Source organism: Phodopus roborovskii, unplaced genomic scaffold (assembly GCF_943737965.1).
Source record: "Phodopus roborovskii unplaced genomic scaffold, PHOROB, whole genome shotgun sequence".
NCBI lineage: Eukaryota > Metazoa > Chordata > Mammalia > Rodentia > Cricetidae > Phodopus > Phodopus roborovskii.
In genome coordinates this window covers 13,795,206-13,939,384 of record NW_026126599.1, presented here as the reverse complement: position 1 = coordinate 13,939,384, position 144,179 = coordinate 13,795,206, and the positions used below count along the sequence as shown (strand labels likewise).

General features: G+C 41.8%; 3 protein-coding genes and 1 long non-coding RNA gene across 4 annotated transcripts in view; 2 read left to right on the top strand and 2 right to left on the bottom strand.

Moving 5' to 3' along the window:
• The window catches only part of LOC127237086 (POTE ankyrin domain family member A-like), a 22,494-nt gene extending 21,315 nt beyond the window's left edge, over positions 1-1,179 (bottom strand). The window contains exon 1 of the mRNA XM_051205121.1: positions 926-1,179. Within this exon, the coding sequence (XP_051061078.1) occupies positions 926-1,179 (254 nt within the window). The remainder of the gene's footprint in view (positions 1-925) is intronic.
• A 35,544-nt stretch (positions 1,180-36,723) lies between these two features.
• Positions 36,724-44,136, top strand: LOC127237269 (uncharacterized). Its single transcript, XR_007835834.1, has 4 exons — positions 36,724-36,806; positions 39,560-39,637; positions 41,176-41,242; positions 43,963-44,136. It is a non-coding gene; the product is annotated as an uncharacterized LOC127237269 (long non-coding RNA).
• A 6,964-nt stretch (positions 44,137-51,100) lies between these two features.
• LOC127237085 (vomeronasal type-2 receptor 116) lies at positions 51,101-87,158 on the top strand. Its single transcript, XM_051205120.1, has 6 exons — positions 51,101-51,303; positions 56,380-56,671; positions 57,321-58,127; positions 71,839-72,066; positions 80,217-80,340; positions 86,242-87,158. Exons 1-6 carry the CDS (start codon positions 51,101-51,103, stop codon positions 87,156-87,158), a joined length of 2,571 nt encoding a protein of 856 aa, XP_051061077.1.
• A 6,973-nt stretch (positions 87,159-94,131) lies between these two features.
• Cers4 (ceramide synthase 4) lies at positions 94,132-132,641 on the bottom strand. Its single transcript, XM_051205198.1, has 11 exons — positions 132,415-132,641; positions 104,041-104,214; positions 101,620-101,737; positions 99,671-99,789; positions 99,317-99,374; positions 98,555-98,605; positions 97,570-97,662; positions 97,209-97,337; positions 96,588-96,694; positions 94,672-94,828; positions 94,132-94,578 (listed from the first exon to the last, which is right to left on the bottom strand). Exons 2-11 carry the CDS (start codon positions 104,211-104,213, stop codon positions 94,402-94,404), a joined length of 1,182 nt encoding a protein of 393 aa, XP_051061155.1. The 5' UTR covers position 104,214; positions 132,415-132,641; the 3' UTR covers positions 94,132-94,401.
• Between the last annotated feature and the right edge of the window lie 11,538 nt (positions 132,642-144,179).

The window sequence follows — 144,179 nt, the reverse complement described above, 5'->3', positions numbered from 1 at the left end:
TCAAGGCAGGTGCTCTGTCACAAGCTTCTTCCTTCCTCAGAACAGCCTGTCTAGAGAACAGAAGACCACCAGATAGATTGAACTCAGCTTCGTTTGAAACCTATTCTAATCGCTGTTAATAGTTACTACCCAGGCTTCCTGTGAGCTCCATAATCATAGCCGGGCTATGGCTAACCCTGAGGTCTAACCCTAACCTGAACCCTGGGTCTAACGCTAATGCTTACCTTAAACCAAATCCTATCCCTAACACTGGTATCGAACCCTGAGTCTAACCCTCCTGGGTCTAAACCTAACCTAACCCCAATGCTAACCCTAACATTGAGGTCTATTCCTGGGTCTAACCTTAACTCTAACCCTAAAAACACATATATTAGGGGCTGGGAAGATGGCTTGGCATTTAGTAGCTCTAGTTATTCTTGTAAGAGACCAGGGTTTGATTTCCTGTACCCACGTGGCAGATCACATCTATCCATAGCTCCAGTCCTGGAAGATCCAACATCCTCTTCTGATGCTTGTGGTACATTCAAAATACATGCAGGCAAAACACTCACATACATGAATCTCAACAATTGTAAGTATATACACAAAAAAATATGTCTATAGTTTTATTAGCTAAATCACTTTAAAGCGCCCAATAATGTGACCTGAGAGACAATTGAAAAGTTGTAAACTAACTGAAATTCTTTGTTTTGCTGTTCTTAAAGAAGGCCAATGAGCTGCCACTCCAAGGTTGCTGCTCCCTGATGCCTAGGAGCTGAAAACAGGCACAAAATTTTCCACAGCTCCATGAAAGAAGAGCCTTAAGCATGACCTCTGCACTCCCTTAGACTGCAACCCTGAAAAGTGTGTTTCTCCCTGGTTGGCACTGACTGTCCACAACAGTTCCTGCCCCACCTGCCCCTCACCCCTCCTCAGGCCCCATTACCTGTCCCTCCTGTCATATTCATTCACATGGCATCCATGGACGTTGATGAATCTCTCCACTGAAGCCACATCACCCGCGCTGGCCGCCCTTTGCAGTTGCCCCACAGGGTCGTACCCGATTAAGTAGAGGGGAAATGCCTGCCTTTTATTAGACAGGCATCCATGCCTCAGGCACGCTGGCAGCAGGCGGGTGTACCAGCGAGCCCGCTTAGGAGCTTCATAAGTATAGGCATCGTAATCGAAATCCTCCTGCATGTTGATCCTCAGGACCCTCCCTGCCTTCCCTGCTCTCCCTGCCTTCTACTTTAGCCACCTGAAGCCTCCCAAACCACACACTAAATATTTGAAACTCGGTTTAGTCTCCCCACTGAGCCACAAGGGCGTCTCTTTAGGACAGGTCCTTGGTTCAGTGTGAGCTGAACTCTGTTTCTTCCTCAGCAACACAGTTGCCGTGGCCTTGTGACATGGTGTGAGCGAACAATGAGGCTCAACCGCTGTCTAACGTGCCTGGGATCTGTGCATGTCCATGTCTGACTCCAGTGTCGAGAGCCCACCATGCTTAGCACACGTTCAAAGCAATGTTAATTGGAATTTTAGAGTACACCTACCTTCATGAACTCAAAAACAGAACACAGAGGGGAGTTTGGAGATGGTTCTGGCCCTTACAGTCAGGAAGCCCTAGGAAAAGCTTCTTAAGCCTGGCTTGATGGTGTTAGGAAAACATTCGTCCTCAGTGAGTGAACCCAGACCCAAAGAGACAAATATTGTGTGTTTTCTCTTAGGAGGTTGCTAGTTCAAACATTCTGATATGAAACCATCAATTGGAATAACTAGTGAGATCTTCACTTTGTCTGCTTCTGTGGCACTGACCACGCCCATGGGGGTGGAGCCATGAGCGGAAGTAACTGGGAGAACTAGGTCTGAGGAGGAGCCCTGGAAGGCTCTCTTGCTGGCAAGAAAGGGAGGGGAGAGCATCCGTGGAACTTGCTGGTGTTCGCCTGTCATGGTTGTAAGTTATTTCTCCCTGAATAAACATCTATTCTGCCTATTATTTTTTTTTTATCCTTAGGTTTTATCCACAGAGGTTTGGTACCTAATAAGGGGGACCAGGATGGAGGACAGTATCTCTCAAGGTAGCAGAAATAGTCTATAATGTTATGAAGATTTAAAGGAAATCTATGTTTATATATATGTATCTATATGTATGAATGTATATATATGTATGTATGTGTGTGTGTATGAAGTAAATGTGTTTTTTTTAAATAATGATGTGTATTGAAATGTAATACACTTATGTAACAAGTTCACTCTTTTAAAGTATGCAATCTAGTAGGGGGCTTTTAGTATGTTCTTAACATTATGGAACCATCACCCTACTTTATTTTAAAAATACTTTTGTTATTTGAGTAGAAATCTTTGATTCCTTAGTAGTTTCTCTTCATTCCTCCAGACTTCATGCCTTATCAGTTACCAATCTAACACTCTGCTTCACTTTTCTCATTCCAGGTGTTCAATAGAAACGAATCCATCCAATAGAGAAGTATCCAACTCTTCAGTCCCTTGGCTAGTTTCAACTGAGCTTAATGATTGTAATGTTTACTCATGTTCTAGGATGTATCAGTTCTCCACTCCTTTCCTTGGTTAGGCCTTACACCATTATATTAACACACCTTCCTTTTTCTAGCCATTCATCAAGCAGTAGCTATTTGGTGTTACTCCCATTGTGTGGTATAAGACCTGGGAATACTGGGATTGTAGTGGCTGCAACACTTTATATCTACAGTTCCAGCAGTAATATACCAGGTTTCTGTTCCTCGGTTCCTTCACAGGCTCACATGCTTCCCAATACTTGTACCTACTACACAAGTGTTCTACCCCTTACTTATATATTCATCATGCAGCATGAACTTTTCAATGTTTAGACCAGAACTTGTTGTCCAGTCTCCACCTCATATGTATGTATGTATGTACACATCACACACACACACACACACACACACACACACACACACACACACATATATATATATATATATATATCCTCTACCAAGCGCTAGGATTACAGAGCTGTGCACCAGGATTGACTTTGCACTTGTATTTAGACCATCTTAATCACATCAAGCATCATCTCTTTGAGCTTTGATTTGCATTGCTTGAGAGCTGATGGTGTTGGACATCTTCCAATGTGCTAATGGGACAATTGGAAATTTGGAGAAATGTCTGTAGAGATTTGTTGCCTACTGTGACACAGGTCTGTCGTTTTAGTGTTGAGTTATGGGAAATCTTTATTCATTCTGAGGAAAGATTCTGAAGAGCCTATGTATTCTGAAGAGCACACAGGAATAAATCAAAGAGCAGGGGAAATATCCTGGTTTGTTCTGGATTCAAGTGGAATAATGAAAGCATGGACTTGATCATCAGACCCTTGTGTATTATACAATTACTGAATTACTTAACAATATTTAGTTACCTTCAAATGTCATGTTTCCTTTCAGTGTTAGAGAGGGAACATGGAGCCTTCCATGTGTGATGGAAGCTCACACCACACCCAAGCTGTAGGCACAACCCTATGTGTTTCTTTACAGTTAGCATTTCACAAGTGTTTGCTTGATTTAGGGGGAGGGAGAAGAATATAAGAAACACTTCTCTGTTTTATGTTTTTACTGGAAAGAATGTTAATGAGAAGAAAACTTGGTAATGGGGCAATTGAAATGACTCAGTACCTAAAACCACTTTCAACACAAGCCCGATGGCCTGTATTCCATCCATGCAATCCATGAAGGGAGAAGTAAACCAGCTCATAGATGTTGACCTCTGATCTCTACAAATCTACCTTGTCATGTCTCTCTCTCTTTCTCTCTCTCTCTCTCTCTCTCTCTCTCACACACACACATGCACGCACGCACGCACTCACAGACACACACATATTCACAGGCACACACACACTCAGAGAGAGAGAGAGAGAAATAAAGAGGGGGGAAGCCACGAAGAAACACTGCTTATTGATCTGTTTCCCAAAGCTTTCTGTGTGAATGAGGAGCATCTGCACTGACTGCCTCATCCCGCAGTAAGCTGGGTCTTCCCACATCAACCATTAAATAAAGCAATGTCCCCACAGACTTATCTACAAGACAATGTGATAAAGAAGTCCCCTCCCTCTTTCCAAAGAATTTCTAGGTTTGTGTCAAGTTGTCAAACATCACAGCAATATCCAGGGTTGAGGTTCTGCTGTGGAAGACGAAGTTCAGAAAGGACATGAAAGTCAATGTTTGGGGGGATTGCTATGAAACTTGGTCTTCTGCACATGACAAAGAGACTGTACTCATGAATTCAATACAGCTGTGTTTTCCTTAAGTAGACCTACACAATATTGGGGCTTCAACATTCTGTCATGTAATATGAAGGGATCATAATCTCATTTATTTTGAAGGGATCATAAGGCCTTACCCCTCTATGAGGAGTTATGGGAAATTATTGGTGAGGAAGCAACATAAAACTTTTACAAAGGAGAAAAATTCAGATTAGCCACAGCTCACTGCTTTATCTCTCTACAAAAGTACTACAGACTACTTGGTAATATGCATAATGTTTAACAAGATAGTACTTGGCAGAATGACTGGTTTTCAATGAAATATCCTCTAAAAAGCTACAGATACCATTAAAAGTGTAAAATTAATGACTTTTACTGAGTGCATTTTAACAGAAAACTCCTAAAATGAGTGTATAAACAGTTCAATAAATTTTCCTCTCATCTTTCAGAAAATTTTTTCTCTAGAATTTGTATGATTTTCCTTCTTCCTTACAGTGAACAGTGAAGACGTAGTAGGCCAGAAAGATGGAAGCAGGACCTGTAAGCAGCTAGAGGTGAGGAAGAACATGTGTGGTGGGAAGCTGAAGATAAAGGAGTGTACAGGGCAGTTGGTGAGAGGTGAGGATGAAAAACTGGACAACAGTCTCATTGACAAGGATGGGTCAGGGCAGACCATGGAAACTGACTCTTCCTGAGGGAAGAGCACAGCAGTGACATGGTTTAAGTGGTACTTTATTTTGTGTGTGTGTGCACAGTATGACAAAGGTACTATCTGGATAATGCAACTCTTTTACCTTTGTTGAAATCATGGGCTTCTAGTTGCATTTTTTCACATCTGGGTCATTTGTTCTCCTGTTGGCCAGTTACTACTTTTTTATCGGCTAGCTCTGTCTTAAGTATTAACCCATTTCTGTTGATCTATGTATTTCTCTTACTGGGGAGCCGGCAGCATATTGCTTTCTTTAGACTCTCCATCTTGACTCCTCCTTCCTACTTCCTATTTCCTCCTTGTTTCCTATTGGCCAACAGTGCTTTATTATTAACCAGTATGAGAAACATATACAGAGAATATATTATATTATAGTATGTTATATATTAGGCCTGTTACCCTGTTACCTGCTTTATTTGTAAAAGGGAAAATGTGTTAGTTTGCAGATACTGTGGTTACAGAGATGGTCAAGTTTCAAGTCTATGGCATTGTACCTCATGGTGAATGCATGAGAAGTTACACTTCTCTTCACACCTAGAGGGTTTGTGAGCCAAATAACACATTTGCCTTGTTAAGAGGCTGTTATTTTATATTCTTTTAACTGCAGAAATTACTGCAATTAAGTGTTTGAATTGAGACATGCATAATGACCTTTGCTTACTATGAATGAAAAGAAAAACAGGGTAGTGCACAGGGTGCTGGTCTTATGTGCTACTATCTCACCTCTGCTGTAAAGTAATTGGCCTGACCTCTACCGTCTTTCATTTTTCCATCCTATGACTCTGACCTCAATCTGTTCCTTTTTCCAGAATCTGGAGATGCAGAGTCAGCCATTTGCTAGAGTATTACTCTTTTATAGTGGAGGTGATTCTGTAGAAGTCCTTATGAAGAAAACACTTGCTGAATTTTTTCCATTCTGGAAAAAAGCAAGATAATTTTAAGTGTATTTTCTAGATGTGTATAACTTTGATCTTTTTATTTCTAAATGGGTCATTCATTATTAATTCAGGTCCTATTGATTTCTTAGTACTATTTCACATATTCTGTATCATTTTTTCTTTTCTTTTCCTAAAAAGTTGGTTTAAAAATATTTCTTCCACATAGTGTTGTGTCTGGGAGACGCTGTTTCCATCCCCTCTGGCTTTACAATCTTTCTTCCTCCTTTTCTGTGGAGACAATTGAGACTTGAATTGGGAGCCTTTGAAGAAGTCCTCCCATACACAACTGGGCTCACATTTACTCTGTACATTTTGCAGTTTTGGGTCTTGGTGTTACTTTCTGTCTCCTTCAAGAAGATGCTTCTCTAATGAGGGCTTATGGAAGAACAGATCTATGTGTATGACAGTCATTTTATTGATTTGCTACCTTGGCAGAATAATAGTATTGGGTCTTCCCCTAGACTCATGACTTATCGCTTCTCAGGATATTGTCTGTGTTAGCAGTGTCAGGCATGGGGTCCATTTCATGAAGTCTCCTTAAATAAAATCATATTGGTTTGCTACTTCCATAACATTTGTGCTACCCCTATCCCAGAATATCTTACAGGTAAGTTTATATTTTAAGTTGCAGTATTTATAGCTTGCTGATACTGATATTTACCTTTCTGTTCTGGTGGGCATGCAGATACCGTGCATAACATGAATACTAGTGAGTATGGCTGAAGCTTCTAGTTAGCCACCAAGCTAACCAGAAGCTACTTGATTTTTCCCACTTTTTGGCTGTTTTCTGTTTTATTTTCATTGTATTTGTATTGGTGTTTTGCAATGGGTTTTGAGTCCCCTGGAACTTAAGTTACAGACAGCTGTGAGCTACCATGTGGTGTCTGGGATTTGAACCTGGGTCCTCTGGAAGAGCAGTCAGAGTTTACGATTCTTAACCACTGAGCATTTCTAGCCCATGATTTTTGTTTACTTAATACTTAATATTTTAGTTGCTTTTATATTGTAGATGCTTTCCCTCTCTTTGGTAAGATATTGGTAAGCCTTTTAAACCATGCTGGTAGCTTCCTTCTCAATCAAGTAATGCTGTACTTTGCTGTAATAAACTTTAATGTCATGAAATCTATTTTGTTAATTTTTGTTTTCAATGTCTGTACTAATTCAGAAATTCTTCTCCTGTATCCATGAAGTTAAGCTTATTCCCTACTTTCTCTTCTGTCAGATACATGGTATTAAGGCTTAGGTTCTGGCCTTTGATGCCTGTGGAGTTATATTTTGTGCTTGGTCATGGTAAATGATTGGACTTCATTTTTCTCATTATTAGCCATCTGGGTTGATTTGTATCATTTGTAGAACTGATGCCAATTCTCTGAGGCATGCTGTTTACTTCTTTGATAAATGACACATGCTTATATTTGTATAAATTCATGTATAGGTGCTTAACTATACTTCATTAGTCAATTAATCTTTTTATATGAAATTATGGAATTCAATACTTTTAAAAATCTTCTAGCTCTGTAGTAAAATAGAAATCTCTTATGGTATTAAGGCAAGTACTGTTACTGTTGCTTATGACTAATTTTTGCTTTGAGTAATTTCAGTCTTTTGAGTTTAAATATGCAATTAAAAATTGACCTTTCAATTCCCTTGAAGATTTGTGTTGGAATTGTTGGAGTCTATGGGTTAAGTTTTTAGAATGGTCATCGCCACCATATTAATCCTGCCAATAAAAGAGTGTGGGGCTTTCCTGCCCATTGTATCTTCTTCCATTTCATTTCATGAAGTTCAAAGTTTTCATGGAACAAATCACTCAATTCTTTGGGTTTATTTAATCTAAAGTATGTGTGAGGCTCTGTAATTGGTATTTTTTGCTTTCTCAATTTCTTAGTGTGTTCTGTATTTGTATTTAGGAAGGTGACTGTGCTTTGTGCATTGGTTTTTAATTTTTAATAAATGAAACAGGGAGTTGGTTCTTAAAGAGTATCCAAATTAGCTAAAAGAGAGAATAATCAAATTAGCAACTAGAAAGGAAAGGGGTGGTGTTTTCAGTTGGGAAGTTGAGGTGTCCCCTCTTTTCTTGGGCTGCCAATTTCAGCTCAGAGCTACTTGCTACCAGCTGGAAATTACCTCAGTCATGCTGTATACTACCTGTGTTCTCTGCTCACAGTTCACTGACATGAGTGACAAGTCTGGGAGCCTTGACACCACGTGTACCTGGAGGATGTGAGCGTTTCAGCTCCCAGCTGTTCTGCCTGGCTCTCTGGGTCCTAACCCCTGTGGTACATCCCAAGTACCACTCTTACTCCCTGAAGCCTCAGAACCTGGCATCAGCCTCTCCATACCCTGAACCATCCCCACCACATTAGTGACCATCAGAAACACAGTCCCACTTGTACCTGGAGGAGCAATCACTGGAGACACTGGCCTCAGCTGCACTGGAAGAAGAGCAATCACCTAACCCATAGGCCATCCCTGCATCGAGTGGAAGAAGAGGAACCTCTGAAGGATGGGTTCCACCTGCACCAATTGCAGGAAGAAATGAGTAGACTTCAGCGTAAGTATATATTCACAGTAAAAAGAACAATATAGCACCAGCAGAAACAATGAGATCTACCACAGCAGGACCAGATCATCCCAACAGAGATGAAGCAAAAGAAAACATCTGTAAAAATAAATTTGTATATTATGGAGATCAGCCGTTTGTCAGATGTAGGATTGATGAAAATCTTTTCCCAGACTGTAGGCTGCCATTTGGTCTTGTCCACTGTGTCCTTTGCCTTACAGAAGCTTCTAAGTTTGAAGAGGTCCCATTTATTAATTGTTGATCTCAGTGTCTGTACTCCTGGAGTTATGTTCAGGAAGCAGTCCCCTATACCAATTTGTTCAAGGGTACCTCCTACTTTCTCTTCTAAGAGGTTCAGTGTGGCTGGATTGATGTTGAGGTCTTTGATCCATTTGGACTTGAGTTTTGTGCATGGTGACAGACATGGGTCTATCTGCAGTCTTCTACACACCATTATCCAATTGTGCCAGCATCATTTGCTAAAGATGCTGTCCTCGCCCCATTGTATTCTTTTAGCTGTTTTGTTGAAAATCAGGTGTTTGTAGGTGTGTGGGTTAATATCAGGATTTTCAATTCAATTCCATTGATCTGTCTATTTTTGTGCCAATACCAGGCTGTTTTCAGAACTATAGCTCTGTTGTAGAGCTTAAAGTCAGGGATGGTGATGTCTCCTGAACTTCTTTTATTGTACAGGGTTGTTTTGGCTATCCTAGGTCTTTTGTTTTTCCATATAAAGTTGATTATTATCCTTTCAAGGTCAGTGAAGAATTGTGCTGCGATTCTGTAGGGGAACATATTGAATCTTTAGATTGCTTTTGGCAAGATTGCCATTTTTACTATGTTTATCCTACCTATCCAAGAACTTGAGAGATCTTTCCATGTTCTGGTATCTTCTTTAATTTCTTTCTTTAGAGCCACAAAGTTCTTATTATAGAGGTCTTTCATTGGTTGGTAAGCATTACCCAAGAAACTTTGTGTTGTTTGTGGCTATTGTAAAGGGTGATGTTTCTCTGATTTCTTTCTCAGCTACTTTGTGGTCTGAATGAAGTAGGGTTACTGATTTTTTTGAGTTTATCTTGTATCTTGCTAGTTTGCTGATGCTGTTTATCAGCTGTAGGAGTTCCCTGGTAGAGTTTATTGGGTCGCTTATGTAATCTGTCATATCATCTGCAAATAGAGACAGTTTGACTTCTTCCTTTCCAATTTGGATCCCCTTGATCTCCTTTTGTTGTCTTATTGCTTTAGCTAGAACTTCAAGTAGGATATTGAAGAGATATGGAGAGAGAGGGCAGCCTTGTCTTGTGCCTGATTTTAGAGGAGTCACCTTAAGCTTCTCTCCATTCAGTTTGATGTTGGCTGTTGGTTTGTTGTATATTGCTCTTATTATGTTTAGGTATGTTCCTGTTATCCCTGATCTCTCCAAGACCTTTATCATGAAAGGGTGTTGAATTTTGTCAAAGGCTTTTTCAGCATCTAGGGAGATGATCATATGGTTTTTCTTTTTCAGTTTGTTTATATGGTGGATCACGGTGATAGATTTTCGTATGTTAAACCATCCCTGCAATCCAGGGATGAAGCCTACTTGGTCATAGTGGATGATTTCTCTGATGTATTCTTTAATTCAGTTTGCCAGTATTTTATTGAGTATTTTTGCATCGATGTTCATCAGGAATATTGGTTTGTAGTTTTCTTTCTTAGTTGTGTCTTTGTGAGGCTTGGGTACCAAGGTTATTGTGGCCTCATAAAAAGAGTTTGGCAGTGAACCTTCTGTTTCTATTGTGTGGAACAATTTGAGGAGTATTGGTATGAGTTCTTCCTTGAATATCTGGTAGAATTCTGCACTGAAGCCATCTGCCCTGTGCTTTTTTTGGTTGGAAGGCTTTTGATGACTGCTTCTATTTCTTTGTGGGTTATAGTTCTATTTAAGTTGTTTGTCTGTTCTTGATTTAATTTTGGTAAGTGATAGTTATCCAGAAATTTGTCCATTTCCTTTGAATTTTCAATTTTTGTGGAATACAGGTTTTCAAAGTATGACCTGAAAATTGTCTGGATTTCCTCTGGGTCCATTGTTATGTTCCCTTTTCATTTCTGATTTTGTTAATTTGCATGTTTTCTCTCTGTTTTTTTCGTTAGTTTGGATAAAGGTTTGTCTATCATGTTGATTTTCTCAAAAAACCAACTCTTTGCTGCATTGATTTTTTTTTGTATTGTTTTCCTGGTTTATATTTTGTTGAGTTCAGTCCTCAAATTGATTATTTCCTAGCATCTACTCCTCCGGGATGAGTTTGCTTCTTTTTGTTCTAAGGCTTTCAGTTGTGCTGTTAATTCTCTTATGTGACTATCCTCTGTTTTCTTCATATGGGCACTTAGTGCAATGAACTTCCCTCATAGCACTGCTTTCAAGGTGTCCCATAAGTTCGGGTATGTTGTGTCCTCATTCTTGTTGAATTTTAGAAAGTCCTTAATTTCTTTCTTTATTTCTTCTTTGACCCAGGTGTGGTGCGATTGCACATTGTTCAGTTTCCATGAGTTTGCAGGTTTTCTGTGATTTGTGTTGTTGTTGAATTCCAATTTTAAAGCATGGTGGTCTGATAAGGTACAGGGGACTATTCCAATTCTCTTGTATCTGTTGAAGTTTGTTATGCCACCTAGTATGTGGTCGATTTTAGATGGAGCAGAGAAGAAGGTATATTCTTTTGTGTGTAGATGGAATGTTCTATAGATGTCTGTTAACCCCAGTTGAGACATAACTTCTGTTAGTTCTTTAGTTTCTTTGTTGAGTTTCTGATTGGTGGTCCTGTCTAGCAGTGAGAGTGGTGTGTTGAAGTCTCCCACTATGAGTGTGTGAGGTGTAATGTGAGCTTTGAGTTTTAGTAGCGTTTCTTTTACTAATGTGGGTACCTTTGTATTTGGGGCATAGATGTTCAGAACTCAGATTTGTGTTGATGGATTTCTCCTGCAATGAATACGAAATGACCATCTTCATCTCTTTTGATTAATTTTGGTTTGAAGTCTAACCTGTTAGATATTAGGATAGCCACACCTGCTTGCTTCTTGGTTCCATTTGTTTGGAAGATCTTTTCCCAACCTTTTACCCTGAGGTAATGTCTATCTTTAAAGCTTAGATGTGTTTCTTGTATGGAGCAGAAGGATGGATTCTGTCTTTGTATCCATTCTGTTAGCCTGTGTCTTTTTATAGGTGAGTTAAGACCATTAATGTTGAGGGTGAGTAAGGACCATTGATTGTTGATGCTTGTTTGTTTTAGGTTTGTTGTTGGCAGTGGTATTGTGAATATATTTGTCCTGCTTTACCTTGGTTTCTGGTTAGATTATCTGTTGCCTACATCTTTGTGAGTGTAGTTAACTTCCTTGGGTTGGAGTTTTCCTTCCAATACTTTCTATAGGGCTGGATTTGTAGATACATATTGGGAAAATCTGTTTTTGTCATTAAATATCTTGTTTTCTTCAACTATAGTGATTGAGAGTTTTGCTGGGTATAGTAGCCTGGGCTAGCATCCGTGGTCTCTTAGTACTTGTAGAACATCTATCCAGGACCTTCTGGCCTTGAGGGTTTCCATGGAGAAGTCAGGTATAATTTTGATAGGTCTGCCTTTATATGTTACTTGGCCTTTTTACTTCACTGCTCTTAATATTCTTTCTTTATTCTGTATGCTAGATGTTTTGATTATTATATGTTGAAGGGTCTGTTTTCTTTGGTCGAGCCTATTTGGCATTCGGTATGCTTTTTGTACTTTCATGGACATGTCCTTCTTCAGATTGGGAAAGCTTTCCTCAATTATTTTGTTGAGTATATTTTTGGTACCTTTGAGCTGGGCTTCCTCACCTTCCTCTATGCCTATTATTCTTAGGTTTGGCCTTTTCATGGTGTCCCACATTTCCTGGATGTCTTGTGTTAAGTATTTGTTGGATTTATGATTTTCTTTGGTCGATGAATCTATTTCCTCTAGTTTATCTTCTGCTCCTGAGATTCTCTCTTCCATCTCTTGAATTCTGTTGGTTATGTTTGCATCTGTAGTTCCTGATCTTTTGCCCAGTTTTTCTATTTCCAGCATTCCTTCAGTTTGTTTTGCCTTTATTTTCTCTATTTCAGTTTTCAAGTCTTGAACTGTTTCCTTCACCTGCTTAATTGTTTTTTCTTGGCTTTCTGTACTTTCTTTACTTTCCTTAAGAAATTTGTTCATTTTTTGTTTGTTTTTTTCTTCCATTTCTTTAAAGGATTTTCTCACCTCTTCTTTGAGGGCCTCTATCATTTTTATGATGGTAATTTTTAAGTCGTTCTCTTCTGCTTCATCTGCTTTGTTGTTGTGTTCCGGTCTAGTTGGTGTAGATTCCCTAGATTCTAGTGGTGTCATGCTTGTCCTTCTGTTGTTAGTTGTTTTCTTGTATTGCCATCTTCCCATAGCTTCTTCTAGTAGATGTTGGTGGGGTCTCTTCCTCTTTCTATGGTAATTCCCCGGTGGGCTTAAGTGGGTCAGAGGTTCAATGTCTGTAGCTCTGGGTGGTCCAAGCTCTCTAGGAGGTCTCTCCACAGGCAAGGGCCTGGGGATGGGGGTCAAGGATCATGCTCCAGCAGAAGACTGGAGATGGGGGTCAAGAGATCCCGAAGGCTGGGACTCTGGATGTTCCCTGTGTCTATAGGCAGAACTAGCCTGGGCCTGGTACTCTCCAGCTGAGGCCTCTTTAGCAGAGGCCCTGCAGTGGGGTCAAGGATCCTGCAGGCAGGAACTCAGAATGGTCGTGCAGAGATAGGCAGATGTCTGGGAGGGTCCCAGGACTCCAGTAGAGGACCGGTGGTGGTGGTCAGAGACCAGGCAGGTGGAAATTACGGGTGGTCCCGTGTGGATAGGCAGGTCTCCTGTGCTCATAGCTGCTCCCAGAAGTTCCCCGAAGTTGTCTGGACTGTTGGCTCCACCCTCTGTCCCAGTGCTCAACCAGAGTGGTAGGACAGTGGGCAGGGTAGGGCACAGGATAGGGGGAGGACAGGCTCTCTGTGGAGGTAGGTAGGTGTGTATCAGAGCTCCAAGAGCGCTCTCGATGGGGACAAGACACAGGAGCAGGAGGATCACAGACCAACCCAGTGAGTTCCCGGGAGAGGGTGTAGGGGAGAGGCCACCCAAATTGGGCCCAGACTCACCTCTAGCCAAGGCCTGGCACTAGAGGATAAAGGCTGGGCTGATACACAAGATGTTTCTGCACTGATAGGCATATCTCACTGGGCAACCAATCTCCTTTTAAAGATAAAAAGGGAATTATGGTATAGAACTAAATTCTTTGTTTTGGAATGGATTTTCATTTATTGATACAATTTAAGGTCAATTTTGTGATCTGTATATTTCTCCTCTTGTTTAGTTATTGTGTTTATATAGATCATTTAAAATGCAATGTATAATTTAGTACAGATTATAGTTAAGTTAGTTAAGTTTTCTAGATATACAGAAATATATTTCAAATGGATAGGCTTTCTTCAAACCTTTCAAAACTTACAGAATATGGCATTAAAAATGGTTTTCTTGACAGTGAGACATAATTGTTTCTGGCAACACCACCTGCATCAGAAAGGAAGATGGACATGGAAGAAACTCATTATGGAGTTTAATCCCAATATGGAAAGACTAGCCATTTGGGCAAGAAACTGTTCTTGTCTGGACTGTTTGACTTTATGCTGTATAAACTGGACATGCAGGACCCACAGAAAAGTGACTGATAAAACAAGATGGATATTGCAGTAGGGTTCTTGCTTCATGAAAGAGTCTGCCAGATATTCTACAAGATACAGAGAAAAGTGACTTACAAACTACAGCACAGGTAGGACAGTTTGAAATTTCCTGTTTTGCTGAGTAGTGTGCCAGACACACCATCATCTATAGGCTGCAGATGGAACATTACAGAAGAACTTCAGGTGACTCACCAAGCAGCAAGATGTCTCTGTCATTTCTAAAGTTTATATACTATTCTTCTGTGGTATTTGATGGAGTTGAAGACAGACAGTTATGGTTATAGTTTTCCTTAGTTAGGATTAAAGATAATTTACATATAAGACTTTAGACTCACAAAGATAGGATAGATGATGGAATATTTTCATTAAATCTTGCTAAATGTTAACAATAGTTCTTATTTGACAACTGTTTTGTTATATATTTTGCTATGTTAAAGTTAAAACACTTTATTTAGACAGAAAAGAGGAGATGATGGGAGATGTCATTCTATAAATACATTTCTCTTATTGGTTAATGAATAAAGCACTGTTGGCAAATAGGAAGGCAAGATAGATGGGACTAGCAGACAAGGAGGATTCTTGGAGATGTAGGAGGAGATTCAAATTGTAGAGACTTGAGTGAAGAGTTCTGAACCCTCTCTCTGGTAAGATAAATCCACATGGAAACACTTAGATTGATAGAAATGGGTTAATATTTAAGACAGAGCTAGCCAGTAAGAAATGCTAGTAACTGGCCAACAGCTTTATATCAAATACAGCGTCTCCTTGTGTTATTTGTGGATGACACAGATTGGTTGGAAAACCACTCGTAACAAGGATACTCTAAATGATGTGACAGACTTTGATGATCCCCCCCATTGAAGGCCTTACCCACTCTTGGGAGTGGATGGGGTGGTATGTAGTGGGTGGGGGTGGGCAGGGGGCACCTTATCCGAGAGGGAGAGGGAACTAGGATTGATATGTAAAGTAATATTGTTCCAAACTTAAATAAATAATTTTTAAAAATCCACAGGGTCTGAGGTCTGAGGAAAGCTAGAAACAAAATCATACCTGAACAAACAATGACAGGAAGAGGAGAAAGAATTATTAGTTTGAGTGTTGGTGACAAGAACGGTAGCTCAAAGTCCACCTTCGGCAGGCAAAAGGCATCTGGAGATCCATTTTACTGCACTTTAGATTCTGATTCTGGTTCAGGATCTGGGTAATTTAGGTGGGTAGATCTTGCCTTCATGCCATGGGATTTGTGGGGCTTTGGAGCTCATAGGGAACTGAGACACTTTCCACAGCTGGCATGTCCCTTCTTGGCATGTGAAAAAATGTGCACAATTCTCTAATGCTTATTAGGCCCAGGGACAGAAAGGCAAGAGAACCAGAAGGCCTGTGGAGTGTGACCAAGCCTAGTATCCTGTATCCTGTTCTTGGGGGCAACACAAAGGGTGGGGGATAATTTTGATTAAATATGATAAATTTTTATACATATATGTATAAAATCTATTAAAAAGAAAAAAGAGACTAAAAAAGTTAAGAGTGTAAGGTGATAGGATGGGTTTAAAGGAGAACAACTAGAAAGGAATATAGGAAGGAAAAGAAGAGAAAGTGATGCAATTCTTTGTCAATTAAAATATAATAAAATGTCATGAACAAGAAAAAGAATAATATGAAGAATCATTGCTGGAGAAGGCATATTCTAGTCTTAACTGTATGAGTCTACAGTTCCTAGTGTATGATTGGAGTCATTTCATTCCATGTGCTAATAAGTTGAAGCTTAGTCTCTATTGAGGCAATGTGAGAGATGGTGGAACTTTTTAAGAGCTAGGTCCCACCAAGGAGGTCAACCTCTAATTGAAAGTGCTGACCTCAGAAGGGATTAAAGTTGGTTTAGTGCAAGCTTTCTAGCCAATACATGAGCATAATAGACTGAGAACCACAGTAAGCCTGTCTTCATCGTCTGGCTTTTGTCTCACCAGATGCTGTCTCATTCATGCCCCTCACATGATGCCATTTGATGGGATGCAACAGAATCAATGTTAAAGTGACCAGAGACCATGTAGATCTGACAGGTCATGTGAAGTAGGGACGACTAAGGCTTCTCTCCTGTCTCTAGGTTAAGGCAGTTATCCCTCCATGGGGGATGTGTTAGCAAGGCCCTTTTGTGCACCAGGGATACATCCTGGCTCCACTGTCTGAGGTCCCTTAGACTGCTCATCAGTTCTTCTGGCTGACACCCATATTCAGGGGGGCCTGAGTCAGTCCCATGCTGGCTTCCCAGCTGTCAGTCTGGGGGCCCATTGGCTCCTCCTTTTTCAGGTCAGCTGTCTCTATGTGTTTTTGCCGCCTGGTCTTGTCCTCTCCATCTGCATCTGGGTTCTAGTTCAACTCAATGTTTATGTATAGGTGTTTGCTCCTGTTTCCAACAGGCATTAGATGAGGGCTCCATGGATAAGTTAGTTGTTGATCTCACTATCCGGGAAGGGCATTTATGGTAGCCTTTCCATGGATGCTCAAATTGTTAGTTGGCTACAGTCTTGTAGTTCTCTAGACCTTTCTTTGGGTTCAATTTTCTCTTCAAACCAATATTGGCTCCCTCTTTTATGTTCTCTCTCTCTCTCACTCTCACTCTCTCTCTCTCTCTCTTCCTCTCTCTCTCTCTCTCTCTCATTCTCTCTCTCTCTCTCTTTCCTGTCTTCTATTCCTAACCGGGCTCAATCTTCCTGGTGGCACGTGTTTTCCTCTCCTCCCCCTTGTTTTCTCCTACTTCTCTCTCCATTCACTGCCCCCCCCACTTCCCCTGAGCTCTGGAGGACTTTTCCCTTCCCGGTTCTGTGAGGGACTTTATATGAATCTCTTAGAATCCACCTTGTATCCTAGTTCCTCTGGTGGTGTGAATTATAGGCTGGTGATCCTTTGCTCTAGATCTAAAATCCATATATGAGTGAGTACATACTATGTTCCTCTTTGGAGTGGGGGGGATGGGAGGGTAGGGCAGAGAGGGTAAAAGGGAGGGAGGGAGGAAAGGAGGGAGGGGGAGGGAACTGGGATCGACATGTAAAATGATAAATTAAATAAATAAAAAAAAATGCTTTGACTCCAAAATTTAAGTTCAAGGACAAGTTATTGGGAAAAAGGATCTCTATTTTTGTCTCCACAGAAAATGAAAAGCTGTGGATTCCTTCCAGACTAATGTGGTTTGATCAAGCCAGACTGCTTGAAACAGAGTACTAGGTGATCCTACCTACAAAACAGCTGGACAAAGCAGCCTTACAGACTACAGCCAGGATTTCTGCATCTTCTTAGAATCCCCCATGACAGCGCCCCTTATCAGCAGGAAGTAGTTTGGAAAGAACTACACCCAAATTCCCAAATATTGTCTATAAATGTTTGTTTTCATTTAAATGGACTTGGTTATATAAAATAAATAAAAAAAGAAGATAAAATTTAAAAAAAAGTGACCAGAGACCAAATTGATAAGCTATTCTTTAAAGACTCTAGATGGCTTAGGGGTTAAGAGCAGTGACTGCTCTTCCAGAGGTCCTGAGTTCAATTCCCAGCAACCACATGGTGGCTTACAACCATCTGCAATGAGTTCTGGTGCCCTCTTCTGGCCTGCAGTCTCTGTATACATAATACAAAATAAATCTTTAAAATAAAATAAAAATATTTTTAAAAAATGGAAAGCAACCAAAATACTCTAGAATATATAGTTATCTTAGAACACTAGGATTTGGGGATAGAGGTATCTTTTGATATGAAAATATAGTTGTATTTCTGTTGTGCAAGTTTGTGTAGTCATAGCATCTCTCTTCAACCCTAAAACCATTTCTGAATCTAAAAGTATATCTTGATCAAAATAGATGAGATCAAGGCAGGTGTCATTTTGTCAGTTATGTCATGAGCCTCAGAACTCTGACATCACAGTGTCAGTCACCTTGCCTACTGTGGACTGCTTAGACTTCAGTAGTTGGTCTGCCAACTGCTGTAGCTGTCTTTGGTGTTTAGTGCCAAGGAAGAAAAGGAGAATTTCAAGCCCATTGTAAGGCTCTGCCTTCCAGGCTTTGCTGAAAAGGTAGTCTTCTATTCTCCACTTTTGATCCTTAGGATGGACTGGTGGTCTCAGGAGATGTCCTCTCTTGATTCCCGCACATTGTGTGAATTAATTCTTACACTCCCATCTCTAGCTTTATGTAACACTATAGGAAATAATGTTAAGGGCTGTCCCCTAAAGAAAGGAGGTGTTGTATGTCATGGGAGGACTATTCTGAACCATATGGGAAGAAAATGTTCCTAAGTCTCTTAAAATGGCTGTTGGAGTTATGGGGAAGTTTTATGTGCTTCCCAGTCTAGTTTCCTTAATTATTTTGACCATAGAGCATTGCTGGATAGTGGTTACATTACATCCAAAATTCAACAAATTATCTCATTTTTAGAAATCTTTGGATATTTCCACAATTATTTGCTGTTCTTCAACTATTTCCCAAAATTTGAGCGATGCTTATGACAGGAATGACTTTCCAAGGATCCTAATAGACTTGAATTTTATTGTAACAAAATGGAAACTACTTGTTGCGACAACTACTGCTTTTGTTCACCCCTCATTTTCCCTTTAGTTTCAGTCCTTGACCTGTAAATGTATTATATTTTTGTGCATCTTCTTTGAAAAATGGAGAAATGAAAATAGCAAAGTATGTATGTACATTCTCCAAACGTGTGTCTGTTTCTGTGTGTATGCTGGTTTGTACACAAACATTAACTTTTAGCACCAATTAAAACTGGTCTTAATGATAAAAATCCAGACTAACATATTGGAGTAAATGCTGAAATCTCAGAGAGACAAAGGAGCATGCACAGCCACCTCTCACCTCGCCAGCTTCTCAGCAGGAAAAGAATCAAGCTCCTGGACCTGCCCTGCATTATCACTTCTTCTCCCCGCCCTAACACACCATTTCCTGTGTCCTCCTGTATACCGCCATTGCCTGGCTTCTGTGATTAGCTAGTGGCTATTTCCACCCTCTGATCTTCAGGCAAGCTTTATTTTTAGAGGACAGTGCATCACCACATTTCTCCATTCTTGTCTTAAATAAACAAAGGGGGGGGGGAGAAATAACTAATATACAGAAGACTACATGCAATGATTTCAATAACTATATAAAATATATACAGGCAATAAGTACATCAACAACATCTGCTCTTTTTTGCATTCTATAAATTTAGAGAAAATATACCATGATTTATCCTATCTGGGTTAATCCCAAAAGTTTTACCTAATCATTTTCTCTGCTAACATGCATTTCAAAACTATCTTTTAATGTCTCTCAATTTTATATATTTTATGTCTCTTAAGCAAATTTCTGTTTTTGAATTTGATAACAAAGAAAACTGTAAGTTTGAAGTACTCAACATTACCCAAGTGAGAAAAATTACAACCAAGTGACTTCCAACAATTGTGAGAAATGACAAAACAGCTGGCTATCTACCCTGAGAGTAGCTCAGGGTTTCTCTGCAATGTTGGGGCATCCATCTTTGGCCTACAGGCAGAGAATGTCTGACAGACTGTTCTGTGAAACCGGATATTTAGGGCTGAAGGAGGATATTCTGAAGGACTGGACTACTTGTCTTGCAAAGTTTGGATGTCCTTTCTTTAGTGTCCTTCCTGTCTAGTTTGGACAACGTATGTTGTCATCATTCAAGGCAAGGAAACTTTCTTGCCTAGTGGCTTACATTTGCCACAAAGAGAGTAAACTCCATTTGCAATGTCTTCTATGCCCCTCATCTTCTCCGAAGTGCATTGGTGCTTCCAGGAGCAGATATGTCTCATTGTCATGAGAAAAGGAACCTATGCTATTAAAACATCTTAAAGGCAGATTCTGTGGATCTCTGAAGTATTCAAAGACAACCTGTCTATCTAACATATATCCATTTTCCCTTGAAAACATACCTAATATAACTACAAGTTAGATTGCAAAAGGTGACTAAAGACTAACATGCATATCCTTTTTATTAATAAATAATAACTTTCAAGGACCAGAAGTTTGAATTTCATTATTAAATGAGCTGTGTATGTGCAATACCTTGAACAAGATTAGAAATGTATATACAGTATGATCTAACAAAAACAACCTTGATGGGAGATGTCATTCTGTATATGTTTCTCATACTGGTTAATAATAAAGCACTGTTGGCCAATAGGAAAGGAAAATAGGAGGGACTAGGAGACAAGGAGGAAATAGGAAGGAGTAAGGAGGAGCCAAGATGGAGAGTCTGGAGAGATCTGGACGCCAGCCGTCTCCCCGGTAAGAAAAGGCCATGTGAAAATACATAGATCAACAAAAATGGGTTAATACTTAAGACAGAGCTAGCCAATAAAAAACTAGTACCTGGCCAACAGTATAATATCAAATACAGAGTCTCTGTGCATTATTTGGGGCTGGTGCGGCGGCGGGCAGAAAAAAAACGTACTCGTTACACAACCTTAAATTTGTATTAATATACAAAAATCCATATCAAAGTAAAATATTTAAAACTAGTAGTTGTTTTCTTGGTTGAAAAGAATAGATTCGTCTATTCATCCCAGACTCAATCTTCCTGGTCCCTCATAGATGAGAGGAAGAAAAACAGATACCATAATAGAGGGAACCATTATAGGTTTAAAGAGAGAAGTGACACTAGAGAAATGTCTACAGACATACAAGGATGATCCCAACTAACAATCTAAGCAATAGTGGAGAGGCTACCTTAAATGCCTTTCCCTGATAATGAGATTGATAACTAACTTATATGCCATCTTAGACGCCAGGTCTAACACTGAGCTGAACACCTGCAGTCCAGTTGCAGAGAGGGAGGAGTGGTAGGCAAGGGGGTCAAGACCAGGCTACATAAACCCAAAGAGACAGCTGACCTGAACAGGAGGGCTCTCATGGGCCCCAGACTAATAGCTTGGAAATGAGCATTGGATTGACTCAGACTCCCTGAAAGTGGGCCTCAATTGGAGGGCTTGGGCAGTCTATGGGACCTTTGATAGTGGAATCAGGATGTATCCCTGGTACATGAAAGGACTTTGGGAGCACATTCCCTATGGAGGGATGCTCCCTTAACTTAGAGACAGGAGGGAGGGCCTAGGCCCTACTCCAAATGACTTGGCAGATTTTGATGGTTCCTCCTAGAAGTCCTAACCCTCTTTGTGGAGTGGGTGGGGAATGGGACTGGAGGGGGATGGGAGGGCATGGGAGGGATGCTCCCTCTCTAGTGTTTATTAGAAAACATCAGGTGTCTAAGGAATAATAAAATAAAAGAGAATAACAAAGGTAAAAGAAAAACATGCTCTAAGGAAATAATGCTTCAATTTAGTGATCTTAATTCTATTTAGAGGGCTACATAGCCGAGTCGTTGGCACCCTGAATTCTGCATGTGGGTATCAAATTTGTTCAAAATAATACAAGCTTTATCCTTCAAAATTCTCCAAAGGTTTTTATTCTTGGTTCATTCAGACCTTGAACTGAAATTGATTATTGCATGGGATTGCCACCTGAGGACTGTGTTTTCCTCAGAGAAGCGGTATTTCTTCTTGTTCTCTCCATGACACTCCAGACAACAATCCCAGCTTGAACACATACATTTCTTCACAAGTGAATTTCCATAGAGGGGCAGCTGTCTGACTTTAGCTGGACAGATCACTGTGACTTAGTGTCTTACATAATGAGAATGCAGCAGATGAGTTTCAGGATCATAATGTCAGTGACATCTACATGATGTCTGTCCCAAATGACATGTTCATAGTTTGGAAGAATCAGGGATTTGGAATCTTTGATGAGAATTATGCATTTCATGGCCTTTGACAGCAGTATTCTTATCATTCCACAGATATTGTAGTCTTTGGCTTAATGTTCTCAGAGACTTGTATGTTGATACTCCACTGGTCAATTCTAACGAGTTACATGTCTTGGACTTGCTGTGCTTTTAGAAACAACTACTGTACACTAATAATATGGCATTTTTCTTCTCTCAGTGTGTTTGCTGATTCTTTTCCCTCCAAGCTGTATTATTCTTAAAAGTTCAGATATTGTATTTGTGCTTAGTACAACTTCCTAACATCCATTCTGTATCTTTTAAAAACTGCTATTTAGTGGAGCACTGCCAAATGAAGTGAACCTTCATGATTTCATCTAACTCTTCAACTTTTGTGTTATGTTATTTTGTTAACTATTGACTATCTGTTTACTTAGTGTTTGGCCTGTACCAGGAAAAGCTTCTCTGTTGCAATGGAGACTCTCAAAGAGAAAGTTGCACATGGGGAGAATATTCAATATCTTGTGTTCAATGGATCAGTGGAACTCAGAAGGGGTTGTAGCAGTAGGAAGTGTCATCTCCATTTGTACAGAGACTTCTTGGTTGTGACTAATAGTCGGTAAGTATTCTCACATTTTACTGAGTACCAAAGATTGTATTATATCTGACCCTTACTGTAAAACTAATCAAAAAGGTTATTAACCTTCTGTGCTTACAAATGTTTTTTTTCCTTCTTATTCCATCAACAATGAGGACATATTCTGTCCTATGCTCCTTTAGAGAAACCAGTCAAGACCAGTCAAGCATCGGTGATTAGGAGCAAATGTCAATACTCCCACCACTTTAGAAAGTTATGGTTATAGTTAGGTAGATCTGGTTATTAAGAGGAAGACACACATTGGGCATCCTATGAGCAAGGGTTTCTGAAAATGGAACATTTTATGTGTTTCCAAGATGCTGTAGACTTATTGAAAAGACGTTTATGTAATTTAGTCCCATATTCCTAATATTACCATGCAATCCCAATAGAAAGGCTGATTGTCCTGGGAAGAAAGAAATCAAGGTGACACGCATGAGAGTTACTTTCCTGAGTGGTACACCCAAACACAAGCTTTATAAGGCAGATGATGAAGCAGAAACGCCCGGCAGTTCTGAGCTATATTTGAGCATTAGACTGCCTGGCTGCAACTTTTTCTATGTTACCACAGACTGTTAGCCAGCCATTATGACAATTCCTGATCTAGAAAGTTGGACAGGTAGAGATCATACGATGTTATATGGAAATTCAATATTTTCAAAGGTTCTTCTGAAGTGACACGTGCCCAATAAGTGCTTACGAACAGAATGCATGGCCCTTGCTTTAACACAAATTACTTACATAAGTTTTAAGAAAGTATTTTATTGAAATAAGGGAAGTTTATTTAATGAGGTTTTCCTACGAAAAAATTTGAAAGCACTGTTTCACATACATAGTACAATTTATACTTAACATTTAACATTCTGACTATACAGACCATAGATGTATGAAACATGGAAAAGATACATTCAGAACCTACCCTAGGAAGACTTCCTTAAGCTTATGTTTTGTTAAGGCGGGTTTGTTCATGTGCTGAGTTGTGTTTGCCATGATGGAGATGGGAGAGCCCTGCTTTTTCTGGATCAGGAAGACTTAAATTTTTCTGTAAAGTCAGCTGCTTCATTGTTTCAGAAGCAAACTAATACATCTTCTTCATCTCTCTTTTAGGTGTAAGATAAACTTTAAGATAAAATACATCATCCCTCTGACTGCCCTGTGGATGGGGGAGTGCATGGTCACTGACTTTGTAGGCCCCAGTCGAGCCAGGAAATCCATTCTCCTGGGATGGCCCATGGAAAATTTTGTGGCCACATTTCGGTAAGACCCATAGCTTGGTCTTGTGCTGACATGATCTGGCTGTGAAATCACAAAGGCAACTTCATATTGTTCAACATAAACGAAAAATGTTGATGGAAATTTTTTACTGGAACAAAAGGGACAAAAGTCAGTTTTATCTGGTTACAAACACACTGCCAGGTCACTTTCTAACCTGATGTTTTAGCACTTGTTTGCCTAGTTTTTATCTCCAGAGAGTTACCAACATGGAAAAATTCAAATGGATCAATATTTGATAGTACTGTATATATGTATATATATATATATATATATATATATATATATATATATATCATATTCCTAGGTTTGTCAGTCAGGATCTCAAGCTCCTTTTTGTCAGTGTTGAGAGTAGTTTAAGGTACTGTGGAAAGAAGTTGAGTGAGCAGGTAAATGTCCTCCTTGCAATCGTCTTACTCCAAACCAACCACAATCTGATGTTATCTGTGTATTAAAACTACCTAAATATGTGTTTTTAATACTATTGAGTAGGTAAGGTAGTTCCTTTTATACTCCCAAATGAACATTGTTTTGTTATATAAAAAGGTAATTACACTATAAAATCTGTGTTCTCTGAATGTCTGTCTAGCAGGTTTTCAGTCATAGTATATACAGACAATTGGGAGTACCTGTGTAATTAGACAATCAGAATTACAGTTCACCTGTCTGGCATATGTTATCACCTAGTTCACATTCTCAGGCTGACTTTAAATATGGAAGATCTCTGTGTATTGGGAAGCTCTCCAGAAAAACTGTTGCATTCAAAGGGATCCTGTGGCCATATCTGTTGCTATGGAAAAGTACACAGCAGCACTTGCACTAGTTTCCACAAGAGAAGTTCATCCTGTGTGTTCCATACCCACATTTGCTCATTGTCACTCTTTGGCTCAGCCCTCAGCCCTCATCAGAATTCACTAGGCTAACATACATGCCTCCATATTTTGTAACCTTATGAAATGCTGCTTCAGTTGTTGGCCTGAAGAAAATATTTACAGAGCTTTTTAGTGAAATGTTCATAACTGTGACATTCTCTGCATATCTCTCTCATATCAGAATTACCTATAAGCGTTTTTTTTTTATTTCTAATACTTTTTCAGTTTTGACAATTCCTATAAACAGTTTACATTGGAAATGTTCAAAGTGTCTGAAGTTTAAGAATTTTTCTTAAGTTATGGACATTACCTTTCTATGTAGGTTGCGTTATATACAGATATAACTAAATTTTGGGCATTGCAACTATAACTGTCACCCATTGCATGTCCTATTGCTATTATTTCACTTATATCACTTGGTGTGGTTAGAGTAGTATCCATGTACATGTATATATTGGGAGTTAGAGGGATGGTATAACACATCAGATGAACTAGGTCTACTCTATAACACTGGTTAAACTGAAGAAACAGCTGGTAGTACAAACAAAAATTGTGATAGCTCTGGGAGAAAAGAAACCTGGGAGTTAAGCAGAAAATTAAACAAAATTTATGTGTGACTTAACAGCTCCACCTCTGTGTAAACTTATGAAAATGGCATTGCACTACCACACAAGTGTGTGACTAGAATTAACTCACAATTCACAACTTCCAAGAAAATGAGTATTCAGCCATAGAAGGTGTAAAGGGAATGTGCAGCAGAGTGTAGGAGAGAACAGAGAACTAACTTAGGGATAATTTATGATGAGGAAGGTGTTCCTGGCATAATTACGTTAGTGGCCATTATTGTGAGTGAACACACATTGCCATTCTGAATCAATTATATGCTGTATGGAATTCAACTCACTTTAAAGAAAGTCAGGGACAAATTTATTCTCAAAACATGTTTATTAAAAGTACTAAGATCCATAATGGAGTAGCATATGGGTGATCAGGAATATAGTATGTAGCATGTAGATTGATCTTGCTGTGAGATATTTGGAGAATGAATACTCTATAAACTGTTTAACAATGTTTCTGCAATTTGCCTATAGAAGTAAAATAATGTGTCTGGCATTTCTCTAAAATATATTATTTATCAGTCATGTGTTCTATCCATATTTAAAGTACCTGAATTATGATTTAGTTTAACAGAAGCAATGTGTTTTTGTACTTAAAAACTACTCAACCAGTGAGACTGCTTTGAGACATTTACCCCTTTAACTGTGGGGAACCTGAAGCCTGGAGAAGTTGTCTTACTGCCTGAGATTAGATAGCTTGGATCATACTGTGGCTTGCCATCACTGTAAGGTCACCAATAATGGACAGGTTCTAGCAGAAACACTAGAATGAAGAGACTTCATATATCTTTGTCCATAGTGGTAACTAAGTGACACTAATATTTTCATCATGAAATATACCCTTAAAATCTAACAATTAATACTTACCTCATGTTCCTACCTTTTATATTGCAGTTCCTCAGCCAAAAAAAGAGAGTGGTATACTGTGCTTCAGAGGTAACTTGTAACTACATATTTTACTTCTTTAATTTGCTACAAAAGAATGAGATTCTCTGCTATGCAACACCCTCACCTGCTCACCTTTTTCTTTTTATATCATTGAGAATTTCAACTTTTCAGTGATGATTGAAAATTTAACCTTCGAAATTCTTCCTATGTTGTTTTCTCTTTATTGACCACACATCGTGTCCTTTTTCATAATAACATGTGATAAGTTCTTTGTCTCAGCTGTGTCCCGCCGCACTTCAGCATCCAAATGAACATACAGATGCTGTATTACTGATGAAGCTGTTGGCCGGATGATTAGGGTTTTTTATTGGCTAGCTCTGTCTTAATTATTAAACCATAACTACTAATTTATGTATTTCCACATGGTCTTGGTGCCAGACCTGCAAATCCTTTGCCTGCTACATGATAACTTCTCAGCATGTCCACAGAGAAGAGAGCAATTTCCTGATTGCCCCTATTTATATCCTGATTCTGCCCAACTATGTCACTTCCTGTCTGGTCTATCAGCCAATCAGTGTTTTATTCATTAACTGATTAATGAAACATATATACAGAAGAACATTACCCATCAACATTACATTTTGGTCATGTTTTCTCTCCTTCCATTTCCTCCCAGATTTTCCCTACATACTCAGTTTTAGGTACTTTTTCTTCCCTTCCCTCTTTCAAAACTGTTTGGTTTATTTAACCAAAAACAAAAAACAATCACTTTAGCCAAAGTAGATTCACACAGACTACTATATCAACAAAAATCAAAACAAACAAAAGGTCATTAAGGCAAAATGTCAAAATCAAACGACATTACTATTGAGTGTGTTTTGAATTGGCCAAATACTGCCTGCCTTGGTGTGCAATTGATACACCCAATAACATTTCATTGCAGGAAATACATTTTCCTTTTGCCAGCTGTTGTAACTAGTATACAGCATTGTGGTTGTGAGTTTGAGTGTGTGTCTAATTTTCCTTCTCAGTACTGACACACCATCTTGCTTGAACCTGTATAGGTGTTATGACAGCTCTCACTGTTTTTGTGTATTCTTATGTTCACCAGGTGTGTTGTGTATGGAAGAACAGTTCCTGAACAGTTCCTGAGTTAAGAGTTCTCCTTAACTCTTCCATCCTTTCTGTCTCCTCATTCCCATAAACCCATGAACCATGAAGAAGGAGGTGCTTAATGAAGACATCCCTTTGTACTAACTGCTCCAAAGTGTCTCACTTTCTGCACATTTTACAGTTGGATATCTGTTTCTTAGTTACAATATACTTCAAGAAGAAGATTCTTTGATGGGGACTGACTGATGTGTTGCAATATTCCATGGGAGTCATTTTATGTTCCTGTAACAAAATAATAATAGCCATTTTTCCTCAAGGCCTATGTGTTATCTAGTCACAGATTCTGGCTACTTTATCAGTGTCATTTGTGGGTACTATCTTCTGGAGTTAGCACTAAAATCAGTCAAAAAGTGTTTTTTTACTATCAATTCACATGCCTATTTTGCCCCAGTCTATCTTCCAGGCAAGTCAGGTTTGTAGAGTGCGAGTTCATACCTGGGTGTGTTGAGAATTATCAGAATTATTATTGTTCTCTAGTAGTGTGTAGTTGCTCACATTTCTTCCATCAGATGCAGGATATCTGCTCTTTTTTTTTTTTTTTTTTTTTTTTTTGAGTACAAGTTAGTTTCTGCAGGGTGCTATTTAATCTTTTTTTCTTATTAATTTTTTTATTTTACATGTCGATCCTAGTTACCTCTCCCTCCCTTCTTCCATTTTACCCTCTCTGCCCCCTCACATGCACCCTGAACACCCTCCCCTCCCATCTCCCCACCTCAATTCCACATGTAGGGCAATGCCATCCAGGTGGGGTCATGTAGACCTGTCAAGTCATCTGATGTAGGGACTAGGACTTCTCTCCTGTCTCTAGATTAAGGCAGTATCCCTCAATGGGGGATGTGTCCACAAGGTCCTTTTGTGCACCAGGAATACATCCTGGTTCTACTGTCTGAGGACCCTTAGACTGCTCAGTCCTTCTGGCTGAGACCCATATTCAGGGGGGCCTGAGTCAGTCCCATGCTGGATTCTCAACTATCAGTCTGGAGGCCTGTTAGCTCCTCCTTGTTCAGGTCAGCTGTTTATGTGTTTCTGCAATCTGGTCTTGTCCTCTCCCTCTGTATTTGGATTCTAGTTCAACTCAATGTTTAGGTATGGGTGTTTGCTTCTGTTTCCAACAGGTACTACATGAGGGCTCCATGATGGGGGATAAGTTAGTTGTTGATCTCACTATCTGGGAAGGGTATTTAAGGTAGCCTTTCCATAGTTGCTCTGTATCTGCTCTTATGTTGAAATTTTGAGTTTAGTTTGGGGCAGGGTGATGGATCTGATTCTCTGGTTGGCCTTGAATCATTTCTTGATGAGGCTGTCTTTTAGTTCAATGGGTGTCTGTGGTCTCATGGGAAAAAAGCAGATGTCTGTAGTTCTGTTGACTAATGCTTGAATATTAACTTCATCCATCATCATGTCTACTTTGGTGCCAATACTAAAGGTGAAATCCCCAGGCAATGGAGGTTGCATGGAGAGAGCAGCTCCTGAATGCAGCTTGCAGCAGGACGAAGTGTATTCTCCCCAGACTGCAATGAAAGAGGTGGTAGGATCCTGGGTTTACAACAAGAGTTGGAGTTTCAGGGGATGGAGGTAGAATGGGAGAGGGGCTCCTGAAGGTCAGCTACATTAGGACTCAATTGTGTCCTTTTAAAAAGCATTCAAGACCTAATAAGACATGGATTTCTATACAAGTAGCTCTTCATGGCTTTCTTGATAGTCTTACTTAGCTTTATTTATGCTTACCCATACATTCTTTTCTGCATTACCTTCAGCTTCCCAGCCATTAAACCGTTCCTGATTCATTATTCCTTATTACCTAATACACTAGTATAAGCTATATCTCTTCCTTGGAGCATGCCTCCCCATTGCACTGTATGATTTCCTACTATCTAATAATATTTCAGATTAAACACACATATTCAAAGAGTCCTTGTATTCACTGAGGAAGGAAATGTGTGGCTTTTGTCTGTCTGAGTCTGATATAACTTACTCAAACTAATTGTTTTCTCCTGAACACACTTAGGTTTGAAATTCAGATTTTCACTCTTCTCAATAGCTTTCCAGTTTCCTTTGTGAAGCACACCACCTTTTCCTCATCAATTCATCATTTGATGAACATTTGGACTTTATTCTGTGCATTAAGAGGAGAGCACAGATGAACATTAAGCAGATATCTGTAGAGTAGGTTGGAAAGTCCAGGTTTATATGAAAGAATAGTATACTTAAATCATGTGGTAGGAGGATGTATCCCTGGTAAACAAAAGGACTTTGGGAGCACATTCCCCATGGAGGGATATTCCCTTAGCCTAGAGGCAGGAGTGAGGGCCTACACCCTACTCCAAATAACTTGACAGATTTTGATGATCCCTCCTGAAAGGCATCACCCTTCCTGTGGTGTGTGTGGGTGAAATGGGATGGGAGGGGGCACATAGGGTATGGGAGAGAAAGAGAGAGAGGGAACTTGGATTGATATGTAAAATAAGAAAAATAAATAATAATAATAAAAGAACTATACTTGCAGGCAAGAGTATGTCCTCATGCTTGAGGCAGTACCTTATAAAAGAGCTGTTATTGGAAGACATGCCTTTGCCCTTCTTACCTAGTGGGAACAGAGCCAGCAGTCAGGGTAGAACTGGGTTCAAGCTCAAGTCTATTCCACACTCGCACAAACACCCTTGCATTCTGACATCTCCCTACTATTCATTTTTCCCAAAGGGTACCACATCCCTCTACTTAACCCACAGGGACCCTGCAAGAGTCTCCTGAACTCCTGAGCAGTTCCTCTTTACAAATGTGTCTTGTTTCATTATTTAAGATACTCGATTCTGTTAGAGAAAACTGGCAGCAAAAACAAGAAGAATAAGTGAAACTAAGTCCTTATGTAAATTGCACATGAGACACAAGCATAATTCATTAGCTCTGTTACATGTATAATTAAGGTAGCAATATCTGGAGAGGTGTTAGCACAGCTCAAATACATGAGCATGCGTGTGCGGAACAAGCAAAGAGATGGGAAAACAAACAGGTATCCAATATTTGTGACTCACTAAATATACATGAGGCACCAGAGTCTCCAAATAGTTATAGTCTATATACATGAGATTCCAGGTATTTATCAGTAACCCTTTGACAGCATCCATTCTGACTCCATGAGTCCTCTGCCAAATGAAATCCACAGTCACTCAGTCACCAGGGTAATGGTGAGTTACATCCATGAGTCAGATGTGATTCCTGCTGTGTCTCTCTGATTGTTCTGGCCTCAAACTCTTTCTCTAACCTCAACTCTAATCTTTGTGAGGTTTACATCACCAGAGAGGGCATAGGAGGCTCTGCACATACAGTGAACAGACTCTGTGGTCTGTCTCTCAGAAATGTGTTCACTACCAACCCCCTTTCAATCTCATCAACCTGTGTGCTTGTATACTAAACCACATTATTCACGCTTCATAACTCCATCTTTGAGCCTTTATGCTAATTGTGCAGCTGGCCTTGCAGTTATCATTGTCTTAAGATGATTTCCTGTATGGCACCTTTGGACATGCTTTCCCCCTTCCAGGATGCCCTTGACATCCTGGTACAGGTAAACAAGCAACACCTTTGGAGTTAGGCCTCCTGGATTCAAAACTGCCTTAGCATCTGCCCACTTAAAGCTCTAAATCTGACAGTGGAGAGTGATAATCCCCCTTTCATAGGGTTGCAGTTAAGAGTAAATGATGAAATTTGTAAAAACATTTCTCAGAGGCAAGTGAATGCTGAATGGCTTTTTCTTTGATGGCTTTTTACTCTAATAGAGAATTTCTTAATTTATATTTCAGCACTGGTGAGGATGCTAACCCAGGGTAGGTTTACCATGACATGGGCATTTTATAGTCCCAGAACATTAACAGGAGTGGGGGAAGTACCTCTGGTCCTCAGAGAAGCCCCGAAAGGGCTGCTCAGATTCATTCTGCTGACATGTGCTGAATCATTGGTGCATTCTGGGTATTCAGAAGCCAGGTGTTCACAACTTTTCTTCGACACCATGAACATCCTCCTCCTCTGAGCCCCAGCTCCACACAGATCTGTCAAGCCAAAATGCTACTGATTTACTTACACTTGGAAACCAAGAAGTCAACATCACGGAAGCCTGAGCTAGAAGAGACATGGCATGGGGTAAAGATCAGGAGGGACATCATGCCTTGCTCTGTCACTGTGCTCCCTTAGGCCAGCTATCAGTAACCCTCTGTAAAATGGCTTTAATAAAAGGATATTCACTATGTAGAATTCTTGTGTGGCTTAGACAGATTAAGAAATGCTTGGAATGCTGGCCATGACTTTAATCCAAGCATGTGGGATATAGAGACTGGCAGATCTCTGTGAATTCAAGGCTAGTCCAGTCTACTTAAGCCAGTTACAAGCCAGACAGGGTTACATATAGAGTTCATGACTTCAATAAAGAAAAAGAAATGCTTGGAGCACTAATAAGCATCTAGAGCCCATAGCCACCATTTTATTTATCTATGCATGCATGTAGCTCATCTCTCTTTCTCTCTGTCTCTCTCTATCTCTTTCTCTCTCTATCTCTTTCTCTTTCTGTCTCTCTGTGTGTGTGTATGTAAATCAAAGGACCTTGGGTGTCATAATTTTTCAGGTGTCATCCACCTAGTTTCTTGAGGCAGGGTTTCTTTCCCTCTAGTACCTGAGGCACACCAATTAGTCGAGTTTAGCTGTCCAGCGAGCTCTGGAGATCTGCCTGTCTCCACTTCCCTAGAACTAGAACTACAAGTGTGCACAAGCTTACTTTTTTTTTTTTTTTAAAGCATGGGTTTTGGAGGTCAAATGTTGGTCCCTGTGCTTGTGCAGTAAGCACTTCCCTGACTAACCAGCCCAGGTGTTAACATTTCTACAGTGAAAAAGAAAGGTAGATGACGAGACCAGATTATTCTTGAAGGCATAATATACACCTTCACAGTCTGAGGAGTACCGCCCAGAGACGTCTGAGTCTCCCCACATGGCGCCCGTTTGCCTGGCTTCCAGTCACCATCCCTACAAATCTGCTATCCTGATTCATGCATGTTCTGATTTCTATGTCATACCCTTCTGAACTCACAATATCATTTCTAAAACAGCTACACCATATTACACAGGCTAGATCACAGGTGTAGAAAAAAATCATGTGGTAGGTTTATTACTTTCTTTTTGAGCAACTTGCACACCAATTTCAACAGTAGGCATATAGATTTGAATTCCAACCAGGTGTGAATAAGTGTCCCACTTTCCAACATTTGCATCAGCATTTACCATCATTTGAATTTTTAACTTAGTCATATTGATTGCAGCAAAACAGGACTTAAAATACATTTATTTTTTTAAATTTTTTAGGTGGCTAATGATAATAAAATTTAAAAAGTGCTTTTATTTGTATGACAGCTTATGAGAATTCACTTTGTCCAATACCCCAATTTTTATTTGGTCATTTATTTTCATCATGTTTATCTTTATTTTAGTTTTTATAATCTAGACACTGGCCCTGTGACAACTGAGGAAGACATTTTCCATTCTGTAGGCTGCCTCTTTGCCCAAATGATCCTGACTCTTAAGGTGCAGATTCTTCTTAGTTTCATGTTTCCCAATTTGACACTGGTTTTTATGTCTGCACTATGGGTACTCTGTTCAAAAAGTACTACCCTATGTCAAAATGTTTGCATATATTTCCTAATGTTCTCCCACAAAAGGTCCAGGGTATTGAGGAGTTTTGTGTAGACTGTGAGATAAGGGCCAAGATTCATTCATCTACACATAGCCACTCAGTTCAACTTCACTATTGAAGATGGTGTATCTTCTCCAATGTGTATGGCTGGCTTCTTTGTCAAAAATCATCTCATTACAGGAATGTGTGCTCATATGAAGACATAAATTCTATTCATTTGATAAGTGACTTTTTATAACAGTGCAATATTGTATGGATTATTGTACTGCAGCATAACTTGAAATCTGTTATGGGGATGCCCCCATCATGTTTGATGTTAATATTTTTTTGTTCTGTATATCCTCAGTCATTTGTATTCCATATAAACTTACAAAGGGATTTTTAGTACCTGTGAATTTTTTTCTTGGAATTTAGAAGGCAAATGCATTGCAAACATGATGCACAGCCATTTTCACAGTGTTAATCCTGCCAATCCGTTAGCATGGGATGTCTTCCATGTGCTGGCATCATATACATTTTTCAGATTTTTAAAGGTTTCATTCACAAATCTATCAGTTCTTTGGTCACATCTATTAAAGTTTTGTTTGGTCTTATGTGATTACTAAGGATGCAACTGTGTTCTTCATCTCTTGTGTTTGTCATTTTTTAAAATTTTATTTATTTATTTTTCCTATTTGGCATATTAATCCCAGTTCCCTCTGAATCCCTCCCTCCCTCTTTCCACCCTCCCTTGCCTCCCCCACCACCCTCCCACCCACCCCCCACTCCACATGTAGGGTGATGCCTTCCTGGAAGGGTCATCTAAATCTGTCAAGTCATTTGGAGTAGGGATTAGGCCCTCCCACCTGCCTCCAATTTAATGGAGTATCCCTCCATGGGGAATGTGCTCCCAAAGTCCTTTTGTGCACCAGGGATATATCCTGGTTCTACTGTCAGAGGTCCCTTAGACTGCCCGGGCCTTCTAACTGAGACCCATGTTCAGGGGGTCTGAGTCAGTCAAATGCTGGATTCCAAGCTATCAGTCTAGGGGCCCATTAGCTCCTCCTTGTTCAGGTCAGCTGTTTCTGTATGTTTATGTAGCCTGGTCTTGTCCTCCCTCTCATCATCTGGATTCTAGTTTGGCTCAGTGTTTAGCTGTGGGTGTTTGCTAATATTTCCATCAGCTACTAGATGAGGGCTCTATAATGGCAGATGAGTTAGCCATTAATCTCATTTTCAGAGAGCGGCATTTATGGTAGCCTTTCCACTGTTGCTCAAATTGTTAGTTGGGGTCAGTCTTGTAAGTCTCTGAACATTTCTCTAGAGTCAGTTTTCTCTTCAAACATATAATGGCTCCCTCTTATGGCATCTCTCTCTCTCTCTCTTTCTCACCTATTCCTCCCCTGACTCAATCTTCCTAACCAAGTGCTTTCCTCTCCTCTCCTTCTCTTTCTCTTAGGCCCCACTCCACTCACTGCCCCCCCACCCACTCTCAATATGCTCAGGCTATCTGGTTTTTCCCCTTCTGTGAGGGACCTTGTATGATTCTCTTAGATTCCTCCTTGTATCCTAGTTTCTCTGGCAGTGTGAATTATAGGCTGGTGTCTATATGTCATATTTAGCATATGTCTAAAATCCATATATGAGTGAGTACATACCATGTTCCTCTTTTTGTGACTAGGTTACCTCATTCAGGATGGTTTCTTCAAGTTACATCCATTTGCCTGGTAATTTCAAGATTCCAGTGTTTTGGGTTTTGCTTATTTTTTTGGTTTTTTTTTTATTTTGTTTTTGTTTTTGTGTTTGTTTTCCTCAGAGTAGTATTCCATTGTGTAAATGTGCCACATCTTCTTTATCCATTCTTCAGTTGAGGGACATCTAGGTTAATTCCAGGTTCTTGCTATTACAAATAATGCTGCTACAAACATAGTTGAAGAGATGTCTTTGTTGCATGGATGTGGACCATTTGGGATTATGCCAAAGAGTAGGATTACTGTGGTAGACCTATAGTGATTTTCCTGAGGAACCGCCATACTGATCTCCAAAATGGCTGTACGAGTTTGCACTCCCACCAGCAGTGGAGGAGTGTTCCCCTTTCTCCACATTCTCTCCAGCTTAAGTTGTCATTGGTGTTCCTCATTTTAGCCAATCTATGTTTGTGTAGAGTCCCTAGATTCTGGTGGTGTCATGCTTGTCTTGTTAGGTGTTTTCTTGTATTGCCATCTTCCCATTGCTTCTTCCAGTAGGTACAATTGGGGTATGTCTCTATGCTGCTCCCCCAGTGAGCTTAGATGGGTCATAAGTTCGATGTCTGTAGCTATGGGTGGTCCAAACTCTCTGGGAGGTCTCTCTTCAGACAGGGGCTCATTGATGGGAGTCAAAGATCAGGCGGGCAGGGACTCAGGGGGACCCACCTTGATAGGTGAGTTTCTGGCAGAGGCCCTGTGCTCCATGAGATGCCTGGTCTCCTGCAGAGGCCTGGCGATGGGGGGTCCATGTTTGTCATTTTTATATAAGAAAGATATTGTTGTGTTTTGTGTCCTGTTACTTTTCAGAAAACTTATCAGCTCCAGGAATTTGTGTGTGTGTGTGTGTGTGTGTGTGTGTGTGTGTGTGTGTGTGTCTGTGTGTGTGTCTGTGTGTGTGTCTGTGTGTTGTGTTCTCTAGATTTTCCTGCATAGAATTGTATCATCTGGAAATAAACATATCTTGACTTCATCCTTTCCCGTTGTATCTGCTTCATCTCCTTCACTTGCTTTATTGCCCTTGCTAATATTTTTAGAGGTGAGAAGAATGAACTTGTCTTGCTCTCGATTTTAGCAGAGACATTGTGAGTTTTATATATTTTTTTAGGATGACTTTGACTGTGGGTTCCCTTTATATTGCCTTTATTATGTTGACATATATCTCCTCTATCCCTGTTCCCTCTAAGAAATTTATCATGAATAAATGACGTATTTTGTCAAAGGCCATTTGTGAATCAAATGTGGTGATCATCTTTCTATACTTTAGTCCATGTATGTATTGGTTTACATTTTTTAATGTACATATGTAGACCCTTTCATTTATCTCTGGGATGAAGCTAACTTGACCTTAATGCAAAATCTGTATTACTGAATTTTGATTATAAGTATTTTATTAATAATTGTGGCATGTATATACATCAGAGATTGTTGTTTGTTTCATTTTGACATCAGGATTAGAACATCTCTAAGTATCTTCTTGCTAATGTTTCCTGGATGTTTTTGGAGTTTTTCATTTTTCCAACTTGGGGGAAGTGCTACCTGCCATTTTCATACATCCATTCACCAACTTGTATGTTGGATCAAACAATATTCTGGAAGAGAATATTAATTCATTATCAATACAAGTTGCTTTACTATGCATACTCAAAGGAAATATTGCTTCTTGTCTTTGAACTTAGTATGATCATGATCCCTCTAATGGTGGGACTAAAGTCTTCAGAACAAAATCTGATTCCAAATTGTCAGTTTAGAGCACATTGAGATCTCCTAGAAAGGGCAGTGTATTCCAAAAGTTCTTACTGAGTAACTTTAAAATTAAAATTTTGATACAATATCATTTACTAACATGAAAAGAAGCAACTGGACAATTTCATTTTATGTGTGTTTTTATTGAATTTGACCAGGTCCATTGATGAACATAAGCAGAAAGACAGTGGAAAGAGTATCACGCTTGAGATTCTCACGGAGGACATCCCAAGCTGGAATACTGTATGTACACAAAAGACCAATATTTTATTGCGTGCAACTGACTGAGGGAGTGAAAGGGCAAGGGAAGGGAAACAGGAGGAAATTTAAAGATAAAGTTGAAAACTGAGAACAGGATGACATAGAAGAAGGAGACAACATTTATGTAGTACTACCAGAAAAATATTTTCATGCATACAAATTTGCCTTTGCCAATAAAAACCAGTTCCAGTTACAGGACTGATCCATATTAGCTAAAGTACACTATGCTTAACAATGTTGTGTCTGGTGACTCAAACTGACAGAAGTGTAGCAATAAAAGACCCTTGCAGATATTTCTCATTGTAATTACGAGTTTATATCACTTGTCATTGCTCCTATAGGTACCAATTATATGTTCCTTCCATCTTTTAAATAATATTTACTTTTAAATTTATGTGAGCATAGTTATATGCATATATAGAAGTTTAAAAACAACAAGAATGACATGTACTCTATGTTACTAACCTCTTGTTAATACTCGTGTGTGAGTGTGTGTGTGCATGTGTGTGTGATCTGTTAAGTGCAGAGTGGCTCTCTTATCTTACTTGCTTATTCATCTTTCAAGCATAAGAAAATTATATTTTATAATTATATTTTATAAATTTCATCTGCAAACTTAAAAGTAACATTTGATTTTGTTGGGGGATTTTTTGTGTGCCTGTACTTTGTGTGTGAAGTGTGTGAGTAGTGTTAAAAATAAACACAGGCATTCACATGATAGATGGTCACCCATCTACAGAGGTATACCTCTATTATGCAATTCAATTTCCCATTCAAATTCCATTTGCCATCCATTACACCAGCACTATTGTATTTCCAAAGAAGAGACCACTGGTGGGTCAGGTTTTGCATTTATCTGTTCTATAAGATTCAGTAATATGGAAGTCATTGTTTTTCTGAGACCATCAGTAGCTATTGAGTTGAGAGCTATGGTTACTATAAAGGGAATGGTTTGTTCTTGATTTTTGTATACAAATGCAATGAATTGAGGTTGTAAATTTTTAAAGTGTGATGTTATAACTATTATATTTATGGTGAACAAAATATGTAAAACAATCTATGCACTTACTTCAATGCAAGCTCTCTAAACTAGACAACATAGCAATGAAGGAGACAAATGGGAAAGTGAAAGGGTATCCTGTCCAATAGCGAGAAGGCTCTCACCTGAGTTTGTAACAGAAAGCTGGGAAAGCCAGGGTGAGCAGACAATCCTGAAGAAAAACACTTTCCTGCCTGCTTGATTTCAATTGTGGCAAATTCTTTTATGCTTGTCATTTGTGTGTGTGTGTGTGTCTGTGTGTGTGTGTGTAGAAAATCACCTTGTTCTCTTATGAAGTCAATTTTATTTAGATATGGTTGCACCAGCGGCCTGTCTTGCCAGGATAGTCATTATTGTGGATTACAGAGTCCACAGCTTGATTACACTGAAGATTGCTATTGTCATCCAGAAGCATGTATCCAAAACCTAAGTATTATTGGAATTAGACATTAAACATGGATTTCTAAGTCAATTAAAGCTTCATTTCACTTCTGTTGCATGACTTAACTATATAGTGTCTTCAGCCTTAGGGATTTGCCATTCATTTCTGAATAATAACCAAAGTAATAACAATAACCTAATATTTCAGTGTGTATGGACCCCTCCTGTACAATTGCAATAGAAGTTGATTCTTCGGTGTAGAAGTTTTATTTTTTAGCCTGTGGTGTGCAGCATGTTCATTGTCACAAAATTAATGTCAGTTAACTACTTTCTTAAAGGATTTCCCTTTAACATTGTTCACTGTTTATAGAGAGGGTTGATTCTGCTGTTTTTCTTCTCTAAGAGCTGTTTTCCAGAGGATACATCTGCAAGTGCAGATCCACCTGCATTCAAAGTCTGTAAGCATAGTTAGCTTGCTTGTTCACTGAGAATTGCAATGTTCAGGACATATCTTTGTCTTTCTGTGGACAGTTTTTAATCATAAAGTTTAGTAGATACTTCCTACCATAGAACTTTAATGGCTGAAATTTTCATTCTGGATTCACACATTCATCATCTCAATAGATTCCAGGGCCAACCAAACTAACTATGAAGCCAGGTGCAGAGAAATCCTCACTGCGTAGTATTGCTGTTTTAAATTCTGTGGAAGTTCATGAGTTTATGAGAAATGAATACATGGTATGTAATGAAATGAATCAGTTTCATAAGCACATTGTGTGAAAACAAGGAAATGTTTCCCCGTCTCTTCAAATGACTGTCCTCCCATTGAGAAAGCAGCTCAGCTCCAGATCAGAGGCTGTGTCTCTTTTAAAAATATATTCTCACTGTTCAACCTTTATATGTGTACTTGTGTGCATGTATTCATGTATGCTTGTGTATGTGTGTGCCACAATTGCTTCTCTCTTCCTACCATGTATATTCTGACACTCTATTTTTTGTTACATGGCTTTGGGAAAGCAAGTTTGTTTACCATGCCCCCATAATTCAGTTCACCAGTACACCTCTTATAATTTGACTTATCTGAATCCTTAAAGATATAAATATTAAACTAAAGTCCCTATTACTGTTCTTGGGTTATATACAGGAAAGGACATTCACACTCATGTTTCTAGCCTTATATGTGTATTACTTTACCATTACCTAACTGAGCTTTGGTTACATGATGGATGGAGAAAATGTTTGTATAAATAGCTATCAGTTAAGCGGTTTCATGAACATTAACAATCAGTAACATTTTTCTTTGTGTTTTCTACAGTCATTCACTGTTAATGCAGCACGACTGGACACAGTGAACGATATCATCAAAAAGTTACGACCATTGCTGGGAATACCTGTACGAGACTTGAAAACTCTTTATTCCATATCATTTTGTAATCTATTAATATTTACATAAGCATAAAAACGTCACTACCATACACATAATACTCTATGTATGAAAAATTTTAATCTTTCTCCAACTTTCAGAAGTCAGGTGACAAGTTACATTTGTGTATATATGGCCTTTCCTCTTGTATTCTCCAGTGAAATTTGATATCAGTGATCACCATGTGGAGTGAATTTGTACCACTATGCTACAATAAACAGTGTGTTTTACATGAAAATGCATGTAAATGTGTATGTGTATACACATATTATAAACATATTGCATATGAAAATGAACACTAATGAAATATTTGTATATGTGTGTGTACACCCAATGAACATGACAAAGTTGCTAATATAAATCACTAGATATATTTTGGTTCCATTTTCTTATATCTTTTCGTCATGTAGACTTTTTTGATACTGATTTAATATTAAGGACAAAGTCTAAAATTAACAATTATAGAATGACAGGTTAGACATAATTTCAACCAGAATATATCGCTAGAGCTATATCCTCTGAATACTTGTACCAAGAATCTAAGTGATGATACCTGAAATTATTAGTAAAAAGGGAAACATACTTGGAAAATAACCCTGAATATAGGTCATTTATTCATTCATTCAATTTTAGTATGTGTGTTTGTGTGTGAGTACACATCTATGCATAAAACTACATTTATTATCATAATATCATTAATGGGATCTCACTCTACAATTAAAGGTCATTATTTTCCATCATGAGTCAAAAGTAAACAAGTTCTTAATAAGCCATAACTCTACTTAATGTAGTTTTTTTTTTTTGGTATCTCATGTGGATTCTAAAATAATTCAATAGATGCTACATAATTTACATTGGCTTGTTTTAAATGGATCCCAGAGCTTTAGGCTGTAAACCTGTTGTGGATCTTGTTTTCTACTTCTGGGTTTTCTACTTCAGGGATTCTCTGAATGAAGGTCAAATGCTGACTTCATGGTCTGGTCTCCTCAAGGCTTTTCTAGACCTTGGCTCCTGTACCTTGTTTGTTGAGGTCCCAAGGCTGCTAAGTTTAGCTTTGCTCAGTCATCATAGACATGGTGGGCATGTGGCACTGCGCTAATAGGTTGCCTGGACAGGAACATGTCATGGCACAGCTCAAAATTCTCCAAAGCCTATAAGTACACAGATGAAATAGACACTTTTCTTGCTTGGGGCAATGGGCTGGAACGATTTATTATTTCCAGTGTCACAAAAAAATGTGGCAGAAAAAACACAAGTTGCATCAGCAATTCTGTTCTACCAGAAGTGAGAAGGCAGGAACTTCATTTCTCTGCATATTCTCATAGGGAGCAGGGACCATGGAACTCACCACTGCTAATTTCCAATAGCAGCCTCCTAATACATAGACTAGAATTCTCGTCTTCCTCAATATATTTCAGTTTTAGAGATAAAGAAGAGAAAAGAAAACATGCACTTCAACTGTGTACTGGGAAAAGTACAATATGACTTTTGGTTCTTCTGCTTTCCAGAATGCTGAGGAAGATTATCAACTGTGGTTCTCTTCTATGGAGGAAGAATCACCAGGCCCACTCCTGGGTAAGCATCTGAGTAACCTAAGAGACACTGAGTGGTTTAAAACAATCCTAATTCCAAACTGCTAAAGTTTTCATTGATTTTCTTTAACTTAAATACTCATGAATGTAAACATGACATGAAATGTTCTTTCATCAATTTAAACAATATTTACAATTCTTAGTGAGCCTTGCCCTCATCCAAGCATATGATGTAAATTGTTTAAATTTATATCCATTTGAGAACTTCATACATGAATAATGTATTTACCTCATTTTCATCGCTTTGTTGTGTGTGTGTGTGTGTGTGTGTGTGTGTGTGTGTGTGTGTGTGTGTTGTGACTGGGAGAAAGAGGATATTTAGTGTTGCTCATATGGGCGTGTGTTTCAAGATGAGATGGTTCATCCCTAGGGAAGTCTGATTCTCCCTCTAAGCAGCCCCTGACTGTCTTTAGCTCTCCATCTAAGTGTGGGTACTTGTGAGATTTACCCCATCTATGATGGCATTTCAACTGATGCCGTCATTTTTTAAGACTCATTTAGGCAATTATATTGTTGAGATTCATGTTTGCAACTTTCCTCACATACACTGAACACAGGATCCTGATTCTCCAACTCTCATAAGCTTTATTCCTACTCTCTCAGGAAGATACCTAAACTTAGGTATAGAAATTGCAATATAGATATACCAATTGGAGGTGTGGACCATACAAAAAAGTCTCTGACTGCCACTAAATTGTTACATGCAGTAAGATCTCTGCGTGCAACAATATCTGATCAATATAAAAATACAAGTTGTACCCAATACATACACAGGGAGAGAGCAGAAACAGGAACTATGTTCGATTTTAATTTACTTTAATATGTTTATTAACTTTATAAAATATCATCTTAACATCAAGACACAGAAAGTCATTGCACACTATGTCTGGCTCGAGGTTTCCTTATAACATGTCAATCATGGTGGCTCTGTTTTAGATAGGATATATATTGCTGTGACAAAACACCATGACCAAAATCAACTTGGAGAAGAAAGCGTCTTTCATTTTCCTCTTAACAGTCAGTCCACTGCTGAGAAAGTCAGAAAGATCTCAAACTAGGTGTTGCCTGGAGGCAGGAGCTGAGGCAGACACCATGGAAGATTATTGTTCACTTGTGTGGTCTGCATTGCTTTGCTCAGTCTTTCTTATAGCAAAAAAGCATCAAAGACTATCAGCCCAAAGGATGACCATCCACATTGGATGGACCCTCCAACATCAATCTGTGTAGGGAGCAGAAGAAACCCTGAATGAGGGAAGTCCTGAGTGTGTATCTTGACAAGGCCATGACAATGTTGGGGATTTCAAAGACTTGGACACATGACATATTTCGCAGAGCTGACTCCCTCTATGGACAGGATCAAGAGAAATGCACAGATCTCCTTGGGAGTCTGTTATGAGTAGTTATAAAAGATTGACCAGGATGTGCAAGACTAGCAACTGCAACTTCCTCCTGTGATGTGTTTGCAGCTTGAAAGTGGTCACCTACAGAGGCCTCCTGGGAGAATAACTAAGCCCCACCCCTGTGCTATACCTAATAAACATCCTGAGGTTCTGAGTCATGGAAGGTCAGAAAATTCCCAAATTTTAGTATGTCTGTGTCAGTCTTTCCTTCATTCACTCAGAGCCCCTATGAAGTGTTCCCGGCACCAAACCCTGCAGCTCACAGATTATCACTATTTAAAAATTGAATCACAGAATTGCCTTCAGGGCAGATTATTGAGACTATTTGTCAACTGAGAATCCTTCTTCCCAAATGACTGCAGCCTGTTTCCAACCAGCACAGGCTTCTTTTGAATACAAACACACATACAGTACTCATGTTCCTTTTTCCGTTATCCTGCCACATGTGTACATGTTACTGCATCTGTCCTATATTAGCTTCCTGGACTCTGATTATGGCTGCTGAAAAACATTGCTGCTGTAGTTTTTGTCCCAAATGCATTGCATCTATGCTACCAGGAAGGGAAAAGCAAGAGCTTCCAGTTATCATCAGTGAGTATTGAGAAAGGAGGAAAGAGACTTCCAGTAAAAAGCGAAAGCTATTTTGACAACAGGACATTTGAGAATTTTTTGCCAAGGAAGTGATTACACGCATGAAACAACAAAGGAAGAATTATACATGGAAATGGTGACAGACAAGACAGTGTGCGGTCTTCTGTCTTGTAAATGTAGCGTTGCAGGGGCTGTGTTTCTTGTATTCTGTTGATCACCCCTGTTTGTTGTCTGCTGGAAACAGGGGAAGGAAAGCATAAGGAAACCCAGTCCACTACACTAGAGAAGGCCAGCTTCAGAACTTAACAAAGGGAACTGAGCTGTCTCTGTAAATCTGTCAGGAATCACAGTACAGACAATACTGACCAGAGCTCTTCTGAAGGATTGTTAAATTATTGCAGTTATAGGGACCAACAAGTTCATATTCTCTTTTTCATGGTAACACTTGACATGAGGAGGACACATGACTAAATGGTTAATCTAGAGCTAGAAGGCTCTATAGATCTCCAGTGTTCATGATGTGTAGCAAGACAACCAGTTGGAATTTTATCCTCTAAACATTTAAAGTCCATGTTTGTAAACCTGTTTCGCTAGAGTTTCTTTCCTGCTGACTCCAGGAGCCATTTCACAGTGTGCTCGTGCCCTCCAAAAGGTCTGTTGATCACTCTGATCACTGTGAGCATTAATCTATATTTAGTATTTCTCTACTTAGGACATGAGAATCCATATGCCATCAGAATGAGTGATCTTCGAAATTCTACCTATGTGGCAGTGGGGCCAAGGGATTACACTGATTATCTTGACATCAACAAGGCAATCAAGGAGCTGCAGTCCCCACATAATCCAGGAGTATTTATCCTGAAGCCCAAGGACCCACCCAAGGACCAGAGAAGTGAGTCTCTTACATTCCTTCAAGGTTTTAAGTTCACAGGTTCTTAAATTCTTCTGTTTCCATTTTCCACCTGTTAGTGGATATCTCCCCTTCTACTCTTTTTACATATGTATATGTATATATTTAGGCAGCTTCTCCAACAGTTGGCTTGCAGATGGCTTTTCAACGCAGCATTTTAATGTTAGTTATACTCCTAGTATTCACCCTTCTATGCTGCCTTCTCACTTCCACATCATTTAATATCTTTTCATATCTCTTCCCCCCCCCCTTTATATCACTGTGTTTGATATCCCATGCCTGGAATTTTCTCCCCATTACCCATTACTAATTTTCTGACTTCTAAGTCTATTCCAAGGGAAACATACTTGAGCTTGAGAAACTGACTTAGTATTGGTTACCAGAGTCAGGATCACATCTAGTACCTTGAACAGTAAGTGGAGTTCATGTTAGGGGCAAATACAGAACAGACAAGTGACCAGTAGTATGGTATTTGGTGAAATTTCACACATCTCCTATACCATGCCCTTTCTGTTCATCTTTAAATTATTTGGTATATGCAGCTTATTTAAGCAAGCATTATATTCCCATGCTGGGAAATCATCAAACTAATGCAAGTAACGATCTCTAATCTTCCTCAGATTCAAAGAAAACTGTTAGAAGAAGATGCTCTTTGATAAATTGGATTTTTCGGCGAGGCCCTGACTATGTCCGTCTGGACACGCCAGCCCCAAACACTGGGCATTTTGCAAGGACCCTCATGGACATTTGTGAAGATGATGAGCTCTCTGCCCCAGTTCTGGTAAGAATCATTTGGGGTTATTTTTCCCTGTGGCCAAAGTAATTCCAGGGAATATAAATAATACTTTCAAAACCTTTCTGTAATTGCAAGAACCAGTACAGTACAGAATACTGTATAATTTCTCTTTTAGAGAAAAATAGTACCCATTTAGTTTTTATTGATTTATAGAAGACAAGCCTGAGAGGAAAATACATTCTTAGATTTTCCATTCGTTGAAGCAAAGACACTACTTACTGGATGATGACAGGGGGCACAATGGACATGACCTGTGAACTCACCTCTGCCTCACATCACCCTGTCAGCTTCTTCATTGAACTTCACATGAGTCTGAGCTCTCCTTTCCTGGCCAATAATTGCATTGAGAGTGTTTATTCTTACATATGAAATATTTGTCATGATGCAACATGAAAATTTTTCATGTGGTATTAATCTTTTAATCCCAACAAAAACATAAAAACTATGTTACATATTTTGGCATGTTTTCTTTCAAATAATTACTAAAATATCATTGGAAACATTTACAAACATATAGCATGCCTCAAACACTATACTCCATGTAGGGAAGCATAAGCTGCATGGGAACATGTTTACCATAATAGGTACAAGAGTGTACTACAGTAAGCATTAAATGTTTTATAAAATTTAGGAAAAGCCACAACTGCCAAAATCTTACCTCTGCAAATTAAGAACAACTTTGGTAAGGTTTTGTGTTGTACACAAGATGTCAGAGTAAATCAGTGGAAGAATAGATTGCAGTCACTGTAGGTTTGTGATTCTGACAGCATCTTTCTACATGAAGAGTAGACAGAAAAACTAAGACAGAAGGAAATGAAAAGTATGAGTCTTCACTAAAACATTCAAAACTCCTGGTAGCTGCTAATCAAATGACAGAATCATGAGAATATACCATGTGATAATTAAATTTGGGAACTTCGTTCAATCAGAACTGAAAATGGAGTCTAAGCAAGTGCATAATCAATATGCCCAGTGACTTGGTCACTGTACTCAAGCTCATGTGCTATCTGTTTACCTCCTGGTGGTCCATGGGATTACACAGATGGCAGAGCTCTTTGAAATGAATGAAAGAACTAGGATCTTCAAGAAAAAAAAATATCACTTAATCGAAACGTCAAACATTCTAAGGAGCAAAGTCCTGAACCACTATTTTCTGTGTTGCTACTTTGAAATATTCAGTCACCCTACTTGCTTCTCTCAAATATAGATTAAATGTGAAAAATTGCACTTACTACATGGTTTACATAAGACATATTACACAATGAGTTCCCAAAATAATACACTGAGTGTAGTAAATTTCTTTGAAGTCAGCAGGTAACGTCATACATACATACCCAGGAGTCTACAAATAGCTACCAGTTTATAATTCACCATCTAAAATGGTGGTGATATATAGAACTGGAAGTCATACATCTTTAGTCCTTTCATCTTCATATTCCTTATGTTTCCTTGCTTAATGGTATTTGTCTAATTGTTTTAGAAACTCTTTAGAATTTATTTCAATAAGAACTGAGATATGTCTAGTGTCTGAGAGGATATTTGTACTAAAATAACATATTTTTCATTCAACAGTGACTATGGAACAACCTCTTGATGCAAGGCCATTAAAAGCCACAGGGACAATGAACCAGCTGTCTGACACCCCATCTGGATCAACTTGTTTAGCTAGCTGTCCGTATTTTTTTGTTTGTTTGTTTCATTAGAGGCTAGAGTCTCTGTAATCACATATTACTTCTTTTTTATTTATTGTCACAGTATGCCTCTGACAACTCTTTCTCAAAATATTGACATTATTCAACAAATGAATCAAAACACTGAGCATAAACTAAGAGAAGCATCTGAATTGATACCTCCTCCTATCTATTCACAATTGAGAAAAACCTATCTTCCAAATATCTCCTCGGTTTTTTATTTTATATTATTTGAGTTCTATTTAGTAAACTATACAAATTAGATGTATTTACTTATATTGTATTACATGTACTTTTTGTAATAATAAATATTCCATAGTTTGATGTTGAAGCAGTCTTTGTTTTGTTCATGACTCACATAGTTCTTTGTAGGATGCTCAGCTGGGATTTTTTTTTCTGGTCTGAGCTGTGTAAGACATGGATGTGCAAACATCTACCACCACTAATACATCTGTGATATGAACTGGTTTGGGATTTGTTCTCTGTCTATCTCTTTTCTTACTCTCCTCTATTCTACCCCCAACTAAATTTTCCTGCTCTGTCATGTTCTCATCTCCCCTCCTCTTTCTGCTACCTCCCTCTCACCTCCCACCATGCTCCTAATTCGCTCAGGAGATCTTGTCCCTTTCCCTTTTCCGGGTCCCATGGATTACTATTAGGGACCTCCTTGTTTCCTAGCTTCTCTGATGGTGTGGATTGTAGATTTGTAATCCTTTGCTCTATGTCTAAAATCCATTCCATATATGAGTGAGTACATACCATGTTTGTTTCTTGAGTGGGTTACCTCACTAAGGATGTTTTCTTCTGGTTCCATCCATTTGATGGCAAATTTCAAGATTCCATTGTTTTTTTTTTTCTGCTGAGTAGTACTTCATTGTGTAAATATACCACATTTTCTCCATCCATTCTTCAGTTGAAGGGCATCTAGGTTGCTTCCAGGTTCAGGCTATTACAAATAATACTGCTATGAACATAGATGAACAGATGTCCTTGTTGTATGAATGCACATTTTAGGGTATATGCCTAAGAGTGGAATTGCTGGATCTTGTGGTAGACTGATTCCCATTTTCCTGAGGAACTGCCATACTGATTTCCAAAGTGGCTGTACAAGTTTGCCCTCTCACCAGCAGTGCAGGAGTGTTCCCCTATCTCCACATCCTCTCAAGCATAAACTGTCTTTGGTTTTATGGATTTTAGCCATTCTAACAGAAGTAAGATGGTACTCAGAGTTGTTTTGATTTGCATTTCTCTGATGGTTAAGGATGTTGAGCTCTTATCTTTCAGTCATTTTAGATTCTTCTATTGAGAATTCTCTATTTAGTCCTATACCCCACTTTTTAATTGGATTATTTGGTGTTTTGGTAACTAGCTTCTTGAGTTCTTTGTATATTTTGAAAGTCCATCCTCTGTCAGATGTAGAGTTGGTGAATATCTTTTCCCATTCTGTGGGCTGTCATTTTGTCTTGTTGACTGTATCCTTTGCCTTACAGAAGTGTCTCAATTTCAGGGGGACCCATTTATTAATTGTTGATCCTAGTTTCTGTGCTACTCATTATGTTCAGGAAGCAATCTCCTGTATCAATTCATTCAAGAGTACTTCCCATTTTCTCTTTTAAGAGGTTCAGTGTGGCTAGATTTATGTAGAGGTCTTTGATCCATTTGGACTTAAGTTTTGTGCATGGTGATATATATGTATCTGTCTGCAATCTTCTACACACCAGCATCCAGTTATGCCAGCACCATTTGTTGAAAATGTTTTCTTTTTCCATTGTATGATTTTAGTTTCTTTGTCAAAAACCAGGTGTTCATATGTGTGGATTAATATCAGGATTTTCGATTCAATTCCATTGGTCTACCTGTATTGTGCTAATACAAAGCTGCTTTCATTACTATAGCTCTATAATAGAACTTGAAGTCAGGCATGGCTATGCCTCTGGAAGTTCCTTTATTGTACAGGGTTGTTTTGGCTATCCTGGGTTTTTGTTTTTCCATGAACAAGGTGGAGCTAGCTCATGGACTCCAGTCTGATAGCTTGGAAACCAGCATAGGATTGGCCCAGATTCCCTGAATGTGGTGTTGGTTGGGAGGACTGGGCAGTCAATGGGGCCTCTGGTAGTGGACCAGTATTTATCCCTAGTGTATGAATGGACTGTGGGAGCCCATCCCACATAGAGGGATACTCTCTCAGCCTAGATACATGGGAGAGGCCAGGGACCTTCCCCAAATGATATGACAGACTTTGAAGACTCCTCATAGAAGGCCTCACCCTCCCTGGCGAGCAGAAAAGGGATGGGATGAAGGTTGGTGAGGGGAACAGGAGAGGACAGGAGGGTTCGGGAACTGGGATCAATATGTAAAACAAGCTAGTTTCAAATTTAAATAAAAATTATTTTTAAAATATAGAATATTCAATTGTTTGTCTTATGCATCCTCTGAACCCTTAGATAGAATTCATCTTGCCTTTTATAGGACCTGGTATAACACCCTTGAATATCAGCAATTCCTGCATTGCAGCTCTATCACTCCATTCTCTCTTTCTATATTCTGTCAGTCTTTCCAAACCATATAGGATGCCTGTCATACAGTCTGGGAGTCCATCCCGAGGACCTCACCCTAATGTAAGTGCAGCTACAAATGTGAGATACCAAACAAGGCCATAAAGTCAGAGATACAAATTTTAATATATGCATTGATGAGATACCAAACACCAGATAACAATAAATTTCCCCTAGATTTTAGGAGATATGTTTGAGTGTGGTGAGTCGTAATATGTTGGATCAGCCATAATCTCCCATATATGCACTGGGTATCATGCAGTACAATGCCAAAGCCAATACATACCAAAGTCTTCATTATTTTTTATTTCAACCAATAAACCCAAAGTTTCAACCTCATAGCATGACACCAAATAAGGATTTATGGACCAGGAATATCCCTTAATGAAAAAGCACCTGCCTGACATGTAGGAGCCACCGTATTCAATATTCAGTACTGTAAATTAGAGAGTGGTACAAATAAATACTTTCATGAAAAAAATTGAAATCCATTGTTTATTCTGTACCTAAAACTTTTCTCCACTAGAAAGCTGATTTTAAGTCTTCAGTTGACCATAAAATAATGAGGACCTGAATTCAATTCCCCAGTTCTGACATAAAAATTCAAACACTTGTAGTTACAGTACTTTCTTGGGGAGGCAGAGACTGGTTACCCATTTGGTCTACCTAAATCACACTGCTCTGGTTTCACTAAGAAACCCTGTTTTGAACAAAATAAGATGGACAGCAGTTAAGGAAGACAGACATCTGATTTCAACCTCTGAACTCCACATGGCATTCACACACAAACATGGACACACACACACACACAGAGAGAGAGAGAGAGAGAGAGAGAGAGAGAGAGAGAGAGAGAGAATGAAAAAGAAAGAAAACAAACTAGTAGTCTCTATTTCAAAGCATTATGTTAGAAGAAAATTGAAAACAAAGGACAGATAGGTTCCATATACTCCATACTTTATACTAAGCATGTGATTTCCCATATTATTAAATATTTACATGGAGTAGAACATGATGACACAGTTTATAAACCAAAATGGATACATCATTATCACACTGAATAATTTCAATTCCTTGATATTTTTCTGTACTCCAGAGCAATAAAGATACTTCCATGTATTTTGTTCTCAATATTCTTAGTGGTAGAATAATTTACTAATATTTTCAGCTCATTTTCTTCTGCTTAAGAGGGAGAAAGGGATAGATACCCCACATACTCTAAGAAAATCACCAAAAAATGGGTAAAACAAATGCTGTGGACACACAGAAGTATATAACATTTTTGAGACCTAATCTCTAGTAATTGTAGACCTCAACCATCCTATGTATATAAAGATGATCTTGGCCTCCTGATTCCCTGCCTTTTGGTCCATCAGTGCTGGGATTACAGATGTTTATAACAATGCCCGTTTATGTGGTGCTGGAATAAAGCCAAGGCTTGAGCATGATAAAGTAAAACATAGCTATCTACTGACCTATATCCCCATCCCTCATGACAATATTTCCATCCATAGCTGAAGGTAAAAGTTTCTTGATGCCAGTTTAGTCAAGTCTTTCCAGGAGGACTTTATCTCAAGAGGAAGCCCTGTTGTCAGCAGAACTGGATGACATCATGGCACCTGGGACTGGAGAAGATGAGCCTCAAACATGTTTTCCATTTTGTGTTTTTTTTTTTTTTAACCTGAAGTAGGACCGCATATGTGACGCTCCAGGGAAGAATATTTTTCAGAATCATCCAAGGGATATTAGAAACTGAATTGAAGGAGCTATGGGAATGAGGGTGGCTGTCAGAGTCAACAACAAAATTGGAATTTACATGAATGAACACAAATGCATGGGGTATGTATACTGGCTCTGAAAAGTTTGAACTCTATGCAGAATTAGACTTTGTAAATATCTCCATGATGCTCTTCCTGCCTTTTATGTTCCTGGTCCTGCAGTATTCCAGTTATGTCTACTCTTTAGACCGTTCTTACTGTGGGGCAAAAACAAAACCCAGTGTGTACAAGGACGGGGAGATGGTGATTGCTGCATTTTTACCACTTTTTACTATTGTTTTAGACTCTGTGACTGAGGATCCAAGTAATATGACCTATTATCTTCAGTAAGTTCATTTTTTTTTTTCATTTCTTCATTGTCTGCCTTATTTTTGAATAGATAATGCCTAGCAATACTATGTGTACATACATTGGTGCTGTCTATATCCTTCATAATGTTCTTTCTACTTCATATCCCAAGAACTGTAATTTATTTTTACTATTTTACTATTTCTACTTACTAGTTTCTTTGCTTCAAAAAGAACAAAAGTATTCTAGTTTCCTTAATTCTAGCTTCTCCTTTCTGAGACTCAATTCTTATTTCTTCACCATTCCTGACCTTCTTCCAGCCTGTGTTGTTACTGAATAATATCCAATAGTATTGCCTAGAATCACAATACCAGACTTTGGCATGAGAATATGAAAAGTTTATTGGCAGTAAATAATCTTTATTTTTATTTTTGAGTTATTTCTATTAGCTTCTTTGAGTTATTTGTATTTATATTGGTATTAAACCTCTGTTAAATGTATAGTTAGCAAAGACTTTCTTACTCTGTGGGCTTTTTCTTCACCTGGTTTATTACTATGCAGAAGACTTAGTTTCATGAAGGGCCAAATTATCAACTGTTAGCCTTAATTCTTCAACAAACAGCATAGTCCTTCCCTACAGTTATATTATAGAGGATACTGCCTATGTTATCTTCTAAAAGTTTTAGTGTTTCATTTAAGTCATTGATCCACTTGAATGAGTTTTTTTGATAAAGTTAATAGATACAGGTTTAATTTCATTCTTCTGCATGTGGACACCAAGTCTTCCTGGAACCATTGGTTGAAGATTCTTTTCTTTGAAATAGGAATTTTTAGCATCTTAGTCAAATATGAAGTTGCTGGGGTTACATACATTCAAGTTTGGGATTGATTTTGTTCCACTGGGTTACATGCCTGCCCTGTGTCAGTACCATGTTCTTTTATTACTATAGCTCTCCAATATATATTAAGATCTAGAATTGTAATTTCTTCAGCATTATTCTTTTTCTCAGTATTGCTTTGTGTTCCTTTTAAATTTTAGGATAGAATTTGTATTTGTTCCTGAGAAAAATGAGATGCAATTTTGACTGGGATTGCATTGAATCTATAAAGGGCCTTTGGTAGAATGGTAATTTTCATGATGCTACTTCTACCGATCCATAAGCATGAGGTATACTAGTTGTGGGACATGATCTAGATCTGGTGGGTTGTGAGGAAGGAAAGGAGAGTCAAGGGTATTTGCCAGGGTAGACCCTGAAGTAAGAGATGGAAAGTCTGGGTACATAGTGAGGTTATATAGGCAGTGCAGAAAGGACCTGTAGGTGGTTGCAGGTAGAGCAAGTCCTGGAAGAAGTCTAGAGCTTTATTAGATTTCAACTGGGCTTCTGACTTAGGGTAGGGAAATGTGTCTTCTTCCCTACCCATCATAGCACAGGCCCTGTACATTCTGCTTCAGTCTCTGTGAGTTCATATATGCACCAGCCATGTTATGTCTAGGAGACCTTGAATCCTTAGTGTCCTCTATCACCTCTGGCTCTTACACTCTTGAGCCCTGAGGGGAAAGATTTGATGGAGACATCTCTTTTAAGACAAGGACAATTGTTTTCAAGGTCTCTCATTCTCTACATACTGTCTGGCTGTGGGTCTCTGTATTTGTTCCTATCTGCTGTAGGAGGAAGCTTCTCTGATGATGACTGAGCAAGAACCAGATATATGAATTTAGCAGAATGGCATTAGGAGTCATTTTATTACTATGTTCTTTTAAGAGAACAATGGGGCTGGAGAGATGGCTCAGCCATTAAAGGTTAGGTTCACAACCAAAACTATAGAAGAACAGTAGTATTTGGCTTTCATCTATGTCCCTGGACTGTCTGATCCCAGATTATTAGTCACCCAAGCAGCATTGGATGCTACCTCGTGGTATGGGCCTTAACTCCAACCACTATTGTACCAGCTTATCTTGAAAACAGGCCATAATTGTATATGGAAGAGTTTGCAGCTGGGTTGGTATTTACCTTTCTCCTCTAATAGCATGCAAAATACCCTCAAGTCCATAGATATAAAATCTCTAGGTAGGCACCACCCTGACTTCTCCTTTTTCAATGAGTTGTATAGAATCTGTCTTCAGCAATAGTGCCTTTCTACCAGTTTGTGGAGACTAAAGAATAGCTTTGGCAACAGCTTAGGTTAACACAATTAGTATAACCTATCCTGGTACTGGATGTAGCATTTGGTGACAAGAGATATCCATTTTGGCCTCTGTATTACCATCATTTGGCAATTTCATTTAGAACACTTTCGTTATGTATATATTATAGGAAGCATCTACTGTATTGGCTTCTTGTGATCCTTCATAGTTTTAGCTGTCCCTCCCCCATATTTTCTCCCTCATCTCCTCTTCCCTCCCCTGTCACTGTTTGAGCACCCCATTCCAGTCCACAATAATCCTCTCATAACTTTCTATTTTATTTCCCCTTTCTAGGGAGATCCATCCCTTCCCCCACCCAATCCCATATTGTCTACCTAACCCTTGTGTTATATGTATTGTAGCTTGATTATCAATGATTTAACAGCTAACATCTACATATCAGCAAATGCATGCCATATTTGTCTTTCAGGATCTGAGTTACCTCACTCAGGATGATTTTTTCTAGTTCTATTTATGTGAAAATGTCATGATTTCATGTCTACTTTCATTTCATCTATACATATATGGTTTTACATATCTATGTAAAATCTAGGATTTATCAATGGAAAAAGACATGATAGTTGTCTTTTTAAGACTGACTTAATCCACCTTAATAGGATTATTTCCAATTACATCCATTTCCTGCAAGTAACATACGTTCATTCTTTATAGCTGAATAAAATTCCATTGTACATGTGTAGCACATCTTTATCCATTGCTCTGTTAGTGAACACTACTCTTAGTTTCATAACTTAGCTTCTGTGAATAGTACAAAATATGGCTTATATATAGAGAGATGTGCTTCTCCTGGAGGTAGTATTTCAGGAGAATTTCTCTTATATAGCTTAGCATTTGGATATTGTTTCTACTTTCACTCTTTCTGCCAAAAACTAAATTCCTGAGGTTGTGTTTGGTTAATCTCTCAGTGCTCCTGTTTTTTTGTTTGTTTGTTTGTTTGTTTGTTTTCAACCATCCTTTTGCTTCTTTGTGGGATGTCCATATGTATGTATGTATGTATGCATGTATGTATATTTCTATTATTTTTTGATGAATGAAACACTGTTTGGCTAATAGAGGCAGAAAGGTGGGGGGAGCTATGAGATGAGAATTCTGGGAAAGGTAGGCAGAGGGAGACTGACAAGACACCATGAAGCTGCCAAAAGGAGTAACATGTCCATACCCTTCTCCATTAAGCCAAGATCACATGGAAATATATAGATTAATAAAAATGGGATAATAATTAAGAAAGAGCTAGCTAATAAGAAGCCCTAGCCATCAGCCAAAAGTTTTACAATTAATACAGCATCTGTGTGCTTATTTGGGACTAAGAAGAACAGTGACACCTGGAGAGACAAGAAAAACCTCCAGCAACAGCTCTTCCTCTATTCTTCTCAGAAATAAAAGTTCTGGGTGCATTTTTAAATGTGTTTTGCTTTTTTGAGATGAATATGGGAACTTTTAAATTGTAATTTTGGATTTCTTTCTATTTTATGGTATTTTATTTTAAAATGTTTTATTCATTACATACCAACCACATTTTCCACTCCCTCCTCTCCTCCTGTTCACACCCTATGTCCCCACAACCTACCTCTGATCCACTCCTCAGAAAGGGTAAGGCCTCCCATGTGGTTTCAAAAAGACAGGCATACTGAGGCAGGACCAAGCCCCTCCCCCCTGCATTAATTTTTAGCAAGGCATCCCATCATAAGAATGGACTCCAAGAAGCCAGATCATGCACCATGAATAGATCCTGGTCCCATTGCCAGGGTCGCCACAAATAGACCAAGCTACACAACTGTTGTCCACATGCAGAGGGCCTAGTTTGGTCTCATGCAACTGTCAATCTAGAGTCCCTGAGCTCCTACACGCTCATGTCAGATGTCTCTGTGGGTTTCTCCATTGTAATCTTGACCACCACCCGCCCACTTGCTCATGTAATCCCTCCTCCCACTCTTTGACTGAACTCCTGGAACTCAGCCGGGTGCTTGGCTGTGGATCTCTGTATCTTCTTCCATCAGACAAAGAGTCTATGATGACAATTGGAGTCACCAATCTGATTACAGTGGAAGGCCAGTTCAAACATCTAGTTCTCTCTCTTTCCTTCTTTCTCTGTTTAAACAACTTCTCTTTATGCAGCTCTGGCTGCCCTGGAACTTGTTGTGTATACCAGGCTGACCTTGACCTCACAGAGATCTTCTGCCTCTGCTTCCTACATTCTGAAATTAAAGGCATGCACCACGATGTCTAGTTCTCGATTTTTATTTTTATTTTTTTAGAAAATGATATTTATAATGCTTTAAAGGCAATTCTCAGTTCTAATTTAAATATGCATATATCTCTAAAAACTTTCTGATTTTACCTCCCTCCATCATACCTCCAGTATTCAGAGATAAATAGGCTTTTCAGTTTTTCCAAATTTTTGTTTTGACTAGAGCTACTACTGTAAGGCTTAAAAGCATATGTGTTATCAACTTAAACTCTGTTATCTTGTGTTGCTTTTTTCTTTTAGAAACAAATGTAGTATATGTTTTTCCTCTTGTTAATGATTCTTTTCCATTACTGTGATAAAAAAAAAATACCATAACAAAAACAAGTTAATGGAAAGGGGTTTGTTTTGACTTTCACTTCCAGAAAGATACTATTCATCTTGTCCAGTAAGACATGATAGCACAATGGCAGGAGCAGGAATTTGGCTGGTCACATTGTATTTTAACTCAGAAAACAAGAGATTGGCTGGAACTGAAGCCATGATATACAGTCCAAAGGTCTCTCCCCAGTGACCCACTTCCTCCAGTGAGCCTCAATCTTTTGAAAGATTCACAGCCTCCAGTAATATACTCAGCTGAAGACTGTGTCCAGATATGAGTATATGGGAGATACATGACATTCAAACCACAGCACCCATAAATAATCTGTGTCTTCTGTTCAGGTTAAATTTGAAGAACTACCAGATTGTCCTGGCAATGGTTTTTGCCATTGAGGAGATCAACCAGAACCCCCATCTTTTGCCCAATGTGTCTCTGGGATATGATATCTATAATGTCCTATACAATGAATGGTGGACATTGGATAGATGCATCACATGGCTATCAGGGCCAAAGAAGTATATACCTAATTACTCCTGTAGGGGAGAAGTGAAGTCTGTTGCAGTACTCACAGGAGTATCATGGATAATATCTTCCCATATAGCGACACTGTTGGAACTCTACAAATATCCACAGGTGAGAATGAGTAGAGTGGAGAGACATAAAAATACTTATAAATTTGGTGCCATTCCAAAGTGGCAAAAGGTGGTGAAAGAAAATTGTGCTTATGCACTGACAAAGTTTATAATCCCAAAGACTAAGTATTGAGTGACTTGGTGACATGTCCATGCTTTCTTCATTTAACACAGAGGAAAGAGGAAGGCAGGGGCAGACAGTGATTACCTGGAACTCTTCATGATCTGGAATTGTCTAAAAAGCTCTCAGAAAGCAGAATACCAGAATTTTAATGGTATTATGGTCTAGAGAGGTAGCTTTAGGAGTAAAGTATTTGGATCTCTAGCACTCAAATAAAATCTGGCCTTGTCAGTACACAGCTTTAACCTCAGTTCTGGTAAAGCAAAGAGTTCTTCATAGGCTACTCGGGCAAACCAAAACAGTGAGCTGCAGATTCACTTACAGACCTATGTTCAAAAGAAAAAGAAAAAATAAAGTGAAGAATGACAGAGTAAGAATTCCAATATTAACTTTTGACATATGTGCACACATATACAGATGTGATGTTCAAATACTCTTCATCATTCTAGCTGTTTCTAAAAGCCTGTCATGATTGGGCATGTACATTACGCTTCCTCCTAATTCTGCTTCTCTCTTCTTTTGCTTTTAGCTGACCATTGGGTCTTTTGATCTTAACCTGAATAATCATGACCAGTTTCCTGATCTCTATCAAATGGCCTCCAAGGATACGTCCTTGTCCTGTGGCATTGTCTCCTTGTTGAATTATTTCCACTGGAATTGGGTAGGGTTGATTGTGTCTGAAGGACAAAAAGGTGTTCAGATAATCTCAGACTTGGGGGCAGAAATGGACAGAAACAGAATATGTATAGATTTTGTGGAAATGCTCCCAGTCAGTAAAGTATCCTTTTTAGCAAGCAGAAAATTGAATCCTACAAGGCTTCTGAAGTCATCAGCAAATGTGATCATCACCTATGGTGACAGTGACTTTCTGAGAGGCTTCCTATTTTATTTAAAACATACTTTAGTTACCATGAAAGTCTGGATCATGACCTCAGAATGGGATATTACCCTCCATTCAAAGCACTTCATCTTGCAGTCCTTCCATGGGAGCCTCATTTTCTCACACCACCACAAAGAAATCTCTGGTTTCAAAAATTTTACTCGAACAGTTCACCCTTCCAAATACCCAGAAGATTTTTACCTTACACGGTTCTGGTTCTACTTTTTTAACTGCTCATTTGCTGATGATGACTGTACTACATTGGAGAACTGTGCACCTAATGCTTCCTTGCATGAGTCACCTAGGAACGCTTTTGATATGGTCATGACTGAGTACGCTTATAACACATACAATGCTGTGTATGCGGTGGCCCACAGCCTTCATGAGATGCTTCTTCATCAAACAGAAGTAAATCCAATAAGAAAAGCAGAAGAGCTGATATTTTCAGCTTGGCAGGTAACGTGTCTCCCACTGGATTGCTCATAGTTTCAGCGATGTGATTTTTTTTCAGTATATAATGTTTATTTAAATTATAAACAAACATGTTTTACATATCAATCCCAGTTCCCACACCCTCCTGTCCTCCCATGTTCCCCCACCACCACCAAACCCCATCCTATCACCTTTCTGCTCCCCAGGGAGGGTGAGGCCTTCCATGAGAAGTCTTCAAAGTCTGTCCTATCATTTGGAGCAGAGCCCACACCCTCCCCCATGTCTAGGCTGAGAAAGTATTTCTCTATGTGGGATGGGCTTCCAAAGCCCATTTGTATACTAGGGATAAATACTGACACACTACCAGAGGCCCCATAGACTGTCCAGTCCTCCCAATTAACACCACATTCAGGGAGTCTGGGTCAGTCCTATGCTGGTTTCCCAGATATCATCCTGGAGTCCATGAGCTTCCCCTTGTTCAGGTCATCAGTTTCTATGAGATTCTCCATCCTGGTCTTGACCCCTTTGCTCATCATTCCTCCCTGTCAGCAACTAGATTCCAAGAGTTTGGCTAAGTGTTTAGCTGTGTGTGTGTGCCTGCTTCTGCTTCCATCAGCTACTACATGAAGTCTCTGGATGGCATATAAGGTACTCATCAATTTCATTATCGGGGAAGAGCATTTAAGATAGCCTCTCCACTATTGCTTAGATTGTTAGTTGGGGTCATCCCTGTAGATCTCTGGACATTTCCCTAGGGCCAGATTTCTCTTAAACACTATAATTGATCCCTCTATTACAGTATTTCTTTTCTTGCTCTCCTTTATACTTTCTCTAACTCTATGTTCCTGCTCCTTTATGTCCTACTCTCCCCTCCTCTTCCTCTTCATTCCCTCTTCCCTGCCCTGATGCTCCCAATTTGCTTGGGAGAGCTTGTCCTTTTCACCTTCTTCAGGGAACCATGTATGTCTCTCTGATGGTCCTCCTAGTTTCCTAGCTTTTCTGGCGGTGTGAATTATAGACTGGAAATCCATTACTCTATGTCTAAAAGCCATATGAGTGAGCATATACCGTGTTTGTCTTTTTGTGACTGGGTTACCTCATTCAGGGTGGTTTCTTCTAGTGTCATCCATTTGCCAGCGAATTTCAATATTCCATTGCTTATTTTATTTTATTGTTCTCCAGCTGAGTGGTACTCCATTGTGTAAACATATCACATTTTCTCCGTCCATTCTTCAGTTAAAGGAGATTTAAGTTGCTCCCAGGTTCTGGCTATTATAAATAATGTTGCTATAAACATAGTTAAACAGGTATCCTTGTTGTAAGAAAGTACATCTTTTGGGAATAAGCCTAAGAGTGTAATTACTGGATCTTGAGGTAGACTGATTCCCATTTTCCTGAGGAACCACCCTATTGATTTCAAAGGGGCTGTATGAGTGTGCACTCCCACCAGCAGTGGAAAAGTGTACCCCTTTCCCCACATCCTCTCAATCATAAACAGTATTTGGTGTTTTTTATTATAGCCATTCTGATAGGAGTAAGATGGTATCTCACTCAGAGTTTCATTTGCATTTCACTGATGGCTAAGAATGTTGAGCATATTCTTAGGTGTCTCCCAGCTGTTTTAGATTCCTCTGTTGAGAATTCTCTATTTAGTTCTGTAACCCATTTTTTTAATTGGATTATTTGGTGTTTTGGTAACTAGCTTCTTGAGTTCTTTGTATATTTTGGAAATCAGCCCTCTGTCAGGTGGGTTGGTGAATATTTTTTTACATTCTGAGGGCTGCTGTTATTGTCTTGTTGACTGTGTCCTTTGCCTTACAGAAGCTTCTCAGTTTCAGGAGGTCCCCTTTAAAAAATTGTCTATTTCAGTGTCTGTGCTACTGCTGTTATGTTGAAAAAGCGGTCTCCTGTACCAGTTAGTTCAAGGGTACACCACACTTACTCTTCTAAGAGGTTCAGTGTGGCTAGATTTATGTTGAGGTCTTTGATACATTTTTACTTAAGATTTGTGCATGGCTATAGATATGGATCTATCTGGAGTCTTCTACAGGTCAGAATCCAGTTATGCCAGCACCATTTGTTGAACATGCTTTCCTTTTTCCATTGTATAATTTTTAGATTCTTTGTCAAAAATCAGGCATTCGTAGGTGTGTGGGTTAATGTCAGGGTTTTCGATTCAATTCCATTGGTCTACCTGTCTGTTTTTGCTCCAGTACTAAGCTGATTTCGGGACTATAACTCCATATTAGAGCTTGAAGTTGGGGATGATGATGCCTCCAGAAGAGTCTTTATTCTATATGGTTGTTTGGACTATCTTGGGTATTTTGGTTTTCTATATGAAGTTGAGTATTGTCCTTTAGAGGTCTGTAAAGAAATGTACTGGGATTTTGATGGGGATTGCATTGAATTTGTAGATTGCTTTTGGCAATTACCATTTTACTATGTTGATCATGCCTATCCAAGAGCATGGAGATCTTTCTAATTTCTGGTATCTTCTTTAATTTCTTTCTTTAAATCACTTGTTTGATTAGCATTACCCCCAAGATATTTTATACTGTTTGTGGCTATTATAAAGGGTGATGTTTCTCTGATTTCTTTCTCAGCCCCTTTCTCATCTGTGTATAGTAGGGCTACTGATTTTTTTTTTAAATCTTGTATCCTGACACTTTGCTAAAGGTGTTTATCATATGCAGAAGTTCCCTGGTAGAGTTTTTTCTTAACTTTCCTTATTTTCTTTAAGAGATTTATTCATTTTTTGCATTTTTTGGGGGGGGCTTGGTCTTTTCCCCTATTTTTTCCAATTTTTTGTTTGTTTTTTCTTCTATTTTTTAAGGGATTTTCTCATACCATCTTTGAGGGCCTCTATCATTTTTATGAAGTTATTTTTTTTAAGTCATTCTCTTCTGCTTCCTCTGCTTTGGTGTGTTCAGATCTAGTTGGTGTAGAGTCCCTAGATTCTGGTGCTGTCATACTGGTCTTTCTGTTATTGGGTGTTTTCTTGTATTGCCATCTTCCCGTAGCTTCTTCCAGTGGGTTCAGGTGGAGTCTTTCTCTCTCTACCCTGTTCTCCCAGTGGGTGTAAGTGGGTCAGGAGTTCGATGTCTGCAACTCTGGATGATCCAAGCTCTCTTGAAGGTCTCTCCTCCAGCAAAAGGAAGATGATGGAGTACAAAGATCAGGGGAGTGTGGCCTCAAGGTGATCCTCTGGCAGAGCACCAGAGGTGATGGCATCCATGGATGAGGGGAGTGTAGCCTCAAGGTAGTCCTGCATGGAAAGGCAGCTCTAGTGTGCTCAGGCAGACCCAGGAAGTTCCAGGGATTGTGGCCCAATGCTCACCTGGAGCAGCGGGCCAGCAGGACAAAAAGGTGAGGAGAAGGCAGGCTCTGGGTGGTATATGGAGCAGAGTACCAGGACTGTATTATCCAGGGCCAGGATACAGGGGGGAGCGAGATGTAGAGGTAACCCAGGGAGTTCCCAAGGAAGGATGTAGAGGGAGGAATTCAGCCTGAACTGGTCCCAGACTTAACTCTGGCAGAGCACCTGAGGTGATGGGATCCAAAGATGAGGCACGTGCTGCCATGGACTCTGGCCAAATACACACATTGTAGAAAAGGCAGAATTTTTCACAAGTGGGGCTGTGTGAAAACAGGACCTTAATATATAGGGAATGAAACTAGATCCTTATCTCTCACCCTCAACAAAATTAAACTTCAAATTGATCAAGGAACTCAACATAAGTCATGATACCCTGCAACTGCTAGAGGAAAAGAGCCAAGAATATGCTTCAACTTATGGACACATGTAAGTTAGATCCTTATCTACTGCCATGCACAAAACTTAAGCCCAAATGGATCAAAGACCTCAACTTAAATCCAACCACACTGAATCTCTTAGAAGAGAAAGTGGGAGGTGCCATTGAAAGATTGGTACAGGAGCCCGCTTCCTGAGCATAACATCAGTAGCACAGACACCGAGATCGACAATTAATAAATCAGACCTCCTCAAACTGAGAAGCTTCTGTAAGGCAAAGGACACAGTAAAGAAGATGAAACACCATCCCACAGAATGGGAAAAGATACTCACCAACCCCACATCTGACAGAGGGCTAATCTCCAAAATATACAAAGAGATCAAGAAGATACCAAAACACAAAATGATACAATTTAAAAGTGGGGTATGGAACTAAATAAAGAATTTTCAAAAGAGGAATCTAAAATGGCTGAAAGACATGTAAGAATAAGCTCAACATCCTTAGCCATATGTGAAATGCACATCAAAACAACTCTGAGATACCATCTTACTCCTGCTAGAATGGCTAAAATCAAAAACACCAATGACAGTTTATTCTTGAGAGGATGTGGAGAGAGGGAAACATTCCTCCACTGCTGGTGGGAGTGCAAATTTGTGCAGCCATTTTGGAGATCAGTATGGCAGTTCTTCAGGAAAATGGGACTCAGTCCACCAAAAGATTCAGGAATTCCACTCTTAGGGATATACACAAAAGATGCACATTCATGCAACAAAGACATTTGTTCCACTATGTTCATAGCAGCACTATTTGTAATAGCTAGAAACAGCCTAGATGCCACACAACTGAAGAATGGTTAAATAAGATGTGATACATTTACACAATGGAGTACTACTCAGCAGGGAAAAAAAACATTGGGAACTTGAAATTCACAGGCAAATGGATGGAACTAGAAGAAACCATCCTGAGTGAGGTAACCCAGTCTCAAAAAGATGAACATGGTATGTACTCACTCATATGGATTTTAGACATATAGGAAAGGATCACCAGCCTGTAATCCACACTGCCAGAGAAGCTAGGAAACAAGGAAGACCCTAAGAGAGACATACATGGTCCCCTACAAAAGGGGAAAGAAACAAGGTCTCCTGAGCAAAATTGGAGCAGGCAGGGAGGGGAGAGGGAGTCAGGAGAAAGAGAAGGGGAAAAAACGAGGGGAGAGAAGGACATGAGGAAGCAGGAAAATTGAGTTGAGGGAAAAATAGATGAGAGCAAGACAATAGATAACATAGTAGAGGGAGCCATTATAGGTTTAAAGAGAAATATGACACTAGGGAAATGTCCAGAAACCTACACTGATGACCCCAACTGACCAATCTAAGCATAGTGGAGAGGCGACCTTAAATGACCTACCCCAATAATGAGATTGATGACTACCTTATATGCCATCCTATATGTGTCACTATATGGGTGGTCTTTGAGGTTTCCTTTGCTCAAGATTCACTCAATGTGACACACAATCTATCTCCTGTTGCCTTCTGATCAAAATGTAGCCAACACCAAATCTGATTACACATTTCCATGCCCCTCACCACGATAATGGACTAAACCTCTGAAACTATAAGCTGCTATCTCAATTAAATCTTTTCCTTTATAAAAGTTGCTATTGTCATGATGGCTCTCCACAGCAATTAAAACCCTATCTAAGATAATTATAATTCTCCTTTCTGTAACTGGTCATGTGACCATAGCTGATATTTATTAGTACATTCTTGTATTACCCATTATGTCTTTCCTCCAACAACAATGGCTCTTTTGCTGGAGGAATGTGATCCATACCTCTGTGCCTTTTGTCACCTTTCCTGGATTAAGCTGTTGCAGTTCCCCAATGACTTTAATTGACACCCACCCAAAAGGATCTCCTGCACTCCAGTCACAAACTTTCTTACCTCCATTGGGGAGAAGCAATCCAATTTCCCCATGGTAATCTGGCTCAATCACTCCTCCTACCTGCTATTTCCTTCTTATCCTGTTCAGTGAGCAGAGTATTGCTATGACAGGCCTAGCTATGCTTTGTATAGGCAGAATGTGGACTTTGTGGCTTTGTATTAGAAACACAGTTAAATGTTTTAAGCAAGAATTAAAGGGCCATCCTATAGAAGCATGGAATACAGTCATGCTGAGAGCAATGCAGATTATGATGGCTTACCTAGGTCAAAAGGTTTCCGAGGAGAAGAATATTAGTAAATGGTCTAGAGACCATTCTGGTGATAGTTTGGAAAAGAATGTGGCAGCTTTCTGCTCTTATTTTTTAAAAAAAAGTCTAGACTATAGTCTATAGTCTTCAATTTGTTTAAGAGCTCTGAATTAACGGCATTGGCAGAGGATATTTCAATGATAGCCTAGTAAGGACTCTGTTGTGTGGTTATTAGTGGTCACTGTTACACAGGTTTATATGAAAAAGAAGTAAGCTAAGAAAGGAAAACTAAAAATGTACAGTTTAAGGAGAAAAGAATCAACAGGAAATGTAATGGAGCTAAGCCCTGTGCTCAGGGAGATAAGAAAGATTAAAGAAAAGCTTGTGGGAATCAGTCGACCACAGGACCCAGCAATCCCCCTCTTAGGCATATACCCAAATGATTCACATCCATGCAACAAAGACATCTGTTCAACTACGTTCATAGAAGCATTATTTGTAATAGTAAGAATCTGGAAACAACCTAGATGCCCCTCAACTGAAGAATGGACAAAGAAGATGTGGCACAGCTACACAATAGAATACTACTCTGCAGGAAAAAAAAATGGAATCTTGACATTTGCAGGCAAATGGATGGAACTTGAAGAAACCATCCTGAGTGAGGTAACCCAGTCACAAAAGAAGAACATTGTATGTACTCACTCATATATGGAATTTATATAGAGAGCAAATTATCACCAGCCTATAATTCACACCACCAGAGAAACTAGGATACAAGGAGGAAGCTAAGAGATCATACAAGGTCCCTCACAAAAAGGGAAAGGAACAAGAGCTCCTGAGCATATTGGGAGTGGGGGGGGGGCAGTGAGTGGAGAAGGAGATAGGAGAAAGAAGAGGGGAGGAGAACATGTGGGACCAGGATGATTGAGTCAGGGGACTAATAGATGAGAGTGGAAAAAAAAGGAGATACCATAATAGAGGGAGCCATTATAGGTTTGAAGAGAAAACGTAGTCTAGAGAAATGTCCAGAGACCTACAAGGGTGACCCCAACTAACAATCTGAGCAACAGTGGAAAGACTATCTTATATGTCCTTCCCTGATGATGAGATTGATAACTAACTTATATGCCATCATGAAGCCCTCATCTAGTAGCTGATGGAAACAGAAGGAGACACCCACAGCTAAACACTGAGCTGAACTCCTAGAATCCAGTTGCAGAGAGGGAAGAGTGATAACAAAAGGGGTAAAGATCAGGCTAGAGAAACCCACAGACACAGCTGACCTGAACAAGGGGGAGATCATGGACCCCCAAACTGATAGCTGGGAAACCAACACAGACCCCCTGAACATGGGTCTCAGTTAGAAATCCTGGGCAGTCTATGAGACCTCTGACAGTGGAACCAGGATTTATCCCTGGTGCATGAAAGGACTTTGGGAGCACATTCCCCATGGAAGGATACTCCCTTAACCTAGAGGTAGGGCAGAGAGCCTAGACCCTACTCCGAATGACTTGACAGATTTTGTTGATCCATCCTGAAAGGCATCACCCTCCCTGTGAAGTGGGGGGGTGGGATGGGAAGGGGAGTCAAGGGTATGGGAGGGAGGGAGAGGGAACTGGGATCGACACATAAAATAAGAAAAATAATAATAAAAAAAAGAATCTTTAAAGCTTGATGCTAAATGGAATAAAGGGAGTGGTGACCTCAGGAAGAGACCCCATCCAGCTAAGATCCCAACTTGTGAAAAGGAATTAAAGAAAAGCTTAAAAAGTAAAGGAAACCACCAGGCAGTGGTGGCACATGCCTTTAATCCCAGCACTCGGGAGGCAAAGGCAGGAGGATCTCTGTGAGTTTGAGGCCAGTCTGGTCTACAGACTGAGTTCCAGTACAGCCAGAGCTACACAGAGAAACCCTGTGTCAGGAAACAGGAGGAGGAGGAGGAGGAAGAAGTTATCAAAACAGAAATCTGATGCAAATGAAGCAATTCAACAACAAAAATACCATGTTCCAGCCTCAGCAAGCAATAGAACTTTACAGCATATGCCACACAGTTCTTTATTTAGAGTCAAAAACACAAGAAAGGGATTATGGCTTCTCCCTCTATAACTAAGAAAAGTCACTGAAGCCAGGCATGTGTCAGGGGTATCCCTGAATGGAGGCACAGAGAGGTCATTGTGAGAAGCTATGAAAGTTGAGTCTGTAACTCATTAGAAACCCAAAAATGTTGTAGATTCAAGATGAGTGTGATACCTGCCAAGGAAAACTGCTAACCGGGTGTGGAGTTGGCTATCTGAAAATTACTTTGACATCAGACATGGAGAAGCAAAGTTTGGTATTTGCCTGGCTGAGTTTTGATCTTCATTTGGACCAGTATTTCCTTACTATGCTCCCTTTCCTTCCTTTTGGAATAATAATATATATTCTATACCAATATATGTTGTAAGTATTTGGCCTACTTTTTTATTTTAATTTTATTGTGGTTACAATTAAGAGTGTTTTGAGTCTCAGAGGAGACTTTGAACTTTGGACTTTTAAAGAGTTTCGAGACTGGGATGGACTATGGGGACTTCTGAAGTTGGACTAACTGCATTTTGCATTATGATATAGCTATAAGCTTATGAGGGGCAGGGAGTGGAATGAGATGGTTTGAATATAAATGACTCCCACAGGCTCATACATCTGAATGCTTAGTCACTATTTGAAAGGATTAGTAGGTGTGGCCCTGTTAGAGGAAGTGTATCACTGGGGGCAATCTTTGAGGTTTCCAAATCCAATGGCTTTCATTTCTTCCTGATGCCAGGTCTGACCCAGATATAGAACTCTCACTCCTTCTCTAGAACCATATCTGCCTGCATGCCATCATGCTTATAATGGACTAAACCTCTGAAACTGTAAGCTAGCCCCAATTGAATGCTTTTTTTTTTTTTTTTTTTTTTTTTTTTTTTTGATGAGTTGCCATGGTCATGTGTCTCTTTACAGCAGTAGAACATAAACTGAGACAATGATGTTACCTAGTTGTGAAGCCTGTAAGCTTTAATGCCAGCTTGCTGAACAAGAAAGATGTGCCCATTTGCACAATAGCGGCACTGCTTTTCTGGGGGGTAAGCAGTCTCTAAGTGTAATTAAATCCTACTACACAGCTGGGAACCCTGGAATAGTACTATAAAACTAGTCAAAAATATGTAACCAAGGATATCATAAGCCCTAATGGGGAACTTATTATTGTTTAGCTAAATTTACATAGTACCAAACTGCCTTTTAAATATCTGGTTAAGGCTAGATAGCAATGCTAATCTCGGCTTTAGTGTGAGAAGCCGCTCTTTACAGTCCAGTTACACCTGCCCAGTTGCTGAGAATAAGTGATTTATAAGTGTTAAGTCTCAGTCTAGACATTTGCAACAACCTCTCTAAGGCTCAGAGAACATTGCAGAAGAGGAGGATGGAAAGAATATTGGGACTGGAAGACAAAGGAAAGTGCTGCAAAATGCCATCTTCTAAAAACACGGCATGGCAATCTCAGCAGCTGAAATTACTTATGCTGGATCTGCGCAAGACTAGCTCTAAACAAGAAGTTACAGACATGGGAGGGTACCTACTTTCCCTGTTGAACTATTGGGTATTTAAATGTCTGGAAGATTGTAAATCATTGTCTCCAATGTTGTACCAATTGGTAATCCACTCCCAAGATCTAGTAATTTAAAACCATGATCAAACAGAAGGCCCCAGCTTTCCTCATGAACTCCTTAAATGACAGAGAAAGGAAATCATTTTTTTTCTGTGATTCCTAGTATATAGCTTTTCAAATTTTTTGATCATTTACTACATATTATATGTTTATAATAAATTTTTGGTCTTTCCACCCTAATTAAGCTATCTAATCTCCTCCTGCTCCTGCTGGTACCTCTTCCCAATAGGCCCACCCCCCACTATCACACCTTTTATGACTCACTGAGTTTAATCATGATTCTTCACATAAGCATGAGTGGGAGTTATTTACCTAAATATGGACAATCTATTATTAGAAAATAATCACACACACACACACACACACACACACACACACACACACACACAGTAACCACTGACTGCCAGTAATCTTTCAGTCAGGTATGAGTTCTTCCCCCACTGGATAATGGATGGTGATGAGCATAATTTCATGCAGAACTAGTGTAGGTAATAACAACTGAAATAAATTCATGAATGCAATAACAGGGTCATATCCAAAATTCTCATCCTCTGGATCTTGCCTTCTTTGGGCCTGTCTTCCACAATATACGCTGAACCTTGGTGTGAATGATACATATGTCCTGTTCAGGACCAAGCACTTGCTATTAGTTACTTTTCTGTTGCTATGTAAAACAGCATGGCTAGTGCAAATTATAGAAGACAGGGTTTCTTTTTTATTATATTTCCAAAGAGTAAATATCAATAATGGTGGATAGTACAGCAGCAGGCAGGAAAGCTGTGTCAGAAAAATGAAAGCTCACATCTTTTACCTCAGGAGGCAAAAGAGTGACCTAGAAGTTGAATAAGTTCTTTAACTCTCAAAACCAAACTCTAGTGACATATTTCCTCCAACAAGACTGGACTTCCTAAATGCCCCCAAACAGTGCTACCACGTGGAAACCAAGTGTTCGCATATCTGAGCCTGTGGGAAATGTTTCTCAGTCAAACATCCACATGACACTTCCTAGCCCCCAAAGGTTTATGGCCATATCATAATTCGAATTTCCCCATAGTCTCCCACAGGTTCAAAACTATTTAAAGGTCCAAAGTCACTTCTGAGACTCAATGTAATCTCTTCAATTATAAATCCCCATAAAATCAAAAAAGTTGCATATGTCCAATATGTAATGGCTCAAAACACATATTACCATTACAAGGAAGAAATGGGAGCATTATAATAAAATTCTTGTCGAAAGCAAGACCAAACCCCAGCAAAACAAACACCAAATCCTGTAGTTCCTTGTCTGATGTCTGCAAATTTCATTTCAAAGGGTCCCACCTCTCCAGCCTTGCTGCCAGCAGCATACACCTTTCTTATGGGATGGTTCTACTCCCCATATGCGGCTTCCTTGACAGATTTCCCACATATCTGACTACTCCAGTATCTCCACTGAAACCAAGGCTTCACATTCACAGCTTCACAGAACAGCCTCTCAGGGCTCCTGCTCCATCGGGATCTACACACATGGACTTCTCTACAACATGCTGCCTGCCCCTTGGCAACTCTCATAAACCACAGAGGACAAATTACTCTTACACCCTATATGTTTCTAAAGCCAGCACCACATAGAAAACATGGCCAAATTTGGCCACCAATTTAGAGCGCGCCCTCCCCCCACTCTCATTCACATTAGCAACAATGCTTTTGTTCACTTGCTTTTTGAGAGCAAAAAAAAAAATTATTTTAGGCTCTTTCCCAAGTTGGAAGCATATCAAAGATCTGAGACCACCCTTCTCTTTATTCCAAAACAGACAACTCTTCTTAATGGCACTAATCTCCCAAACCACCACAGCCTCTCTTTTAACATATGCCTTGTTTGCAACATTAAGCTTCCCAGTGTTCTTTTTCTCTCCAAATATTTTTTTTTTACTTCTTTATGCCCCACTTGCAAGTTTTCATTCTAGATCTATGTAAGAGTTATTAATAATGATGATGCCAGGGATTCTATATTAGACTGTCTTAAACTTTCCTTCATCAAAGGAATTAGTCCATAACTTTTTAAATTATCCCTGGGCGTATTTTTATGGCAAAAGCAAACAGATTCCCCCCCACCAAAGTATCATAGGAATGGCCTCTAAGCCAGTTGCTGCCATTGTCCCTTTCTGTAGCCTGTTGAACTGCCCCAACAGTACACACTGTTTCAGCACCGCTGTCTTCCAGGCTCTTACTAGGAAGTCCCTTTAATCTCTGCCTACAGCATTCAATGGCTTTCTATTCCAAAGTTCCAAAGACTACCACATTCCTCCATAAAGCAATATGTTTAGGTTCTTCACATCAATACTTCTCTCCTGATAACAACTTCTGTGTTAATTAGTTTTTTATTGCTATGATAAAACACTGTGACCAAGGCAACTTCTAGAAGACAGTTTATTTTGGCTGACAGTTCTGAGGTTCAGAGTCCACAATTTTGAGGCTAGCATGGCAGCAAGCAATAGGTTTGGTTACCAACTAGAGCATGAAACTGAGAGCTCACACCCTCTACCTCAATCAGAGGTATGAATCTTGAAACTCTCAAAGCCCACAACCAGCAGCATAATTCTTCTGGCAAAAAAGTATATCCAAAACCTCCCCAGACAGTAACAGTAGCTGGGGACCAAGTGCTCAAATGTCTGTGTTTATGAGGGACATTTCATCATTCAAACCACTCTATGATTCAGTCACATGTTCTTAGCTTTGATTAGTTGAAACATCTGCTCATTCCAAGAAATTTCTCTAATGACTACTGAAAGCAGCACTAATCTATAGTGTAAACATAAGTATTTAGAAAGGACTTTGGCACCACATCCACTTAGCAAAATAACAAAAGGACATTTTACCTTTAGGGTCAATGACCTCTTCAGACATAACTAGCAGCTATGAATTTTCTCCTATGGTATGTGCTTCAAATTCACCATAAAATTCATGATACAATTATACCAGTGAGCATGTCTTGACAGGGAGATCATTATTATAATCAAGGATATTGCAGCTAGATATTTTGCTTCCCAACAACATCCCTGTCATCCACTACTGAAGGCTAGCCTGGAGGAAGAGCTTCCAGCTCAGTTCTAGCTTACTGTCTTGAACAATAGTATCTCAGTTATGGGCAACTAGAAGCAATGGCAGCAGCCTGTATTGTTTGAGGGAACTCCCTGGGACCCCCTGGCAAACAACTCATAAGAAATTCTCCTATACCCAATACTGGTATTTTGGCCTAACAATCTTTGGTTCCTAAGAAGAGCAATATCTAATCGTGAGAGGTGCCTCCACTCAAGCTGAGATAGCAGGGATGAACCTCAGTGCCCAGTTTTGTGAAGAACTTGGATCAAACCCAGGAGTTCCCTCATGCTAGGCAATTCTATCAACTGAGTTATATCCCTGCCCCCAAAACTACTTAAGTGATATTAAAACTGCTCTTGACACTTTACATAAAGAATCTCATCTCACACAATAAGGTATTCAAAGCCTCATTTCAGACACTCTCTGGGCAATGTCAGTTTACTTTTTGTCAATTTGACACAAATACGAGTCACTTGGGAAGGGGTAACCTCAGTTGGAAATTATATCCATCAGATTGGCCTGAGGGCAAGTCTGCGGGGCATTTTCTTGACTAATGATTGATGTGGGAGAGTTCTTCCCAATGTGGACAGTGCAATCCCTGGTCAGATTGTTCTGGGTTGTATAAGAATGAAAGCTGAGCAGGCCATGTAAAATAAGTCAATAAGTGCATTCCTCCATAGCCTCTGATTCATTCCTACCTCTAGTTTTCTGCCTTGAGTTCTTGATTTAGCTTCCTTCAACAATGGACTGCAACATGTGAGCTTTTATCACAGCAATAGAAAGCAAAACAAGACAGATTAATTCTGAAAATAAATAGATATAGCTAACTTTTTTTACACAAACTGACAATTGCCAGATTAATATTTTCAGAAATGTTATAACATTTTAATTATCTATAGGCTGCCATTTGTCCTACATTCTTGATACTTATGTTAAATTTGCTTTATACATCAAGGATTTAAACAATATGAGACTTTCCCTAACACTTGGGTTATTTGTCTTCACCCTGATATATATATATATTAGCTGCACCCATTTCTGAAGAACATGCAGTTTACTAATCCTGCTGGAGAACAAGTGAATTTGGATGAGAAAATGAAACTGAATGCAGACTATGACATTCTCAACTACTGGAACTTTCCAGAAGGTCTTGAACTTAAGGTGAAAGTTGGACAGTTTTCCCCATATGGCCCATTTGGTCAACAATTATCTTTATCTGAGGACATGATAGAGTGGGCCACAGGAATTACAGAGGTAAGTTGGGTATAATTATAACTCTATTAACTATACATAATACAACAAATCTTGCTCGGGATCCCCTAACCAAAAAGCTATCTGCAGTTGACACCTTCTAGCAAAGGAAACAGTAAATTCTTCCAATGGAGTCTGGCTTTGGGGAAGACTCCATACCCAAGAAACTCAGTGTTATTTTTGTAAAACTTTTATATCATATTTCTTCTTGTCTTATTGGTCTTTTGCTTTATGTGTGAGTGTCTCTTGTGGGTTCTATTTGTTTTCAGTTTTGTTTGTGTTTTTTAAACAGAGAGAAAAAAAGGGGCATGGAGTTGAATGAGTGGGGAGTTGGGGGAGATCAGAGAGGAGATGCATCATCAAAATATCTCAATTGAAAAGTTTTTAATGTTTTTATATTATATTACCTATTTTTCTGTCTGACAGTTTTTATGATTTTTTAATATACTGGTATTTTGAAGTTTTCCATACAAACTCTTAAAATATTATTGGGTTATTAAAAATAATATAAATACATAAAACATTATATGCTGTTTTTTATGAACCCATATAAAATTTAGGATAGTCCTATTTCTGTATTGCACTGAATCTGTAAATAGTTTTTGGTAGTATGGTCTTTTCCACAATATTAATTCTACCAATCTTTGAGCATGAGTTCTCCTAATATCTTTATGGGGGGAGTCAATTATAATAACAAATACAGTAATTTGACAGAAATATTGATGCTAACTTTCAGTAGAAAATAATTGTGTATTTTCCCTTTTTTCCCTTAACATGGTTCAGAGATAGCATCACTAGAGTACTGGGGAAAATAATACTTCATAGGTTGTTAGAGCTAAGGGTTTTCATAATTACTTAAACAGCAAAATGAGGACAGAATTGTGGAAATGAGAAAAGAAGAGAGTAAAGTATGAATGAGAAACACAGTGCATGGTGTAGGAGCATGAATGACAGTACAGAAGATATTTCACTGTGGTTCACCAAGGCAGTGACAGGGGTGTTTTCTGCTCAGGCAATTGTCTACAGGATGCCCAGGGAGAATCTCAGCTCCAAACTCCTCTGCCTGATCTCAGCTTCCTTCTACTCACTCTGTTTTGCTCCAGCCATCAATCCATCCACTGCTTGAATCTCTGTACACTGGGATGACATGCTCCTGCCTGCTGTTTTTCTAGTTTTATGTCCAACAGTGCCTCACTGGCTGCTACTTTTGTCCTTGAGCTGGTGCAAGCAAGGTGCTGCAACAGGGCCTGCTTGGCTGCTCCTTTTGGAAACAAAAGTTCCATATAGGCTTATTTCTTTTTTCTTCAATTCTTTTTCTGCTAAAAGTAGAGTCTTTTGGTTTTTACTGTGACTCTTGTCTTTCACTGAATTTCACAGAGGCAGCTTTTAATCCATTGTAATACCCAGCAATCCCATGAACCATGAATGTGCTTTTTAAAATTTATACTTCCAATTTAAGGAAGAGTTTCCTTATATACTATATGTAGCTAGAACATGTTCATTTACCAATATACATTTAAATATTTGCACATTTCATGTCAAAATATGCACACCATCTGTTGTGGGCTTTCATAGCTGATATATCCCTAGGTTGAGTTTGGTGGTTTCTGAGATCCAATTAGCTGTTACTTTTGAGTCTGTGATAAGGCACCATGGTGTGGTTTGTGGCAGTAGAAGCCACTCACCTCATAGCAGCCAGGTAGCAAAGCTAGAAGTAAGATTAGTCAATTGTTCCAATATGCATTCCAATGGAAAGCCTCCAGTCACTAACTTCCTCACCTTTTAAAAAATATTTTGCTTTATTTTTCGTGTGTGTGTGTGTGTGTGTGTGTGTGTGTGTGTGTGTGTGTGTGTGATAAAAGACTGTCTTATCTGCATGTTGAGTACAGGTGCCCATGGAGGCCAAAAGAGGCTGTTGGGTCTCCTGAAGCGGAGTTACAGGCAGTTTTAACAGAGAGGGAAGCTGAGACCTTTTGTGGCTGATATAGCAATAAATTTATGGGGTCATGATCTATTGCAGCAATAGAAGACACAGATTAACATTCCTCCAGTATTAGATATGAACCATAAACAAACTCATGGTTATAGAAAAAATATTGTAAAAAAAAAAAATACAAGTGCCAAACTAGCAGGAAACAACTACCCTTAAAATGGCTAACAGATGAACCTGTCTGGGTAGGGCAATGGCCTATGACCTCTGAGAAGCTAGAGGATTTAGAAAAGCTGGTTCAGGAACAGCTAAATGCTTGACATATCAAAGAACCTACCAGCCCTTAGAATTCTCCCATATTTATTATCAAAAAGAAATCTGGGGAATGGAGACTGCTTATGGACCTGCGAGTCATCAATAAAGTTATCTAGCCAATGGGCTCTCTACATCCTGGAATGTCCTTGCCTTCTCTGATACCTAAAGAATGGCCTATTATAGTAATTGATTTAAAAGATTGCTTTGCTTCTTCACTATACCTTTACAAGAAAAAGATGAAGAAAAATTTGCATTCATGGTACCTAACTAGAATACTTCTCAGCCAGTCAAGATATATCAATGGAAGGTTTTGCCACAGTGAATGCTAAATAGCCCCAACTTGTGCCAAAATTTTGTGCAAAAAAACCTATGGAAATAATTCATAAACAGTTTTCACAATCCATAATTTACCATTACATGGACGATACACTGTTGGCTGATTCTAAATTAGAAATGTTAAAAAAAAAATGTTTGAGAAAGTAAAGGAAGTTTTACCTCTGTGGGGATTACAAGTTGCCTCCAAAAAAAATACAAAGAGGAGACTCTATCAATTACTTGGGATATAAAATAGGTCTACAGAAAATTAGATCACAAAAAGTACTGGTTAGGAGAGATTGTTACCAGACTCTTAAAAATTACTTCAAAAATTACTAGGAGAAGTCCCTACTCCAAATGACTTGACAGATTTAGATGACCCCTCCTAGAAGGCATCACCCTACATGTTGAGTGGAGGGGGATGGGAGGGGAGGGTGTTGGGGGGGGCATGGGAGAGCGGGAGAGAGGGAAAGAGGGAGAGGGAACTGGGATCGATATGTAAAATAAAAATAAAAATAATTTTAAAAACTAGGATATATAGGTATGAGAGGTGGGGAATGCAGCACAGGCTAAGATTGAAGGACAAGTTTCAGGATACACAAAATAATAAAAACATTAAAGTATTTTTAAAAATTTCTAGGAGCAATTTCTCAACTACAGACCATTACTGGGGTAGAAGGACACGATTTAAAAAAGTTGAAAATGGCCCTAGAAGAGGACAAGGACTTAAATAGTCCATGAATACTATCAGCTGAAGTTGAAAATGAATTAGAATGGGTAGAAAAGAGGATACTACAAGCACATGTGGACCTTGTGGTTCAAAAACTAGACTGTATTCTGGTTATACTACCATCTAGAGAATATCTTTCAGGGATTTTGATACAGAGGAAAGATAAAGAACTTCATGCGACTGACCAGGCAGTGAGTTGTCTCTGTCATTTCTAGAGTTTATATATTATCCTTCTGTGGTCTTTGATGGAGTTGAAGACAGATAGTTATGGTTATAAGTTTCATTAGTTAAGATTAAAGATTAGTTACATATAGGACTTTAGACTCACAAAGATAGTATAGATGATAAAACATTTTCTTCAAATCTTGCTAAATGTTAATGGACTAAATATTGTTAACTGTGATTCTTATTTGATAACTGTTGTGTGATATATTTTGCTATGTTAAGGTTAAAACCCTTTTTACTTTAGACAGAAAAGAGGAGATGATGGGAGATGTCATTCTGTAAATATGTTTCTCAAACTGGTTAATGAATAAAGCACTGTTGGCCAATAGGAAAGCAAGATAGGTGGGACTAGGAAACAAGGGGGAGAGATGAAGTAGTAAGGAGGAGTCAGCATGTAGAGGCTGGGGAGACCAGACGCCGGCCCCCACTCCCCAGTAAGATGAGACCACATGGAAATACTTAGATTAATAGAAATGGGTTAATCCTTAAGACAGAGCTAGCCGATAAGAAACTAGTACCTAGCCAACAGCATTATATCAAAAAAAAAGATATCATATTAGAATGGATATTTCTACCACATAAACAGAATAAAAAACTAAAAACATAGAAAAGATCTTGGACTTGATTTTATTGTTTTATTAGTTTTTCTTATTTTACATATCAATTCAAGTTCCCTCTCACTCCCATCCTCCCATTTCCTCCCCCTCAAGCCACCCCTTCCCATCCCATTTCCCACCCACTCCACAGGGAGGGGGGCCTTCCAGGAGGTATCATCAAAATATGTCAAATCATTTGGGGTAAGGCCTAGGCCCTCCCGCCTGTCTCTAGGTTAAGGGAGTATCCCACCGTGGGCAATGTGCTCCTGAAGTTGTTTCGTGCACAGGGATACAGCCAATCTCAGAGGTCCCATTGACTGCCCAGAACTTCTAACTGAGATCCACCTTCAGAGGGTCTTGGTCAGTCCAATGCTGACTTCCCAGCTATCAGTCTGGGAACTCCTGCTTGATAGTTCAAGGTACCTCCCACTTTCTCTTCTAGTAGGTTCGGTACAGCTGGATTTAAGTTGAGGTCATTGATCTATTTGGACTTAAGTTTCATGCATGGCAATAGACATGGAACCAGCTGCAGTCTTCTACACACCATCATCCAGTTGTGCCAGCAGCATTTGTTGAAGATGCTTTCCTCCTTCCTTTGTATAATTTAAGCTGTTTTGTCAGGTGTAGGTGTGAGGATTAATATCAGGATTTTTTATTCGATTCCATTGGTCTACCTGTCTATTTTTGTGCCAATACCAAGCTGTTTTCATTAACTATAGTTCTATAATAGAGCTTGAAGTCAGGAATGGTGATACCTTCTGAAGTTCCTTTATTGTACAGGATTGTTTTGGCTATCCTGGGTCTTTTGGTTTTCCTTATAAAGTGGAGTATTGTCCTTTCAAGGTCAGTGAAGAGTTGTGCTGGGATTTTGATGGGGATTGTATTGAATCTGTAGATTGGTTTTTCGCAAGATTGCCATTTTTATTATGTTCATCTGACCTACCCAAGAGCGGGAGATCTTTCCATTTTCTGGTATCTTCTTTAACTTCATTCTTTAAAGACACAAAGTTCTTATTAAAGAAGTCTTTCACTTGTTTGGTTAGCATTACCCCAAGATATTTTATGTTGTTTGTGGCTATTTTGTAAAGGGTGTTGTTTCTCTGAATTTTTTCTCATCCCTTTATCATCTGTATATAGTAGGGCTACTGATTTTTTTTTTTTTTTTTTTTTTTGTCTTTTTTTTTTTTTTTTTGTCGTGCCCAACCTCGACCAGCAAGTAAGACGCAACTCAGGGGAGATCTTCTTCTAGCAGTTTAATCAGCTTCTTCTAACTCCGGGAAAATGCCCGCACATGCTTAAATCCCCTTGTGCTGACCAACCCTAGTGAGCCACATGGACCCTGCAGCAAGCAAGCTGAACAGGCTTAGCCAAATAAGGACTTGTTTATGACAGAGAGCGCTCACCATCGGGAAGGTGGAAGGCAGAAGACAGCACCATCTTTAAGGCGTGGCACTCACAGCTCTCTACATTTTTTAAATTAATCTTGTATCTTGCCACTTTGCTGAAGGTGTTTATCAGCTGTAAAAGTTCCCTAGTACAGTTTTGTGGGACACTTATGTAAACTATATATCATCTGCAAAAAATGACAGGTTGACTTATTCCTTTCAAATTTGTATCCCTCTTGATCTCCTTTTGTTGTCTCATTGCTCTAGCTAGAGCTTCAAGTACAATATTGGAGAGTGGACAGCCTTGTCTTGTTCTTGATTTTAAAGGAATTGCATTGAGTTTCTCTTCATTTGGTTTGATGTTGACAGGTGGTTTGCTGTATATTGCTTTTATTATGTTTAGGTATGTTCCTGTTATCCCTGACCTCTCCGAGACTTTTATCATGAAGGGGTGTTGGATTGTGTCAAAGGCTTTTTCAACATCTAATAAGATGATCATGTGGTTATTCTTTTCAGTTTGTTTATATGATGGATTACAGTAATGGATTTTCTTATGTTGAACCATCCTTGCATCCCTGGAATGAAGTCTACTTGGGCATGGTGGATGATTTCTCTGATGTGTTCTTGGATTCGATGTGCCAGTATTTTATTGAGTATTTTTGAATCAATGTTCATGAGGTATATTGGTCTGTAGTTCTCATTCTTAGTTGTGTTTTTGTGTGGCTTGGGTACCAAGATGATTGTAGCCTTGTAAAAAGTTTGGCAATGACCCTTCTGCTTCTATTGTGTGGAACAATTTAAGGAGTGTTGGTGTTTCTTTGAATTTCTGGTTGAATTCTGCAATGAAGCCATCTGGCCATGGGCTTATTTGATTGGGAGACTTTTGATTACTGCTTCTATTTCATTAGGGGTTGTAGGTCTATTTAAATTGCTTGTCTGATCTTCATTTAATTTTGGTGATACCTATCCAGAAATTTGTCCATTTCTGTTAAATTTTCCAATTTTGTGGAGTACAGGTCTTCAAAGTATGACCTAAAGAATATCTGAATTTCCTCAGTGTCCGTTGTTATGCCCCCCCCTTTTCATTTCTGCTTTTGCTGATTTGCATGGTCTCTCTCTGCTTTTTGGTCAGTTTGCATAAAGGTTACCTACCTTGTTGATTTTCTTGAAGAATCAACTCTTTGCTACATTGATTCTTTGTATTGTTTTCCTAGTTTCTACTTTATTGATTTCAGGCCTCATTTTGATTATTTCCTGGAGGCTACTCCTCCAGGGTGAGTTTGCTTCTTTTTGTTCTAAGGCTTTCAGTTGTACTGTTAATTCTCTAATGTGACTATGCTCCATTTTCTTCATATGGGCACTTAGTGCAATGAACTTTCCTTGTAACACTGCTTTCAAAGTGTCCCATAAGTTTGGATAAGTTGTGTCTTCCTTAATTCTAGGAAGTCTTTAATTTCTTTCTTTCTTTTTTCCTTGATCCAGGAATGGTGTAATTGCACATTGTTCAGTTTCCATGAATTTGTAGGGTTTCTGCAATTTGTGTTGTTGTTGAATTCCAACTTTAAAGCATGGTAGTCTGATAATATACAGGGGACTATTCCAGTTTTTTGTTTTGTTTTGTTTGGTTTGGTTTGGTATCTGTTTAGGTTTGAGTTTGTTATGTTGCCTAGTATGTGGTTAATTTTAGAGAAGATTCCATGTGGTGCAGAGAAGAAGGTATATTCTTTTGTGGTTAAATGGAATGTTCTATAGATGTCTGTTAAACCCAATTGGGACATAGCTTCTGTTAGTTCTTTTGTTTATTTCTTAAATTTCTGTCTGGTAGTTCTTTCTAGTAGTGAGAGTAGGGTGTTGAAGTCTCCCTCTATGAGTATGTGAGGTTTGATGTGAGCTTTGAGTTTTAGTAGCATTTCTTTTATGAATAGGGGTGCCTTTGTATATGAGGCATAGATGTTCATAATTGACTTTGTACTGATGGATTTTTCCTGTGATGACTATGGAATCACCTTCTTTATCTCTTTTGATTGGTTTTGGTTTGAAGTCTAACTTGTTAGATAAAAAGACAGCTACACCTGCTTTCTTCTTGGGTCCATTTGATTGGAAGATCTTTTTCCCACACCTGTTGCACTGACCATGCCCATTGGGGCTTGGGGACAGGTGCAGTCATGACCTGGAGGGGGACACTAGGTCTGGGGTCCTGGACCCCAGCTTGCTCTCTTACTTCCTGGTCAGAGACAGAGAGCATGTGGAGGCATCATAGGGATAGGAACCTGCAGCAGTCATCTGTTTCTGATGTACGTGATTTCTCCCCAAATAAACATCCATCAGCCTATGGTTTCCCAAATTCTTATTTATCATGCATTAGGGAACCAAATTCATAACCTCTGCAAGAGCATTCCATGCTGTTAATACTGAGCCATTTCTCCAACCCCAAGATCTCTCCACTTAAAGGCTTCGCCATGTCCCAGTAGCACATGTTGAAGGCCATCACCATTGAGGGGGCATGTGATGTCCAAGCTACAGCAACATCTAATCAGTTAATTATTTATGGATACAAAAACTATGTTCAAAAATGATCCAGTTCTATGAACAATGTGCTTAATATAGTAGTAGGCAAAAATCTGAATTGTAACTTGCCCACATCTGATTTTCCTCAGACTCCTCAGTCTGTATGCAGTGAAAGTTGTGGTCCTGGATTCAGAAAATCCCTCCCAGAGGGAAATGTGGCTTGTTGTTTTGTCTGCACTCCATGCCCAGAGAATGAGATTTCCAATGAGATGGGTAAGTATGAGTTTTATGGAGAAATTCTTTGCTTCTAATTAACTGTCCTTTTTATGAGGGTTCTGGGCATCTGGACTCAGATTCTCACATTTGCACTGCAAAGACTTTACACACTGAATCACACCCATAGCCAGAGATGTTTGTTAATAAGGAAAAAAAAGTATAGTGCTGCATATCTTCTGCACTCAGGAGGCAGGCTCAAGCAGGCTGATCTCTGTGAGTTTACAACCAGCCTATTCTACATAGCAAGTTCAGGACAGCCAGGGCTACATAATGAGAACCGTTTCAAAAGTAATTATAATAGCAAATAAACCTCCTCCACACTGATGATTTTAAATGCAATCACAGGGCTAGGGAGGGTTGCAGCCTATGTTCATCAGTGATGCCCTCCATGTCTTCTGAGGCAGTGTTCAACACACAGGCAATTACTAGGTCATTTCACACTCACATTGACATGTTCTCTTTCAGGTTTGGGTACGCAAAAGATGGTTAGCTGAAGGAGTTTGAACCTGAAAGGAGCTGAAATTCCTTTCTGCTTCTTTACATACAGGAAGGAGCTAGCAGGGGATTTGAATTGAACCAGACAAAGATTATTTTCACCACCCTGGAATCAGGGCAAATATTCACCTATGGGTTATGTCTGAATATGGGCAAGGGGAGACAGATCCTCAAAGATTGGGGCCTGGAAACTGAAAAAGAACAAACATGATCTGCCAACCTCATTGCTAGAGCCCTCACTTTTAACTCCTAGCTTTATACATAGGCAGCACTCAACTCACCGACACTCAGAAAGGTATCGTCCATTTTCTTTTTTTATGATAATTTTCTTAAAATTTGAAACAAGCTTGTTCTACACATCAATCCCAGTTCCCTCCACTCTCGCCTCCTCCCCTGCACCCCTCAACTCTGGGAAAGAGGGAATATAATAGAAAAGAAGCAGAGAGTACTCTCATACTTTCCAACAAGATGGAAGTGAAACAACATTGGCTGGCTATATATGCTAACAGGGATAGCCCCATGAAAGCGCTAAGATTCAATAAGAGAGTTCCAGCCTGGTGCAACCCAGAGGTTTTACATACTGAAATGGTCATAAAAAGAGGACCGAGAACCCATATTATTGTTTATGGGAGAGAGAGAGATCAAGAACAAGAGAGCTAGCTCTATGGGAGTAGAATCTAATCCCCTTTAGACTACAGTCTCAAAAGAAAAACAAGACACCCAAGACCATTAAAAATGAAATAAAAGACACTCACCAATGACTGAATACTAACAGTTGATAAACATTATGTAAATTACAAGATTAATTATTGATGTTTAAAAGGATCAGGAGAAACATATAGGCCAAATACATGTTTATTCAGGGAGAAATAACTCACAACATAGACAGATGAACACCAGCAGGCTCCTGGTCCCAAGGATGCCTCCCGATATGCTCCTGTCCCTGTGCTGCAAGCAAGAGAGTTCTCCAAGCCTCCTCCTCAGCCTTAGTTCCCCAGGTCATGTCCTGCCCTGTCTCCACCACCAATGGGCGTGGTCTATGCCACAGGTGTGGACAAGGTGGCTATTTCACTACAATTAATGATTAATAGAATCTGGTATTATAAAGATAAGTAGAAATGGCAAAGTATGACATGTTCCCAATTCATTTAATATTGAAATTCCAAGTGATGCATGGTGGAGCATGATGTAAACTCAGGAAACCAGAAGGCAAAGGAAGAAAGGTAATTTCAGACCAAGAGATCAGAACTAGCATGGGCAGCATAGTAAGACATGTCTTTCAAATAGTTTTAAAATGACTTCATAAACAAGCCATTGGGCAATGGCAATATCAATAGCTATACTAACTCAGAAGTGTGAATTATTGTGGGGCCCCACCCCAAACAAAGAACACCGGTGGCAAGGTAACTGGTGGCTGCTGAAAGGGAAAATTAGCCTCTTCCTGAGGATGAGACCTCTGATTGCCTGTCTAATACAAAATGGTCAGCCGTAAAACCAGGTACACAGACAAGAAAAATGGACTTGGCAGGTTGTATTCATATATTTGTCCATGAATATGTATATATGTAAGAGAGAGAGTCATTGATGGGGGAAGAAGCTATCAATTTGAGAGTCTGGAGACATGGGGGAGAGTTGGGAGCCGGAACATGGTAGAGACTGGAGGGAAGAAAGGGAAAGGGATAAACAATATAATTATACTGTAATTTAAAATGTAAAAACATTAACCAAGTATCTTTAAATGAGGCTCTATAGTTAAGAACACTTGCTTGCTCTTTCAGAGGACAGAGTTCAGTTCCTAGCACTCAAATCAGGTGGTTCACAACTACCCATGATAGTTCAGTTCCATGGGATCCAATGCCACTGGCTTTCGTGAGCACCTGCAATCACATTCATATGCCCATATGCAAACATACACTCTTTGCATATATTTTAAAATGATAGAAATATTTTTTAAAGAAAAGAGGTAGCAAGAATTGATATTTTCTTTTATTTTTAGAGGCATAATTAGGGCTCCGATTACTGTGAAGAGAAGCTATGACCATGGCAACTCTTATAAAGAAAAACATCTAATTAGGACTGGCTTACAGTTCGGAGGCGTAGTCCACTGTCATCCAACTGCTTTTTTAGTCTGAATTTCCAAAGTCTTCCACATTCCTCCAACAACCATGGTCAGTCCTGTCACAGCAACACCCCATTCCTGGTATCAATTTCTGTCTTGGTCATTGTTCCAATTCTTGTTCACAGCAGATCTTATAAAAGGAAGCATTTAATTGAGGCGTGCTTACAGGTTCAGGGGTTTAGTCCATTATCATTGTAGCAGGAAGCAGGTGGCATGCAGGCAGACATGGTGCTGGAAAGGGAGCTGAGAGTTCTACATCTGGAACTGCAGGCAGCTGGGAGAGAGCCACTTGGCCTGGCTTAGGCTTTTGAAACTTCAATACCTGCCGCCAATGGCACACCTTCTCTAACACACCTCCTAATCCTTCCCAAGTAGTGCCACTCCCTGACATGTAAATATCCAAATGTGTGTGGCCTTTGAGGGCCATTCTTATTCAAACCACCACAGCACACATGACATGCACGTGGAAATCAGAAGGCAACTTTGGAAGACCAATCCCCTCCTTTCACTTTTCTGCAGGTTCTAAGAATTAAACTCAAGTTGTCAGGCTTGCAGAGCCTTTCCCCACTAAATAATATTGCCAGACTCTGCCACTGGATGTTTTATCAAAGCTCAGGCTGCATCCCCACTGGTACCCTTCAGCTTTTACCTGTAGTGACCTGAGTTCAGGCCAGCTTCTGTGGATGTTCTGTGGGCCCTTGCTTTCTTAGTACATGAGACAAACTTTAGAGACAGAGGAGAGCCAAGTTTTCTGCTTTCCTAGGCACAGTGGTGATGATGCTGCTGCCACTGCTGGTATGTGTTTGTGTGTTCGTGTGTATGTACATGTGTGTGCAAATATATGTGCACTAATATGGGTGAAGGTATTCATCTGTATAGAAGCTAAAGGCCAATGTTGGTATCTTCCTCAATCACTCTTTTGATTCCTGATTTCTCACTGAACCTGGAGCTTTCCAATTTGGCTAGTCTAGCTAGCCAGCAAGCCCCAGACACCTTCCCGTCTCTGCCAAATTGGATCTGGGATTACAGGTACTTGGAGTTGCAATTGGACTTTTACATTGGTGCTAGGAATTGAATTACATGACAAATATTTCTACTGGCTGAGGCAGTTTCCCAGACCCCATGGAAATGGATATTTCCTGTGCCTGAGCCACTCAGTACCAAATACCCAGCAGCGGTTTCCAAAATTACCACATAGAGGCTTATATTACTTACAAATGCTCAGGTCACACCCACAATTCTTACTAATGTTTAGCCATGTGATTCAGTACCTCTCCTCAGTACAGCATTCTCATCTTGCTTCTCTGTGTTTGCTGGTGACTCTCTGACTCTGCCCTCCTCTTCCCAGAATTCTCCTAGTCTGGCTCTTGTGCTCAATATCTTCTTATATAACTGTGAATATCTTCAACTCTGTCAAAGAACCCAGAAGGTGAAATGTTATCTTATGACAGGGACCTCAAGCTGCCTGGACAGTCACCCAAAGTTCCTCTACACCATTGAGGCATCCAACTCTGGCCTAAGGCCTAGCATATCTGACAGGCTTTCCTGTGAAGTATGAAATTTTGAAGGACTGTCCTAATTTGTCTTGGCAAAGTTTGGCAATCACCTTTCTTACATCCTGCTGGTCCACTTTGGACAGTAACTCTCAGCAATTGGGGCAAGAGCACTTTCTTTACCCACATGGCTAGCTTTTATCATAAAGAAAACAAGTTCCATATGGAATTTCTTCAATGTCCACCATCTTCTTTGAAGTAATTGGTGCTGCCAGTAGCAGACATGTCTCACTGTCCAGAAAAGTCTAAGTTCTTTAAAACATTTAAAATACCAAATTCTGTAGGTCTTGGTGGGGGAGGTCCTTCTGTATGCTATGAATATGTTTCTCTTATTGGTTGATGAATAATGCTGATTGGCCAGTAGCCAGGCAGTAAGTATAAGTGGGACTACCAGACTAGGAGAATTCTGGGAAGAGGAAGGCAGAGAGGAGCCGCCAGAGAGAAGCCCTGTAGCTACAGAAGGAGCAAAGGGACGAGCATCACCAGTAAGCTAAGACAAAGTGGAAATAAATAGATTAATAGAAATGGGCTAATAATCAAGAGAGAGCTAGCACACATACCCACTGGCTCACAACCATCCATAACTCCAACTCCAGGGGACAAAAGACTACCTGCAATCATGTGCACAAGCCCACACACATGCCCGCCCACCTACACATAATTAGAATTTTAAGTCTTCTTTAATAAAAGTCTTTAAAAAGAATCCGGTGTTTATAAATGAAGTGAATTCTTTCCCTCAATGTTTATGTTAACACCTTTAAACAGTCTCCTTTTTGTTGATTGTTGATTGTTGTTTTCCAGAAATGATCTTATGAAGGCAGGCTGTTCCCTAACTTGCCAAGTAGCTGATTCTGGCCTTGTACTCCTATTCCTCCTGACTCTACCTCCCCATTGTGAGTACTACAGATATATGCCACCATGTGGCAAACTGTTAGAATGCAATACCTACTTATTAAAACTCCTTCAGACAGAAGAAAGCAACCAAAAATTCAGTTCACAGGGTAGCTACATTTGAACCCCACATCTGAGAATACCATTACAAGGAAAGAACTTGAGAAACCCCTTCTTAGCTCACTAAATTAAAATTTCAAAATCAAGAGTGTGTGTGAACACATGTCCATGTGAGTGGTTGTGCATGTGCCACAGTGCACAGATGGAATTGGAGTCATTGCCCTTCCACTTTGCTTGAGACCACATCTCTTCAGAGATGCATCAGCTAGGATAGATGCCCTGTGAGCTCCTGGAAAGTATTGTCTGTCTCTCATCTTACTATAGGGGTGCACTTGGATTACAGATGCTTATGCTGCTGCATTCAGCTTTTATGTGGGTCCTAGGAATCCAAACTCAAGTCATCAGGCTTGGGCAGCAAGTCGTTCACCCTGTGAATCAGTTTCCCTAGCTCAGGAAATATTTCATATGAAGGCAATATGTGAAGGCAAATTGACAGTGTATGGTGTAAGTATTATGGAAGTTTGAACGTTTCTGGAAAGGGGGGAAATAATATCAGAATCTTCAAAACAGCACACAATTGAAGTAGGAGGAGAAACTGTAGCTTTGTTCATGTCACCATGCAGGCAATGGGCAGTAGTCACATCAACTACACATTGCATCCTTTAATACAGTATCTGAAGTAACAAGGGGGAGGGGTACTAGGCTCACCCACTCAAATGAGTGGGTGAAGTAGACAAAAGAAAAACAATGAACATGAAATAACATACATGTTTTCACCAGATGTGGATCGGTGTGTGAAGTGTCTAGATCATCAATATGCCAACACAGAGGGAAGCCATTGCCTCCAAAAATCTATGACCTTCCTGGATTATGACGACCCCCTGGGGATAGGTCTGTCATGCACGGCCTTGTGCTTCTCTGCACTGTCAGCTCTAGTTCTTGGGATCTTTGTGAAGAAACGAAACACTCCCATTGTAAAGGCAAATAACCGCACTCTCAGCTACATCCTTCTCATTACCCTTAACTTCTGTTTTCTCTGCCCTTTTCTCTTCATTGGCCATCCCAACACAGCCACTTGCATCCTACAGCAGACCACATTTGGAGTGCTGTTCACTGTGGCTGTTTCCACTATCTTGGCCAAAACTATCACAGTGGTTCTGGCTTATAAGGTCACTGCTCCGGGAAGAAGAATCAGGTGGTTGCTGGTAACACGGGCACCTAACTTCATTGTTCCCATCTGCACATTGATCCAAATTATCCTGTGTGGGGTCTGGCTGGGGAATTCTCCACCTTTCATTGACACAGATGCACACTCTGAACATGAACACATTATCGTCCTGTGCAACAAGGGCTCAGTCACTGCTTTCTACTGTATGCTGGGATATCTGGGAGCCCTGGCCCTAGGGAGCTTCACTGTGGCTTTCCTGGCCAGGAACCTGCCTGATGCCTTCAATGAAGCCAAGTTCCTGACATTCAGCATGCTTGTGTTCTGCAGTGTCTGGGTCACCTTCCTCCCTGTCTATCACAGCACCAAAGGGAAGGTCATGGTGGCTGTGGAGGTCTTCTCCATCTTGGCATCCAGTGCAGGACTGCTAGGGTGCATCTTTGCCCCCAAGTGCTACATCATTTTGTTACGACCACAAAGGAACTCTATTCAGGGTCTCAAGGACAAAATACATTATAGGTACAAGGCTTAATGCATTTTTTATTAGTTTTCAAGTTAGTACATGAAGTAAACTTCATTATTACATTTTTGTGTTATTTTGTTCTCATTCATTCCCCTGACAAACTGATACCCCAACCCCTCTGCCTCCTCCTGTTTCTTCCACATCTTAAAACAATCTTCATTTCTACACTCATGCACATGTTTCTTTGCCCCCTGCCTTTTCCCACCTCCCTTACTTTCTCCCCTCTCTTGGCTACTTTCTACTTTCAGGTTGAGGAGAGAGAGAGAGAGAATGCTAGCCCCCTGTGGTGTTTATACATGTGACTATGGCTTGTCACCAAATTTAAAAATTGCCAGTTGCAAAATATTCCAATTAAATGTCATGACTTTATTCTTCTTTAAGGCTGAACAAATGCCACTGTAATATGTTCCACATTTACTTTATCTGTTCATCTGCTGATGGATATCTTCATGCTTCCTTTTCTTAGCTAACATGGGAGTGCAGCAATAATCATGGATGCACAAATATCTCTTTAGGTGCCCTCTCACATGCACCCTAACCACCCTTCCCTCCCATCACCCCACCCCAATTCCATGAGGGATGGAGGGAGAGAGGGAGAGGGAACTGGGATCGATATGTAAAATAATAAATTATATATATATATATATACATATATATATATATATATATATATAATTAATAAATTACCCTAAAAAATCTCTTTAGGTGTCTTCTGGGTCTATATACCTAGGAGTGGGTATGTTGGATTGATTCATACTTTTACAATTATTTTGTTAGTAACTTCTACACTATTTTCTACAGGGCTAAAAAAAAACATTCCTACTAAAAATATAACAAAACCCATAGAGGAGAAAAGATGAGATGGGGTCAGCTTTTTCAGGTTTTAGACTTTTGAGACTGGCAAAGAGATTAGCAAACTTGTAGTGCTTACTTTCCCTATAGTCTAAGCTGCTGATAAAATTCACCAACACTGCCACCGCTCCAAAATCCAGGAGAGACATAGACACAAGCAGATGTCCAGGTTACCTACAACACAAAATACAAGAAACCTAAAAATGGAAGTCAATATAATTTTCCTGAAAGAACATAATTCAACTGGTGAACTCAACATACTGGAATAGGTAAACTATCAGGTGAACATTTTAGAAGTTTTCTTGCAAAAAAATAAAAATAAAAATGAGCAGTGACCTCAAAGTCAATGCCTATATCATCAATCCTATACAGAAAATCACTAATACAGAGGGAAAAGGCAGTAAGACAAATGAAAAATCAGCAACATGGGAGAAAACGTAAGCAATGAGACTGAAATGAGGAAGGACAAAAGTGTTGAAAATGAAAAAAAAAGTCTACAGCCATACCACGCTAAACGCGCCCGATCTCGTCTGAAAAAAAAAAAAATCAAACAAAGAACAGTGAACATGAACAATGGACTCAAAAAGCAGAAGAAAGACTGCCAGATGGAGAAGAGTGGAGAAATAATACACATAGACACCAGTAAGCAAAAAATAAATGAGCATGACCACAAATTCCAGGAAAGACCAAACATAAGAACCCACAGAACTAGAAGGAGTAATGTAAACATCAAAGATGCAGGAAATCCATTACAGCAGAAAAAATCACCAAGCCTAGAAGACAATCAGACATTCAAACACAAAAGACATTCCAAACCCCAAATAGATGTGACCACACAGAAGAACCTATCAATGGAATATTATAGTCAAGATGTCAAAAAAAGCAGAAAAACAATATTAAATGCTGTAAAGAAAACAACACCAATTCACCAACAAAAGCAACATCAAAGCCAAGAAGTCATGAAATGATATATTTTTAAGTCTCAAAAGCAGATAACTGTTGGCCGAGACTACTATGCCAGCCCAGTGATCTTCTAAATTTGAAAAGAAGGACATTTCAAGATAAACACAACTGAGGGAGTTCCTGACCACCAAGCCGACACTGCAGAAGACACTAAAGGAATAGTATAAGCAAAAAAAAAAAAAAAAAAATTGCAATCACTAAAGCAAACTAGCTGAACAAAAAAAGAACTGGAAGGAGTCCATTATATGCAACAAAATCAGATACTAATTTGGGACAGCATAAAGAAGAAACAGTAATCCAACTGACATAAATAACAGAAATTAATAGATATTTCTCAATAATAATCTATATTAAATGGACTCAACTCGCCAATAAAGAGATACAGACCAGTAGGCTGGATCCAAAACTGAAAAGGAATACCAGGGAGAATGGTGAAAGGTCACGACAGGGCGGATTGTGACAAATACACCACTGTGATGGAGGGTGTTGACAGTGGGAGAGGCTTACACATGATAGGGAAAGGGAACAATAAAACCTCTGTATCTTCTCCTCAATGCTGTAGTAAACATCAAGTTCAAAATAATTCTTATAAAATAAAAATAAAATCTATTCATATATTTAAGGAAACACTAGATCCAACTCTATACTGTCTCCAAGAAAAATACCTCACTGATAAAATCAAAAGATGGAAAATGTTTATCGAGAGCATTAAAACCAAACACACCAAAAGTTGGGGCTCCAACTCCATAAAACAAACATTAAATGGAAAAATAGGTCCTCATAATGTATTAGTGGATGAGTTCAACACCAAACTCTCATAAATAGGTCATCCAAACTAAAAGTCAACAAAGATGTGCCAGAGTTAAATTATATCATAGGTCAGATGAACTTAGCATATACCTACAGAATATTAGCTATTATATTTGGCTACCTACATTCTCCTTTGCAGGGAATAATGCCATCCACAGTGGACAGGTCTTCTCACTTCAATTAACCTAATCAAAATACTCCCTTATAGGTATACCTAGAGGCCCATCTCACAGTTGACTCTCATCAAGCTGACAATGGAGGTGAACATCACAACTACTAATCCCACTTTAAGAATCCAGCACTATTCTGTACTAAGGTTATTGTAAGATTGGTATTTGTTTTAGGTTTATTGATCCTATTTTTTGTTGTTTTGTTTTTTGTTTGTTTTTTTTTTTACATTTACATAAAAAGCAAGAAGTTTTACCACAGCCAACCATTGGGCTCAGCTCTTGGAGTTCATTTGAAGAGAGGGAGAAGGGATCATATGAACATGGGTCAAGAGCATGATGGGGAAAACCACAGAGACAGTTGACCCAAGTTAATGGAAGCTCACAGACTATGGGCTGACACCTAAGGAATCTCATGGGACCAAAGTAGGCCCTCTGAATGTGGATGACAGTTAAGTGGCTTCATCTGTTTGGAGGGCGCGGGGACCCTGGCAGTAGGAACAGTACCTATCCTGGGTACATGAACTGACTTTTTTGAGCCCATTCCCTATGGTGGAATAACTTGCTCAGCCTAGATACAGAGAGGGGCTTGGTCCTGCCTCAACTTGGTATGCCGACTCCCCAAGGAAGACCTTACCCCCTCTGAGGATTGGATGGGAGGGTGGGAAGAGGACAGTGGGGGCAAGAGAAGGGGAGGGAGAGAAAACTAGGGTTGCTATATAAAATGAAAAAAATTAAATAAAACATTGAGAAAAAACAAGCAAAAAGTAATGAGTTTTATTGTGACATCTTCATACACATGAGTAATTACACTTAGTTCTCATTCACTCATTACTCTTCCTGTGTCCCTCCTTGATATGGTCCCCTCTTGGTCAGTTATCTTCCCCTACTGTTTCCATGTCACATGTATTACATTCTTCATCTCTCTTAAGATTGCTTCCTCCTCTCTTATGAGCCCTTATATTTCCATGACCTATAAACACATAAATGCAAACACACACATATAGAAACACTAATAATTTAAAATCTAAGCTTTGCAATAAAAGAAAACATTCAGTATTTGCCTTTCTGAGTATGGCTTATTTCACCAAACATGATTTCCAGTGGCATCCATTTTCCTGAAACAAATATGATTTATTCTTTACAGCTACATGAAGTCCCATTGTGTCCATGTACCTCTATGCATGTCCACTCTGTGCTATTTGTTGTTGCTTTTCATGGTTGGTTCTCCTTCCCAGGCTGGATTCAAGCTGTTGTAGAATAATCTTTTTGTATACTGTTAATATGTGTCATGCTGATTGGTTTAATAAAAAGCTGAGCAGCCAATAGCTAAGCAAGATTTTCAGGGCATAGAGAATGCTGGGAAGAGGAAGGGCAAAGTCGTGAGGAGATGCCAGAGATGCAGAGATAGCAGCATGAGCTTCACAAGATAAAGGTAACTGAGCCATTTAAAAGAACATAGATTAAAAGATGAAGGGGAAGGGGGACATAGTATAGAAATGATGGGATAAGGGGTGGGTTGTTAACTCTACTTTTGAACAACCACTATCTCAAATACTGTACAGTGTGATGGAATTCTTATATATTGATACAAATTTAAGGTTATTTTTGTTCTACTGAATTATGTTTCTATTCTTGTTTGGGGTATTGTTCTTATGTGGCTCATTTAAAAATGTAATGCATAACTAAGAAATGCAGGCTAGTGGTTTGTCATCTATAATAATCAAAGTTGTAGCTATATTCCATATGTTTTCAAGGTTAAACAAATATATTTAGATAGACTTCAAACACTTGCAAGAACTACAGATTGTGACATTTAAGATGTTTAATTACCTGAGGCTTTTCATAACAGTGAAATATGTCTGCTCCTGGCAGAATCAATTTCCTTCAGAGAAGATGATGGGAATTGAAGAACTTCCTTATGGAATTTGCTTTCATTGTGGTGAGGTTGCCACTGGAAAAAAAATTGTTCTTGCCTTGACTGCTGACAATATGCTGTACAAACTAGACACAAAGGACACAAAGGAATAAGACTGTTGAACTTTGCCAAGATTATCAGGACAGTCCTTCAAAATTCCTGCTTCAAATAAGTCTGCCAGTACAAATTGGACAAGCAGAACACAAAGGAAACTTTGCCAAGGTAAGGCAGGGCAGTACTTAAAAATTCCTGCTTCATAGAGAAGTCTGAAAAATATTCTGGGCCTATAGGATTAAGGTAGATGCCCCAACACTGCAGAAGAATCTTGGGTGAAATGTCCAGCCAGATAGGTTTGAAAGCAACTTGTACTGCACTTCCCATTTCCTCAGGTAATATTATATCCTTCTGGGGTTTTTTATGGATTGAAGACTAGTTATAGTTTTCCTTTGTTATGATAAAAGATAAATTAGTACACAACTCTGAACTCATCTAGAGAAGATAATGAAGTATTTTCTCTAAATTTGCCAAGTGGACTGGACATTGTAAATGTAATTCTTACCTGATAACTATCCTTATTTTATAGTTTCATTTATTAAAGTTAATATCTTTCCTTTCTATTTAGATGATACCTGGTAATTGTTCTTATTATGCTAGCGATAAAACCTTTCCTTTTTATTTAGACAAAAAGGTACACTATTAATATGTGTCACTCAGATTGGTTTAATAAGAAGCTAAACAGCCAAATAGATAATCAGGGTTTTCAGGATTATGGAGAATGCTGGGAAGAGGAAGGGCAGAGTCGTGAGGAAATGCCAGAGATGCAGAGCAAGCAGCATGAGCTTCACAAGATAAAAGTAACTGAGACATGTAAAAGAATGTAGATTAAAAGACATGGGTTAATTTATAAGAACTAGTTAGAAACAAACCTAAGCTATCAGCCAAGCTTTCATAATTAATAAGAAGTCTCTGTGTCAAAATATGGAAGCTGGCTGGCAGAACAGAGAAAGACTCAACATCAAAACTATGACCTTCATGCCTTAGCATCCACAGTATTGTGATTTCAGGCTTGTGACCATATCCTGTTTTCATCCCTCAAGTTCTCTTAGAGCTGTTTCTCTCTTCAGTATCCTTCTTCCTGCCTTCTCAAATGCCCCTTCCTATTCTTTTCCAGGTTTCTCATCCATGCACTATCCACATTTTCTCTTTCTCCTTTCCCCCTTTTTTCCTATTCTTTTCATCTCTTTCCCCCTTGGCCCCTTTTCCTTTCCTTCTGTTGCCTTGTCTTCCTGGTTCTTTCACAAGTCTCTATGCAGTCTCTGCCTATGTTGCTTAACGTTTGTTACCCTTGAACTGTTATTGTCTCAACAGAAGCCATATTTCTCTTCCTTTTTACCATATCTCCCAAGGGGGAAAAAATCCACATCCCATCTCACCATCCCACTCTGCATCCATAGCTGGTCCTCATTCTTCTAGCATTTTTCCATCTTTTTCTTAGCTGTTCCTATCTGTTTCTTTCCTGGGTACCTGTTCCTCTACGCTCCCTCCCATTGCTTGTTTTGAGGCTTGGTTCTGCTTTGTATTCCAGGCATGTGTGTTTTTCCAGTCTATTGGCTTCTTCCTCCCCAGTGTTAGACAATAGTCATGAGCTGCCTTGCCAGGCTCTGTTCTTTGTCCCCAGAGCATTTATTTTTGGATCCCTTGAGGTGCAGTCTCTGCATTGTCTCTGCTTTTCTCTCTTCTATAACACTCAGTCCCTCTTGCATACTCTCAAAGACAGCATGGTCTAACCATGAACAGATTCTGTGGCTTTGATTTCTGAGTTAAATGACACTGGTCACCCAGCCTCCATCTTGGAGGAGGATGTTTTCGTATAGCACTTCTGAAGACAATGACCTTACACCACCCCTTGAGTCTCCACTGTCCCAAGAGTATAAAGACCCCAGGGTGAGGCTGCAGGTTGCTTTAAGCAAGGGACTACACAGACATGCTTGGGTTTCTGCTCTACCTTCTGACTGTAACCTCAGACAGAAGAGCTGCATCTAAGTGCAATAACTTTTTTCCTGTACACCAGGGCTATCAGCTAATACCAACATCCTGAGAGCTACTCTGAAGGAGAACATGGTGAAGGCACTGACTAAGGGGCAGGGAGTACTTTTACACCATGATGTTATGTGGGTGAAAATGTACATCCTTATGTGGCCATGAGGAATCCTGTCAACAGAGTAATGGAGAGGAAGGGCTGTGAAGGGAACCAAAGCTCTCAGGCAGAGAATTTATCTCTGTTGAAGTTTTATTGGTCCTTGGAGCCAAGGCTCCCCACAGCCCCCAGGCTACAGCCTGATGGTGACTCTGGACAGATGCAGAGTCCACTGCTCCCCCAGGCTCCATCCAGTTGCTCAAAGGGATAAAGGGGTAGGAGGGAAGTGCTGGAAACAGATCATTAGTCCTCTTCCTACCAGGGAGAGGGCCTCCCTGTCTCCCAAGGTCACCAACCCAGCATCTGGATATTCACAATGCTGGAAGCAACCCCTCAATGTCAGTCCTAGGTGGCCTGAGTGTGTCCATTGGCCAGGCGCCCAGCTGCCCGGCTCCGTGGGACATTGGCAATGGCTGGCCCAGACCCTCGAGCCATTCTGTTCTTCAGCTGAGGACCTTCAGGAACTGCCCCATCATCACTGGAGTCTGATTCTTCCGCATCACTACGAATGTCCTTTCCCATCTGTGAAAACAGATGGTTCCAGAGCTTAGAACAGAGCAAGGAGCATTGAGCCAAAGAGGGGAATTGGGAGCTGACCCTATCAGGCCTCCATACCTGACCCTTCCTCAGGAAACTGCAGACCATGCGCAGGATGAGACAGAACCAGTACACATGAAGAATCTGCAGCATCACCAAGAGCACATTAAAATAGTAGTAGCCGAAGAAGGGGCCTGAGCTCCTGATGGAGTCAAACACAGTGGAGTAGATGACCCTAAGGCAGGAAGCAAGAAGGAGTTTCAGCAATCTGTGTGGCCCCCATTCTAGCAGCTTACATGGACCATCTGTGCTCCTGAAACTCCCTAGTGCCCCACCCTGAGATGGTAATCTCTCTGGACCTGCTTATACTCAGTCAGTGGAACACACAAGTTTGCCAACTGTCCTTTCTGTACCACAAACTCGAAGGCAGTACCTAATGTCCTACTGGCCCTCCCTCTTAGGTGACCCTCTACCTCAACCTGAGACCTATCTACTCATCATCTCACAGAGCCACCAGATGCCAGTCAGAGACTGTTCCTGAACACACTTTCCCTGCACCTCCACCCTCTTGCCAGCTGACCCAAGCTCTGCCCATACCAACTACACATATTCTTTACCATCAAATCCAACCCTGCTGTTATTTCATACACAAAACAGAAAAAGCCAACCACACACCCTTGATCAATCTTTGCCCCTGCATACTTCACCCCACCCCTTTCCTTCCATCTTTTTTCTTCTTCCTTTCCTTCTTCCATTTTCATCATCTGTCCCATCTTGTCCCTTTACTTTCTTTCTTTCTCCTTCCTTCTCTCTCTTTTCCCTCTGATTCCCTCTCCCCTAAGAGATCTTTACCACTGAACTTCACACAACTCCAGTCTTCATCTCTCATAACTTTTCCATCAGTCTCCAACAAAAAAATCAGAGAACTCTAGGAAATGGCTATTAGCCATACCTTAGCCCCAGGACTCTGCCCAGCCTCCTGTGGCAAATGCCTACCACAAGCTGGCAACTCCTGCAATTATATCCGGGCCTTTCCAGAAAGCCCAGTCTGTCATGCCATCTGCTTCCCCTGTCTACAAAGGAACATAAGCCCCTCAAAACTAGTGTGAAGCAGCTGGGCTCCTGATGCCTCCTGAAGTTTGTCCTAGCCCTGATGGTGTCTCTTTCTAGTCTTTTCTCACCTGCTCTGGTCCATCTGCCCCAGCTTCCCACCATCTGCCCTCAGCCCTCCACGGCTCCCACCTCCCTTCAGATAACATCCCATAGGATCCTTCATGACTTCCCCTGGTCACCTACCTGCATTCACCTTATCCTTCTGTGTTCCAACCACATGAACTCATCATTTCCATTCTTCCAACACTGGAACACAGTCTAGCCTCGGAGCCTTTGCATATGCTGTTCCCTCCACCTGGACCATCTTCCTCTATGGTCAGTGTGGTTCTTGCTTCCCACTCATTCTCTATGTGCAAGCTACCAATGAAGCAGCCCTAACGAGGGCCTCATCCAGGGCCAGCCACTTACAAACCTGCTTCCTATGCACTTCCTAACTTGATTTTCTCTTGAGTGCTATCACTCCCTGGTGCCTTGTGGTCTGTCTGCTTGCCTATCCATCCTTTTTCTCAACCCCGCATCAGTTTATCTCCAGGATGGCAGGAATCTGCATTGCTCTCTCTGATATTTCTTCACCCCCTGACACATTCCAGAGGCTCAACAAATATCAAAAAATATTTACTAGACAATTAGTGATCAGGCACTTGGTCAGCCTCCTCCTCTCTCTTCCTGTCCGGGAGTGCACTACACTAATGCTGCGCTCAGTTTCTGTTTCTCTTACCTCTGGGCCTTTGCATATGCCGTGCTCTAGGCCAGACACACCATTCCCTGCCTCCTGGAAAAATCTCAGCCAGCACCTCCAGCTTCCTGAGGTGCAGCACCAAGGGTGAGGCCTGCCTGAATCCTGGTCACACCCTCCCATCTCCCTAACCCTCAGGACTCACTGGGTGGGGAAGTATATGAGGCGAGTGTAGAAGAAGACTAAGGAGAAGATGATGAAGAGCGTGTTGCACACTCGCTGAAAGTGGGTATAGTTGAACATCTTACAAGCCTGGGGAGAGCAGCAAAGAAAAACAGGCTTAGGACCAAGAATCCATGGAAAGTGGTAGATCAGACGACAGGGTCCTCAGCTTGGGGACAAGAAGCTATGGGGGTGAGGCCAAGTGAATTGAGGTAAGGCCATATCTCCAGCACTACCTAGGAAGGGCAAAAAATGAAAGAGTAGAAAGAGACAAGATGGAGATAGAATATTCCATCTCCAGGGAGACTCAGGCATGGTGCCTCTAGTCTCTGAAAGGCTGGGAGGGGCAGGACTTATATACAAATGAGTCAGACAGGGATGGCGACTTCCTGTCCCAGAGAGACCAAGATGGAATGGGCCTTACGTCACTGGCTAATTAAAAAGGACCAGGTTTCACCTCCCAGAAAGGTTGAGGGGGCAGGGTGTCATCACCCTAACAGATTAGGAGAGGCAGTCACATCAGATAGCCCAGTTGTGGCAGGGCCTCCTCAACATGGCCAGGAAAACAGCAGGCCTGACGGGACACATGTGGAGGTGAACTCACCTCCAGCAGGTAGTCAGAGCAATCATGCAGCAGCAGCACCACGGAACCAATGCGCAGCAAGTTGGAGCTGTAGGAGAAGGCTATCAGTCCCACGGCCACAAAGTGGTGCACCACCTGCTCCTTGAAGTCCTGCAGAAGACAGTGGGACAAACCTCTTTGGCCAGAGGGCCACATGCCTGGAAGCAAACCCTTTCAGGAGATCCATAAAGCTGCTGGACCCCATACTTTCTGCCAAGTATCAACCGCATCTCAGGGTACACTGTTAAGGCCAATTCACCCCTCTTCAGCCCTTCCCAGAAATTAGAAAGCATCTCTCCCGTGGTGCCCATACATCCAGCTGCATGTGTGGCTTATAGCTTACCTTGCGTTTGATGTCAAAGGGCAAAGTGATTAGCAGTGAAATGTAGAAGCCCAGCTCCAGGAGGTACCACCAGTACAGGGCCAGATTCAGGGTCTACAGCAGGGTAAGGAAAGGTTAGCTGTGACACATAGAGGCTCCCACCTGGAAGTGACTTAGATGGAGATTCTCCCAGGTTGCCCAAAACCTGGACACTTGAAAGAATAGCATGCAGTCCCCATCCCTGGAAGTGGTCTGGGCAAGGTCCTGATCTTATTCTCCTCCCTTTACAGAAGAGTCAAAAAACAGAATTGGGAGTAGAGTGTCCTCACATTCAAAGGACAAAGAACAGGATCTCATGGCCCAGAGAGGCCTCAAGAGGTGAGCCTTCACGGTCCAGAGGCAAAGCTTCAAGTCCCAGGAAACCAGAAGAGACTAGGCATCATAGCCAAAGGGGGTTAGGGGACAGTGGATGGGGTCATGTCCCTGGGAAGTGGGAGAGGACTCATCTGCCTGGGACACTGAAGAATGATGAGGCTTCACATTCCAGGGAGGTTGTGAGAGTCAGGGCCTCAAGGACCAAGAATACTAGAAAGAATGGGCTGTCAGCACCAAGGAAGGTTGTGAAAGGCCAGGCCTTACCACTCAGACAGGAAGCAGGGGAGGAGCATCATCATCCAAGCAGCCAAGAAGGGCCAGGTCTCATCACACAAGCAGGAAGGAGGAGAGGAGCCCCATCGTACATGCAGGTAGAGGGGCTGGGCCTCAATCATACATGCAGGTAGAGGGGCTGGGCCTCAATCATACATGCAGGTAGAGGGGCTGGGCCTCAATCATACATGCAGGTAGAGGGGCTGGGCCCAATCACACATGCAGGTAGTGGGGCTGGGCTCCATCATACATGCAGGTAGAGGGGCTGGGACCCATCATACAGGCAGGTAGTGAAGCTGGACCTCTTTGGCCTGTGACCACAAGAACTGAGTTTCCCCACAGCCCACTTGCCACTCACCTGTTGTGGGTAATTTTCCCAGCACAATGCCAATGTCCAAAACCATGGCTCCTATGAAGAACAAAGGATCTCAAGCTCTCCAAAGGCAAAAGCCAGCCTCCTAGCCTGGATCTGAACACCCCACTACCAGAACTTCCAGAGCCTCTCACTATGTAGCTCATGTTGCCCTCAAATAAAATTCACGATCCTTCTGCCCACAACTCCTGATGGTTTTTTTTTTTTTTTTTTTTTTTTTTTTAACTGTCAAGTTGACACACTGAGAATCACCTGGGAAGGGATTCTTTAGATTAGGTTGGTCTGTGCAGATGCCTACATGAGAGGTCTTCTTATTTCGGGTAATGGAGATGGGAAGACCCATCCTTAATATGGGTAGCACTAGTTTGTGGGCCTTAGGCTGGATGAAAGAGTGAGCTGAACACTACACACTCACATTCCTTGCTGACTGTGAGCTGAATACTAACATACATGCTCTCCTTGCTGACTGTTCCTGATTATTGATGTAACCAACTCCCTCAAGCTACTTCCCCTGCTGTGACAGAGACGGTAACCTTGGACCATGAGCTAAAAGAAATCCCTTCTCCCTTGGCTGCTTTTGTTAGGAGATACTATTACAGCAACAGAAAAAGAAAGTAGGTCAGCATGCTCTCTCCCCTCCTCCCCAGCAGATTGATTCATTGCAGATGGCCAGCTCCTGGTGCACAGTAGGTCTTCAAGAGGCACTTGTAGAAGCTTGTGGGACAGGTGAACCTCAGGTTTACTCACATGGTAGAGGACAGAGACGCCACCCACGAAGGAACACAGATAGAAGACAAACCTCCAGCTGCAGAGGGGGAGGAAGCTAGTGAGGCAGCTGCCGAAAGAGCGGGGTCCAGGCCCCAGAAGTAAAGCTTCATCTGCCAGGGAGGCTGAAAAAGGGTGGGACCTCACATCTCAGGGAGTCTGGGAAGGACTGCAAGTAACTAGGAAGCTGGGAGGGTGAAGCCTCATCACCCAGGAGAGGCTGAGCCTCATTAGCCACACAGGTTTGGAGGGATGGGGCCTCATCACCCAGGCAGGCTAGGAGGAGCAGGGGCCCTATCATTCAGACGGACGACCTCCCCTGCACCCCATAATTACCTAGCTTCACAGAATTTCTTGGACAGGCAAGGCCGTTCCTGGTTCCGACGTCTCCTGAACCAACGCTGAGTCTGCCTCAGTGTGAGACCACACTGGGCAGCCAGGAGGACCATCTGGGTCTGAGGAGAGGGTAATGAGGAAGAAATGTTACACAGCCCTGGTACTGGTTTCCTACCCTTGTCTCCAGATGCCCCCTTCCCCTGACGCTCAAGATCTTTCCCACAGAGCCATAGCCACTATAGCGAGAGGAAAGAGAAGACAGGTGGATGAAGGGACCTCCGGAATACTGGCCCTGCGTATAGAATGCATGGGTCACTGGTGGAGCTTGGCATCAAGAAGGAGGCTGTGGTGATTGCCTGGCATGGACAAAGTCCTGGGTTCATCCCCAGCACAGATGAGAGGCAGGCTTTCCTGCAGCCCCTTGGGGAGCTGAGTCTCACTCTATCCCCTGGTTAGTTTTATGGTCAAACGGACACCACCAAGAGTCACCTGGAAAGAGGGCATCTCAATATCACCCAGATTAGCTTGGCTTGTAGCAATGTCATTGGGGAATCATCTTGATTACTGACTGATGGGAGAGGTATCACGCCTAGACAGATGGAACTGAGCTGTGCTAGGCAATCTGGTTGAACACAAGCCAGAGGAAGCAAACCAGTCAGCAGTGCTCCTCCGAGACATTTGCTTCAGTTCCTGCCTCCTCTTCCTGGCCTCACTTCCCTCAGGGATGGCCTGTCCCCTGAAAGTGTGAGCCAAAACAAGCCCTTTCTTCTCCAACTTGCATTAGAAGTTTAGCACAGCAACAGAAAGCAGATGAGGCCGCTACCCCAGGCAGGCAGGCAGGCAGGCAGGCAGGCAGGCAGGCAGGCAGGCAGGCAGGCAGGCAGGCAGGCATTTAGTTCTCTTCTCTGTAGAAGCTACCCTGCCAGCCAGGCAGTGGTGTCGTAAACCTTTAATACCAGCACTTGGGAGTCAGAGGCAGGCTGATCTCTATGAGTTCAAGGCCAGCCTAGTCTACAGAGCTAGGTCAAGGACAGCCAGAGTTACAAGGAGAAACCCTGTCTTGAAAAATAAAACCAAACAATAAAAACAAAAAGATACCCTGTCTCCAGCTAGGAGCCAGACTTCCTGGCTCACCAGGCCAGTTGGGTAACCCCAGCCAGGATGGGAATAGAAGCAGAGCAACAGGGCTGCTTCCAGCATTCCAGCCACTCCACTGGAGCAGAGACATTGTGTCCCTCCCCAGAACAGGAAACAAGGCTACTCTTCTCCTTGTGATCCCAGATCTGTTTGTTGAGTGATGGCCCACATTAAGACATGAGGGGATTCATATCCCAGAAAGCCTCACAGGGCTTGTGCCCCAAGAATCCTGGGAGCAGCAGGGCCTCAAGCCCCAAGACGCCTAGAGGTGCAGGGGCTTATGACCCAGGAAGGTTGTGAGTGCCAGAGTTTCAAACCTTAGGGACCCTGAGAAGGATGGGGACCTTCAAACCTCTGGAACACCAGGAGGAACAGAGCCTCATGTCCCAGAAAGTCTAAGAAGAGACAGGTTTAAGCCTCAAGACCTTTAAAGGAAACATTCCCCCCAGGTCCCAGGACTTCATAACCCAGAAAGCCTTAAAGGGGCAGACCCTCATGGCTCAGGGAGATGAGGGGCATGGCCTCACATCTCCGAAAAGATATGAGGGCTTCAAGACCTAGGGAAACTGAGAAGGAGGTGACTGTCTACTAATCTCAGCACAGCTGGGAGAGGTGTGGCCTCACATACCAGGAGACAGAGGGGTAGAGACTCGAGCCTGTAGCAGGGAATCTGTGAACTTGGGTTGAACTTGGGTGAGGACACTTAGGGATGAGTTCGAGGTCCCTTTCCAACCTCCAGTAAGTGCCACAAAGGACTTCTATTCCCAGGGACATAACATGCAGACATCTGTCAAGAGGATGTGGGGGCTCACCTCCATGGGTCTCTGCCCCATCCTGAGGAAGTATTTCTCCAGCACTGGATTAGGCGTCATCTGCCTCCTAATTTGATCCTTTATACCCATCCACCGGCTCAGGGGCAAGGCCACAAATCTGAGTGCAAGAGAGATAGAACCCAGTAGAAGTCAAATGAATGGGATGTGACTATAGCAAGAGGAAAGCGGGGAACCTGAGGGTTAGGCAAGCCTCATCAGCAAGTAAAGTTCAAATCTATCTGACCAGAGGATTTGGAAACCCAGAGCCAAAATGTCCACACAGGCAGGGAATTGTCTGGACCAAAACTAAGAAAAGACACTAGCATCATTTTCAGGATAGGGATGTTCAGGTCAACTCACAGGGAACCAGGTTCCTTCACCCATCCTCAAGCAGAATGAAAGACCTCTGTGTCCTGATGATCTGGGTCTTAGTCTCCATTTGCATGGGAGAGGCACTGCCTGCTACCTGTTAAGTCTGATACCCCACAATCCCTACTCCAGTGAAGGTACCTGGTTACTCAGTTCCCACATTGCCCACAAGAGGGTGCCCCAAGACTACAGATGGAGATTGAACTCCATCTCCAGTGCATCTTCACTTAAGAAACCTAAGGCCCAGATCAACCTAGTAAAGAACTCCTATTAGATTCCACTGTGACGGGGGAGGGGAGTCCAGTCTTTATTGAGTACTTTCCCTCTGCCAAATATGGAGAAGTTCCTGCTATGACCGGGCTCACTTTAACACTCTTAACATATCTCCTCGCTTGCTTGCTTGTTGTCTGCTTGTTTGTTACAGTCTCCCTATGTAGCCTAGGCTATACTCAAACTGGCAATCCTTCTGCCTCAGCCTTCCAAATGCTGGGATTTCAGGCCTGTACCCCCATGCCCAGCCTAAGATCACCACTTAAATATGAAAAAACAGCCATCTGGGCTCCAGTGGTGAAGTTGGGCACATACTGTACACCCTACTCTCCTATGGTGGTTTGAAAGAAAACGGCCCCCTAAAGGAGTGGCATTATTACTAAGTATGGCCTTCTTGGAGGAAGTGTGTCACTTGGGGGTGGGCTTTGAGGTCTCATATATGCTCAAGCCACACCCAGTGTCTCACTCAGTTCACTTCCCGTTGCCTGTGAGATGTAGAAAACTCAACTACTTTTCCAGCACCATGTCTCCCTGCAAGCCACCATGGACCAAATCTCTGAAAATGTAAGCCACCCCAATTAACTTCTTCATAAGAGTTGCCATGGTCATGGTGTCTCTTCCCAATACCTATAGGAAAGCAACCCCTTTCATGGCCTATCTAAACTGAGCTTCCCAGAATTCCTACAGGTCCAGCTGATCTACATATGCTACTACATATGTTACTTAGACATGTTACTAACCCTTTCTGTGTCTCCATTTCATCTCGTATACTGGCATCAAGCATTGAGTTAAGACATGCAGACATCTTAGAGCTATAAATGGCAGAGAAGCCTTCATTTAAAAAAAAGAAGAAGAAGAAGAAAGTGTATGAGGGGACTCAGTAAGAATATTTATCACACAAGCATGAGGACATGAGTTCAAATCTCTAACACCCATTCAAAAACCTGGGTGTGGCCACATGCCTGCCTATAACCTCACCTCTCTAAGCATTGTGGGGAGGGAGCAAAGAGCATCGCTTGGGCTTGCTAGCATCCCTGTCAGAAGGTAGTAAGATAGAGAAACATAGTGAGCATCCTCTGATGTCTACACACACACACACACACACACACACACACACACACACACACACACTTTTTTTTTTTAAGTCTTTGAGGTAAATATACCTTCAGCAAATGCTCCTTGGGTCCCTCCCATCCTGCCTGTGTTCAGGGGGGTTCAGTATAAACCACAAACCAAGATGCATTTCTGGTCAGAGCTAGGACCTAAAAACAGTTCCTCCTAAGGGCTCTTGGAACATAGCCTTAAAAGAATTGCAGAGGTCTAGAGATGCGACTCAGATGGCAGCATGCCTGCCACACGTGCAGAAATATCCTGCATAGCACAAACTGGGAGCAGTAGTGGATGCCTGTCATAAATCACTTAAAAAGAGAGACAGGAAAACAAGATGTTCATGGGGTTAGAGAGATGGCTCAGCAGTTAAGAGCACTATAGTTTGGATCCCAGCATCAAAATCAAGTGGCTATAACTCCACCTCCAGGGAATAGGACATCATTTTCTGGCCCGTGGGCACCTGCATGCACCTGGTACACACACACACACACACACACACAGACATACACACACACTTAAATAAATATAAATCTTCTTTTCAAATAAGAGATAAGGTGTTTAGGCCTAAAACCAGGGACCTCATTGGTTATGTGGAAATGGGGAACCCCTACAGGGCAGACACACATCACGCACGCACATGTAGGGCTCCACTAGCCACAACATGGCACTCACCTCTCAAAGATGATGCGCACAGCCACCAGGACCAGAGCCATTGGCAAGGCAGCAAGCATGTGGTAAGGGTGGGCGAACACCAGGCCATCTCGATCTTCCAGTTGTGCCCAGGTACTGTTGGGTGGTAACCAGTACTTCTCCTGCCACAGCCACTCATTCAAACTGGACAACATGCTGTGGATACACAATCAGGTAAGTGCATGTCAACTCCCAGAGCATTCAGGAAATGTCAGAAGAGGGGGAAACTGGTGCAGAGCATGGACTGCTCTCCCAGAGGACCCAGGTTCAACTCCCACCTCCCACACAGCAGCTAACAACCATCTGCAACTCCAATTCCAAGGGAGCCAATGCCCTCTTCTGGCTCTCACAGGCACTGCACTCATGGGGTGCACAGACGTACATGCAGGCAAAACCACCCTTACACATTGTGGTGCTTTGAATGGGAATGCCTCCCACAGACTCATGTATTGAATGCTTGGTCCCTAGTTGGTGAAGACGTGGCCTTTTGGAGAAGGTGTGGCACCAAGGTGCCAACTCTAGGCCCAGTGCCCCTCTGTCTACTGCCTGCAGGTCAGGATGTAAGCTCTCAGCACTATGCCCGCCTGCCTGCTGCCACACACCCTGCCATGGTGATAATGAGTTAACCCTCTGAAACTGTAAGTAAGCCCTAATTAAATACCCTCTTTTGTAAGTTTGCCTTGATCGTGGTGTTTCATCACAGCAATTGAAGAGTAACTAAGACACACATAAAAATAGTAATTCTTTTCAAAGTCAGTAGGCAATACTTCTGATTTGTCTGGGAAGGCATTTCCACAGTTAGATCCTGGAAGTTCTGACTCAGTGGTTCATCTTTAATGGGTTCTTTGATGCAGGAGATAGGGGCTGTATCTTACCTGCCACTACATTCCTCTATTCCTTTTGTTTGTTTGTTTGTTTGTTTCATGGCCACCCTGTCTCAAACTCCACCACACAATGACTATGTAATGACACTTCCCAAGAAAGAACCCAGAATAAATCTTTCTCCCATTAAATTGTTTCAGGCATGTTTTGTCAAAATGATGAGATCACTTCACTGAAGTTGCCATCTGCTGGTGTGGTTTGGTTTTGTTTGTTTGTGGGGGGGGGTTGTTTTTTTTTTTTTTTTTTTTTTTCTTCTTTCAGGATGAAATTTACTAGAATGAACCACATAAAAGCCAGATGGTCATGGCAGTTCATCTGTAATCCTGGCCCATGGGAGGTGAAGACAAGAGCTCCCCAGAGCATGCTACCTAATCAGAAGAGCTAAAGTAGCAAGATCGAGTCCAGGAAAAGACTTTGCATGGATGAGTACAGTGGAGAAGAATTGAGACAGAGGCATAAAATCAACCAAGAACCCCTGTACGCACATGCCCACACTTATGTATGCACTCTCACACACAAGTAAACATGCATACAAAGTTATGCACACCACACATGCATAGAAAAACAAATCACCTCACAAAAGTGGGTGTGAGGCATTTTCCTGCAATCCCAGCACTCAAGACACATGAAGCAGGAGACCCATGGCTGCATAGTGAGTTCAAGGCCAGCCTGGGCTATGTAAGATCCTGACTCAAAAAGAAAAATCAAATTTACAATGACAAACAAGAAAATAACAAAATCAGGACTCCCATTGCTGGGCCTCTGCTGGTGTGAGTCTGGGACCAATTCGAGTTGAATCCCCCAACAGCCTTCTCTGGGAACTCCCTGGATTGGCCCCAAATCTCACCCCCCCATCCTGTGGTGCTCTGATACACACACACACACACATACACACACACACACAGTGCGAAGAACCTGCCCTCCCCCCCCCCCAGCCTGTGCCCTACCTAGCCCACTGCCCCACTGCTCTGGTTGAGCACTGGAAAGGAGGGCAGGGAACTTCCCGGAGCTGCTCTGAGCACACTAGACCCACCTATACACGCAGGACCACCCTTAGTCCCCACCTGCTATTCTTACAAACTGGTTGCTTATCTGACAGTTCTGTGGATCAGAAGTTTCAAATGGGTGTCGCTGGGCTCAAATGAAGGTACCAGCTGCCCTCGAGGCTCCTGGGAGAATCTGGATATTGTCTCTTCCAGTATCACAATTCTGAATTCTACAGCTGAGCCATGCCCCTCACTCGCTGAGAGAATCTAAGCATCCACTCCTGAGAAAGTGAGATGAGGGCTTCAGGGTCCCTCAGTTTTCAATTTCTTTTGAAACTCAGCTCCATCTCTTATGTCCGACCTGAAAAAAAAAAATGAGTACAGCAATTCCCTACTTTACTGAGTTTTGGTGAGGGCTAGAATGGGTCACAGCAGGTGGTGACTCACCAGTTCACAAACACTCCACGTTGGTTGGTTTAATTCCTGGCTCAGTGCTTCACCAGTTATGTAATCTTGGGAGTAGATTATTTAATCTGAGTCTCAGTTTCCCCACATGTAAATGGGATCCACAAGAGTCCCTTCCTCATAGGAGGTTGGGAAAGATTCCCAGAGTAGTGTAAACAGGAGTGACAGTGACAAAAATGGTCACCAGAGAGATTAGTGGTCTGAGAAAGACTGAGGGGTCACTGGTATGTGGCAGCTTCTGGAGGATTCTTTGTGTTGTGGGGTGGTATATGCATGCATGTGCAAGCAAATGAGCCCAGAGACAGTGGCTATCTTCCTAACTTGTTTTCCACTTTAGTTTTTGAGACAAAGTCTTGCGGAACCTACAGCTCACTGGCTGACTAGACTGACAGGCCAGTGAGCTCCCAGTATCTTCCTGTCTCTGATCCCCAGCACTGGCATTACAGGCATTCCTATGAGTTCTGGGGAATTGAACTCAGGCACTTTACCCACTGGGTCAGCACCAAGGCCTTGGATGATTTTCTCCATGCCCCCTCCCCACCCCCACTCCACCCCAGTTCTGAGAATAGAACCCAGAGCCTTGACCACATTAAGCAAATGCTCCACAAAAAGACACACCCCTAGCCCTCACCAGCACTCTACCACTGAGTCACAATCCCAGATTCATAGTGGTGAATTCTAAGCCTGAGCTCTACTGCTAAACCAAGCCCCTACCTCTTATAGGAACCAGCCCCTGGCAGATTCCAGGCAAGGCTGAGCTACACACTTCTAGCTCCTCTCTGGAGGATGACAGGAGCATATGCTCTACTGCTGAGCCACATCCCCTATCCTTGGTTTTGAAAGACATAATCTTGCCCAGTCTGGCCTCCACCTCTCAAATAATAGGTCTAAAATAATAGGCATACATCACCACATCTGGTATTAAAATATTACTATTGGTGGACCATCTGGAGCCTACCCTCACCTGAGCCTTGGCCTCCATCTGCCCTCTGCTTGAGGTGAGTGTTTGGCCAGCTCAGGTCCAACAACCCCACCCTCTCCTTGGAACTTCCTGGATCCGCTCTGTACATAGTGGACCTGCCCCTCACACCAGACCATCCAGAACCTGCCCTCACCTGACCCTTGGCCCCCCTACGCCCTCTGCTTGAGACCTCCAAGAGAGCTAGGGCCATCCAGAGTTACTGACATTGAAGTCCTGACTCCCTACATGCATCAGAAAAGGAGAATAGAGACAGAAACCCCACCTGCACCCAATGGAAGAAGGGAATGGAAGACGGCAGTACAAGAACACATCCAACAGCAGAAAGACCAATATGACACCACCAGAATCTAGGGACTGCACACCAACAAGACATGAACATACCAAAGAAGGAGAAGCAGAATAGAAGACCTTAAGAACAACTTCATGAAAATGATAGAGGCCCTAAAAGAGGATATGAGAAAAGCTGTTGAAGTAATGGGAAAAAAAATTAGAAGAAATAGAAGAAAAGACGAACCAAAAAATGCAAGAAATCAACAAATCTCTTAAAGAAAGCATGGAAAGCCAAGAAAAAAAACAAACAGATGAAGGAAACAATTCAGACAGTTCACGACCTAAAACTGAAATAGAGACAATAAAGAAAATACAAACTGAGGGAATGCTGGAAATAGAAAATCTAGGTAAATGATCTGGAACTACAGATGCAAGCATAAACAACAGAATACAGCAGATGGAAGAGAGAATCCCAGGCACTGAAGATAAACTAGAGGAAATAAGATTCATCAACCAAAGAAAATCTGAAGTCCAACAAATCCTTAACAAAAAATATCCAGGAAATGTGGGACACCGTGAAAAGGCCAAACCTAAGAATAACAGGAATAAAAGAAGGTGAAGAAGCCCAGCTCAAAGGTGCAGAAAACATATTCAACAAAATCATAGAAGAAAACTTTCCTAACCTAAAAATGAATGCATCTATGAAACAACAGGAAGCATACAAAACACCAAATAGACTGGACCAAAAAAAAAAAGTTTTTTGCCACATAATAATCAAAACACCAAAAGTACAGAATAAAGAAAGAATATTAAGAGATATTAAGCACAGTGAAGGAAAAAGGCCAGGCAACAAATAAAGGCAGAGCTATCACAATTACATCTGACTTCTCCATGGAAATTCTGACAGCCAGAAGGTTCTGGATAGATATTCTACAAACACTAAGAGTCCACGGATGCCAGCCCAGGCTACTATACCCAGCAAAATTCTCGGTCACTATATGTAGTGAGATATTCACTTTGTCTCCTTCTGTGGCACTGACCACGCCCATTGCGGGGTGGAGCCATGGGTGGAAGTGACCTATGGAAGGAGGTCTGAGGAAGAGCCGGGAAACGCTCTCTTGCTGGTGGGACTCAGACAGGAGAGCATACGGTGGAACTTGCTGGTGTTCATCTGTCTAGTTTGTAAGTTATTTCTCCCTGAATAAACATCTATTCGGCCTATTTGTTTATCCTGACCCTTATTTAACCGCAATAACTATAGATGGAGAAAACAAGATATTCCATAAGAAATCCAGATTTACACAATACATATCCACAAATATGGCTTTACAGAAAGTTCTGGAGAAAACTCCAACCCAAGTTAACTATACTCACAAAAACATAGGCAATTAGATAATCCCACTTTACCAGAACCCAAAAGAAAAAGCAGGGAAAATTTACTCACAATAAAACAATAACAAATCCAAAACAAACACAAATTAACAATCAATGGTCCTTAATCTCCCTCAATATTAATGGCCTTAACTCACCTGTAAAAAGACACAGGTTAACAGAATGGATATGAAGACAAAACCCATCATTTTGCTGCATACAAGGAACATACCTCAGCTTCAAAGATAGACACTACCTCAGAGTAAAGGGTTGGGAAAAGATTTTCCAATCAAATGGACCCAAGAAACAAGCAGGTGTTGCTATCCTAATATCTAACAAATTAGACTTCAAACTAATATCAATCAAAAGAGATAAAGAAGGTCAATTAATATTCATCACAGGAAAAATCCATCAGGACAGTCTCAGTTCTAAACATCTATGCCCCAAATACAAAGGCACCCACATTTGTAAAAGAAACATTACTAAAACTCAAATCCTACATAAAACCTCAGACACTTAGAGTGGAAGACCAACACCCCACTCAGACCGCTAGACAGGACCACCAGACAGAAACTTAACAAAGAAAGAAACAAAAGAACTAACAGACGTTATGTCTCAATTTGGTTTAACAGACATCTACAGAACATTCCAACCAAACACAAAAGAATATACCTTCACCTCAGCTCCACATGGAACCTTCTCTAAAACTGACCACATACTGGGCGACAAAGCAAACCTCAACAGATTTAAAAAAAAAAAAAAAAAAAAAAAAAAAAAAAAAAGCTGGAAGAAGCCCCTGTATTTTATCAAACCACCATGGTTTAAAGTTGGAAACCAGAAACCCTATAAACTCATGGAAACTGAACAATGCACAATTGCACCATTCCTGAGTCAAATAAGAAATAAAAAAAATTAGGCTATCTAGAATTCAACAAAAATAAAGATACAACATACCCAAACTTATAGGACACTTTGAAAGCAGTGCTAAAAGCAAAGTTCATAGCAAAGAGAATAGTCACACTAGAGAATTAACAACACAACTGAAAGCTCTAGAACAAAAAGAAGCAAACTCACCCCGGAGGAGTAGATTCCAGGAAATAATCAACTTGAGGGCTGAAATCAACAAGATAGACAAACCTTTGTCAAACTAACCAAAAGATAGAGAGAGAACATGCAAATTAGCAAAACCAGAAATGAAAAGGGGGACATAACAATGGACACTGAGTAAATCCAGAGACTCTTCAGGTCATACTTTGAAAACCTGTACTCCACAAAATTGGAAAATTCAAAGGAAATGAACAAATTTCTGATTAGGTATCACTTACCAAAATTAAAACAAGACCAAATAAGCAATTTAAATAGACCTATAACCCCTAATGAAATAGAAGCAGTCATCAAAAGCCTCTTTAACCAAAAAAAAGTCCAGGGCCAGATGCTTTCACTGCAGAATTCAACCAGAAATTCAAAGAACAGCTATTACCAATACTCCTCAAATTGTTCCACACAATAGAAGCAGAAGGGTCTTTGCCAAACTCTTTTCATGAGGCTACAATTACCTTGGTACCCAAGCCACACAAAGACACAACTAAGAAAGAGAACTACAGACCAACATCCCTCATGAACATTCATGCAAAAATACTCAATAAAAACTGGCAAATCTAATCCAAGAACACATCAAAGAAATCATCCACCATGACCAAGCAGGCTTCATCCCAGGGATGCAGGAATGGTTCCAAGTAGGAAAATCTATCAATGTAATCCACCACATAAACAAACTGGAAAAAAAAAATAATCACATGATCATCTCACTAGATGCTGAAAAAGCCTTTGACAAAATCCAACATCCCTTCATGATAAAGGTCTTGTAGAGATCAGTAGTAACAGGAACATACCTAAAGATATACAGTAATATACAGCAATATACAGTAAGCCAAGAGCCAACATCAACCTAAATGGAGAGAAACTCAATGTGATTCCTCTAAAATCAGGAACAAGACAATGTTGTCCACTCTTTCCATATTTCTTCAATATTGTACTTGAAGTTCTACCTACAGCAATAAGGCAACAAAAGAAGATTGAGGGAAATACAAACTGGAAAGGAAGAAGACAAACTTTCACTATTTGCAGATGATATGATAGTTTACAGAAGTTATCCAAAAAACTTTACCAAGGAACTCCTACAGCTGATAAACACCTTCAGCAAAGTGGCAGGATACAAGATTAACTCAAAAAAAAAAAAAAAAAAAAAAAAAATCAGTAACCCTACTACATACAGACCATAAAGGGGCTGAGAAAGAAATCAGAGAAACATCACCCTTTACAAATGGCCACAAACAACATAAAATATATTGGAGTAACACTAACCAAACAAGTGAAAAACCTATATAATAAGAACTTTGAGTCTTTCAAGAAAGAAATTAAAGATCCCAGAAAATGGGAAGATCTCCTATGCTCATGGATAGGCAGGACCAACATAGTAAAAATGGCAATCTTGCCAAAAGCAATCTACAGATTCAATGCAATCCCCATCAAAATCCCAGCACAATTCTTCACAGACCTTGAAGGGACAATACTCAACTTTATATGGAAAAACAAAAGTCCCAGGATGGCCAAAACAACCTTGTACAAATGAACTTCCGGAGGCATCACCATCCCTGACTTCAAGCTCTACTATAGAGCTATAGTCCTGAAAACAGCTTGGAATTGGCACAAAAATAGACAGGTAGACCAATGGAATCAAATTTAAAAGCCTGATATTAACCCCCACACCTATGAACACTTGATATTTGACAAAGCAGCTAAATGTATACAATGGAAAAAAGAAAGCATCTTCAACAAATGATGCTGGCACAACTGGATGCTGGCATGTAGAAGACTGCAGATAGCTCCATATCTATTGCCATGCACAAAACTTAAGTCCAAATGGATCAACATAAATCAACCACACTGAATCTCTTAGAAGAGAAAATGGGAGGTACCCTTGAATGAATTGGTACAGGAGACCGCTTCCAGTAGCACAGACACTGAGATCAACAATTAATAAATGGGATCTCCTGAAACTGAGATGCTTCTGTAAGACCATGGACACAGTCAAGAAGACAAAACACCAGCCCACAGAGTGGGGAAAGATATTCACCAACCCCACATCTGACAGAGGGCTGATCTCCAAAATATACCAAGAACTCAAGAAGCTAGTCACCAAAACACCAAATACTCCAATTAAAAAGTGGGGTACCAAACTAAATAGAGAATTCTCAATAGAGTAATCTAAAATGGCTGAAAGACACTTAAGAAAGTGCTCAACATCCTTAGCCATCAGAGAAATGCAAATCAAAACAACTCTGAGATACCATTTTACTCCTGCCAGAATGGCTAAAATTAGAAACACCAATGACAGTTTATATTGGAGAGGATGTAGAGAAAGGGGAACAAACCTCCATTGCTGATAGGAGTGCAAACTTGTACAGCCATTTTGGAAATTAGTACAGCCATTCCTCAGGGAAATGAGAATCAGTCTACCACAAGTTCCAGCAATTCTGCTCTTTGGCATATACCCAAAAGATGCACATTCATGCTACAAAGATATCTGTTCATCTGTGTTCATAGCAGCATTATTTGTAATAGCCAGAACCTGGAAGCAACCTAGATGCACCTGAACTGAAGAATGGATACAGAAAATGTGGTATATTTACACACTGAAGTACTACTCACCAGAAAAAAAAACAATGGAATCTTGAAATGCTCAAGCAAATGGATGGAACTAGAAGAAACCATCCTGAGTGAGGTAACCCAGTCACAAAAAGACGAGCATGACATGTACTCAATCATATATGAATTTTAGACATAGAGCAAAGGATCACAGCCTATAATTCACACCGCCAGAGAAGTTAGGAAACAAGGAGGATCCAAAGAAATACATGGCTCCTCACAGAAGGGGAAAGGGACAAGAGCTCCTGAACAAATTGGGAGCAGGAGGGATGGGGGATGGGGGTAGAGAAGTTAGGAGAAAGAGAGAGGAGAAGAGGAGGGGAGAGGAGAACATGAGAGAGCAGGAAAACTGAGTTGGGGAAGAATGGAAAAGAACAAGAAAAGAGATGTCATAATAGAGGGAGCCATTATAGGTTTAAAGAGAAATCTCACACTAGGGAAATGTCCAGATACCTACAAGGATGACCCCAACTAACAATCTAAGCAATAGTGGAGAGGCTACCTTAAATGCCATTCTAGAGCCTTCATCCAGTAGCTGATGGAAGCAGAAGCAGACACCTACAGCTTTAGACACTGAGCCAAACTCCTGGAATCCAGTTGCAGAGAGGGAGGAGTGATGAGCAAATGTGTCAAGACTAGGCTGGAGAAACCCACAGAAACAGCTGACCTGATCAAGAGGGAACTCATGGACCCCAGACTGATAGCTGGGGAAACCAGCATAAGACTGACCCAGACCCACTCAGTTAGAAGGCCTGGGCAGTCTAAGGGGCTTCTGACAATGGAACCAGAATATATCCCTAGTGCAGAAAAGGACTTCAGGAGCCCATTCCCCCATGGATACTCCTTTAGTCTTGGGGGGGGGGGGGAGGAGAGTAGGCTAGGCCCTACTCCAAATGATTTGACAAACTTTGATGATCCCTCATGGAAGGCCTCACACTCCCTGGGGAGTGGATGGGGGATGGGATGGAGGGGTCTGTGGGGGGCATGGGAGGATGGGAGAGGGAAATGGGATCAATATGTAAAATAAGAAAAAATGTTTTAAAAAAAAAAAGAAAAACCTACAAAAAATTACTATTATTTTTGCAGTGTTGGAACAGGACCCATGACCACTCACATGCTAGGCAAGCACTCATAATTGGGCTCCCTCTCCCCCCAAGCCCCATCCCAACCTCTGGTTTTTAAACTCAGGGTCTCCCTCTGTAACCCTGGATGTCCTGACATTCCAAATCCCCATATCTCTGCCTCCCCGGTGCTAGAGTGGAAGATATGCATCACCACTGGCTTTTTAGATGATTCCTAGGCGATTACCAGCAGGCTCAAGCTGCCTGGAAACCCTCCTGACCTCCACTGTCCTTCCCTTAAAGTTTGGTTGCTGTGCTCCAGCTGGGTTGGGCCAGAGCAGCCCACAAGGCAAGTGAATATGAATGAGGTCAACTGGAGAGGCAGTGTAGGTGGCTGTGCCAGCATGTCCAGTCCCAACCTTTATTATCCTCCAGGCCCTCCTAACTATGAGTTCCTCCTCCTCCCCCCCCCAGCCCCACCCCTACTGGCCTGCTCTTGGAAGCCTAGCTGGCCTCACTCCCAGTCAGGCCCCTGCCACCTGGGACTCAGCTGATAATCCCTATTACTAACTAAAAATATCCCTGTATGCAAGGAGGGAGAGAGCAGGGCTTTGTGCTGAGGGGCCCAACGGAGGGGCCAGCTAAGCCCAGGAGAGAGCAAGGGAGGAGGGGAGACAGGAAGGGCAAGTGGAGTAGAGAAGGAGCTCAAAACCCTACCCTGCCATGCCTACCAAGGGACCTTTGTGTTTAAGTTTGATCCTTGCTGTCCTGAGAGTCCCAGGGTAACCAGCCTAACAGAGATGATCATCACACACTCTACACAGAAACTGTGTCCCTCACTTTGGCTATCAGGCTGCTGAAACAATGGGCCCAAGAAACTGGGATTCCCCCACCCCCACCCCGCCAATCTCCTGATGGGATAGAAGAAAGCCTAAAGCCAGGATCAGCTTTAGGGACACTTTCTCCAGCAATGAGGTGCCACACCATGCTGAACACACTGCAGCATCAGATGGGACCACTCCTTGACTGGGGACTGCTTAGACAGGCATAATTCTGGTGTCTACTTAATTCTTAACCTCCCTTTAGGACAATAAACATAGATTTGGGAGAATCGCTAAATCTCTTTGCCCCTCTTCACTACTAATTTGGTTGTTCTAATAGACATATAGAGGGTAAGTGGCCAAACCTGGCTTGTTGTTGTCAGCCCAAGTCCTATTACACCAGTACCCAAGCATCAACCATCAGAATTTTGTGGGGGGGGGGGGCAGGAACTGCTTTATTTTGCTTTCTGTCTTCCTGAAAACCAGATTATGGAAAAGGAAATCAATCCAGACCTCACCAGCACATTTTCTCACTGGATGCTCCACTCCTGCCTGGGGTCACCAGATTCCTACAGCCTGGGGCCCAGACCTTAACACACCAGGGGTGCTATCGAGGTGAGTCCAAATGGCCCTGGCTCTCCCAGAGCAATTGGGGAGTGATAATAACCAGACATGCAGAACATCCAGGATACGACATGCTGTTACCACACGAAGATCCCAAGGAGGACCCTAAGTCTATGGCTCTGCCTTGCCTCAGTCCCTCATGGTTGGACCCTGTGCATACCCCTCCCAGTTCAATTCCCAGCAAGGTAGCTTGCTGAACTTCTAACCTACTTTACCTTGCTCATGGCCCAGGAGCTCAGGGGATGGGGACATTTGTTGCCAAGCCTGATCACACACACACACACACACACACACACACACACACACACACACAATTTTAAAAACTGTTTTAAAGGTTAATGCTAGAAGCTGGGTATGTACACATCTGTCATCACAGCCCTTAGAAAGCAGAGGCAGGAAGAATGTAAGTTCCAGGTCAGCAACTTTAAAAAGACTCAGTTGGTAGAGCAATTACCCAGAATGCACAGCATAAGAGTGGTAGTGCACAACTGCAATCCCTTTCCTTGGGAGATAGAGGCAGAAGGATCACAAGTTCAAAACTACCCTTGGCTAAACAGTTTGAGGACAGCCTGTGCTATATCAGACTTTGCCTCAAAACAATAGAAATAAAAATGGGATGGCAAGATGGCTCAGCAAGCTGTCTGGCTTGCACCTAAGTGTGATGACCTGAGTTCAACTGCTAAGACCACATGGTTGGAAAGGGAGCACTAACTCCCTCAACTGTCCTCTGACCTCCACATGTATGCTGTGGCACATGTGCACCCATACAGACACACAAAATAAACAGAATGTAAGAAATAAAATAAAAAAGGTTCAGTTTCACAATGGCATCATAATATTGAGTTTCAAGCTTCTTAGTGAGGTGCTGAAGAGATGGCTCACTCATTAAGAGAGACTGCTCTTGCAGAAGACCCAGGTTCAAATCCCAGAACCCCCATGGCAGCTCCCAATTATTGGTGACTCCAGTTCTAGGGTATCTGGTGCCTTCTGCTGGCCTTTGTGGGCAGTATACATACACAGTGCAAAACATCCATACACACAAAATAAAAGTAAAGGTTAAAAACAAACAAACAAACAAACAAAAACAAAGTCAGGCTATGTTTTACCCTTCTCAATTCAGTTCACTCCTCACCATCCCCCAAGAAGCCTCAGACCAAAGTAGCCACCTTGTGTGCAGAGTGTGTTATGTGCCATCACACCTGACCCCTTTGTGTCTTTTGGCTGCTAGATCATGTGAAATTTTCTCCTGTGGTGATTTGGATTATACATATTCCCCAGAAGTATATATGTTGAGAGCTTGGACCCTGGTGCATCAGTGTTTAGCAGGGGGGGGGGGGGGCTGTTGAATATAACTGGATCATGAGCGCTCCAAACTCCCAAGAGAACTGATTGGCTGATGGATTCGCAGCTTTATGGGCTACCGAGGGATGTGGCAACAAAGAATCGGGTCACTGGTGAAGGAGCTATGTATGTATGTATCTTTCTATTTCTCTGTATCTCCCTCTCTATCCCCCCTTCCCTCCCTCCTCCCTTCCCTCCCCCTCCTCCCTTCTCTCCTCCTTCTCTCCTTCCTGTTCACTCTCTTCCTCTTCCTTTCTCCCTCCTACTCTTTCCTCTCTGCCTCTTCTCCCTCCCTCTCTCTTCATCTCTCTTTCCTTCTCTCTCCTCCATAACTCTCTCTCTTCCCCTGTCTCTTCCCCTCTGCCCTCCTCTCTCCCTTCCTCCATCTTCTTTCCCCTAGACCCCATGAGGGGAGCAATCTACTCTGCCTCATCACAAGCCAGGGAACACAACCTCTGAAACCAAGAGCCCAAAACAAACCTTTCTGCCTTCTAAGTTAACTATCTTAGATATGTTGTTACAAATCCGGAAAACTAACACACCTACTTAAAAGCCAGCACCCTAACCACCGCCACCACCATTTCCACAAGGACTGAAATGAACATGACTGGGTCTGGGTACCCACACAAACAGCATTTTTCCAGGGATCCCAGCATCACTGTACATGAGAGCAGGGCCACTTAGGGAAGCTGGATATGATGGGGCAGGTCTACCATCCCAGTACTTGGGAGTAATAAGGCAAGATTATGGTAAATTTCAGGCAAGCCTAAGCTACAAAATGAGACCCTGGGAAGGGGACAAAAGGAAGGGGTAGAAGGAGAAAGGAGAAGGGAAGGAAGAAAGGGGGAGGGAGGGCGGGTGAGAAAGGAAAAAAGAAAAGAGAAAAACACAAGCTGTGTGAGGGTGCACGCTTTTAACCCAGCACTCGGGAGGCAGGGACAGTGGATCTCTGTGAGTTTGAGGCCAGCCTGGTTTACAGAGCAATTGCCAGGACAGCCAGGGCTACACAGAGAAAACTCTGTCTTGAAAACCCAAAAAGAAAAAGAAAACACAATAACTACGTTCTTAAAATCTGTGATTATATACACACGCACACACATTATTTTGTATAGCCCAGATGACCTCAAACCCACTATGCAACCGTGACTATCCGTAACCTTCTTCTTCTCCTGTCTCCACCTCCCAGCGCTGAGAGCTCATAGGCATGCACCACCCCTCCCAGCACGATCTCATGGATTCTGACATATATTGAAATCCATGACATCATTGGCTCAATCATGATAACAATTCATTCCTCCTCCAAAATGTTCATGTCCCTTTGGGGCCCCTCCTTCTCTCCTAGTAGAAGCAGTCATGATATACAGCACTTGGGGTCAGAAATCTTAGACTTCCACACTATAAAATACCACAGGAAAGTTGGGAAGGAGCAGAAAGCTACAGCTTAGATGAACCATGAAGGCATTAAAGTAAGTGAACAAAAACAAGACAAATACAACCATGATTCCAATGATAGGAGGTCCCTAGAGCAGTCAAAATTACAGAAGGCCTGGGACATGGCTCAATGGGTAAGGAGTTAACTGAGAAAGAATGAGGGCCCGAGCTAACAACTGTCTGTAACTCCAAGACCTGACACCCTCACACAGACATACATGCAGGCAAAACGCCAATGTATATAAAATAAAAATAAACAAATTATTTTAAAAAGAATGAGGGCCTGAAGGGTATCACTAGTACCCAAATAAGAAAATTCCACACGCTAACATACCTTTTATCCCAACTCTGGAGAAGTGGAGAGAAAGACAAGGACACTAGAAACCCAATGCCTGACGTCAACTTCTGGCCTATGTATGTGCATGTCTCTCTCTCTCTCTCTCTCTCTCTCTCTCTCTCTCTCTCTCTCTCTCTCTCTCACACACACACACACACACTCACACACACACACACACACACACACACATGCGTGCAGACTAGAGGTGGCCAGAGCTGGGCAGGGAAGAGGGAGAACTGGGAGTTAATGTTTAATGATTATATTTTGAATTGTGTAAGATAAAAACATTCTGCAAACTGGGGCATGGCTATGTGAATAAATTAGGAATGCCAAACTATGCCCTTAAAATGGTTAAGGTGGCTCACTTCTACATGTAGTTCAACACTACTATTTGCTTTAATTAACAAAAATTACTCAGAGCTAGGTAGAGATGACAGGAGAGATGAATAAGTTATGCTGTCTTGTGTGGGTGGATCAAAGAGTTAAGAAAAAAAAAAGCAAAATGCAGGAAGACACTAATGGCTCCACTTCTAATTTGTGTAATGGAAAACCACCAACACAGTTCAGTTTTGGGTAATGGCAGAGGCAGCCTCATCAGACTCAGAAATGCTAATGATAAGTCCCAGGCAAGATATAAAAACACTACCTGAGTTGGGTGAGATGCAGCAGGCCAGGAAATAGAGCTACAAGGGAAGCTGAGGCAGTAGAATGGCAAGTTCCAGGAGAGACTGAACTATAGAATGAGTACAGTGGTAGAGAACCTGTTTAGAATCCACTAGTAGGAGCTGGGGCATGGGTAGACATCAACATTTGCTTAATATATAGGAAACCTTGGGATCAATCCCCAGCATCGCAAATAATAATTAATAATAATAACAATAATAATAATGCTGTTTCTTTCCAATAATGATGACGATGATGAAAAGAAACATAGTACCTAAAAATTCTAGTCCTTGTGAAGCTTTATTTGTTTATTTATTTGTTTAAAGATAAAGTCTTCCAAGGTAGCATGGCTAGTTTAAAATTTATTATGGAGCTTCCTGCCTCAGCCTTCCAAAAGCAAGAAGCTATTTAAAGTTAAACCAGTTTGTCCTGGGAGTTTGATTAACTCAGTTGTAGAGCTCTTGCTTGCCATGCACCAGGTTCTAAATTCTATCCCTAATAACACACACACACACACACACACACACACACACACACACACACACACACTGACTTTCCAGAACCCACATAAAACCTATCATGACAGCATGCATCTGTAAGTCAGCACTGGGATCAGAAACAGACATAACTCCAGGCTAGCCAGTTGGCCAGTCTAGCCAAATTGGTAAGCTCCAGGTTCAGTGGAAGAGCTTGTCTCAAAACCAAAGGTGCAGAGCAATAAAGGAATATACCTAAAACTGGTCTCTGGTCTCCACATGCATGTGCTCACACCACACTTGTGAGAGCACATACGCATACACACTTAGTTCCTCAGTCTTACCAACTATATATGTACAAATGTATTCCACTGCCACATATGGCTAGCAGCCACTATGCCTGTCAGTGATGACATGAGAGGTTTCTATCATCACGCAACATGGTGCTAGTCAGGACTGCTCTAGACAATGACCAGAGCCAGCCATGATCCAAATGAAGATTCATATATTCATATATGTGTAATCCAGCACTTAGGAGGCTGAGACAGGAAAAGCATGAATTACAGGCTAACATTAGCTACACAGCAAGACCCTGTCTCCTACAAAGGGAGAGGAGGGAAGGAAGAGAGGAGGAGAAAATAGGGAGAGGGCAGGGAAGGGAGGTCCATTTTATGTTTTACACAGTTTATCATTACGTAAGAATGTATAAGGGCCATCAAGATATCTCTGCAGGTAAAAGTGCTTGTTACCAAGTCTATGCCCTGAGCTCAACCCCTAGGACTTACAGAATAGAAGGAGAAAAACTGACTCTGAAAAGTTCTACCTGAGAGCAGGCTGTGGCATACTTGCACCCAAGCACAACAAAACAAAACTTTTTTAAAAACTAAAGCCTGAGTAACTTTTAGAGCAATGTCGAAAAGGTCTCTCATACATGCACATGGATTAGAATACTAGAGGGTGGGGGAAAATGACTAAGGAGATGTGGCTCAGTTGATACATTGCCATCACTTGCCTAGCAAGCATGAAGCACTGGTTCCATTCTCGAAGCTAAATAAAGCCAGCTGGGGTGGTGCCTTGTTATGCAGAACTTGGGAGGTAGAGACAGGAGAATCAGAAATGTAGAAATCAGCATCAGCCACATGAAAACCAGTCTCAAAAAATGAAATTAAAAAAAAAAAAAAAAGGTAAAAGGCTGGGAGATGGCTCAATGGGTAAAAGCTCTTACAGCAATAACATAGCCCTGAGTTTGAATCCCCACACAAAACCCAAAGTATGTGACTGTCATTTCAGCACTACTTCATTAAGATGGGAGGTTCTGTGGATGCTCATGGGTCACTTAGCCTGACCTACTCATCAAACAACAGGGACATCCTGCCTCAGTCATGGAAGGCAATAGTTGTCCTTTGAACTTTACACATGCATGATTGGAAGACGGGAAAAGTACCCTGGATAGCATTGACCTAGTCATTACCTGCCCTTTTCTGATGCATCTTATTTAAATACTTACTGGGGGCCTGTGAGCCCATGTTACCCAGCTTCTCCTAGGAAAGAGGCCATGGTTCTGAAACCAGGAGATACAGGCAGGAGGATGAGAAGTTCAAGGTCGTCCTTTGCTACATAGCACCTACATAGCAGCCGGGTGTTAATGTGAATGCTGTAATCCCAGTATAGCGGAGCAGGAAAGTCCCTAAACCTCACTGGTGAACCAACCTAGATGAATTGGGGAGCTCCAGGTAAACGAGAGACCCACCTCAAGAGAGAGAGAGAGAGAATGAGAGAGAGAGAGAGAGAGAGAGAGAGAGAGAGAGAGAGAGAACAACCGAGGACAATGTTCGGTGTTCATGTGTGCCATCATGGCCAGCTGGAGAACAAGTACTCCTTTTCATGTTTCTGCCCTACACCAGTGGTCTTGCCTTTCTAGAGGGTCTTCCACTAAAGCCAGTCCCAGTGTGGTTCCTTTGCCCAGGGCTTACGGCCCTTAACAGGGCATCTACCTATACCTGCTTCTGAGAATCTCAGCCTTCTTGTTCATCTCCTCTCAGCTACTCCAGCTCCAATCCAGACTGCTTCTTCTCCCCTGCCCTCAAACCATGCTAGTCTTTGATCTGGTGTCACTGCCCCTGAGGAACATCACCCACTCAGAAGTTCAGAGCACCCACACCATAAATTTCCAGGTTTCTGTATCAAGACCAAATCCCCATATCCAACACAGCCTCATCACTTCTTGTCCAGACAAGTCCCCATAAGTCACACCACCACTACCTTGATCTCTTTTCTATTCATGGCTGCTGAGCCAAGAATCTACCATCTACCCCACCTTCAAGAACAGGAATGAGACATACCCTCCCAGTCATAAACGGGAACTACTAAAAGTCTCAGGCAGAGCACACCTAGCAGAAAGCAGACTAACACAATGATAATGAGAGCCTGTGTTGCCCGTTTATGTTTACTATACTGTATGTATTTGGAGTGGATGTGGGCATGGGACCAGGGCTAAGCAAGCACTGTATGTACCACATAGCTACATCCCAGACACTGCTCTCGTTGTTTTTTATTTATTTATTTATTCTCTCAGTTATTTATTATTTATTTATTGTGCATTTGTGCAAGGATACATGCCATAGTGTGTATGTGGAAATCAGATGACAACTTTCAGGGGTCAGTTCTCTCCTACAATGTGAGCCCCAGGAATCAAACTCAGGTCTTCAGGATGACCAGCCACACTTTTACCCACTGGGCTATCTCACAGGCCCTCTATTCTCATGGTTTCTTGCTCCCTCTCCCCACCCCCAACTGTGTGTGCATGAGTTTTTGTGTGCATGTGCGCATCCTCCCAACATAAGCATCAACACACCTACTCCATACGTTTTTAAGAGTTTGGGTTTGTTTGTTTTTTTTTAAGAGTTCTGCTGTTATCAGTTTTTTGTTTTTGTTTTTTTTTTTGGTGGGGGGTGATTTTTGTTTGTTATGAGGGACTGGCCTCCCTACACAGACAAAGTTGATCTTGAACTTCTCATCCTGTCCTCATATTTTGAGTGCTGAGACAGAGGCTGCACCACCTTACCTGAAGTTGAACCCAGAGTTTTGTGTATGCTAAGCAAGCCCTCTACCAACTGAGAAACATCCCCAGCCCAACAGCTCTTGCTCAAAGTCTCTATATTAAAACAAGAAGCCACATGGAGTAACTATTCATATTACAAACGGATTCACCTACTGCCAAATGTCCCAGGGTGCTTCTAGGTCATTAAGGACACATGACTTGTTTATTTTCAGAAGAGACTGAACCTTCCTCCCTTAGCAAACCAGCATCTGCATGGAGAGCAATGTGGCCATAAAAACAAACACAGCAAAACAAAATCAAGTTCCATCCTGGTGCTGCTGCTTCAAGAGGAGGTGCCAAGTGATTACTGCTACAATCATTTAGGTTTGATTTGGTTTTAGATTTGTGTGCGTGTGCATGTGTGTGCGTGTGTTACTAGAACCCATAACCTCATTTGTTCTAGACAAGCATCTTAGCACTAAGCTCACTAGGAGGTGCTAGGCAGGTGCTCTACCACTGAGCTACATTCGAGCCTCTTTTATTGCTTATTTTGAGAAAATGTCTCACTAAATTTCCTAGGCTAGTCTTGGGCTTATGATCTTCTTGCATCCAGCTCCAAATTACCTGAGACAGAAGGCCTGTGCTAGTATGACTGGGGCAGTTGTTGCTTTTGTTTTGTTTTTAGTTACATACACATATATGTCTATGTGTGGCTATGTACACATAAGTGCAAATGCATGAAGGCATTGGATCCCCTGGGGCTGGAGTTCCAAGAGGCTGTGAGCCAACTGGGTGGTGCTGGGAAGCAGATCCTCCATAGAAACAGCATCTGCCCTTAACAGGTGAGCCATATCTCCTGCCCCAGGCCTTTGGTGTTCTAAAAATACAGCAGCATCTATCCTGCCTCTGGCCCTGTATCGAGGGAAGGAAGCAGAGCAGAGAGTTACAATGAAGGACGCCAAGATGTGGGTGGCCCTCCAGATGGCACAGACTTGGTGGGAACACCCTGTAGAAACAGGAACAGCAGTGGGCACAGGGCATATGTCTGTCTTCTAAATTGGATGGGTAGGTTGAGGGTCCATGACAACAATGTAGCTCAAAAAGTAGGTTCCCAGTGAAAATATTACAGCCTCACTGATGAGACAACAAGGTAGAAGGGTCTGATCCTCCTACATCAGTCCAATAGCAGCTCATAGCTCACACCTATTCCTTCTGATCACGAACCCAAGCCTTCTTATGGCTCCTGGCCTGTCAGTAAAGGTCTCCATGGTTACCTAGCTCTTTCTACCACTCCACCTAGCCCCACTGATCTCCTTGACTATGTGGTTCTCAGTCTAGCTCCACAGATTCCCAAGATCCATTCAAACTTCAGAAACAGCATCTTGGGCAGTCCTATGATACCAGACCCTGGCCCTGGCTGCTCCCTCCATCTGAGCCCTTCAATCACCTTTCCCACTACCTGATACCATACCCACCAGACCTTGCAGGTGAGAAGTTTGCCTGTAACGGCTTCCAAGAATCCTCCAGGATTCCCACACTGGCTTAAGGTGCTCATCATCTCCAGGAACTGCAGGGACTCTGCTGGGCCACAATCACTCTTTCTTGTAACTACTTACCCAGGCACCCATCTCTTCCCATAGGATAGGGCTATCTAAGAAGGTACTAAATGCATCCAATTCATACCACAATGATTAATCTTGGTTGTGAACTTAATCAGATTATTGAGTCAGCTAAGAGATATGCTTCTTAGGATCAGTTGACAATATCCCCTGAGAAGATTAACTGAAGGGAAAGGACCCTCCCCCAGTGTGAGTAGCATCTTCTGTTGGCAGCCTAGATATATAGAGGTCTGAGGAGAAAGTGGAGTTTCTTTTGCCTGTTTGTCTTCACTAGCTACTGGTAAGTGCATCTACTTCGTTGCTGCTACTGCTGCCACTATCCTGTGCTAACACTAGAAACTATCTCCTTTGGCTTTCTATTGTGTGTGAAGACTCCAAGAATCCTTCAGGCTTTCAGGGACAAACTGGGAAAACTGAGGCACCCAACCTCCAGGACTGAGCAGTGACTCGGTTCTAACCCTCTCCAGCAGTCAGGTAGCCCAGTGTACATCACTGACACTACCTAACAAATCCTCTTTGTAATATATACTTATCTGTCAGTTTTGTTCCTCTAGAACAGCAGTTCTCAACATATGAGTCATGACCACCACAGGAATCACATATTTGCATTACTATTCATAAACATAGCAAAATCACAGTTATGATGTAGCAATAAAATAATTTTATGGTTGGGGTCACCACAACATGAGGAACTGTATGAAAGGATCACAGCATTAGGAAGATTGAGAACCATTGTTCTAAAGAATCCTGACTAGCAAGTGTCTATTGCTGGCCCAAATCAAGCCTCAGCTCCAAATGTACCTTTCCAGAGAGGCCCACACCAACCAAAATAAAGGAATCCACTGATGGGAGATATCATTCTGTAAATATGTTTCTCTTATTGGTTAATGAATAATGCACTGTTGGCCAATAGGAAAGTAAGATAGGCGGGACTAGGAAACAAGGAGGATTTGAGGTAGTAGGGAAGAGTCAAGATGTAGAGACTTGAGAGAACAAAGGTCTGGGCCCTCTATCCGGTAAGATAAGACCACGTGGAAATACTTAGATTAATAGAAATGGGTTAATATTTAAGACAGAGCTAGCCAATAAGTAAAGCTAGTAACAGGCCAACAGCATTATATCTAACACAGCGTCTCTGTGTGTTATTTGAGGCTGGCACGGCTGTTGGTCCAGACTGGCATAGAAAAACCAACTCTTAACAATCCACCTCATACTGAGACTGCTCCTGGAAAAAGAAAACACAGAACAATGTCAAATGTTCTGCTTCTGAGTGTGAGTTCCAGGGATCTCTGACTTAACAGGACTCGACCCCCAAGCCCTTCAGGCCTCTACATATATCTCCAGGAAGCCACAGCTGACATGTCCATTGAGGACTGCTTGCATCTTATCATCTTGTAGATTGCTGGGGAAACTGGGGAACAGAATTACCCAAACTCATAAAGAAGGGAGCAGAAAGCTCAGGATCAGAAGGTGAACTTACCTATACCCCAACTTGAGCCTCATCTCAACATCTAGCCTTAAGTATCTTAGAAGTACCTAGATGCCTGTTATCATGTGATTTGGTACCTACCATGAGCCAGGTACTCATCTACATACTGCAGTCTCCACAAGGAACTGATCAGACTGTACTGTTAACTCGGGAGTTCCTGTGTTTAAAAGGGTAGGAGAGAGACACATGGTACATTTTGTTAATCGGTTTGTTTCATTGTAGCAGCAGCAGCTAGTTTCACACAGAGAAGAATAAAAAGCCTGGAAGGGGATGTGAAGAGGGATTCCAGAGGAACCCAGAGTCCGCATCTGAAAGACTAATGTCAGAGAAGAGGGCTTGGTCAGTAAACTGTAGGGCACAAGCAGGAGGGCCTGACTTTCACCTCCAGAAAACACTTTTTAAAAGGAAGGCCAGGCCAGGGTATGTGCACTTGTGATCCCAGAACTTGGGGGGGCAAAGGCAAAGGAGGATCACTGAGGCTTGCTGGCCAGCCAGGCTAGCCTAATTGGCAAGCACCAGATCCCAGTAGGAGGCCCTGTCTCAAACAAAGGTAGATGGCTCCTGAGGAAGGACACTTGAGCCTATCCTCTGCCCTCCACATACAGTCACAGCAACAAACACACACAAAGAAGAGAAGGAAGGAAGGAAAGGAAAAAAAAGAAGTAAGAGGGGAGAAAGAAGAAAAAAGGACAGACAGACATTGGTCAGGAAAGCCTCCTTGAGAAGGCAACATTTTAAGTGCAGAAGGCAAAGAGGAGAAACAGGTCTTTCTAGCCAGAGTCAACAGCCAGTCTAAAGACCCTGAGGCAGGGTCATGCATTGGATTCAAGACACGGAGAAGGTGACAAGGCCACAGCAAAGGGAATACTGGTTAGAAGTGAAGGCAGGCCAGGGTCATCCATCTATGCAGGGCTGTTCTCACCAATCTCTCAGCCAAAGACTGCATCTCTTGCCTCCATCACTGTGTCCTCTGTCATCTCTCAGAAGTCCAGGCCCTCTGCCTCCACTCCAGAAGTTAGCCCACTACACCTGCCACACTTAACACAGCAGAACCACAGGCAAAGAGTACCTGCCACTGGTTTGGACAGGGACAGAGGGCAACTGCCCAACACAGTACCCAAGCTCAGGAAAGAGCCATGGTGACATACACCTTTAAAAGCCACCACTAGAGAGGTAATTGCAGGCAGATCTCTGTGATTTAAAAGCCGGCCTGGTCAACATACAGTTCCAGACCAGCTAGGGCTACACTGTGAGATTCCTCAAAATTAATTAATTTTGGATCTCAGTGTTTTGACCCCCAGCAACTGGGATCAGTGAAGCCAGAGCAGATGAAAGCCTCAGTCCATATGGCAGGATTGAGGAAGGTAATCAGAACCGGTCACCAGCTCTTGCTCACAACAGAGGTACTAAGAGAGGGAAGTTTAACCTTCTCCACCTGAGGAGATAGTAGTCACTGGCCAGTAGCTGCACCATCCTCAGGACACATATGCCTGGCTTCTGCAGTTTCTCCTTCAAGCTCATCACCTTTGCATCTTCAGGTCCCTGTCCCCTGCTACTCTGTTCTTTGGGCCTTTAGCAATCCCTGCCTCCATAGCAACAGAGTTCTTTCCCTGGCTAATTCCTCTCTCTACCCAAGTAAGAAGGAAATCTAGGCCCCTCTAGGAAGTTTCCCTGGGCAACCCCACCATGTGCAAAGGGAAGATGTATTGCCCTGACTGGGAGGGAGGTAAAAGGTGCAGTCCCGCCTTCCTCTTTTTAGGGTTCATCAACACACATACGGAGCAAACTTACAAAGCAAAAAGTTCCAATTGCCCATCCTCTCTAGGTTAAGGACCTTCCGAGGGTTTGCTGTGGTTGCTCATCGGGTCCTTGATGGCCTTCAGTCTCTTTGCTTGCTCCTCTTAATATTCTCTCTCACCCACTGTTTCAGCCACACCAGCCTCCTTGCTCCTTCAGCACATACCAAGCTTGTGGAGGCCTCAGGGCCTTAGTACCTGCTGGTCCCTCTGCCTACAGTGCTCTTCCCACACATGACCATCTAGCTGCCTCCTCATCCTTCAGGCCTCGCCTTTTTTCCTGTCCCTTCCCACAAGAGTACAGGCTTCCCAACACCACCCAACACAAGCAGTGATGGGAAGGTGATAAAGCCAAAAACAGGGCAAATGGGGACACCAGCATGTAGCTGGCAGACAAAAATCCCTTTTTAGATAATCATGGAACCTTGGACCAAAACATGGCTTCAGGAGCCCAAAGGGAGCTGAATGCTAGCCACTTTGGGACATATGATAGCATCATACTAACAAAGACAGTCCAGACTGAGGGAGGAGAGAGACTTCTTTACATTCCTCTGACAGGAGCCACTGTGAGTCTGAGGTGGCCTATTAGAAAGGGACCAAAGAGGACCCAGAGAAGGCCTGAAGGCAGCAGAACAACTTCTCAGGCACGACACTTGCCACCAAACGACCCAATTCAGTCCCTGGGACCCACATGGTAGAAGAAAGAAACTGACTCCTACACACACACACACACACACACACACACACACACACACACACACACACACGAGAGAGAGAGAGAGAGAGACAGAGACAGAGAGAGACCGACAGACAGACAGAGCTCACTACAAATAAAGTAAAAATGCTATAAGTAGGCTGAGGAGAGGAAGGGTGGGTACATATGGAAGGGAGATTCCTGTCCATGAATTACCCAAGTAGGACATTCAGAGACAGTTTCTTACTTATATTCTAATGGTTTATTTTGTAATGCTGGGGATGTTAACCAGGACTTCACACCTGCTTAGACAAGAGTGCGACCTTGGCCCGGATCTCCAGATACCACTCAGCCTTTCTTTTCATTTTTTTCAAACTTTTATTTATTCTCATGGGTGTGTGTGGATATGAGTACACGAGTGCATGTATAGAGATCAGAGGACAACATCTAAGAGTTGGTTCTCCCCTTCCACCGTATAGATTCTGGAGATCAACCTCAGGTCATCAGGCTTGGCAACAAGGGCCTTTACCCAATGGCTTACCATTCTGTTGGCAAGCCTTCCTCTTTACTTAACCCATAGCACCCTTGGCTCTTGGCTTCCCACCTACTCCCTGCCCTATCTTCCTGCCAGCTCCCATCCTGTTCCTCCAAAGCCTGCCCTTTGTCACTCCTCCACCAGCTTGGTATCCAAAAGTATAACAAGAGGTAGATACTAGAACCAGATTGCTGAGTTGACTGTAGCCCTGCTCCCCTTATGCCAGGCACACACTTCAATGGCTGCTCCAGGCCAACTAGTTCATCCAAACCTCCATCACCTGAACCAGATCAGTCACCTCTGTTCTGGTCTCCTAGCTCCTGCCCTCAAGCACCATACACACCCGGCGGTTTGTTCTTTGGGGTCAGAACAGCCTCTAAATTCCCTGTTGTGACCTAGCCATCCTGCTATCTCTAGACCTCAAGGTCTGTTTGTTTTTAAATTGAAAGGGAGAGGGAGAGCCCTGAGAACATGAATGCAATGCCTGAAGAGGGCAGAAGAGGGCATCGAATTCCCTGGAGCTAGAGTTTCATCAGGTGGTTGTAATCCACCTGATGGGAGTGCTGGGATCGGAACTCAGGTCCTCTGCAAGCAAGAACAAGTGCTCTTACCATTGACAAACCTCTGCAGCCCCCAAGGATCTCCATGTTCTTTCATACCTCGCTAATTATTCCTCCAAGCACCCACCAGTGTGCTTAGAGCCTTGAGCCTGCTGATCCCTTGGTTTGCAACACTATTCCTCTGCCCAAAAGAACAGGGCTATTCATCCTTAGCTGAATCATGGTCATCCACCCAGGACTGCCTTCTCTGACTCTCCCAGGGCCAAGCCATGTTAATTCAGTTCTGCCCTGAGGCATGAACTCTGCACTGTAACGGACTGATTTGGGCACTAATTACTTTCCAGGCTTTGTCCTCAGTTCTTTAACAATGTTTGAATGGTATCATTCCCATTTTACAGCTGGGAAAAAAAGAAGTAAACCCACTAGCCTGAGGGCTGAAGCACTCAAACAGGAGGTAGATGCAAGTCCAGCCGGTAGAACAGGCAGCCTGGGGCACCCAGATCACAGGCAGCATCCCAACTGCAATGATTTATTGTGTCATCTCAGAAGTGGGAGGATGAGACCTTTACTCACTCTCCTTGTCATCTTTAGTAAGCCCAGAGGCTCCTTCGCCAAATGTTCACTTGTTCCCAGGCTCTATGCCAACTAAATGCTTCCCCTGCCCCCACAGCCAATGGCCTTGGGTTTGGAGGTGGATATTGTTCTGCTTATCTCAGAGTGGAGCCCAGACCCTCAGGAGTGTAAAGGGCACTGAGATTTGTCAAGCACTATCCTCAGCTGAGGACTCATTAACACGCTCAGAGAAAGATACTACAGACCCATTTTCCAGATGGGAAAACAGAAACTCAGAAGCCTTTCCTGGAGCCATGAGCTTCCAGCTTTTATCTATTGCCTATTTTCTCCTTGACTCCTGGAAACAATCCCCTTTGGAAGTGAGTGAGGTGAGATGGGAGTCAAAGAAGATCCCCAATATTCCCTGCATCCTGGCTGGACTTCAGGGAAAGCCACAGACAGGCTGAGTAATGTTCTGAGAACTCCACCCAAACAGCAGCTATGGCTGGGAGGGGGCTGTAAAGGCTATGGGGCTTCCAAGGCAACTTCATAGTCTAGGATTCCTCTCCTGGGGGCCTCCATCCAAACAAAGGGTCCAGGCCAACCAAGGAAGGCCACACTGGTGCCTAGGACCATGGCTGGGCTCACACTGCAGTCTTGTAGAGCCCTATCTTTCCATACCCCAGGCAGCTCATAGGTTTTTCAAACCAGGCTGGATCCTAACAGCTTTCTTTTACCTCCACACTCTTCAAGGCTCCCGTCCCAGAAATAAAGCGCTTCTCCATGGCCGGACCTATGGTTCATTTGTCATCCCAGCTACCTGACAAACTGAGATAGGAGGACTGAAAGGCCAAGGCCTGCCAGGCTTACAGAATGAGTTCAAGGCTAACATGAACAAGTTAGTTAGACTCTTATCTCAAAATAAAACATAAGGATGAAGCCACTGGCAGTGGGTCCCAGCCCTAACACTAATGTACAAACTGACTTAGTGGAGCCCATTCTGTATGGAGAGATTCCCTTGCTCAGCCTAGTCATGGGGGGGGGGGTGCCTTGGTCCTGCCTCAATGAGATGATGGGACAGACTTGGTAGACTTTCTCTATGGGAGGCCTAATCCTCTCTGAGAAGCAGATGGGAGGAGGGGGTACTGGAGGGAGGGGGAGGAAAGGGGAACTGGGATTTGAATGTAAAAAATAAACTAATAAAAAAATTAAACCACAAAAAATTAATAAATAAATACAACATAAGGGCTAGATGGATGATAGTAAAGAGCTTGCTGTGCGAGCATGAGAATCTGAGTTCAGATCCCCAGCACCCATGTAAAAAAAAAAAAAACTGGGCATTGTGATATGTGCCTGTAACTCCAGGGGAGTGGGGGTGGGGATGGGGGAGGCAGGTGGCTTGTTTTGCCAGAAGAGCAAGCTCCTGGTTCAGTAAGGGACCCTGTCTCAGAAATAAGGTGGAGAGTGATTGAAGAACACATATGAAATCAACCTCTGGCCTCCACACAATTGAGCTTATACACATGCATGAACACACATGTCCATGCACAATACACCACATGTGTATGAGCACACATACATAAAGGAAGGGAGCAACCCAAGTGTTTCAGTGATGGAGTGCTCCCCTAGCATGAGGCCCTAGACTCAACTTAGCCCTAAGGAAAAAATAATAAGGCTCCTTCCATACCCCAGAAGCCCAGATCTGTTTCCACACAGGCCTTCCCTCATGCCCCACTCCCAAACATGCGTGAAACACAATTCTTCTGAGAGTAAATAAGAATTTCTAACTTCTTATCACTTTACACACCTTCCATCAGCGGTCCAGCCAGCTATGTCTGCCCGGGTGTCTTTTCAACTTTCCCCCACTTACTGGCTGCAGAATCTTCCTCTCAAGACACAAGCAGATGGCTGTTACATGCTAGCTTAAGCATCCCTCGTACCTACAGCCCTGAGAATGGAATTGTGGGCTCCTCATTATCTTCCAAGCCCTTATCAACCACTCCCTACCTTCTTCCCGGCACACACTTCGGATATATCACCCTCTTTTCTGGTCTGCAAACACACCAACCTGGGCCTTTCCCCAGGATTTTGTTGCCTGGGCCCAGAAAGCTCTCCATAGCAGGTGCCATCACGACAGGTTGTCCCTGTCCCTCAGACACCCTGGGCTCCCTCCCAACACTCTAGTCTCCTATCACCAGTATTCGGATGTGTGCATTACACGCTGGCACCAGCTGCTAAGGACTTTGTTTCTTAGAGGCCAGTCTACGCGGCTCCCAGAAAGGGCCCTCGGCCATCGCCTGTCTGTGGCACCCAGCAGGCGCTCCGCACCAATTTCTCTGGTGACAGACACTCCTGTGACGCAGTGCCCGTTCATACATCCGGATTCCCCGCGTCACGGAGCCACGATAACCCCCATTCGCTCCAAGGCGTCCACATTCGCCCTCGGGAGGCCCAGAGCTCTCTGGAGAAGGAAGCCGGAGCCCCGACCAGCTGGGAAACCCTGAGAAAAATCCTTGTGGGAGGAATGATGGGGAGCTCATTGACCCTATTTTGGGGCCAAGCCCAGTTAGTCTTGGCCCGGGAGATGAAACTGGAGATCGTTGCGAGGGTTGCTTCTAGGGCGGCGCCCCCCCAGAGAGGGGCACTCGCTTACCTGGGAGTGCAGGCCCAGGCCGGTGGAGATCAGCAAACCCGAAGATGCAGCACACACGCGGCTGATTGCTCTGGACGGAGGGACTGTGCTCTGCACAGGGCCTCCACCCACGGGGGAGGAAATAGAGCCGGAGGGGGCCTCAGGGAGGAGTTTGATGGGGGCTTGGGCGTGGTCTGCGCGGGGGAGGGGGCGTGGCCTTAGTGAGCTCAAAACCGCTCGGTTTTAGACCCCTGAAACCTAAACTGCCCAACCCGCGTCCTGGCCTCGCCCCCACGCCACCAGGCCCCTCCCTAGATCCCGCCCCACTCTCCTCGGCCGCCGCCAGACCCCGCCCTCAGCCCCTAGCCCTGCAACATGAGACCCCGCCTCCAGACAACACTGTCTTGAGAAGCCAGACTCCGCCCTCAGCCCCTAGCCCTGCAACATGAGACCCCGCCTCCAGACAACATTGTCTTGAGAAGCCAGACTCCGCCCCAGTCATTGAGCGGCTGTCCTCAGCCCCCACCCCGGAGCCGCCAAGACCCACCCCCAACTCCACTCAGACCTCTACCCTTGCTCTGCCTACCCTCGTTCTGAACCCTGCTTTCAGGATCTTCCTCTCACTTTCTAAGCCTGGTCCCTCCCCACTCCCACCCCGCCCCCCAGCCCCTGCCCCAGCCCAGTTTTTTCGGGCCCCGCCCCCAGCTCCCGCCCTTCTGGGCACCTGGCCTTACTCCAGTCAAGCTATTGGTTTCTGTGGCACCACATCTCTGACCTTTTAACCCAGCAGCACCTGCTGGGCGCTCTCTTGAGCTACTGTTTCTTCTGGTCCACTTCTGATTTCTGATTTCCAGTCCTAGATCTCTTCTTTGTGATGCTCTAGCTTGCTCTTCTGCCTGCACAGTTTTGCAGTTGCACTGCCAGGTTATGCAAAAGGATCCTTCCACAGGCCTCAGCACCCCAATACCTGAGTTGGAGTCGGTCAAACCAACCTAGAGGATCATGGGACCTAGGCATACTGAGAGACTCACCGCAGGATTAAGGGGCAGAAGGGGAATGGCATGAATATGTCAGCTGTAGTTTTGTGAGGTCAAGAGTCAGACAAGATGTAGGCGATGAAGCTGAGATACAGGTCAGTGTGGGTGACAGTTGTTGCCACTGTTTAACCCAGGGCAATGCAGGAGAAGATTTGGCCTCTCTTTGCCTAGTGCAACCAAGGAAAAACAATTCTAGGACAAGCAGTTGCCAGTAGAAGGGAAGAGGTTTCTAACAGCTTTGAAGATGTCATCTTTGACGACGTCAAACCCACCGGGGAGGACTGGGGTTGGAAGTATAGCTCAGTTGTCTAGCTTACAGGAATCCCTGGCTTTGATCCCCAGTACCACATGAACCAAAAGCGATAAAATGGACTTCAGATCCCAGCACTCAAGAAGCCATGGAAACTAATCTGAACTACAGGAAACCCTGACTCAAAAATAAAAATAAAATAAAAGCTAGTTCTCTGTGGGTCCCAGGGCAGGTCTTCCTGGGCAAGGGAACCTGTCACTGGGAGTCTAGTTTTCAGGCCCCTCCTCAGAGCATTCCCATCCTTGAATGTACCAACCACTATACACACGCATACACTAATTTCTCCCTGAGCCTCAAACTCAGCAACCCTCCTACCTGTCCCCTCTGAAGTTTGTGTTGCCTGTGTGGCAGAAAGAAGTCACAGAGGGTATTCCCACGCACTCAAAACATGACAGCCACTTATATTGATAGTAACGTGGGAGTCCAAACCAGAGGTCCACAGAGAAGTGTAGGATTTGTGTGGGCCAGGGCCAGGGCCAGGGAGACTTCTTCAATAGAAATGACAGACAAAATAGGACTGCTGGAGAAGGATGGAGTGATCAGCCTTTCGTTTGCATTTCTAGGCCTGATCCACAACCTGAGAACAGTTAGGTGTCCTTGAAGCGGCTACTCCTGCCTGTGGGGCTGAGTGAAAGGAAGAACTAAAATGAGCATCAGGGCTGGCAAGATGGCTCAGCAGGTAAAGATGTCTGCCACCAAGCCTGGCAACCTGAGTTCAATCTCCAGGGCCTCCCTTGTGGAATAAGAGAGCCAACTCCTACAAGTTTTCTTTTGACTTCCATCTGTGTAGTCACACATATGCATGTGTGCACAAAATAAATAAATTTAAATGTAATTAAAAGTAGTATCAGGGATGGCAGTGTAGGGTCTACCACAAAAGTGTCCCAGGGCTCTCTGGGTGAAGGTGGAGCTGGGTTGCCTGGGAGGAACAATGTGAAAGTATGGAAGATATGGGTGACTGTCAGTATGGAAGGCCTGACCCAGGAGTACACTTGAAAGATTTAGAAACAAAATGGACAGGATATAGAGGAACAGAAGAAGCCAAGGCCTGGCTGGCCTGAGAGAATAGGACAGTTCTAAACTCCTGAATACAATGTGTATTGTAGGAAGGGGAACCCTAAGAACACTGGGGGATTGAGGCTCCACAGTTTCTCTTCTTACAGACTTTCTGTCTGTAAGACCTTGACTTTCTGATCCAAATGCCTAAACTCTGTGTTTATAGAATTATAGGTATGAGCCACCTTATGAGGTGTTTTAGTGTGTGTGTGTGTGTGTGTGTGTGTGTGTGTGTTTGTGTGTGTTATAGTGTATATGTGTTATAGTGTGTGTGTTTTTCAAGTGTGTGTTTTGTGTGAGTGTGTGTGTGTGTGTGTGTCTTTTAGTGTTTCCTAGTACTTTTTACACAGTTGGAAAGCACTCTTCCACTGAGCTATATCCCATTACTGCCCCCCCACCCCAACACTCACAGACCAACATTCACACCCTGTATGCTCTTCCCATCCATTCTAGGCTCATCTGATTAAGAGGGCTGATAAGCACAGGACACAGGAAGCAATGCTGTGCTGCTTCCTCTTCCCCTCTACCTTAATTTCTTTTCTGATGTTTCACTTAAACAATTTAGGAAGGAAGGGTTGATTTAGGCTCACAGTTCTAAGATATACAGTCTATCGTTGAGGAGAAGTCACAGTGGCAGGAGATTGGGGCATCTGGTCACATTCCATCTGCAGCCAAGAAACAGCCTATGGATGCTGATGGTTAGCTCACTGTCCCCTTTTTATACACTGTAGGATCCCGAGCCAGGGAGCAACACCACAGCAGTGGACAGGTCTTCCCTCTTCCAGCTATAGAAGACACTCAGATAAGCATATCCACAGCTTTCTCCCCGGTGAATCTAGATTTCATCAAATTGATAATTGAGATTGATCATTACAGCATCCAACTAAGGGACTGAAGCAGACACCTATATTGATCTTCTCCAGCCCCTAGATTCACTGTGGCCAGGCCTAAAGCCTGGACCCTGGACCTATGAAGCCTCAGCTAAAGGCAGTAATAGTCATTCAGAAATGATCATTGTTTTAGTTAGGGTTTCTATTGCTGCTGTGAGACACCATGATCAAAAAGCACATTGCAGAGGAAAGGGTTTATTTGACTTATACTTCTACGTTGTAGTTTATCATTAAAGGAAGCCAGGACAGGAGTTCTAACAAGGCAGGAACCTACAGGCAGAAGCTGATGTAGAAGCCATGGAGGGGAGCTGCTTACTAGCTTGCTCTCCATGGCTTGCTCAGCCTGCTTTCTTAAAGAACCCAGGACCACCAGCCCATGGATGGCCTACCCACAATGGGCTGAGCCCTCCCCAATGATCATTAATTGAGAAAGTGCCTTACAGATGGATCTCATGGAGGCATTTTCCTCCCTCTGAAGTCTGTGACTATGATGTTTCAATTTCTTTTTTATATTTATTTATTTACTTATTTGCTGTGGCATTTGTGTGCCATGATCTGTATGCAGGGGTCAGAAGGCAGCTTACAAGAGTCAGCTCTGAGCTTGCTTCCACCACATGGGCTCCAGGAACCCATACCAAGTGCTTTACTACCTGATCCATCTTATCAGCCTCTAATCATGTTATTTCCTATGATAAACAATATTACACAGGGGAGAAAAATGAAGGGTCTTAAGAAGAGAGATGACTCAGGATCATCTGGGGTCTGGAGTCACGACAGAGTCCTCATGGTGTTTGCCTATGAACTGAGTCCCAGTGATGCCTGCTGAATATCGGTACCCAGGCCAGACTCTGAGCCCCCACTGTGGTGTCTTCTTATCCACACTTGAACTTAAGTGTAGTGAGTAAGCTGTCCCCCAACAGGGTAAGAACGTGTGTTGTTGCTTTATTTCTCTCTCTCTCTCTCTCTCTCTCTCTCTCTCTCTCTCTCTCTCTGTGTGTGTGTGTGTGTGTGTGTGTGCACTTGTTTTGTGCATGTGTGAGCATGTACTTTGTGTGAGTGCCTATGAATGAGTGCCTATGTGCATGTGGAAGCCCTAAGTTGATGTCAAGAACCATCTTTGATCATTCATGTACCTTGTTTATTAAGGCAGGGTATCTTAACCAAATCCAGAGTTGGCCAGTGTGACTAATCTTGCTAGCTAGCTTGCTCTGTGGATCCCATCTCCACCTTCAAAAACCAGAATTACAGGTGGACATCATACACTGGTTCTGCAGATCCAAACTCAGGTCCTCATACTTTCTACATCAAGTGCTCTAGCCACTAAGCCATCTCCCCAACCCATTTGATGCCTTATTTATCAAGTTTGTGCTGAGATTACAGGTGTGCACTACTATTGTGTGTGTGTGTGTGTGTGTGCATGTGCACGCTTTCGTGCATGAAAGAGAGAGAAAGAGAGAGAATGTCGCAAAGATAGAACCCAGAGCCCCCTCCTAGTCATTTTCTTTTCTTTCTGTCTTCCTTTTTATTTTTCTTCTCAAGACAGAGTGTCTATATATAGCCCAGGCTGGCCTCAAACTCATGAGTCTTCTGCCTCCACTTCCAAGTGCTGGAATGCCAGGCAGTACTCATGCCCAACCCCAGGATCTTTTTAAAAATTCATTTTCAGGCCAGTTGTAGTGGCATGCACTTGTCATACTGGCATTTAGGAGGTAGAATCAGGAAGATAAGGAGTTCAAGGTCATCTTATAGGTACTGTAGTGAGTTCAAGACCAAACTTAACTACTTGAGACAACATCTTTAAAAAAAAAAAAAAGCCAGTGAGATGTCTCACTGGATAAAGGTGATTGTTGCCCAGATAATAGAGTTCATACTGGGCATGGTAGAAAGAAAATAGACTCATACAATGTGTCTTCTCACCCCCAACATGAGTGTCATGGTACACATAATAAAAACTAAATATAATAAAGAATAAACTCATTTTCAACTTGTGATTCTATTACCTCACCCACATTCATGTCTGGGAACAGCTGAGGTTGCAAGCATGCACCATTATGCTGGCAGGTTTGTGAGAATTTGTTCTGGTAACAACAGTAAGAATCCTATAGACTAGAGCCTCCTGGACAGAGATCTGCTTGCAGGATTAACCCTTTCCATCAGGTCCTTCCCAAGCCCCTGCCATGCTCCATCACTCACTCTTTCTGCCTGTCTCCGGGGTCCTGCTCTATAAGGATGGGAAAACAGGGCTATGGCTAAAGCCCAGCATGGCTGCCAGGAGGCCTGAAGGCCGATCACTCAGCTTTTCCCATACCTGTCCTTCCTGACATGGCCTTTGTCAAGTAGGAGGCTCTCTGTCCTGAGAGAGATTTCTGTTGAAGATCAGCTGGTTGTCTTTATGCTGTGTAACTTTGAATGCTGACACAATCTCTCTAGACCCAATATTCCCATCTTTGGAAAGGAAAATAACCATACTGGTCTTCAAGGAGGGGGCTGAAGATAGGTAGAGGGACTGACCACTGTCCCCACTTGTCCAGAGTAGGGGTTCACCCAGGGAGAATGGGGATGGAGAGGATTATACAGTTTCCTCTGCCTAGAAGGTTCTTCGGCCTCCCTTTCTAGATCCTTTCTCACTTTAGTCAAAGACCCACCTTGCCTGGCACCCCTCCCCAATCTTCCCTTTCCTGGTTCTCTTTTCCTACACCCCTGGCCTCCCTGGAGAGTGCCCATTCCCAACCCCATCCATCCCAGTGCCAAAAACAGCCTGGGACAGGGCCTTATGCACAGAAAGCTGCTGAAGGTTGGGGTAGCAGTGGGGAGCCGCCAGAAGTGTACTCCCTCCTGGTTGTGTGTCTGCTGCCTGGGCCTGTGTGCTACTTTGTGTGATTGTGAGGGTGTGTCTGTCCTAGGGACATCTGTCCTCAGGATTGGGTAGATAACTGTGTGTGATGTTTACCTTTGTGTTTCTCTGCCACATTTGAGTGTTTCTGCGTATATATGTCTATCTCTGTGCACATGTATGTGTGTTCCTGTGTGTGTGCCTGCCTGTGTAATTCTATGTGTATCTGAGTTGGTATGTGTGTTTCTCTGTATCTCTATTTCTGTGCATATGCTTCATTTCTGTATATTTTTGTTTCTGTCTCTGTTTCTGTGTATCTGTGTGTTTCTGTGACTGTGTATGTTGGTGTATACCTGTGTATGTGTCTGTGTATATGTTTCTGTGTATGTGTGTTTCCATTGGTGTGTATTTCTATGTATGTGTGCATGTATGGATTTATTTGTCTGTCCATCTGGGGACCTCTGAGACTAGACATTTGACTTGGCCCTCCCCCTCTGTGGCAGTTGGAATAGGATCCTGCCTTCCCACCCCCACTTAGAGATCTTGCTTTCGTTGCTTGCTTCCTGCCTCCTCCCTACTTATTCCCAGAAAAGCTGAGTGGTAGCTTTTCTTCATCTTTCCTGGGAAAACCTGTCCAGTTTTCCCAGAGGCAGCTGGCACATGGCACCAAAGGGCTGAATAACTGGTTTATAATGGCAAGGCCTCCTGCCTGCCCAGCACCGATGCCTGTTTCAGTGGCTAGGTGAGGTCACAGACAAGATAGGAAGGGTTATGGTCAAGTCATGTCCTACAACAAGGCTTCTTTTAAAAAACCCATTTTATAGCTGAGTTCAGAGTAAAGGAGGAAGAGAGAGAGAGAGAGATGCTCTGACATTTCTAAGATTTTATCTATCCAGTAGTACATTAAGTTATTAGCCCATCAGTGAATGAACCCTCATAACTCATCATCTGTTGCACTGAGTTCTAAGCCTTTATTACATGAAACAGGTGAGCTTAGAAAACAGAGCATTTGAGATCAAAATTATTAGCACAGTTAATTCTATTTTTAACTTTTTCAAAACCCTGAGCCTTTCTTAGCTTAATATTTCTAGGAACCCATGTGTGTATATTTGTATTGTGTATATGTTTGTATGTGTGTGTGTGTTGTATGTGTGTATGTATGTGTGTATGTGTATATGTTTGTACTGTGTGTATGTTTGTGTGTACATATGTATGTATGTATATATGTTTCTGTGTGCATATTTGTGTATGTGTGTATATGTATGTTTGTATGTGTGTATGTTTGTGTATGTGTGTATATGTATATACATGTATGTGTATATGTGTATATGTTTGTGTGTATGTATATGTATATATGTGTATATGTATGCATGTGTGTATGTGTATGTTTGTGTGTGCATATTTGTGTGTATGTGTTTATATGTGCGTATATGTATGTATGTGTGGATGTTTATGTTTGTATGTGTGTGTATATTTGTGCATGTATGCATGTATACATGTATATGTATATATGTATGTATGTGTATATGTTTGTATGTGTTTATTTGTGTGTATGTATGTATACGTGTCTATATGTATGTATGTATATATGCTTGTATGTGTGTGTATATTTACGTAAATGCATGTGTGTATGTATATGTGTGTATGTGTATATGTTTGTATGTGTGTGTGTGTGTATCAGCATATGGATACAGGCTGTTAACATTGGTTATCTTCCTCTATTGCTCTTCACTTTTTAGAGTGTCTCACTATACCTGGAGCCCATTGTTTTGGCTAGGCTGATTGGTCACAGGGTGCCTAAGACCTTAACCCCACTCCCAGCATTGGGATTATAGATGATTATCACTGTGGGACTCAAACTCAGGTCTTCATACTTGCACAGTGATTTACTGAATGAGTCGTCTACACAGACCTTTCCATGTTAAGACAGTATTAAAGGCCCACTAGGGGAATATCGTGGTTTAATAAGGATCAGGAGAAACAAATAGGCTGAATAGATGTTTATTCAGGGAGAAATAACTTACAACAGAGACAGATGAACACCAGCAGGTTCCTTGTCCCAAGGATGCCTCTGGATACTCTCCTGTCCCCATGCTGCAAGCAAGACCTAGTTCCCCCAGGTAACTTCCGCACCCCCCCCCCCCCGTCTCCACCCCCAATGGTCCTGCAGCCTCCTTTTCTTCCTATCTCTTTTCTGAGCAGGCTTTCCCTAACACTTTGGGCTTCCCTCTTTCTCTAGCACCCCCTCTCTGGCATGAGGTGCTTGCTTGCAGTATGGCTGACCTCCATGGTGACATGGTTTTCTCTTGCTCTCCCTGGATTTGGCCAGCATTTCATCCCCACATCCAATGCCCTTTTGTTTCCCTTCAAAACAGAGCAGGCCTCCCAGGGATATCAACCAAGCACAGAAAAGCAAGATCTGCATTTTATTTTGAGCTCTGATAAGCTTTTCACTGAGCTTTCTTCTGAGTCCTTTTCTAATTCTTTTATTAACAAGACCAGAAGCCCAAGAAGGAAACTTCAGTTTCCCCCAGTAACATGCAGTGATTTCACCAGAACTCCCCAAATTTACAGTGACACTTGGGGCCTTGGAACCAAATATTTCTTAGTGTTTTGGGTTGGTTTGTTGTTGTCATCTTCCTTCCTTCCTTCCTTCCTTCCTTCCTTCCTCTCTTGCATCCATTACTGTAATATTTTAAATGTCCAGCTCCCAGCATTTTTATGCTAATCACAGATTGTCACTTTTTACCACCTTCTTTTGATTTGTTTGTCTAAGACAGTCTTGCTACAGAGCCTTGGACCAGCTATCTTTCTGCTTCTGGCTCCCTACAGCTGGGATTGCAGGCAGATGCCACTGTAAATGACCATCTTATATGGGTGTGGAAGGGGGAGATCATGAGTATATGGGTGTGGTGGGAATCGGAGTTAAACTTCAGCTGTCATTCATTCCTTAGGTGCCATCTAACTTGGGTTTTGTTTTGTTGTTTTAAGATATGGTTGCTCATTAAGCTAGACTGACTAGCCAACATGCCCTGTCTCCAGGTCCCCAGTACGATAGTGCTAGGATGGCAAACATGCAACCCCATGCTTGGCATTTAAAATATAGGTTCTGGGTATCAAACTCAGATCCTCACTTTTTCAAGGCAAGCTTTTTTTTTTTTTTTTTTTTTTTTTTTTTTTTAACCAACTGAGCCATCATCTCCCTAGCCTCCTACCTTGCTTGTCCTTTCTTGTGGCTGCATAATATGACACCTGAGAGCAGCTTCACTTAATGAACTCCATGTTGCTTCTAACCCAAGGGACAGCAAAAGGAGAATCTATCACAGAAGTTTCAAAAGCAGTGAGTATGTCTCCTGCATTAAATGTTTATAAGTGGAGTCACCCAGACAGGCTTGAGGAGGCATGACTCTGATAAGTGTGCCAAAGATTTCCCATACACTGCCACCACTGTTATCCAACAGCTCTAATATCAGAGGCTTTATTAACTTCTTCTAATTTACATTTTTGTCACCTCTGTGCTTCTTTTTCTGGAGGGCTTTTTGTGCTTCTTTGTTATTGTCTTTTTCTGTATTTATGCAAAAAGCACGCACACACGCGCGTGCATGTACACACACACACACACACACACACACACACACACACACACACGAAGATTCCAGCCCCATGCTGTGTTCATAGCCCAAGGCCTCTGCTGTGCTAGTTAATTGACCCACCTACATCGTCAGCCACATTGTCAGCACAAGGCGTGTGTGTGTGTGTGTGTGTGTGTGTGTGTGTGTGTGTGTGTGTGTGTATTCATGTATGTGCACATGGCATAGGGGCTAGAGGCTGTCATTCCTTAAGAGCTACCTATCTTGGGTATGTGTGTTTTAATAAACTGTTATTATACTGCTTGTTTATGTAATTCATTTGTGTGTGTGTGTGTGTGTTCATGCCATGGAACATTAGTAGAGGTCACTTCCAGGTATTAATTCTCTCCACCCACCCTGTGGATTCCAGGCATCAAACACAGGCACCAAGCAAATCCCTTTACTTGCTTCGCCATCTCACTGGTCCCCAGCCTTGCTTTTCTGAGACAGAGTCTCTAACTGGCCTGACTCATCAGTTAAGTTAAACTTGCTGGCCCTACAAGCCAGCCATCTGTCTGTTTCTGCTTCTCACCCACTCTGGAGTTACAGAGCCACGCCTGTCGTTTTTCTGTGGATTTTGGAAATCACACTCAGCCCTCATGCTTTCATGGAAATCTGTTCACTGAGCTATCTCCTCAACTGAAGCTCTTTTTAGTGTTAAGGAATGGGATTCTTTTTCAATGTAAAATTAGAGATTGTATTACTTCATGTGTGTGGGTATTGAGGGGTTTTTGTTTTGCTGGTTTGAGTCTTTGTTTGTTTTGCCTGTATGTATGCTTGTGTATCATGTGTGTCTGGTGCTCTCAGAAGCTAGAGGGGGCCATCAGATCCCCTGGAACTAGAGTTGTAGGTAGCTGTGAGTGGAAACCAGACTCAGGTCCTGTGGAAGAGCAAGCTGCCAGTGCTCTTCACCATCATCTCAGCCCTGTTTGTTTGGGTTTGTTGTTGTTTGATTATGGGTATCTCTCGGGCAAGAGGACATCTACATGAGTGTCATGCCCACAAAGCCTGGAAGAAGGTATCAGATCACCTTGAGCTGTGAGTCACCAGATATGGATGCTGAGAATCAAACCCAAGCTGAGCAGTATAAACTGTTGGCCATTGAGCCAACACCTTGCTCTTAACCTTGTTTGTGTATCTTTACTTCATTTATGATGTTTCTGTTTATGAATCTATCTATGTTTTTATGAAGTTGAACTTAGTTATACTTTTTGTGGCTTTTGTTTTTATTACCCTAAAAATGTATTTCCCACTTTCAAATTATTATGTGAGGAAAACATGCAAGTGTTACCCTTGGCATTTTATGAGTTTATGTTTCATTTGATTCCTCAGGAATTGCTGTTGTGGTAAAGTTGGAGGCAAGGATCTATCATGACTCTCAAATCCCCTCCAGAATTCATATGAATTTATTCTTTATTTTCTTTTTCTCATGGCTTCACTTATCATTGCTTCCTTGGCTTTCCCTCCCCCTTTCCTTCCCTCCTTCCTCTCCTCTTCTATCTACATTCCCTTTCTTTCTCATCTTTCAGATGGGGTCTGCTCTGATGCCCATGCTGGCCTCACGCTCCCAAGAACAGCTGGAGCAACTGGTTGTGCCCCACACAGGACTCACTGTGCAATATTAACTGTCATTATGACAGTGTTAAGAGGAGGGACTCTAAGAGATGATTTGGCCAGAAGGATTCTGCTCTCATGGATAAATTATTTCAACTCAGTTCCTGAATAAAATTCCATTGTGTACATGTTCACCTACCTGTTGGACACCTAGGATGATTCTGTTTCCAAGCTATTGTGAATAGAGCAACAGTAAACATGGATGTGAAATATCTCTGTGTGAAGAGATCAAATCCTTTGGGTACATGCCCATGAACAGTATAGCTGGATCATATGGATAGGTCTATTCCTGAACGTCAGGGGCAGTTATTCTAGGGGCAGTTAAATAAAGAAAGCACTCCAAGATGAAAACGTAAGGCCTATATGGCAACAGAAAGGTCCAGCCTGGTTCCGATGGACGGAACCCCATACAAAGGC

Coding starts and splice junctions, on each gene's coding strand:
- LOC127237085 (XM_051205120.1), top strand. CDS start 51,101: ATGATGCTCTTCCTGCCTTTTATGTTCCTGGTCCTGCAGTATTCCAGT. Junction 51,304..56,379: donor AATATGACCTATTATCTTCA/GTAAGTTCATTT, acceptor TCTTCTGTTCAG/GTTAAATTTGAAGAACTACC. Junction 72,067..80,216: donor GGGCCACAGGAATTACAGAG/GTAAGTTGGGTA, acceptor GATTTTCCTCAG/ACTCCTCAGTCTGTATGCAG.
- Cers4 (XM_051205198.1), bottom strand. CDS start 104,213: ATGTTGTCCAGTTTGAATGAGTGGCTGTGGCAGGAGAAGTACTGGTTA. Junction 99,790..101,619: donor TGGGGCAGAGACCCATGGAG/GTGAGCCCCCAC, acceptor CCCTCTCCTCAG/ACCCAGATGGTCCTCCTGGC. Junction 97,663..98,554: donor GGGAAAATTACCCACAACAG/GTGAGTGGCAAG, acceptor ACCCTGCTGTAG/ACCCTGAATCTGGCCCTGTA.